Here is a 144179-nt window from a genome sequence, read left to right on the forward strand (position 1 = left end):
CAGAATATGTCCGTCTCGTGCATATCCGGCAAAGGGAGCGTTTACATAAATTATATTCCGTGGAATAACTCAAAGAACTAGCAACTAAATAAAAAGTGCGGACCTCTAGAAGCCGTGTCCAACCTAACTAAATATTTTCTTACTAAGGAAGTAGCCGCATATATTCCTAGAAATGATGAACATCATGATGTGAGAATTACTTGCAGGGATACAATTTTTCCCAGTCTGTTTTGTATCTATATCTATCTTAGATTTATTTTACACACACACACACACACACATATATATATATATATATATATATATATATATATATATATATATATATATATATATATATATATATATATATATATATATATATATATATATATATATATATATATATATATATATATATATATATATATATATATATATATATATATATATATATAATACGAAAAGGAAAAAAACACGAAGAAAATTAAGAAAAATTATAATAAAAATAACAAGAAAAAAAGGAAAAAATGAATATATAAAAAATTAATATTCCGGATTTTTATTCATTCCCCCCCCCAGTTTCTTGTTATTTTTATTATTATTTTTCTCTCCCCCCCTTTTTTCATTGTTCTGTAATTTTTTCCATGTTTTCTCTACATTTTGAACTTATTTTATGAGTTCTATTTACTTGCAGCTTATGCCCAGTAAATAAAACTTATTGTTTTTCTTAATTTTCTTCGTGTTGTTTTCCTTTTCGTATATATATATATATATTTGATGAAAAATGTAGCAATGTATTTGTAGCACTTGTGACAGTTATTTTATTTATTATATGCAATAATTACACAAAATTTCGTAAATCTAACTTAAATATTTGTGGAGAAATGGATATTTTTACAAAAAGACTTATTATTTTTTTTTATTTTTTATTTTACGCTTTTTTACTATAAGTTTAAAATTTTCAATAATATTAAACGAAATGTTTTGTGATATTTAAAATTAATTATGAACTATCTGCTTTGAAATTTGAGAAAATTCGTTTGAAAACTACACAAGATATGAGTAATTAAACTAGTTCTTTCATACTGTGCTTGCGTTGGAAAAATTAAAATTTTTTTAAAAATATCCATTCAAAATATTTTTATAAGAATGTCCATATCTCCGTGAATATTTAAGCTAGGCTTAATATTTATGTAATTTTGTGTAATCATTGCATATAATAACCCAAATAATTGTTACAAGTTTAAAACCTATTGCGACATTTTTTTGGCATAGGGTGTTCAAAAAAATTATTTTCGGTTTGTAATTTATAGCTGGTCCTTCAAGCCTCTAGAAGTTTTAATCTTCATTGACGTATGAGAAATCGCATGCTAAACACTTTTGCAGTTATAAAATATTTAGTTGAGTATTTCGGGAGAAATGTGAGAAAATGTATTAGTATAAAAGTGTTTCCATTATTTTGTCCACCCCTTGTATATGACAGAGGGTGTCCAAAGTGAACATCTTGAATATTACATTTATTAACTGGCTGATGCACGTCAAATCAGCAATTTTAGTAGTTAAGTGTGAGAAGATGGTAGTAATTTAAAAGAGGTCAATTATCGCAAACTATGTTAGATTTAGGGGACTATACAGCAAACCACAATTAAATAAAGCATTAATGATTCTTTGTTATCAATTTATTAAACTTTTTCTTGTAGAATACAAAGCTAAAAATAAATTTCTATTGATTTTTAGACATGTCTCATTGGATAAAGAATATCGAAGTACAAACTTAAGTGGTTTAATAATAAACACAGAGAAAGAGGAAATGACTATCACTTGAGTAAATGACACTAATTTTGTGACAATGACGTGTAACCACAAATGAAATGTAATTCTTGAATCGTTAAAAATGGTTTCTCCCTCAAAACAAAATATTAGTTTGTTTTTCTAAACCTTTCGTCAGGCAGAGTACTCATTGAAACCGCAACCAACCATGGAAATGATTTAAATTATAGGGTTCATCTATGGTTTTAAGCAAACATCTCGCTATTGCTTCCAAAAAATTCCCGATTATGTGGCTTTTATAGTTCCTGTTATTAAAAATGATGTTTGGGCATATCCGAGAAATAAGAAATGAATGGATGTTTAGGCTAAATTCAAGTGCTCAAGCATCCTGTTTGTTTATTTTGGGTAGAAAATTATGTAAATTTTTACCTGAGATATTTTCATGCATAATTGAAACCGTTGAAAAGAATACATAATTCACAACGACAATTACTGTTTTTGAGGATGATAGTTTAGTACTAATTAAATGTAAACATTTATGACGATAGCAAAAGCAGATCTAATGAATTAGAAAAGTTCCTAAGGAGGACACTGATAATAAAGTTTATTAACATTATTATCAGTGGTCGGAAAAAATACAGTATTTTTGTAGTTAACTACAGCTACTTTTTTAAAAATATATATTACTTTATTTTTATACATTAGTACACATGCTAATTAGCTTATCTAATTAATTTACTGATTATTGATGAGCATGATCTGATTTCTGCAAAGTAAATTTAACCAATTAAACGAGTTTGCTACCATTTTTTACATTTAAGAGGAAAAACAATTCCGTATGGTTGGTTAATGTTCTGTTTCCATAGCAACATTTATATTTTATATTATATACATTCGATTTTAATTGAAATATTTATTATTTTCTTTTCCTTCTTATCAAATCAGATAAAAATGAAAAAAAAAAGATTTTCTTCTCAAATAAACAATTAAAACTATAATCTTTCTAGTGAAAAATATGGCAATGACATGTGTTTAAATCGAAAAGAAAACAACGGAAAACACACACGCTTAGTTCGACGAGTGGTCAGAAAAACTACATTGTTTTTGTAGATTACTACAACTACAACAACTTTGTTACAAATGTAGTTAACTACAACCAATTTTTTTAATGTAGTGACTACAGACTGCTTTGGAATTGTAGTAACTACTTCACTATTTTAAGGAGACGAATTTTACTGGAAAACTTAATTTTCACTTATGTTCAAAAAGATTTTGACTTAGAAATTGGCTTACGTTAAATATAAGGGAATAATTAAGAAATATTTATTTCCGTTTACATGAGCCAGTTTTTATTCCAAAGCATTTCCTTTTTTCGAATGTGTTCGTTTTACCATCAACTTTCTATTGCTTTCTCGATAGCGAATAATTAATTTAAAAAAGTACGAAATTATCATATACTAGTAGGCTGCGCCCCCTGCTCGCTGACGCTCGCCAACCCCCGAAAATTGCTACGCAATCTTATATGGTTTGCTTCGCAAACCAAGCTCGCTTCGCTTGCTACTAGCTTAGCTACTTTGCAAATGCACAAAATTCTAAGAATTCAAAACAATCATTCAAATCCATATAAAAACTTTTTTTAAAAAAAAAATTACATCTTTTTAGTAAATACTAAGTCAGGGGTGGCGAACCTTCATGCACCAACGTGCCATTTTTTCTAAAATATATTTTAATGAGGTCATAGACGTGCCGACAAATAGTTTTGACTTAGTGATTATTGGGTAAATAATAATACTAAATACTATCAACTCAAAACTCTTTATTTACTACGAAAAATTTGTTTTTGCAATGTCTCAGTTGTACGCGTAATTCAACTTAAAGTAACATAAGTGTGACTTCTGTTGTTGTAGATAAGATGACAAATAACATATATTAGGGTTAAAAAATGTTAGTTTAAGCAGAACTGTTAATTTTTTATGCTAGTTATTTATTGTTCGCTTGTAATTTAAGATTATTAATTGCTTTTCCGGCATTAATTGTTCTTTTTCGTGAATTTTAATTAAATTGTTAATATGCTTCATAGTGAACTTTGTGATCGGTGGCGTGCCCAAAATATTGTGTCACGTGCCATAAATGGCACGCGTGCCATTGGTTCGCCATCCCTGTACTAAGTCATTAAAATAAATTTGAATTCAAATAAATGACAAGTAATTCGTTAAACCTATTAGAAATATGCCATAGTATAATTCGTGATATAAATCAAAAATCGTCAAATAAATTCGTAATATATAAATTCGTGAAAAAAAGCGCTTTCGACAAAATACTAAAATAAAGATCTATCGACAAAGACTACTCACTTCTGCCTAGCTTAATAGTATGAGATTGCCGCAGCTGATGCTCTCTGGTTATTTCAGTTTCCGTTTTTAAAAGTGCTATATGTTGAGCCACCTCAGCTAGATTTGGCATGTGACATTTTTAGCGGCAATCATTGGTCGATTTGCCGTGTAAGAGAAATAGTAACGTAAACAAAACAAAGCAAACGTTGCCACCGGCGGAAAAGAAATACAGTCAAAATTTGGGAGCCACGTAAGAGAATTATATATATTAGATTTGAAATTTTTTTATTGTTTAATTCTATTTTATTTCCTCTAAGAACTTAAATACATCGAAATTATGTTCCCTTTCCCTTGAAATAACATCAATGTTTCACGAGTGTACCTTCGTATGTGAAGGCGTGATCAAAGTGATTAGTTAATTATTTTTCGTAAAGGCTAGTTTGAATGATAGTCATACGTGATTCTCAATACGTCATTCCTGTTAACGGTCAGCATCAGCCACAGGGTCATTTTCATTGCATCCACTGACGGACACACGAAGATTTGTACCCATCAAAGTCGAAGATTTAGTTGCGTTAGAGTCATGTTTCTTTACTAAACTATAACAAACTACTACAAACTATACTGTTATTTTTTGTATCGCACTATTGACTACATTACTTTTTTTTAAAAGCACACTACACTATAAACTACGAAAAAAGTACCGACTACAGTAGTTTCACTACTTGTAGCGCGCTAGTTCCGACCACTGATTATTATCATATTTAATTGTATAATAACATTATAAAATAACAAAATTAAAGCCTTTATTTCTTAAACCTTTTCAATAATAATATCAAGTATATTTTGAAAACTATTCTCTTTATGACTTTGTAAATTTTGTATTAAATATTATTAGGAAAACATACATAAACAGTATTTTAACATTGAATATTATTAAGAAAATAATGTGCCATGCGTTTATCCTTTTAGGTCTTTAAAAAGTAAGATTATTTTCCCCTTTGAAGCCCATTTGATAAACGTAATATTTAAAATTTTTTTTTTAAAGTTTTGTAATAGTTTGTTTACGTAGAAAAGTCGTCGTAATTGCGATTGTCGGTCGAATGGCGATAAGTTTTGCGAGTAGCATTCAGGAAATAATTGTATTAATAATAATAAAATCACCATGCAAAAAAATTATCATAAATAAAATGATATCATTTTTATAAAATTATCGTCAGGCAGTTTATGCAAACTAATTAATCGGAAATTAGTCGAAATTTAGATTAGCGATACATTCTTTCTGGCGATAATAGGGCTGTAAATTCTGCTCGTGACTATCAGGAAGCGATTGAAACTAGTATTGTCATCAAATATGGAGCTCTAGAAAAAAATATGACTGGCCATATTTTTTTCCTGACTAGTGAGACTAGTAGTCGGAAAATAACAAGAATTTTGATTGCAAATTTCCACCTTTACAGACACGTGAGCAGATTAGTTAAAAAGAGCATCTAGGCAAAATAAAACACTTTAAATGTAGATAAAGTTAAACATATTAAACATTTATACAATTTGCATTATAAAATTAATATACCCATAAAATAGACATCTTCCATTTTTAATCCTTATTAAATAGCGTTATTTTGATTCACTTAATTTCAATTCGATGAAAGCGCGAAATAGTAATTTCAGAGTCACAATTCTGTTAAACGCAGAACAAAAAATATGAAATTTATGATGACTAAAAAATTGTTATTAAAATGATTAAAAACGTTATCTAAATGTGACGGATTACGATGAAAGTAACTGATCACTTTTTCGCTTAATTTGACAAAAAAATTTATTTTTGTTAATTGTAACTCCTTATTTCGCTAAGCTTTGTTAACATATTTTATAGCTTAAAAGCAGGTTTGCGACAACTTATGGGTAGGTAACTATTATTTAATTTTTCAAATTTTTTAATATAGGAACACCTTGGGGGTTAAAGTGATAACCCACAATTTATAAACTTCCTTGTCGTAAATTATTCTTTCGAACAAGGGCTTTCATTCTGTTCAAGAATTGTCTAACAAATACCAAACAACAAATGTAAGTAATAATTTTACAAATATAATGACTTTTCGAATTTGAAATAAGTAAATTCAATCACAAATACTTAGAAAAATACAACTCTGTTTAGCTATGAACCGCAAAAAATTTGAGTTATTACTCTCGAGTTCTTCATATTTTAAGGGTTAAGATCTAAGGGACATACTTAGAGTTAAAACCCTGTGTGTGTTTCTCCTTTTCGAATCTTGTTTTAAAGTGAAAAGACAAAGGATGTCTTATTATATTATTGAAATTTAACATAGGATGATTTCTCTGCAAGTTTAGGAAGTATGTCAAACTAATCAAAAGGCTGATACAGTAATCTTTTTTTAACTAATTGCATTTATATTTCGTTCGCAGTTTATTTCCCGTTGTATGTCAAAAACTTAAATACAGATGTTTTCAAAAATTTAGCACATGTACTTACAACTTTCTCACACATATATTTGTACACTTTAAAATCTCATGACTGAAAGATCGGGGCAAAGATCGTTTCATAAAAGACCTTTTCAATGTAAGTCATTCGCATTTGTTTCACATGAATGTAGAGCTACAAAAACTTTCTATAGTTAGCCTGACGACAATGGGTCCTTATCTGTTGACCTTATCCACTATCCAACTAGTTGTTTTTAATCCTAGTTTCTCTGCTAATCGTTAAAATACACTTGGTTCAATATCTAAGTTAGTGTTTCCAAAACTTATGACTTTTGTGTACCCTTTCTAAATTTTTCGTGACGCTGTGTACTACTAATTAAAAAATAAATGTATTTTTTACTATAAAAATTTCGCAAAAGTTAAAAATCACAACTAGCTGCCGACATCACTAATTATTAACTGTTGGCTCTGCAAAAAATAGCCAATAGAAAAATACGTAATCGTAAATTTTCATGGCTGGCTTTGTCTTTAAATGAAATTTCTTGAAATTTTCGTTTGTTGCAATATACTTCGGTGCAGGTCATCGGGCTACCGAAGCGGGAGTGCCATCCCCTCCGCAGAGGATCAAAATTGTGATGGCATGTCTTCGGATCATCCTCAGGGATGTTTCCCAGACCGTCGCCAATAGCCCATTGTGCAGCTCTAGTGCGACGTAAATGAACAACAACAACAGCAAGATATTTCGCATAAGGACGCGTACCCCCGTTAAACTTTTCCCGTACCCATGGGGGTACGCGTACCACACTTTAGGAAACACTGATCTAAGGGAATCGAGGCGATTTGCGGACGAACTTATTCCTCGCTCATGATATCTCTTCCCGAACTTACATTCATTTGTCGATATACATATGCATACGCATGCATACATACATACATATGCATACATAAGCTTTTGTGATCAGCTCAAGGAATTACTTATAGGCCATTGTTAAATTGAAGAACTAATAAAACATATTACGAAAGGATAGGATTTACAAGGTTACGACAGGGTTCGAACACGCTAACCCTCCCACCCTCCAGTTGTTCAAACCGCTTGTTGATATTAACTCTTTGCCTCGCTGTATGTAGACTCTCAGCCTCCTAAATTTTTCTTAACGTGACTATAGTATGTTTGATCTCAGATGCTATAGTAAAAAACATACTTTCCTCTCAATAAACAAACAATACTCTACTCTTACTTCAGTCCTAAAATACGAAAATACAAAAAATTCTAAAAAATATTTTGTAAACTGCGTTTAAAAGTAAAAACATTTTTCCATCTTAAGAAAGAATTATTTTTTTCATTATTAACCTACATATTATGTTAGTCTAACAAAAACAGCGCTGAAAAGCATAGTACTTTATTTGGTTATTTAATGTTATACATGCAAAGGCATACTTGTGTGCCCATTGCAAAGGACGGATAAAAAACAATTCAAGTTTAAAAAAAAACAGATAGAAGAAGATAGGTAGGTAGGTGGGTACTTTATTTACATCACACTAGAGCTGCTCAAAGGGCTATTGGTGACGGTCTGGGAAACATCCCTGAGGATGATCCGACAAAACAAATTAGAGAAGGATATCACAAAGATTCGAACCCGTTACCCCTCACACTGCAGAGCGTCTGGTGGAACGGCGAGACCACATTGGCTAGGGAAACTCCACAGGGCAAACAAATTAAAAGCTATGTAGGAACTTACTACGGCCGCATAAGGTAAAACTTTCCAGTTTAACCTATCAACATCATTTGTTGTTGCTGTTGTTGTAGTTCATTTACGTCGCACTAGAGCTGCACAATGGGCAATTGGTGACGGTCTGGGAAACATCCCTGAGGATGATCCGACAAAACAAATTAGAGAAGGACATCACAAAGATTCGAACCCGTTACCCCTCACACTGCAGAGCGTCTGGTGGAACGGCGAGACCACATTGGCTAGGGAAACTCCACAGGGCAAACAAATTAACAACTATGTAGGAACTTACTACGGCCGCATAAGGTAAAACTTTCCAGTTTAACCTATCAACATCATTTGTTGTTGCTGTTGTTGTAGTTCATTTACGTCGCACTAGAGCTGCACAATGGGCAATTGGTGACGGTCTGGGAAACATCCCTGAGGATGATCCGACAAAACAAATTGGAGAAGGACATCACAAAGATTCGAACCCGTTACCCCTCACACTGCAGAGCGTCTGGTGGAACGGCGAGACCACATTGGCTAGGGAAACTCCACAGGGCAAACAAATTAACAACTATGTAGGAACTTACTACGGCCGCATAAGGTAAAACTTTCCAGTTTAACCTATCAACATCATTTGTTGTTGCTGCTGTTGTAGTTCATTTACGTCGCACTAGAGCTGCACAATGGGCAATTGGTGACGGTCTGGGAAACATCCCTGAGGATGATCCGACAAAACAAATTAGAGAAGGACATCACAAAGATTCGAACCCGTTACCCCTCACACTGCAGAGCGTCTGGTGGAACGGCGAGACCACATTGGCTAGGGAAACTCCACAGGGCAAACAAATTAACAACTATGTAGGAACTTACTACGGCCGCATAAGGTAAAACTTTCCAGTTTAACCTATCAACATCATTTGTTGTTGCTGCTGTTGTAGTTCATTTACGTCGCACTAGAGCTGCACAATGGGCAATTGGTGACGGTCTGGGAAACATCCCTGAGGATGATCCGACAAAACAAATTAGAGAAGGACATCACAAAGATTCGAACCCGTTACCCCTCACACTGCAGAGCGTCTGGTGGAACGGCGAGACCACATTGGCTAGGGAAACTCCACAGGGCAAACAAATTAACAACTATGTAGGAACTTACTACGGCCGCATAAGGTAAAACTTTCCAGTTTAACCTATCAACATCATTTGTTGTTGCTGCTGTTGTAGTTCATTTACGTCGCACTAGAGCTGCACAATGGGCAATTGGTGACGGTCTGGGAAACATCCCTGAGGATGATCCGACAAAACAAATTAGAGAAGGACATCACAAAGATTCGAACCCGTTACCCCTCACACTGCAGAGCGTCTGGTGGAACGGCGAGACCACATTGGCTAGGGAAACTCCACAGGGCAAACAAATTAACAACTATGTAGGAACTTACTACGGCCGCATAAGGTAAAACTTTCCAGTTTAACCTATCAACATCATTTGTTGTTGCTGCTGTTGTAGTTCATTTACGTCGCACTAGAGCTGCACAATGGGCAATTGGTGACGGTCTGGGAAACATCCCTGAGGATGATCCGACAAAACAAATTAGAGAAGGACATCACAAAGATTCGAACCCGTTACCCCTCACACTGCAGAGCGTCTGGTGGAACGGCGAGACCACATTGGCTAGGGAAACTCCACAGGGCAAACAAATTAACAACTATGTAGGAACTTACTACGGCCGCATAAGGTAAAACTTTCCAGTTTAACCTATCAACATCATTTGTTGTTGCTGCTGTTGTAGTTCATTTACGTCGCACTAGAGCTGCACAATGGGCAATTGGTGACGGTCTGGGAAACATCCCTGAGGATGATCCGACAAAACAAATTAGAGAAGGACATCACAAAGATTCGAACCCGTTACCCCTCACACTGCAGAGCGTCTGGTGGAACGGCGAGACCTCATTGGCTAGGGAAACTCCACAGGGCAAACAAATTAACAACTATGTAGGAACTTACTACGGCCGCATAAGGTAAAACTTTCCAGTTTAACCTATCAACATCATTTGTTGTTGCTGCTGTTGTAGTTCATTTACGTCGCACTAGAGCTGCACAATGGGCAATTGGTGACGGTCTGGGAAACATCCCTGAGGATGATCCGACAAAACAAATTAGAGAAGGACATCACAAAGATTCGAACCCGTTACCCCTCACCATATATGGCAGTACTTTTACTTTCGTTACTTGTACCGCCGGTCCAAGTAAAAAGTACGTACTTTTACTTGTATTTCGTTACTTTTTAAATTTAGTACTTTTACTTGTACTTTCGTTACTTTTTTAGGGAAAAAGTACAAGTATTTGTAACGGAAACATCGAATGAAATCGTTACTTTTTTCTAAAACTCGGTAAGCTTTCTAAAAAAAAAAGAAATTAAATTTAAAAATAAATGCTTATGTTTTTTTAATTTATAAAATTAATGTGCAATATTATGTTAAAATTAATGTGCATTCACAGCTAACTTCGTGTTTAAATACTTTCTGTTTCAACTTATACTGCACATTCAATTATTTTTTACTAGCTCAAAGATCACAAAGCTATCTGAAACCCCGTGTTTGCTTTGCTTATGTTTGTGCTTTTAAAACGCGTTTCTAAAGAGTAAAATAATTTTAAATCAATGGTAATTTAAATAAATAAAAATAATAAATTAAAATTAAAATCAATAGATAAAATTTCTTTTTCGTGCAAATCTATAAAAAGTTTGATACTAAAATTATATTTGATTTTAAAATTATATTATACGATTATATTTTAAAATTATATTATAATATTCTTCGAATTTAAAAATAAATTAATATCCATAACTTTCAAAATTAAAAACAATTAAATAAATAACAACAATTTTGCAAAAACATTAAAGAACATAAGAATATTATTCAATAAAATTTTAGGTTACTTTGAATTTTCGATTTCCCAGAAATGTACTTTTAAGTCGTTACTTTTTTTGTTTAGTACTTGTACTTTTACTTGTACTTTTTACTCGCTACTTTTTAAAATAAGAACTTTTTACTTTTTGCTCGTTACTTTTTTTAAAAATACTTGTACTTTTACTCGTTACTTATTAAAAGTAACGTTGCCATATATGCCCCTCACATTGCAAAGCGTCTGGTGGAACGGCGAGACCACATTGGCTAGGGAAACTCCACAGGGCAAACAAATTAACAACTATGTAGGAACTTACTACGGCCGCATAAGGTAAAACTTTCCAGTTTAACCTATCAACATCATTTGTTGTTGTTGTTGTAGTGCATTTACGTCGCACTAGAGCTGCACAATGGGCAATTGGTGACGGTCTGGGAAACATCCCTGAGGATGATCCGACAAAACAAATTAGAGAAGGACATCACAAAGATTCGAACCCGTTACCCCTCACACTGCAGAGCGTCTGGTGGAACGGCGAGACCACATTGGCTAGGGAAACTCCACAGGGCAAACAAATTAACAACTATGTAGGAACTTACTACGGCCGCATAGGGTAAAACTTTCCAGTTTAACCTATCAACATCATTTGTTGTTGTTGTAGTTCATTTACGTCGCACTAGAGCTGCACAATGGGCAATTGGTGACGGTCTGGGAAACATCCCTGAGGATGATCCGACAAAACAAATTAGAGAAGGACATCACAAAGATTCGAACCCGTTACCCCTCACACTGCAGAGCGTCTGGTAGAACGGCGAGACCACATTGGCTAGGGAAACTCCACAGAGCAAACAAATTAACAACTATGTAGGAACTTACTACGGCCGCATATGGTAAAACTTTCCAGTTTAATCTATCAACATCATTTGTTGTTGTTGTTGTAGTTCATTTACGTTGCACTAGAGCTGCACAATGGGCAATTGGTGACGGTCTGGGAAACATCCCTGAGGATGATTCGACAAAACAAATTAGAGAAGGACATCACAAAGATTCGAAACCGTTACCCTGACACTGCAGAGCGTCTGGTGGAACGGCGAGACCACATTGGCTAGGGAAACTCCACAGAGCAAACAAATTAACAACTATGTAGGAACTTACTACGGCCGCATAGGGTAAAACCTTCCAGTTTAACCTATCAACATCATTTGTTGTTGTTGTTGTAGTTCATTAACGTCGCACTAGAGCTGCACAATGGGCAATTGGTGACGGTCTGGGAAACATCCCTGAGGATGATCCGACAAAACAAATTAGAGAAGGACATCACAAAGATTCGAACCCGTTACCCCTCACACTGCAGAGCGTCTGGTGGAACGGCGAGACCACATTGGCAAGGGAAACTCCACAGGGCAAACAAATTAACAACTATGTAGGAACTTACTACGGCCGCATATGGTAAAACTTTCCAGTTTAACCTATCAACATCATTTGTTGTTGTTGCTGTTGTTGTAGTTCATTTACGTCGCACTAGAGCTGCACAATGGGCAATTGGTGACGGTCTGGGAAACATCCCTGAGGATGATCCGACAAAACAAATTGGAGAAGGACATCACAAAGATTCGAACCCGTTACCCCTCACACTGCAGAGCGTCTGGTGGAACGGCGAGACCACATTGGCTAGGGAAACTCCACAGGGCAAACAAATTAACAACTATGTAGGAACTTACTACGGCGGCATATGGTAAAACTTTCCAGTTTAACCTATCAACATCATTTGTTGTTGTTGTCGTAGTTCATTTACGTCGCACTAGAGCTGCACAATGGGCTATTGGCGACGGTCTGGGAAACATCCCTGAGGATGATCCGAACAACAAACAAGACATGCCATCCTTGTTAATATCATCAAATCCTTGTTAATATCACTCATCAAGCCAGATTTTCCTTTAAACAAAGCAGAAAATCTAGCATTTGACAATTTCCGGTTCCGGTTTTAAAAGAATCCGGACGAATGTATTGAGAGTTATGTTTCGGTCATTAATTTTTAGCTCTTTTATTTTCTCCAAAAATTATCATTTTTCACTGGCTGTGTAACTTCAGAATTTTAAGTACATGGTTCATATATTAAAAAAAAAAATCTTTTTATCATTGCAAAATGCAAAAAATGCGGTATTTTATATTTTTGACCTTGTTTACACTTTCAACTTGCGTTTTTGATTTTGACGACGATTTTTATGATCCGAAAAGAGAAACTTTATTGAAAAGTATACCCGTATCTATTAAGCGTCTTTATACTGAGTGGTCAGAGAAAACAAAATGTGTGGATCGTATTTTACGTAGCACACAGGCTACCAGTAAGTAAGAAAATTTCTATAATTATTTATTTCAAAATCTATTTTTATACGTTTTAATTTAAAAATCGGGTTTATTCTTCAATAGTTTAAGGTTCAATTTTCATATATACATGTTTTATAAAACGTGACGTGCATACTCTATGAGCTAGGTTAATTCTATTTTTAAATTTAAAAACGTCATTCTTACAAATGCTAGTTATACTAGGTCATATATTATTATCTCATATTTTTATGTCATATATTATGTATGTTAAATGTCATATTTTGAACGTTACAACTTTAAAATTCTTAAATAAATACGATAATATAAATTAGGTTTATAAGTTTTGTCGTACGAGATATAATAAAGAAACACTTTTTTGTTTTTTCCAACTCAACAGGTATTTTTTTACAGATTTTAAGAATACATCTCTACTAATAAATTTGAATCACAAAATATTTGCTAGCAAATTTTGAAATTTAAGTTAAAATTAAAACTTATTTTACTAAACTTGTAACAACAAAATAACCATGAAATTTATGTTATTTTAAGTTAGAATTTAATAGTTTGTAGCATTAAAAATATGATATTTCATGGGTGAAATATATATGTTACCGGCAAAGTTTGATATCCGGCATTTCATAGAATGCCTAGGCATTTTATATAATGCCTAAACTAGCTGGCAATGTATGAAACGATTTATATTTCACACATTTCCTAGGCATTCTATAGAATGCCAAATGAAAAACCGGCAAAGTATAAAATACATCTCCGATTCGCCAAGGATTCGTCAAAGGTATGTGTAAAACTAAGTGCTAAAATGTGAACTGTATTGGCGTAAAAAATGTAATGAATAATTTTTTATATAAACATTTTGTTTCCCTTAATAAGAAAGGCATAAATTATGTTTTGTTCAACTTTCATTTTTCTTCACGTATTTTGAATAAATTTTTTTTAATGGCACTCTTATTAGTTTTTCAGAATAACATTTTTATTTTTGAGAAATGCACATTATTTACAAAAAACCTCATCAGAACGGTTTTTTCATACTTTGCCCAAATAGCATTTGCCATTCTATAGAATGCCTAGGTATTATATACAATGCCTAGGGAAAGTATGTAATACTTCTCAGATTTTACACCTTGCCTAAAAACATCAGGCATTATATACAATGCCTAGGCATTCCATAGAATGCCGGCGTTTCATACTTTGCCGGTAATATATACATATTAAAAAAAAAAGCTCAAGGAGAAAAAGGCAATATAAAACTTTATTTTCTCATGAAACTTATCAATTATTGATTTAATCATTAAATGTGAAATTTTTTTTTGAAATTTTTTTTTTTGCAAAATATAGTTTGGAAATTTTATGCCTAAGCATATAATGAAATTATCGACTGACCACATGAGCATTAAAATATTTGAATTTGTCTTCATTCAAAGCAAATTTTTTTTACCGTTCGAATTTACTCTCTATTAATCAATTCATTACTTAATTTCCCAGCAACTTAGCCTTCAGTTTAAATTTTTATTTCCAGTAATAGTTTTGTAAAAAAAAATAAATAAATTAAATAAATGCTATAAAATTTATTAAAAAAAATCCAAAAAAAGTTTTTATTTCTAACATAATACCCTCTGTTATTTACAATGAAATAGAAAATACTGAAATTGCAAGTAGCTTATTCAGTAAGCAAGAAATCAAATTGATAGATAGAAAATAAAAATTCATAGATACTTACACAACAGCATTTATAAGCCTTCTCATTACTGCCAATTTCATTACTGCCGCTTCCAGTTATGGCAGAAGATCAAGGTGGCCTTATTTATTTCGGACTCACTGTATGTAAGAGCAAATCGTTAAAAAATAGTAAAAATTTAAAGAATATATTTAAAAAAAAATTACTGAGATGCTTTTCCTTTTTTATCAAAGAACAAATGAGAAAGCAGAAAAAAAAAGATATTTATTACGAGGGAAACTACAAAAGTAAGGTATCTTTTATTTTAAAAACGCAAATATTCTATTCTATAATTTTTACATTATTTTAAACGTTGAAAGTTTCTCTTTTTTTTTACATCGTCACAAATTCTATTGATTTTATAGGTGTTAAAATAATTTTTCTGAATCAAATTGTTTCCAAATAAAAAGATTCGGTTGTTGATCATACTTACTTTTTAAATAAATTATTCTACATATCCATTTCGTTTTGCCCCCTGTATATTTACTTTCTTGTAAACGGATGTACATCGGGTTACCCTCGTGATTTTTACTCACTTTATTGTTTTTATTATTGTAATTATTACAACAAATTTAATTCAATCGATAAAACGATAATGTTCACGTGATCGACGATAATGTTTAAGTGAAATTTGGAGATACTCACACGACTTTTTTTTTTTTTAATTTTCGTTTTTTAAAGTTATTATTTTATTTTCGTCGTCAAAAAGTTCAAAAAAAAAACAAATTCAGAACTTTTTTTTTGGATTTACTTAACCCTCTTTCATATGCTGTATAATCATTTTATTTATTTTTTTGTGAAAAATCGTTTGAAATAAGGCAAAATTAGATAGGATAAAACCACAAAATCTTTCAACACATACTTAAATATCATGAATAGAAATTTCTTGCAGATTTTTTTTCTTCGTAATTTAACTCTAAGAAATATAATTTTTATTCTCATTAACTGAGAAGTATATTAAGTACAGCAAATAAAAAGTTTTTTTTTCCTCCCATGACGCTGAATATAAATATCAAGACATTAAGGTTCCATTAGCTGTTGTTGAATTAGTCAGCATTCCCATCACCAAATTCGAAATGTTTCGACTATCCACCCCCGTGTTTTTTGGATAATAAAGCAACGGGACTGGATAATACTTGGTATGTCTAATAATGATAAAAAAAAAAAGCTATTCTATACACACACAGATATATATATCTATATATATATTGCCACCGGTTGTTCTAGTTGTTGCTTCAAAAATATTCCATCTATTCCTAAATAACAGAGTACCATCATTTCGAACACTATAATAAACTCCAGTGGAATACTTTTTTTTTTCTTCTGTCCGTTAAGTGGTCTGTGCCTGATACTGTAATTTCTTACGCAGAAGAGCAGAAATTTTTTTTTCTTGCATATTTGACGAAACAAGAGAATTGAAAAGGAGCAGGTGATGCAAGGGAGGTGGTTTGGTCGTCCTAATAGCAAACGCCCGCGCCGTCATTTTTAACCTTCCCCATGAGGGTTAATCTGTTTGGCATTTGAACTTTTTGGAATTTTTAGAAGTGATGGAAAGAATTTTAATCTGTTTTCTAACATAGCCTCTGTTTAGAACAACTTGCATGGCCTTGAGCGTTTTTATACCAAACTTCTATGCCAAGTAATTAAAATTCGAAGCATAATAATGATTGCATAAGGCGTGTGCTAAAAAGTCAAGTGTAAGTTTCGGAAATATTGAAACAATTTTATGGTAAAAAAAGTCAGTTAAAGGGTAGAATTTACCAGTATGTAGTAAAATTCCTTTCGTGCATGAGATTATTAGATTATTCTCTTCGCAAAACAAAAATAACACTAAAAAGTTCTGACAGAGTTCTCTTAAAAGCCTTAAAAGATACTTCCAGCGACAAAAAATATTGCTTCGAAATTTTAATTATTTATATACCAGGAATTAGATTAATAAATACATCTCAAACACACAGCATTTTAAAGGCACGCTGATAAAGTAGAACAGCTGTCAACAAATATAATAGTAATTATAATATTAGATAATAAAAAAAAGTGAAACCTTCTCTAAATAGTTCGTTGAAGGACCATAGAGGACCATACCAAAGAATATAGAGGTATATTCTATATTCTCTTCCCTCTATATTCTTTGACCATACCACGGGAGAAACTTTTCGTCTCAAATTCTCTTTCACCTCTATGACAAATTTAAAATAAAGAAAAAGCGAGTTTAGGCAAACCTAGAATAGGCCACGAAGTTTCCAATTGCTGAAAAAAAAAGTTTCAAAATATGAGAATGCAAACAAATTATTGGAAGAGAACTTCTCCATTGCGTAATCCTAAGTTCTCATAATTTATTTTTATTTCTATATATTAAAAATTTCTTTTCAGTATTTGAAACTTCTTAGTTTACTCCAGGTTTGCTTGAACTCACTTTTTCTGTACTTAAAATTTTAAATTAGGTTACGGAGGGGAAAGAGAATATGCAAAGAAAAGTTTCTCCCGTAGTACGCTGTCCTCTTAACTTCCCAGGCAAGCCGATAACCATTGATCGAAATTAGGTAGGTCTCAAGGCACTATTGGGGATTCATTTAGCAATTTACAGCACTTACACCCTTGTGCAAATTAATTGAAACAAACTCAATAAATTCAGAAATCTGAGAGAAAATGCTATTTTATTTAAATTTATACGAACTCAAAAATTTTTAGTACATAATATGATCTTCACGACACTTTATTAACATTTGGACACGATTCGGCATGGATTCCACTAATTTTTTACAGTCATTTATAATATTTGTGTCCTTGTACCACACATGAATTAACGCCGTGATTAGCTTCTCCATAGTTGTACAGTCTATATTTAATAGGCGATTCTTGCATATGGCCCAGAGATTCTCAATTGGATTGATATCCGGAGAGTTCCCTGGCCATTCCAATGTCTCAATTTGATTCTATGACATGAATTTCTTGACAATTTTGGACGTATGGCAAGGAGCTAAATCCTGTTGAAAAATCCCTGTTCCATCAGGGTATCGTTTCTTCAACTCTGGAACAACTTTTTTACCCAGAATAGTAATGTACTGCTCAGAACGCATCATACCGTCAATAGGCTGCAAAGGTCCAACCCCATTGTAACCGAAACAACCCCAAAACATCTTCTTTAAAAAACACGAAAAAAAAGTTTGTTTCAATTAATTTGCACAAGGGTGTACACACAATCAGGATTCGAAAAATTACAAATGATTCGTTTTTAAACCGTCATTGAGCAGCAGACTCAATTTTCAGTTTACGACTACTAATGTTCAACTCCGTAGCCTTTTAATATAGAACCCAATCCAAAAGACAAGGGAACTCCTGGATTAAGTATTTGAAGAAATTTGCCTTCACGGAGCACTTTTTGAGGGCACAAATCAACATTTGCGTTACATGGAGAGTGAAAACATGAAAAGCTCCTCCGGTCCATCTACCACTGAGGATAGTTTTCGTTAGCACTGTGGCCGGGTTATCTTATCAACCAGTCATCACTGGGATTCGAACCCGGGTCACCTCATTGGGAGACGAGCTCTCTATCCCCTGATTTCCCACTGCTACAAATGGGGTTTGAAAATACTAAAGCAGGTAACACAACGTCCTAATCATCAACTTTGTTCTGTTACAACTTATTGACAGCATTGCAAAGAGGTGAAGCCTAAAGTAGCCATTACAATTCTTTTCTCTGTATGCCTTTATATTTTAAAACTTATTTAGGAATGAAATTCTTTGATGTTTTGTAACAATCTCCTTTGCATTTCAGTTAAAACAAAGACATTCCAATGGTTTATCTATAAAGTTCGAATGCCTCGTCGGATGAGTCCAGTGTTAGAAGCCCAATTGCTACTGGAATTCTACAAGACCTCGAACTTCTCGCGAGTTCTCAACTATGATTACGGTATCGAATTGCACTCCTTGGATCACAAAACTGAAACTCGATTCATCATATCCAGTGAGAAGTATGCAAGTGGAAACGTGGCAGAATTATTCTTCAACATTACAAGCATCTACCAAGAAAAGAAGAAGTCGAACAGAAACTTTATCCGACTTCGATTTCGGTTCTTGCGATTTCCAGTCGACAATAAGCCTCCTCCAATTGACCAGGATGAAGACGAGTTTACTTTTAGAAATATCAAAGCCTTCCTTGTTACCCATGAGGACAATGAAGATTGTCAATCCTCCTATAGGGAGGTAAACTTGCAATCGCGAAGAGTTGTAAAAATTGCCGAACAATCTTCAATGTTGAGGGCATTCCATCGCCCTAATCTCTATCCTGTTGATAATTCGATGCACCCCTGTCGTCTTATGGATTGGTTTGTTTCTTTTCATAGCATCGGATGGAGTTCATTTATAGTAGCACCATCTCGGGTAAATGCTCGTGCCTGTACTGGAATCTGTGGGTTTCCCATGAAAGTAAATTCAACGGAACATGCTATTGTGCAAACGCTTGTTTCAATTCGAAATAATCGAAACACTTCTGCTAGCTGTGTACCTGTTGCTACAAAGCCTACGGCGCTATTGTTGTTCGATGACTCAGACGATAGCATTTACATTTCCACCTTTCCTGATATGATTGCAAGTAGCTGTGGATGTCGATAATATTTAGTTGAATAGAAAAAATGAATCAGATTTGTTAACCTATGAAAACTCAACTTGTAAATTATCAGAACATTTTAAAATTATTTTATTAATAAATAAACATTATGAAGAATATTTTATTGATAGTATTTATTTCCTGAAAAACTACAAAACTATATATATATATATATATGGGTCATTCTCACGAAAACTGTCATTTTTCAGTTCATAAAATCCAAAAAAGTAAAGTGAATAAAAAGCTCTGAAACTTTTTATATTAATAGAAATATGTAATGGCATTATAAAGAAAGTATATATCCTATAAATTATACTTGATATTTAAATTAATTAATTTTTAAATAATTAATTTATAATTAATTAATTTATAATAATTAATAATTAATTAATTTGATAAATAAATTAATTAATTTAATAAATTTATTTATTAATTTTTTAATTTATTTTTCAAATTAATTAATAAGTAAATTAATTATTTTCACTATTTAAAAAGTGAGGGAATGACACTAATAGTGAGGGAATGATATTTTATTTTAATACATGTTTTTATCTAAGTTACATCTACCTAAAGTTTGAAAATGATAACATACTAAGTATATCTAATATTTATTATAATTTAGTCTTATATATTTAATAGTTTTTACAGGTTTGGGAAATAAAATTGGCTGGCACGATTGAACAAAAAAAAAATTGATAATATACTCATCTTGAATCATTCCCTCACTTCAGCGTCATTCCCTCACTTTTTACACTAGTGAGGGAATGACGAATTCAGTAAAATTTAAAAATAACAGTTAGGCCTAATTAATTTCTGAAGTCAATCACATACAATTATATTCATACAAGAAAGCAACATATAATTATCCACTTTCTTGATGAAGTTGTATTTTATTTTACTCTAAAAAATGACACGAGGGAATGATAAATGTAAAAAATTTTACCTGGTTTGATTCATTCAAATTTATTCCACAGCAAAGCTTCTTTAAGTTGAAGATGGAAACATACTGCAATTTTGTTCTATGATGCCAGTTGTTAACTTCTGAAGTTTTTATTAAAATATTTTTATTCTAAGAAGATTGCAGGTGATAAGAACATTGTTGTGAGGGAATGACGCGAAACACTGGGGACAAAGTTTAAAATAGTGCTGTGTTAATATTTTTATCAGAAATTAAATATAAAATTGATTTTCTGAATTCTATATTTCAGTATTCTGAAATAAAAAACACGAATTTGTAAAAAAAAAAATTTTATTTCAGAAACAATTTTTTTCTTTTTTTAAATCAGCAGTGGGGACAAGTGAGGGAATGACATATTGGTATATTTTAATTACCTAAAATAAATAAAAAATAAAAATTGATAATTTTATTTTTATTCTTTTGTTAGCTTGCATTCCGAAGGACACTTTCCCCAAATTTTTTTTTTCGTAAGCTGTAAAACAAACATAAAATATACTGGGGACATGAAAATGACTGTTTTTGTGAGAATGACCCATGTATATATATATATATATATATATATATATATATATATATATATATATATATATATATATATATATATATATATATATATATATATATATATATATATATATATAGTATGTAATAAAACTTGCGACTTTTGTTATAAGTAATATAAATTTTAATTTTCTAAATTTAAATTCAGTTATAAGTTAATGAAAATAAATAAAAAATAAAATGTAGGCATATAATTTTTAAGAATTACATTTAAAAATGAATATTTTGCTAACAATATCATAAATTTTCCCCTTAAATTTCTCTCACACAATTATGAGATCACCAGTCAAAATGAACTTTTTTACAAAACTAAAAGTATGTTCATTCACCATTTTTCTGGACAACTTCAGTCTCCAGTTTTCATCTATTTAATCAAGTTTTCAAACAAAGTCTTAGGAATTTTGTCCCTTTCATCCATATTAGCTACACCCTTGTGCAAATTAATTGAAACAAACTCAATAAATTCAGAAAACTAAGAGAAAATGTTTTATTTAAATTTATACAAACTCAAAAATTTTTAGTACATAATATGATCTTCACGACACTTTATTAACATTTGGACACGATTCGGCATGGATTCCACTAATTTTTTACAGTCATTTATAATATTTGTGTCCTTGTACCACACATGAATTAACGCCGTGATTAGCTTCTCCATAGTTGTACAGTCCATATTTAATAGGCGATTCTTGCATATGGCCCAGAGATTTTCAATTGGATTGATATCTGGAGAGTTCCCTGGCCATTCCAATGTCTCAATTTGATTCTAAGACATGAATTTCTTGACAATTTTGGACGTATGGCAAGGAGCTAAATCCTGTTGAAAAATCCCTGTTCCATCAGAGTATCGTTTCTTCAACTCTGGAACAACTTTTTTACCCAGAATAGTAATGTACTGCTCAGAACGCATCATACCGTCAATAGGCTGCAAAGGTCCAACCCCATTGTAACCAAAACAACCCGAAAACATCTTCTTTAAAAAACACGAAAAAAAAGTTTGTTTCAATTAATTTGCACAAGGGTGTACTTCCCTGTCGAATACAGAATCATATTGCCATAAGTTTTCTGTGGGATTAAGATCGGGATTATAACTTGTCCAGCTTAGGACTTCGATTTTTTCCCCTCCTGAAACCAATTTTTAGTTGATTGGGACGAAGCATGGCATAGCGCTTTGGCTTTTCGAAATTTCCAGTCTGAGTCTCCGGAAAATAAGATGTGAACCAAAGGATATAAGGTGTTACTAAAATAGTTGTTGATAACAACTAGAGTCCTTTTTTTAACAATTCGAGGCAGGTTGCTTTTACCATCCTACGCAAAACCTCCCCAGACCATCACCGTATGTCTAAAGAAGAAATCACGAATTGGGGGAATTTTCTTATGAGAAAAAATTCTAATTTCATTTATAATATATTCCTTTGCGTTTTATTGAATTGTAAAGTTAGTTTACATACAAATTTTAAAGAAATTAAAAAAAAAAAAAACTCAAGCATTTTTGGAAAGAAAAAGGAGTTTTTACTTATGTTATGTTATGTAATTGCAATCGTTTGCTGACAAATTTTAAGAAATCGGTTACTGTGTGAAACTATCTTAATTTTCTTCATTTTTTGTTTATTTGATTAAATATAACTTAGTTACTTCACTATTTCAAAATTAATTTTATGCAGTCGTGTACCATAAAAATGACTGGTAAATGGGGTGGTCATTAATAATTCTTACAATTTCTTAGCGCCGTTCTTTCTCAAATACTGATCAGTTTCCAAATTTTAGTCTTACTTTCCTGGTTAATATTTCGTTAAATTTCGACAGTGTTTTTCTTCTTTTTTTTTTCCTTTTCTAAATTGTTTAAATACTATTGATTTGAGACTTCCAAAGTGCATATTTGTTGGCTGTAATTCTAACAAGGATTCTAAAAATATATAGGGTGGTCTCCACTTGATAGAACTCTTATGCAGGGTATCTATCATTACGGGATACCTTGTATGTCTGTCATGAGTTTACAATACATAATGAAAGATTATCAATTATAACACCACTTTTTACCCTAAACCAATTTGGTAATGTTAAATAGTTGACCACTTAATTTTGTCAGTGGATGTTAAGAATTTCAAAATCAATTTGACAGGAAACCATTAAAACAGGGAATAAAACCTAAATATCACTTTCTGTAGATTGTAAAACATAATTCATGTGTTCTCTTTTTGGAATTTAAAACCTGATTTTTGCTTCGATTTTTCGAAATGGTGGTTTTCAAATAGAACCTGAACAAGACGAGATTTTTTTTTTCTTCTGCTCAGCTTATTCAAAAGAGGTTTGAAAGTCACAGGATGTGGAGGATGAGTTATCTCATCCTTAATGGGACCGCTGAAAGGAACTTTAAAGAAACTAATCTGTAAAAATGTTGCGGTATATTCACCCTTCTATTTTCTCCACTCAGGTAAAGGTAAGGGGGGAGTAAATTGTGAAAAAAGATTACTCCTGACCGCTATTAGGAATCGGAAAAAATCGAACATTTTCGCCCACCCACAGTTTACGAAAGTGAAGTAAGAAATAAAGATAGCGCTTTTTTTCCCTCTAAATGATAGACCTTTTTACTGTGTTCGAAAAAATAAGCTTAAAAACATTGTACTTAGTATTATCTGCGAAACTATTCCTTCCGAATTTTTTTTTTTTTCTTTTTAGGAAAAATAGCTCGCCCACGTTGAAAGCTACGACCCCCCCTTTTCTTAAAGACAGTTGTTTCTTTTCTCTATTCTTATACTATTTATTTCAGAACCAATGTTTTATGGGACAGGAAGTGAAAGAATTCAAAGTCCTCACACTACCGTCTCATTAAAAAGAAAAGATTTTCTTTACCCCGCATACTTCGGATTCCTTTACAACGAACTATCCGGATATTTTGCTTGTAAATGGTCCTGAGCTAAGGTGGGGAGAGATAGATAACTGTTGTTTCAGATATCACTGCTCTTTCGGCGGTCGTTTAGATGAATGTTTATTTTTCTGGAAGGAAGAAGATTCGATAATTCAAGACTTAAATGTACATAGGGTGGGGTGTAAAAACAACATCGTCAATTTCACCTTTTTTATCGAAGTACATACATAGCTGGCCGCACAGGTAAGACATTTCGTGCAAGATGCATTTTCTCACGAGGAAAAAAATTTTAAAGATAGCGGGCCATTATATATCTTCGGTTATTTTTTCCCCGGTACAAATTGCAGTTTCAGTCTGTAATGTTAATAAACACTTTAGATTTTAGACACTTTTTTTCTTCTTCGAATTTCTCGCGAAATATTAGAAATTTAGAAAAAAAACAGTCCAGTAAATGGAAACAAGGAAATAGAAACAAGAACTTTTCTAATCCGTATTTATCAAATTTTGTTACTATTTCAACTGTCTTCTAAAACGCAATAATATTTAAACGAAAGCGTTTTCATAATACTTAAATAAGTATATTTGATAAAATAAGCTACTTATCTTAAATCATACCAGGATGTTTTTGTTTGACTAAATATTTCATAGAAATAAAAGTAAGGGGATTGGGGCATGAGTCTATGTACGAGTTCAGAAATCGTAGGTGAGAATCAAATTCAAAATAAATCTAATATATATAATTCTCTCACGTGGCTCTGGCTGTATTTCTTTTCCGCCTGTGGCAACGTTTGCTTTGTTTTGTTTACGCTACTATTTCTCTTACACGGCGAATCGACCAATGATTGTCGCTAAAAATGTCACATGCCAAATCTGCTGAGGTGGCTCAACTTATAGCTCTTTTAAGAACGGAAACTGAAATAACCAGAGGGCATCAGCTGCGGCAATCTCATACTATTAAGCTAGGCAGAAGTGAGTAGTCTTTATCTATGGATCTCTATTTTAGTATTTTGTCGAAAGTGCTTTTTTTCACGAATTTATATACTACGAATTTATTTGACGATTTTTGATTTACATCACGAATTATACTATAGCACATTTGTAATAGGTTCAACGAATTACATGTCATTTATTTGAATTCAAATTTATTTTAATGACTTAGTATTTACTAAAAATATGTAATTTAAAAAAAAAAGTTTTTATATGGATTTGAATGATTGTTTTGAATTCTTAGAATTTTGTGCATTTGCAATGTACCTAAGTTAGTAGCGAGCGAAGCAAACCATATAAGATTTCGTAGCAATTTTCGGGGGTTGGCGAGCGTTAGCGAGCAGGAGGCGCAGCCCACTAGTAAATAAATAAATAAGTAAGTAAATAAATTAATTAATAATAAATTAATGTAGTTTTTCTCGCACAGGGAAACACTGATGTTATATTTGTGCTCGGTTCTAGTTCCGTTCGAAACAGCTATAGAGTCATTTCAGACAGGGGAAAAAAACAGGCAAATGAACCACAGGGGAAGAAAAAAACTTTTTTCAATTAAACGTTAACTGTAACTTTTCATTTTATTCGTCATGCGTTCTAATATGAAGCTGTGGCAACAGTTACGTAATATATGATTTACTTAACTACTCACGTTTTGATGAGAATAGCTCATGTATGCGTGAAAAACCTATCATCAGGTAAGATTATATTACAAAAAATTTTGTTAGTTGGCATGAATGTTGTAAAATAATCTTTTGGAGAAATTTATGAAATGTTGATAAATTAGAAACTTTTGTCTGACTGAGGCAATAAATCAGATTGCAATTAGAATGAATTTGATACCTTGGGGAATCTAATTTTAATTGTTTTATGGATCAAACGTTTTTATTCATCATATATATTAATCTTAAAGTGTAATTATGAGAGGTGAAGATGGTAGTTTTAAGTCAAAATGTTTAATTAGCCGCAGCTTGTTTGGTGTAAGCGTTATTAAAAAAATAGTAATAAAATAAAATAGAAATAAAAACTATACCAACTAGTTCTATTTTATCAATTAAATGATCCTTAGAGTCACAAGTTCATCATTAGATTAGCTAGCTCAGATAAAATATTGCACATTCAATTTTTTATTTTTTCTGGAAATGTGGCTCATTTACATATATGTCTCAAAACAATAATAAATCAAGTCATAGAGATACAGACTGAGACGGCCTTGTCCGGTAACCGGATGTGGTGCATAAGAAGAATAGACATGTTAGAGGCTGAACTAGATCAGTGTTTCACTATCCTTCAATCAATTTTCGTCTGCATTATTCCTATTGGACGATTCGTTTTCCTATTCCAAAAGAAACGTATTCCTATTGGTTGCATCTGTAACTGATTGATCATTGATGGATTTCCGACGGACAGATAAGTGAAGTGACGTCAGCTTAGACGTTTTTATTGCCTTACGGAACTGTTTTAAAAATTCAGAAATATGCGGTGGCATAGGATATAATAGAAATAAAAAAAGACACTGTGACTACTAAACTCTAGGACTCAAAGTCACCAGGTGTAATCTTATTTCATTGTTATTATTTTAGTTGTAATTTTCATTATTATTTTCATTGTTATTAATTTCATTATTAGTTTATTGTTATTATTTTCGCAATGGCAATTAACCCCATATAAGGGGTAAGTTGAGATAGTTAGAACTGTTTTGGAAACACGTTCTTTTATAACTTCATCATAAAATTTTTTTCTGTTGGTTTTTTTAAGTCAAGGTATTAAACTAGCCACAGCATACTTGGTGTAAACTTTATAAAAAAAATAGCAAAATTTAAATTTATGCTAATTAATCCTTCTCGACTCCTTCAATACTTGAAGAGGGGGGCTATAAATGATCAATTGATTGATAGGCAACTCCGTCACGAGAATAGCAAGATTAGATAAAATGTTGCACTTTCGATTTTTTTCCCTCTTCTAAAAATCTAGCTCTTAGCTCATTTATATATCTGGCTCAAAACAATAATAAAAGAATCAGGTAATTGTTTTATGGAACTGTTTTAAGAGTCCAAAAATATGTGATGCCATGGGATATATCAGAAAAAACTGCGACCACTGAACTCTCGGACTCAAAATCACCTGGTGTTATCTTATTTTATTGTTATTATTTTAGTTTAGCGTGCAGCTGAGATAATTCTTTTTATACAAAAGTTTTTTTTTCTTTTATCTTTTATGTTCTGTTCTTTTTTAAACACACTTATTTTTTTGCTCACTGACGACAAGTTTTTATTATCATTAAACCGGTTTCTACATTTTTAGTACTTTTATGACCTCTTCATATATTATTCGAGTCTTTTTTTTTTCGTTTTTTTTTACTTCTTTTAATTCTCGCTTCATACCCTTTTCATTCGACGGTTTTTCCCTTTCGCTAATTATCGTTACTTAGTAGAATCTCTGGAAGAAGGAATGCCATTCTTCTAAAATTATTATAACAGTCGCAAAAATGGTGAAACTTTCAAAGCATTCAATTTCTGAAAACCGGAAAAAAAAGTTTAAACTTTTGACAAAGTTTAATGTTAGAAGTTTAAACTTTGACATTTAATAAAAACTCTATTCTTCAATTGGACATTTTTAACAATGGTGAAACTTTTTAGCATTAAATTTCTAAAAACTCAAGAAATGCTGAAATTTTTGACAAAGTTAAAACTTTCTAAATGTTAAATTTATAATAATCTGAAAAAAAAATATTGAAAATTTTGAAACTTTTTACAATTTATTACATTTCTGAAAACCTGAGAGTTAAAAGTTAAAACTTCTTAAATGTTAAATTTATAAAAATCTGAAGAAAAAAAATATTGAAAATTTTGACGTTGTTAAAACTTTTTAAAATGCATTACATTTCTGAAAACCTGAGAAATGTTGAAATTATTGAAACGGTGTAAAAAAAATGAAGAAACTTTTTAAACATTAAATTTCTAAAAACTTGAAAAAGAAATTAAACTTTTGGCAGCGTTTAATATTAAAAATTTAAACTTTGATATTCAATATCTAAAACTCTAAAAAATATGGACACTTTTGACATTGGCGAAACCTTTCAACATTAAATTTGAAATGTTTAAGAAATGTTGAAATTTTCGCCAAAGTCAAAACTTTTTTTAAGTAAAATCTGAACTTTTTGATGATGTTGAAACTTTTAAAATCTGTATTGCATTTCTAACAACCCGAGAAATGTTAAAAATTTAAATGTTGAAACTTTTAAACATTAAACTTTTAGCAAAGGTAACATTTTTAAAGCAATGAACTTGAAAAATGTTGAAGCATTTAAATCATTAAATTTTTAAAAATCTAAAAACTGATTAAACTTTTTATTCAACAAATTTCTAACAATTATAGAAGAATGTATGTATAAAAAACATTGAGAGGTACATGCATTATAAAATGTATACCGGCTATTGTACTTAACCATACAAAACATCAATATAGGGCAGCAGTTCCGCGGAACACTAGCGCTCAGTGGAAGGGTTAAAAGGGTTCCGTGAGTTAGTATTTATAACTAGTGATAAGTTTTTAAACTTACCATTACATTTAGATCCAACCTATAATTCATAATTTTTATTTAATCTTTCGCTTGTCTTTATGAAATTTTTAAGTAAAATACCACTGAAATAGAAATAGCATTTTTATAAGAAATATAACATTTCTTATAACAATATATTAAACAAATTAGGAAAAGAAGAAGCATTTTCCTTTAATAATTTTAATAAAATATTTTATTGGTATTTCCTATTGGTATTCCTTTAAATCAAAATAAAATAAGTAAATTCTTTAATAAAGAAATATATTTTCTTAATGACCATTTTCAATGTTCATAACAGCTCTTTTAAGTTGTCATTTCGATGTAAACCATAAGTTTATTTTATTCATTTTCAGCTTATGTATATACACCAAAAACAAATTCATAATTCGACTAAATATAGCGCAAGAACTGCAAAATTAAATGTCGGACATAAAACCAAATTTAAGATTATCACTGACAAAACGATGAAAAATCTTCATTCCTCTAATTAAATATTTTAAAAATAGTCTTCTATGGGTCATAACATTCACAATTTCCTTAATTAATTTTATTTATAAAGTTGAGGTCCCGTCGAAAGAGGGTTGATTATTTAGGGTACTGTAGCCGAAAAAAATTAGGAATAATGGTGGCAGTAGAAATAATTTTTCTTAACCTTTAATTAACAGAATTTAATTTAAACAGAACATTTCAGTTTTGCTATACAGTTCGCTAAACGAAAAAAAGTATAATTTAATAGCACTTTCTTTGTATTTTTGATAACTTTTTATTTAATGATTGGATTCTCAAGCACTAAGATGAGATGCATCAATGTTGTTGATTTGAAGGATTGGACTTATATGCTAATTTATTTGGGCAGATGATAATTTAAGTTTCGAAATTAGACACAAACTTTCTCTGAATAATTTTTTCCGTTGAATTTGGTTTTCTCGGCCCTCAAAATTCACAAAGGCCTTAAATAACCGCACTCTGGAAATTACAGCCCCAATGGTCTTGGCAGGCGAGTAATCGAAATTTCGGGTCACTGAATTTAAATTTAATTTTTTCTTACTGAATAAAAATCAATTCTCGTATTTTGAATTTTCATCTCTCAGGAACTAAAAGACCAATTAGATTTAAATTTTGAAATTCGTCATTTAAAATTACTTTGTATACCCTGTTTTTGAATTATTTTCTCTGATTCTTATTAAAATAGATAAAAAATAATAATAAATAATTACAAAGATTTATTTTTAAGTAGAACTATCTTCGGAATATCAAATTTAATGATTGCGTGTACAAATTGTTTAATAATATGCAATAAAATATGGCAAAATAAGCAAAATATGAAATTATTCAATTCACTCTCCTGGCTAAACTATCGAGATCTTATTTTCCAGATTACATGCTTTTAAGGGTCAAAAATCTGAATTCGACGTTTTCCAAATACATATCTGAAAAAAAAATTGTCTATTGTCTATACCCTTTTGGGTTTAATTTTGTAGTTTAAAACATAGTCTGTAGAAGTATTAGCATATTTAAGGTTACTTAATAATCGAATCTTAAAGATTGCATCTTACTACCTGAAAATCCAATCAAACCATATTAAGGCATTATCTTTTATGTTTTGCACTCTGCATTTTCAACTATTTGTCCACAGCAAATTACACGTGAAAATTTTTATTGTATTATGTACAAATAGTAAGTACTTCTTTCACAGTAGTTGAATTACTTTATAACTAAACAAATCCGTTTCTTATCTTTCATCAGAATATTATCAACAAGGCAATTCCCGAATTCTGAGGATACAGTTTCGTGTTCATGATTAAAAATCTTGTGACTGCCTAATTAATCAGTATTTAATGATTAATGCTAATATATCTATGAAACCATTTAAGACTGCTTGCCTTAATAATGAAGATGTATTAGTTTCATATGGCCACTATAAGGTTCGAAATTTTTAAATTTATTTTATTTTTGATGTGTATGTTGTGTAAAAATATTTCTCTAGTTTAAAATAAAATATTTTTTCATAACTGATTGAAATTCACAATTTTGAAATTTTTGTATTAATTTATTACAAAATAAACTTTGTGAAGTTCTAATTATTAATATGCTTTACTTACTTCAAGTTTTCACATAGAATAACTCTTAACATTTTTGAACAAATTGCCTGCTCATTAATGAATATAATTGTATTGAAATTTGATCTGGTATTTTAGATTTTATAATACGAACAAAACTTTTTATGCATCTAGATATTTGCTTTTTGGAAGAACACACTTAAATGGACAAATATATATACTTATTTCTTTCAGTTTTATAATCAAAGCATTTTCTCATGTCCTTAATAAAATAATCCTTTATAAACTTAATTTTATATATTTTCAAAAACTGATATAATTATTTTAAATTTTGATAAATATAAGGATTTTTTTATGTTTTGAAACAAATTGCTTGGGTATTTGATAAACATATTTTTTTTTTAATTTGGAGGAAAAAAAAAATATATATACATATACAGTGGAGCATCGTTTATACGACGCCGAAGGGACCACCGAAAAACGTCGTATAAACGATAACGTCATATAATCGATTTTTACTTCTAAAACTGAAACTAACTCTGTTTTCAGTTAATTTTAATGTTTAACGTGTTGATTTACATACATTTCTAAATTAGACATAGCAAAACAAACAAATAACCAAAGAAGAAAAATTGCAGTGAGCAATTTGAATGTATGTTACCTTTAATTATATTATCTTGCTATTAGTCTCTACAATGCTTTGAATAGCAAGTTGAACTTATTGCTTTCTATGATGCAATTTTAGATTTCTAATCACGGCCAAATCTAATGGCTGAAGCGCACTTGTGCAATTTGCAGGAAAAAAGAGAGCTTTTACATTTTCCAAAATAATTAGTATCGATGGGTGCGCTGGACATTGGTCGATTCGTTTTTTCCGATTTTTCGTTTTTGCCTCCTCATTTTTTCAGTCATCCAGTAAAAATTATGGTCGTCATCCAAGCATTCTTGTTGACACCCTTTTCTGTATCATTCATGTTGGTAAATTCCGCCCTTTTTTAAAATATACAAGAAAAAAAAAAATTAAATAAACGTGAACAAAATCTAAAAACCGACGTATAATCGATTCTGTGCGTCGTATAAACTACAGTGGAGCATCGTTTATACGACGATCACTTATACGACGTTTACATTTATACGACGTTTTAGTGTGGTCCCAAATCATTCCCATTCATTTTAATGTAAAAATATATCGTTTATACGACGAAAAGAATCGGTTATACGTCGATTTTTAGATTTTGCTCTTTATTTAATTTTTTTATTTTTTCTTGTGTATTTTAAAAAAGGGCGGAATTTGCCAACATGAATGATACAGAAAAGGGTGTCAACAAGAATGCTTGGATGACGACCGTAATTTTTACTAGATGACTGAAAAAACTAGACAATGTTATGAAGAGGAAAAAGCGAAAAATTTTGCTATTCATCGACCAATGTCCAGCGCACCCATCGATACTAATTATTTTGGAAAATGTAAAAGCTCTCTTTTTTCCTGCAAATTGCACAAGTGCGCTTCAGCCATTAGATTTGGCCGTGATTAGAAATTTAAAATTGCATCATAGAAAGCAGTAACTTCAACTCGCTATTCAAAGCATTGTAGAGAATAATAGCAAGAAAATATAATTGAAGGTAACATACATTCAAATGGCTCACTGCAATTTTTCTCCTTTGGTTATTTGTTTGTTTTGCTTTGTCTAATTTAGAAATTTATGTAAATCAACACGTTAAACATTAAAATTAACTGAAAACAGAGTTAGTTTCAGTTTTAAAAGTAAAAATCGATTATACGACGTTATCGTTTATACGACGTTTTTCGGTGGTCCCTTCGGCGTCGTATAAACGATGCTCCACTGTATATATTTTTACATTAAAATGAATAGGAATGATTTGGGACCACACTAAAACGTCGTATAAATGTAAACGTAGTACAAGTGATCGTCGTATAAACGATGCTCCACTGTATATATAAACTTCATGCATGTTTTCATATTGTAAAGAGGTGATAGTGGAATTATTGTTCTAACGGAACACATTTTCTGTTTATTTTTATTCAGAAATTAGTTATACTATTTACATTGTAGCCAACTAAAGGATATATAATAAAGATAATTATTTAGTTAGCTCTTAAACCTCTATGTATAACGATATTCTGTTATTTGTTTTAATTATTAGCTGGTTTTAATTATAATAATTTTTATTAGTTTTAAAAAGAGTGTGACATAATAAATTTTAGTTAAAAAAATATTTAAAAACAACGTATCCAATATTTCTGTATTATTTATTTACATATTTTTTTACTTCTTACAATTAATATGTACTCTCATTGGTTTTCGATCGATGAGACTCCAAATATAAACATCGATGCCGATTAAGCTTTAAATTAATCCTTAATTAAAGATTTAGACTAAATTAGTTCATTTGCTCGATGGACGAATGAATTTTTTCTTCACGGAAAAAAATCGTAGTAGTAAAAGATTCTAAATAATTCCTGTTTAATGTTTGTTGACGTGATTCTATAAGTTATCAGGTGAATAATTGGGCAAAATCACAAACATAGTTAAAGTTGGAAAATAAAATTTGAAATCAATCTATAATATTCTACTTTGTTTCATTACTCCAAGTCTATGTAATGCAATAAAGGGTGACTTGTGATAAGGGGGGGGGGGGGCAGATTGTGAAGTGCAGTGCGACACTTGGCGGAAAGGGAGAAGAGGAATAATAATAAAATAAAATAAAAAACATGTAAGAGTGTAACATCTTTTATGAACAGTTTCTATTTTTTAAAAATAGGTAAGAGCTTAATTTGTTGAGGGAGTGTAAATAAAATATTTTAATCCTTTGCAATCGACCATCGAAGCTTTTTTTTAACCCTTTCAGTCGTCGATATACTCTTGACCACCAAGAGCGGTGAAAATGTTACGCAAGCGCCTGAGGGGGGCAAGGAATTTTGTTAATTGCTTCTTTTGGCTGAAAAGGGGGAAGAGGGGAACGAGCAAAGCTCACGTACGCTAAGACCTTTTACGGAATATCCCGGTGAGAGCTACGATGGCTCAGAGGATAGAGCGTTCGCCTACCAGTGCAGCGAACCGGGCTCGAATCCCAGTCGATACGAATTCCGCATCCGGCTTGCACCGACCACAGTGCTGACGTGAAATATCCTCTGTGGTAAACGGATCATGAGTTAGAGTCCCCTTGCCGTTAGGCTAACCGTGGGAGGTTCTCGTGGTCTTCCTCTCCATGTAACGCAAATGCGGGTTAGCTCTATCAAAAAGTTCTCCACGAAGGCAAATTTGGATCCAAAATTACAAGGCTATGGAGTTGATCATTAGTTGTCGCAAACCCATAAAATTGGGTCTGCTGTTCAACAACGATTATAAAATAAAAATAAAATGTCCCGGTGAATTAGTTGACTCCCTATTTCTGTTCACTGGATAGTAAACATTTCTGATATGTCGGGCGTATTAGTAGACCACTAAAAAATGAAACACTTCTAAAATGAAAAAGAAAATATTCAGTTTACAAAATTTTCTCAGGTATCATCGAGGGTGCCGCGAAGTTATATTTTTGAGGGGGGGGGGAATTCCCGTTTTGTAGGATGAAATTTTAAATTTGACCGAATCATTAAAAAGTATGTAATTTATTAGTTCAAAATTTTTTTTATTTTGTTTCTAATATCTTCACAATATGTTAATTTTTTTACCAATATATTCCTGATTTAACGACATAATGCTTAATTACTTACTCAATGAGTTGCGATTGGTCAATGGGCTGAAATATTGTGAAGAACTAGGGTTCGAATGCCATCGGCGGCCTGAAACCCACCCAACTTTAAATCGATGTGTACCAGTTTGTCTGGGAAGCAAGGGCTGATGTGCGCAATGTTGACCACATTGCCACAATAGTGGAGCCCTGGCACAAAAAGGGCTATTATTTTTATTCGAGTCAATAAATGGAATAAATCACGAACTATTAAATATATAAAAATAATAAAAGAATAAAGTAATTAGTTCGCAGTTAAGATGGCAATTTTTCACTCTTTCATGATTCGCATTTTTTAGTAATCGGGAAATCTCGTCAAAAACCGGATAGAAATAAAACATGTATTCTGAGAATCGTGCTTTAAAATGAAAATATAGTTTCAGTAGTTTAAAATTAAAAAAAAAGAGAATAAAAAACTAATTGTAATAAGAAATTTACTGAACTTATTTAAAATATCTTAAGTTGTAGAATTTAAAAAGTGAACAATAAAATAGATATACATATAGTAAACTTGACTTTATTCCTAATATTTCCGTTTAATATTTATTAGTTTTATTTAATACCGTAATTTTTATGTCGATATTTTTTATATTTTATACTAATTACATTGAAGGCTAAGCCCGCTGTTATTTCTCTCCAATTGTTGTAGCCTTACATTTTTTTAAAATTTTAAATAAATTAGGAATTTAAATGAAATAAAACGCGTTATTCATAATTTCCTTTGCGTTTTCTAATTAAAATATGAAAAAAAAAAATGAATTCGCGTAAAAATGCTGAATGGCTAAGCAAAATTTTCCGAATAGCAAAAGTTTGTGTCCTCCTCCTATGTTTTTTAAAGAAATTAATTGTACATATTAATAGTAAAAAAATTGACCTCCCGTGACCTCCTATCTGGCACCACTGAGTATCATTATGGCATTAGTAGGATTTTGTCAAATGATACTAGACGCGTTTCCAAATGTGAATTCAAATGCTATAGTGTTGTTGTAAATTTTTTTTAAAAAGTGTAGAATTTCGAATGTTTTGGAGGGGGATGAAGATGTCTTTTTGCGCAACAGCAAATGAGAAGGAAGTAGAATTAATTGCTGAGTGGGATCCGTATGACAGCACTGCCAACATTATTGAATCCGACACAGGTAATGTTCTGGAATCTTTACATTTGTAGCTTTACGGTTTGCTTTAAAAAATTTCATTGCGTCATATATTTTTGAATACTCTTGAAATAAATTATATTAACTTTACTTGCTACTATTTCTTATAGATTTTTTTTTCTGAACGTAATTTAAAGTATTGCTCCTAAAAGAACCTTTACATATAAAGGAAAATATGATGCAAGAAAATGCAAACTATAAAACATATTAAGAATAGTTTTTGAAAGGGTATATTTATAGAGTATTATTTATATCGTTATTATTTATATTATTATATATAGAGTATTATTTATATTATTATATATAGAGTATTATTCATATTATTATATATAGAGTATTATTTATATTATATTATATATAGTATGCATCGATATTTCGAGATCAATGAATGTTCGATTTTTTTTACCGGTGTATAGGTCAACAATCGTAAAATTTTGAGGGTTTCAAAAGTCTATTTATACATCGAGATATAGGGTAGATGGTGCTTTTATGTAAAAGCATTTCACCTACTTAAATAATAATAATAGTTTTTTTCATCAGTTCTCTGCATATTATGTTCGTTCAACAAAAACTAGTTTTGAGCATTATGATAACTATGCAAAGGTTATGATAACTATCCGAACATTAAGGATTGTTCGTAATATTTTGATGAATAGATAATATGTATAAATAATGCAATTTATATATTTAATTTTAAATGCTAAATTTTTAAATGTAGTTAAAATGATTTTAAACACCTACCCTCATAAATTAACCAATCATGCATGTAAACACAAGTTAATCAAACACTAGTGTACTGAAGTCCAGGAAAATTAATAAAATTATTTTAAACTTCAATTGTATCTCAATAGTCTTTTCTCTACCATTTGGAATATTCAACTTTGAAGCGATTCAAAGTTGGCAGGTCTGACTTTGTTTCAACCTAATACGACCCCCAAGGGCTCCTTTTTTTTATAACCGTCGTTGAACAACCGACCTAATTCTGAATTTACGACTACCAATGTTCAACTCCGTAGTCGTGTAATTTTGCACCCAATCCAGGAAGCTCCTGGATCAAGTAATTGGAGAAATTTGCCTTTGTGGAAGACTTTTGATGAAACTAACTCACATTTGACGTTACTTACAGAGGAAAAACCATGAAAATCTCCCACGGTTAGCCGGATGGCAAGGGGACTCTAACCTATGATTTGTCTACCACTGAGGATATTTTATATCAGCACTGTGATCAGTGCGAGCCGGGTACTGATTCAAATCCTCCAGCCATCGCTGAGATTCGAACCCGGGTTACCACGGTAATCCAAAGGGTTAATTAGTTGAAATATCGCTAAACTGATAAATTGAAATATACGCAAATAGCCAATAATACGCAAAAATAATACGCAAATCTTCCTCTCAAAATTAAGCTGATAGTTAAGATCGCGATATTCCGGCTCTTATCTTAGAAACGAACGTCCTTCGAATATCTGACGTGTGGCAATCATTTATACAGAAGAAAACTTCACCTCAAAGGCTTTTTCTCGTGCGGGAGAAGAGTAATGATGAGGGGGAGAGAGGAGGAGGAAGAGTCGGATGGACGAAGAAAAACTTCTTTCCTTCGCGCATGCGTCTCGAACTAGGACAGCTATTGGCCAGTCAAAGAGTGTGAATTAAGATTCCAAAGTAGCAAGCTTTACTGACTCTCCAGTATCGAAAAGAAGATCAAGCAACAAGTGTGGATTTCTGTTTTATTTTGCACATCATGGATCTCGACGGTGTGCGTCTCGACGTGCGTCTCTACCCGCATTATTGTGTTTTTTTCCCCTTGTGGATAGAAAACTCAAGCGTTACGGATGTTTATCTGTGAAATCTTTGTTTACAAATATTTACATATATCACCGAGCTTACTTTATCTAAGCGTTGGATGACAGCGTACTTTCTCGACTTAGTGTTGGGGAGAAATACTGAACCCGAAAGGATTATAAATCTACTCAGTGCCTATCAGTTTGACACAGTTAGTTATTAAAAGTGCCAATTAGTTATTGTGAAAGCGAAAAATCGCCAAATCTGTGTTTATAAGCATCGAAAAATATTTCTAGGAATTCTTGCGTTTGCAGCATTGTTTGTGACATTTCATTGAATGCCCTTCTGAAGGATTTATCTATGCCTCCCACAGAAGTTAAACCAGGAGGTACAATCTCAAAAGTTTATTTACCATACATTTTTAAACGTACACTATATTCGATTAATGCCACCAATATTTTGCAGATAATTTAATTAATCCAAAGATAAGTGAGAGCAAGTTTCAAAAAATTCCTGAACACCAAAAAAACGTCTACCGCCTGATGCTGTTTAGGATTGGAATTAAATAGCCAACCCATCGTGCTTTTCTGGGATTCTTCAGGGTTTTTTTGACTGTTTTGGCGCAGGTCACGAAAATTTGACACACACCTGTGTTTGGTAGTGGAGAGGGGTGTGTGTTCAGGTTCTGAGGAAGGGGGAGGAAAAGGTTCTTCAACCCCCTTAAACATATCCTGAGAGAGAAGTCGTACTTTCCCGATCCAGAGAACAATCGTAGTGGTGAAGAAGCGACCCTCATGTGGCAAACTGGACTCGTGGAAAATCAGTCGTCGTCTTACTGGCGACAATTATCGCGGAGTTGGTACGCTGGGTACCCAGGGATGCCTTTTTATTTAGTGGCGGTGTGCTTTGATAAAAAAGATTGATCCTACAAGGAAAGGCGTGATCATAACAGGTAACTAATTCCAAAATACCTTTTATTCTATAAAAAAAAACCTTTACTATTCATTCAACTTGCATAATGTATTGTCATCATAAATCGTTGCTTTAAATGGAATTAGAATTTTTTTATTCATATGATGTACCAGTACATAATATTGATCATGTAAATATGTGTACTTAAATTAAGGTGACCAGATTACTAAACCATGATTTGAGAGCAAGTCAAGCTAGCGTCCTTAACAAATTTTACGATTTGAGGACACCTATATATTTATGAGGAATATTATTTTATAACTGTAACAAAGATATCTTTTTTTGAAAATTGTTAACTAATTTCAGACGCAGAATCATTTTTATCAACTTAATTTTATTACTAAACAGTTTTGAAATTCTACATCTGCTTAACGCATGTAAAATGAATAAGTACATAATTTGATTATTTGCTGAAATCATGTTAGTTTTCGATGCGTGTTTGCTTTTTGCTTGTTTTCTCTGTAAGACAAAATTATCTATTTTGAAAAGCATGTACATTTCTGATTATTTTTTTCTTTCTTTTTTAATATTTCTCTACTTATAAAAAGTATGAAAAGTTTTCGTAGAAATTCGATGACATATGTTATAGTTTGAGAACATTTTCTGTACTCAAAGAGTTGGAAAGTTTCCGAGGGCAACTATTGAAATTCGAGGACTGTCCTCAAGATTTAAGAAGGTCTGGTCACCTTAAGAGATGATAGTATGATTAGGTATTTATTTGATAATTATGTATTAACTATTTCCTATTATCTTATGATGATCATAAGTAGTTTAGCTATAATCATAATTATACATATTATTAGCCGGTCATGTGTTGCTACTGAATTTATATCCCGTAATTATATGGCGATTATAAATATTGTTCATATACGAATTACATATTCTAGTTGTTTAGTATGATCGATCATACGTATTATTCTTGTGATGGTTGCATTTCTAACCCTCTTCGGCAATGTGATAATTTGAAGTTCTTAATTTGATTTCATAGCTATCCAATTTGATTTATAACTACAGGGTAGTCATAAGTATCATTTACAAGATTTCTTTTTCATAGAATATGTGAAAAATGATTTTAACGTTATGATGTATGAAAATAATTCTTAGATTGTATGTTTTCCATTTAAATATCATTGCAAGTTACATTTTAGTCTATTACTTTGTTTAATTAAATTTTTAATTAGTTTTGGTGTAATTAAATTGTAGCACAGAATAACGAACAATATCAAAAGAACTGCTCAAATACTTCCGATGTTTGGCGAGCTTTAGCTAGCAGGGGGTGTAGCCCCTAATTTAATTAAAATGAAGTGTAAAAAATATATATAAGTAAAAAAAGCTGTAGTGTTCAAAAAGACTAGAGTGAAAAAGAGGGAGCCAAAATAGCTCGGGTATCATAAAGCAATTCTGAAATGTACTGCGTAATCGGTTCTGGGGGATCAACGGGCTATAGCGATCAGGGGATGGGGTCATCTTATACCATGCAATTCATCCGTATTGTGGGTTAATGAAGAAAATAAATTAGCTGACACTAGAGGAAAAAAAGAAGCCAAAGCAAAATAAAATTAAAAATGTAAATTTTAAATGCTTTAAGGTGAAAAATTTATTTATTATTTAGGATGAAAGTAATAATTAAATTTTAACTTAAACATGGAAAAATTAGGTATCTCGAGGTTCCTCTTTCTTAATGCCAGAAAATTCTTTACAGTTCTAACTGATATATAATTATCATATGGTGATTATGAATACATGATGTAGAAGAGATATTATTATAGATATCCATGTAATGATTCATTTCATAAAAAGTATTTTCCAAGTTTGGGCATATGTTTTATTCTTATGTTGCTTCATGATAAACTGAAGATCATAATTTTATTTCATAACTAAACATAGTACATAAATTGCATTAAAAATCCAAGTTTAATATTTCATAACAAGTAGCTTTTGTAATCATATATTTTTTAACAAGTGAAGATAAAAAAAATATTAACTTAAAAAAAAACACAAAATTAAGGGAAAAATTAGCTGACAACGAAAAGTCAGATGTGAGTCCATTATAAATGATCTTGAATCCATTATTAATTTATCTATTATTTGTAATAATAATTATTTGTAATTCAAGTCCTTCTGACCATTTATAAATTTGTTGAAGTAAATTAAATGAAAAAAGGATGCTCAATCATTGTATCTTTTTCTTAATCAACGCGTTTTTTTGTCATTTTCACTGAAAACTTCAACCACTATTTTAGCAACAATTTTATGAGATTTCCAATTGATTGATAAAACTGTCGATTACATGGATTTGGATTTATTAGTAACATTAAGGATCTTGTTCTATACTTATGGACAAAAATCAAAATGGTTCACCTTTTAAATAGTTTTATTATTTTTTTTATCATTTGTAGTTATTATAAAATATGTATTAAGTAAACAGTGATAGCACAGATTGATTAATTTACTAATTCTAGTCATAATGTGATTTTTCACCACAAAATATTCTGTAAGTTTAGCACGAATATCGCTAAAAGTTAAATAATTTATTTTCTTAAAAAAAATGTCCAATTAAAAATAAAACCTCTCTGCGATATTAATCCAAGGAAAATAGAGGAAATAAAAATTTATATGTTTATGTTTATTTATTGACAACGTCAGCAAACATTAATATTTCTCACTGATACAATAATTCCAGGTCTTAATGAAAAATAATTTCATGTGCCGCGTTTTCGAGATTTTTAAAAATCCTTTAAGAAGAGAGAAAAAAAGAGAAGGAAAGATCGGCAAAGTTTCTTTGTGTTTAATCATTCGAATAATATTTCCCCAAATTATAAATGCTATAAGAGGTATGAGATAAAAATTAATACATCATGTTTTTAATGCATATCCAACAATTAATTTCATGTGTTGGCAGCGCTTGTCAACACTTGCAATTTTTGCTAAAAAATGAAAAGAATATACATAAATTCAAAACACATTAAACACATGACGCACAAAACTACATAAACAAATGTAAAATCAAAATAAATAACGGCAAATCATCCTCTTTTTCCATCAGTTTTTGAGAGAGGTATTTAAAGCTAACTCGTATTGATTAAAATTCTGATGAAAATGTTTAAATTTTGAAGCATAGATTAATAACAAACTTTCAATCTTATCATAAATTAACATTTCATTTTTTTTTCCTCTCTTTCTTGTGACTCGCTATAATTTCATAATAAGACCTGTTGGATAGTCTTTTTATATACTGACTATGGTTTCCCTTTCTCGTTTAAATTTGCTTGTTGGCGCCTGGACGGTACTTTTGGGATGCTTATTCTGAAGCCCATCTTCGACTCCTCCTTCCATAAAGGGTCTTTGGGTACCCAACAAGGAGACTGTCTAGTAAAGATTTGCGAACAATGGATGAAGTGCTTTAAACTATGTACCCACCCTCAAACATGTCAAGTGATATGTACTAAAACTTATCGAACCCTTTCTATTCTAGAAAATAAGAGACTTTTCCTAAAATCTCTTCCATTTAAAAGTGTTGTCAGTAACCTCCTTCTTCTATTCAAGGGCTAGAGCTCATTTTTTTTTCTTTTTTCACAAAGAAAAATTTGTATTCATTGCTGGAAATACTGCCTCTCTCACTCGTTGAGTTATTTTATTATTGAATTAATAATGCTGTTTTTTTTTTTTTTTTTTTTTTGTAGACTCCAATCATATTTAAAATTGCGAAATTTATTCATTGTTTGAAATTTTGCATTTCTTTATCACGTCCTTTAATGAATGAGTTAATAATGTCACCTTTTTTAACCTTTATTGGCTCCAATCAATTTTGAAATTACGAAATGTATTCAATGTTCTAAATTTTGACTCTCTTTTACACGTTTTATTATGGAGCTAATAATGTCATCGTTTTCTTTTATAGGCTCCGATGAATTTTTAAATTATGAAATTTATTTATTGTTACAAATTCTGTTTCTCTTCAACGGGTTTTATTATTATTATTATTGAGCTTAATAATGTCACCATTTTCTCTTTCTTAGGCTCCGATCAATTTTAAAATTGGTAAATTTATTCATTGTTCGAACTTCTGCTTCTCTTCCACACGTTTCTTTATTATTGATCTAATAATGTAGATATTTTTGCTTTTATAGGAGCTAGTCAATTTTAAAATTGGTATATTTATTCATTATTTGAAATTCTACCTCTTTTCCGCACATTTTTTTTTTATTTTTGAGCTAATAATGACATTGTTTTTTCCTTTAATAGGCTTCGATCATTTTTAAAATTGTGAAATTTATTGCTAATTTTTAAATACGTTAAGATATTTTGCATCAAGTATTAATTCTTTATGAAGAGGAAGTTATTATTTGTTCTATATTTAATTTTTCACTTTACATAAATTTTTTTTTCTTGCTGGACATTTTCCATTTGAATGGTCACATGCAAATTTTATTTCGTTAATTTAATTAGTCATAACACAGATTTATGTTATGGCATCTCCTTTAAATGAAGAAATAGTACAACTAAAAAATAATTTAATAAAAGATTTATCGGCTAGAAAAGTTAATTGAAACTAAAAAATTAGTGTTTGAAATTTTTAAAGCTATAAACATTATTAATATGGGATAAAAAAATATGTCTCAAGCTTATTTAGCCTGAGAGACTATTATTATTTTCTTTCTAAACTTTTTTAATAATCTTCTTAATTTGTTTTATGCTTAATTTTTATAAGGATTCTGTTCTCGATTCTAGATACCCTGAGAAAAAAGTATGATCCAAACTACCAGAACATGGTAAAATTTTCCGTGCTTCTGATTCTACAGAACACCAAAAAACTCGGTAACTTTTATCGAAGCGCATTATTAATAGATTTTGGTAAAATATCAATAATATATGATTTTATAATTTGTGGTAAATGTGGTAAAAAACCTTTATACAGTTAAAGTTACCTTTCAGTTTTGTATTTTTTATTCAATATGTATAATAAGAACTGAAACAGGGATTTCCGGTTAGCCGTTACCATATCAACGGAAAACTTAAAAAATGAATGGTTTCAATGCCGTATATTTTATTTTAATTACCAAAATTATGTTTTTTTTCATATTAGAAATGTTATTATTATGCAGTACGGTTAATTTTACCAGAATTTTTCTCTCCGTATAGACTTAACTAACGTAATTCTAAATGAGATTAATTGTTCTTAATTCTAAATAAGTTACATGATTTAATTTATAGTTCAAAATTGAGTTAAAATTTTTTTAATACAAATTCTATTAAACTGTATTCAATTTTGAAATTGTAAAATTTCTTAAATTTTAGTTTTCAATATTTTGCTCTAGATAATGAAAAGAGAAAAATTTTTTTTGGTATTTTCTTATAGTGTGTAAGCATTGTTTTTACGCCTAAATTATAAATGCTGGTTTATATTCTTTAATAATTGTAAATTTTTTTGAAGTTATGTTTTGATAGTAGTTTAGCTGGCTATTCAGTTTATCTAATTTCTATTGTTGATCTTTTGTTATCAACTGATTTTTTTAAGCAGTGCTTTCGAAAAAGATGAATTATTCTCACTAATTATCTGTGTGACTACTTCTTAGTAGTTTTGATGCGTCTTTGGAACTAGTATTAAACAGAATTCTCTTTGTTAACATTTTAAATTTTTTTAGTCAAATCAGTAATTCTGATTATATTTTATAAAACACCTAAAAAAGTTTTCAATTCCTCAATCCAATTGCAAAAAATATTTTTATTTTCAGAAAATTATAAAATTTTTATTTTACTTAATCCTAATGTTCTAATTTTAAATAAAAGTTTAATGAACTCTATCTTCTTTTATAATAGTTGTAACTAATTTAGAATCTTGTAGTTATTGATATATGCAGTGACTTAAGCAATTGACGAAATACAAATAGGCTTCGTATTCTATTTTACATCATGAAAACAGAATCCTTAACACGTTTTTCGATAAATGCGAACTGTCCTACATAAATGTTAAATTCTATCAGTTTTTTCAGAAATTTTATAGTTGTCATTTTTAAATTTTAGTTGCTAAGAATTTAAATCTGTTTTTTTTATCCTTCTTTTGAAGTGGATTTTCAGTTTCATAATATTGTGTCCAAACTGATCTCTGTTTTGAAAAATTAATTTCCCAATTCTAATGAAATTTTAAATTATAATTGTAAAGCCTTTTTTTTTTTTTTTTTTTTTTTTTTGAATTGAAATCAAACAGCCGATTGTATTTTTTACACATTTTATCAGTTTAACACTTTACTTCAATATTAATTATCCAGTCATTACCAAAAATAAAGTTATACTGAACCGAAAAAAGTACATCAATACAAATTTATGTTTTAATTTTTTTAGAATATGATAAATATGAAGAAAAAAATTGAGCCAGAAATCATGTAAGAGCGAAAATTCATATCTGACACCTTTCAAATTCTTTTTAGACAACACATCATTAAAACTATTAGAATATTACTCATATGAACGATTTGTTGTCGTATTCCATTAAGGCAAAGGGGATGTGCTTCTTCTTGCTTTTCAATGGCACCCCCTCTATGGTCAAGAATTTGTCTTCTGCAATGTACATACGTCTCAACCCGGGTGAACCCGTTTTCCTTACATCCACAGATCGTAATTTTGACCTGGATCAGAGAACGATGAATCTCCAGTTCATTACCCACAGAGGTATGATTTGTTATTGGAACATAAAGGACTTAGTGACCCAAAAGATTTAACTTGTACCAGTTACCATTTACTACACGGGGAATCTTCGGCCGGTGGGGAACGAACTCATCACCTGTTGGACACGGGCCCAACTCCCTACCAACCAGGCTATCCCGGCCCCATACGAACGAGTTACGGTCTATATTAATTTTGCTGGCATAAAATATCCTCTGTGGTAGATGGATCATGGGTTAGAGTCCCCTTGCCGTCAGGCTAACCGTGGGAGATATTTGTGGTTTTCCACTCCATCTAACGCAAATACGGGTTAGTTCCATCAAAAAGTCCTCCACTAGAGCAAATTTCTTCCAATATTTGATCCCTTGCCTTCTGGATTGGGTTCAAAATTACAAGGCTACAGAGAACATTAGTAGTCGTAAACCCAAAAAACTGTTTCGGCTGTTTACCGATAGTTATAAAAAAAAAATATATATATTATTTTTGTATTTCAGATTGATAAATTCAACAGGAAATTTTACAAATTGTCTTCATTTGTAAGATTCTTGAAGGTATCTAATTGTCAACTGTGGAAAAAAGTTTCACAGTAAAAATTGTGCAAACTCCCCCCCCCCCTCCAACGATTTTTAAAATATAATTCTATATTCTAATCTATATGCCTCTAATTCTTTCTCAACATGTTTTTGTTTGCAAAAATCTTTTTATTGAAAATCGAAACACTTATTATTTACTTTTGATAAAATATCAAAACAACGTAAATTATAAGATAAAGATAAATTATTTTTGTTTTCAAAATATTAGAGCAAAATTGACAATAACTTTTATTTAAAATTGTCTTTCAAGTTTAATGAACAGTTATGACAAGTCCATTTCATTTATTATTTATTCTGCTATTTTCCTAATAACTATCTTCAGTAAAACTGATGTATTTTTTCGAATTCTATGTTTAAAATTTTCATTTGAAAACTATTTATATATTTGTTTGCTTTCTTAGAATTAGTAAGAATTTACTTATGACTTTTCTTCATTACTTACGTTTTGCAAATGAGTTTACGCCTTATGAACTTATCATTATTAGTAATATATTGTAAAAAATCAATGAATAAAATGCATATTCATAATCCACTGATGGGAACGAAGTATAGGTGATAATTCTAAAAGTTAATTTGGTTAGATATTTTCAACAGTAATACATAGACAATTATAAATCAATCTTATTCTTACATAAACATCGTTTAATTATGCGTCAACGAATTTTGTTATTCCGCAATTTTTATGACAATCTTTATAAAACTGTGAAAAATCTTCTCATAATTTTGTGCTTTAGTGAAAAATGACAAAAGTTAGTGGTCTGCTCAGACATTTTGTGAATTTCTTATTTTCATGAATTTGTGTAAATTCTTCTCATAATTTTCTAAATCTATTATTATCCAAAGATGATTGTACTCCGGCAAAAATCCGGATTTTTCGTAAACCGTGATCCGGAAGTTTCCGGAAATCTAAGGTTCAGAAGTTTCAAGAAATCATCGATCACATTTATGTATAAAAATTCTTGTATTTAAAAATATTAGAACTAGATTTTGTACTTGACATCTCATTCATTTATTAAATATTTTTTCTGATCGAATAATAAAAGTGATTAGAGATAAAAGTAAACTTATACATGATTATTCATTTAAATTATGCTGCATATAATTTAGTTAGAATTTCATGTTTTGAAAATATCAATGATTTAAATTCATACAGACATTAATTTTTTGAAATGCGTCATTAATGATTTTACCCAAGAAATTTTCAGGATATTTGAGTTGGGCCCACAATCATTCCTGATTATCACAGAATAGAGTATTTTCTTTTCTTTTTTTTTTTCAGCAAGGGCCCTACGTTTGTGAGTATACGTGTGCAAAAAATCCTATTTCTCTGAAAGAGTTGAAGTCTATTTTTCAAGAGATAAATTTTGTGAAGTGTCCACTTTAAAATGAAAAATAGTGAAGCGTAAAAAAATGCAGGTAAAATATTGTGAAGTGTCGAAAAAGATTAAAAAAACAACCCTTCAATTATTAAATTACAAAAAAGGAAAAAGTTCTCAATCAAGAAAAGTAACAAATTAAGATACTTTTACAATTTCTTTAATTGAATATTTTGTTGTTTTTTTCATTAGTTATTCAAGTGGAACCCCACAAGGGAAAAGGCCCCCGAAATCTCCGCTTGCATGACCCCTCCTCCGTCAATGAAAAATTTACGCTGTCGTTCAAAGAAGCAATCCAAGAACCACGGCTAAGTATCCTTTTAAAAGCGGAATTACCACTCGAAAAGAATAAAAAACCTTTTTCCGTTTTGTTCCCCTTTGTAAACACAGGCTACTTCAGTGGTACCTGCCGTGAAGCGGCGCTTTTATACTCCTATAAATATATATACATATAAAGTATTTGAGGTTACCCTCCTACTTGACAGCTCGCCAAAAGTTAATTTTACTCGCCAATTTCACTCTAAAAGCAACTGTTGACTTTTAATCCACTTCGCGCATTGTCAAAACTTATCTAAAGTTACATTTACTGTAATTATTGTTAATGAACCTAAATCAGTATTCTTTTTCAGATAGGTAACTTAATCAAGATGTCTATGTAATGTTTTAAATTCAAAATTATTTATAATATTTTTTGAAAGCATCACCGAGCAAAACACTTTTTAAATTTTTGTTTTGAAATAAGTTTTCCGACGGATTAGTTATATAGTAACTTAAAATTTGAAACTTATTTAAAATCTTACGGTAGTTATCTATATAATTATTAGAAGAGCTAATTATATTAGTTATATCAGCCATCAAGAGTTTTTTTTAATAAATATTAAATCTTAATTTTAGTGTTTTTTTTCTTTATTTTTTATTGTTATTTTACTCATAAGTTTACTTTACCGGGCATTTATCCATTTCCAAACTGTTGCACCCCCATTGTATAATGATTCTTTTTTAAATATTGAACAAGTACTTACATGCCAATTTTTTGATAAAATTATATTCTACTAACAATTAATTAAATACTTTGGGCATTTAACAGTTTTCTAACTTCAGTTTCATTCTGTATGGAACGTTATTATAATTTTTTTAAAACACATATTATTTAATTTTTTACCTCACACTGTAGGCGTATTTTCAACAAATCTATTATTTCTGAACTAGCACTCTCTTATATCAATTGAGCTTAAAATATTCATTTAAATCTTGGTTAGTTGTTAACGCGTCATAAAAGTCTTTGTATATAAAAGTCGCACAATATCAGAAAAATCGATTTAGCACGGAACGAAGTTTTGTTCAAGCATGAAATTTCGTTCTTTTCAGCAAGTATCGTGTTATCAAATTTAAGGATATTCAAATTTGCATGATAATTTGGTTCATATTGGCACCCTATTAAGATTGCATTGAATTTTAACGGTACTACGGTTCAATGTGATAAAAAATTTCAAACAGCGTAAAATAAATCTCCAAATATCTGTCTATCGCTGTATATTGATCTTATGTCGATTGTTTTTGGATTAAATACACGGGACAAAGTGAACAAAAAAACCTGGAATTGTCTGGGAATTTTATTTTGACTCTAAAAAGGAAAAGTTAATTAATCTTAGTTACAAAAATTCAGTATAAGTTAATTTTTTTTTTTTTGCAAAATTCCTTGAAAATTCCTCATCATACCTGGGAAATAACCTACCTTAGATTTGTCAGTAACAGTAATCAGCTATTGAGATTCGATTTAAATAGTTCTAACATCTATTACAATTATTTGTTATAAAAATTCCACGTTTTAGTGAAACGTTACCATGTTTCCATCCTCATGCAATAATATTTTTTTGCTCTTAAATTCTAATTTTTTGCATTACAAATAAAAAAAAAAAAGAAAGTTTTTAGATAAAATTTGCATGGTATAGAAAGATATGGTCTGGATTAATATCGAAAATTTCCTGAAATATCTAGAAAAGTCAAGGAATTTCTGAAATTAAGTAGGAGCCCTGATATAGTTTTTCTTATTCAATTTTCATATAACAACAATCTAATTTTAAATGACAAAACTATAATATATCCAGTTTAAATTTTTTTTTCATAAATTATTTTATTTTTGATTCTTCCATATGATTCGTGTCCGTTGAAATAATTTGATTTCAGTTAATTATTAATTTAATAAAATTTTATAAATGAAAAACTTTATGTTGCGGTATCACTTTCCTTGTATCGCGGTCATTATTATTTATATTGCGCTAATTCCATTTTTTCGATGTCTTACTATAGTGGGATGCCCTGCCAAAAATGGTGTTGCGTTAAAAATCGCAATAACTTACTCCTATTCAAAGTGCCGAAAGCTGAGATGTTTGGAACCCCACTGTGATTGTTGGGGATACAAAAGAAGAAGCCGATGTCATTTTTTCCCTCATTTTATACCCCACCTTACCCCCATGCATACTTGCACACTGTTCTAAACATGAAAAACTCTACACCCGCCCCAGTTCTTGAAAAGAGCAGCAACAAAAAAAATAAAGTTTATTCTTGATGTTAAATGCGCGTGTTATTTATTTATTTATTTTTTTTATTTATATATACTTAGGGCTGTTTCAATCAGAAAGTCAAACAAGATTGACATATTGGTATTTTTATTTGATAAATTTATGTTGCGGATTTTACCTCTGAACTATCAAATACTATTTTATCTTCTTGCCTTCCTTGTTTTTTTCCTTTCCTTTCTTACCTTTTTTTTTGTTTTTGACTTTTATAATTGTAACTGTCGATTAATAATTTCACTCTAACTTTTCTCAAGATAAAATTTAAGTACTTTAAATGTTCGCGCTGTTTTAATAAAATTCATAACATCGTATACTTGTAAACAGGTACTTTGTGAGAAGCTGAAGTTCGTGGTCACGTAGTAATGTTTCACAATATTAATTAAATTTCTTTATTCTTCTTTTGAACTATTTTATATTTTGAATATCAACATTCAGCATGCGCTGATTGTGAAGTTGAATGAAATGGTTTGGCTCAGTCAGTATCATTCTTTTTCACTTACATCGGCAAATATCAACATTCAGCATGCACTGATTACAAAATAATGTTCATCATCATTATTTCTCACATCGGCAAATGTCGATAGTCAGGATGCCCTGATGAAAGGATTTTAAAGCAAAAGTAATTTAATGAAGAATGATATATCTTTATTCAACATACAGCGCTGAATGTCGACATTCTCCGTTGTAGAAGTGAAATGATGAAATTAATCATGGCAAAATTTTTGTCATTCAAAGATTTTTTTTCTTTAAAAAACATGAAACAATTTGTTTTTCAATAATAGTTAATACTGGGTCATAAATATTTTTTTTTGTAAATAAATATAATAGCAAGAATGCGGACAATGATTTTCAGCAGGATAATTAAAATTAGTCGTGATAGTTCAGTGGTTAAGGGACTAAGTTGTCATTGTGAGGGAATGGGGTCTGTTCCCGTGAGTTGGTTAAGCATCTTCAGATCCATGGGCACTAATCTTGCATGGAAATAAACGACGTTCGGTACTCAGTACTGACTACTTTGACACTATCATGCCATTGGTTTCGAAATTGTGAAACGTTTGAACTTCCTTGACCCCCTTGACCTGCAATAAGATGTTGCAGAGTTTTATTTCGAATTTAAGGCACTCGAACTGCGATTTCAAAAATTTTTAAAAATTTTCCTTGGCAACAATTTTTGACTAACTACCCTATAAAGAAAAATCCAGATTTGTTAGATAAGGAACGTGAAGATTAAAGAAAGATGCTATTCACAGAAAAGCGATGTTAATTGAAGAAAGAAAAGAAAAATCCCTCTCGCACTAAATAGATAGTTCAAGAGAATCCACAGGGACAGATCAAGACAAATTCAGGCCCAAGGCCCACAAAATTTTCGGGGTCCCTAACAAATATTTTGAAATTAAATTTCTGCAGAGTAGTCCTAACTATAAAAAGAATCTATTGAACTGCATGATTCAAGAGAAACATCCTAAAAAATTTTGTAGACAATTGAAGATTATTTTTCAAAGATAAAGTTTAAACATTTAATTATTAAAGCAAAATATGAAACAAGACAACAATGTTGTGTGAAAATAAAAATAGTTTGGTGACCACAAACAATTGAAATCAGTGATTTTCGCTAAAGTCACTGATTAGCTTAATTATTTTAAAGATAGCAGCCTTCCATCTACAGCTTTACATATTTGTTAAGTTCTTGTTGACACTAATCATTTATAAGAGACTTTGCGAATATGCATTCTCGCTGCATTTGCTTAATCCGTTGGAGTGAAAATTGCACCGATTAAATTTCAGCTGTACTTTCGAAATTGATTAGTGCAATGTTTGCACGAGTTTGGTTTATCACAATATGAAGAAAATTTGAAATAAAAAACGCCTTTTTTGAGATAAACTGCTTTCTTCAGTATTTTTTTTAAAAAATGTAATATTGTGGACTTTTTACTAATTTTTGAGGCCTCTGAAAGTGTGGGCCCTAGGCCTGTGCCTATTGGGCCTAGGTGATAATCAGGCCCTGAGAATCCATCAAAGCTGCATTGTGTAGTAGCAACAACCATAAGAAGGGGTTAAAAAATAAAGACTATTCAAAAATATGGATTTACTATCTTACAAATTGCAGTAGGGAAGAAAAATTACTTTAGATAAACGTTAATCTACAAGAACATAAAGCACATGCAATTTATTCTGACTAGGAAGTTGAATTGCAGAGAAAACAAGCACGGGTCGCATTTGTTTCGACGCCAACCAACAAAAATGCCTGACCTCTCACTCAGGTAGACACCGATCGAAATTGCTTGGCGATGTCTTTGGAATATTAATGCTCAATAGTCTCGGAAGAATAAGTGGGATTCTGTTTCTAAGATCTTCCTCTGTCATGTTTCTATGCAAACGTTCTATGAATAGGAAGAAAAAAAAATTGTTTTTAGACCTTTTTGTTAATTTTTTAAAAAAATTATATTTGTTAATTAATTTATTATTGCTTATAAAGGAGGAATCTGTGAAAATGTTATTGAATTCACCGTTCATGAAATTTTTTTTATCGAATTCTTCCCTGTTGCCTAAAAACTGGAGAAGAATTCTATCTTCTCCTTAAAGAACAAATTTTATTTGTTTTCTCCTTTATTGCTCTATATTTCAATTTGCATTTCACAAAAGCATAAAATAAAAATAAAAATATTACTTTTTGACTTAGAACAATTGTCAAATTTGCTTAGAACGAAGATCCATTGTAAAATAATTTAGGCTGAAATTTGTCCTGTTACAATTTATGCTGCCATAACTCACATTAATATAAGAATTAGCTAAACATATTTTCTTATAAAACACATCTAGAAGTTATTCATAAAATCTGTTCACAATAAGAAGACTACAAAGTGTATGCTAATTTTTGTTCCCATTCTTTAGTTTAAAGATTTTACTTTTTCACAGATTGTTGATGATGTTAAATATATTTCTTGATAAATACCACCTAAAACATTTTTGAAATTGATAAACACGTCTTTTTAAGGATTTTATTTGTTTTAAACATTTTGTCTATGTGCTTATTCTGTAAGTACACTTATAGTATTTACTGTAGTACACTTATAGTTCTAAGATATGCGTTATTATCTCAAGAAGTTTAATCATCTTCACCCATTTGCTGAACAATTATGACCTTGCAGAGGGATAGCGGTTTCTTCGATAAACTTTGACTTTTAAATTATGTTCATAATGTTCTATAAATTATAAAGAAAAAATAGCCAGGGTTTCTTATAGCCAGGGTTGTAATTATAATACCGGTGTTGCGACTGCCATATCAATTGAACCCACTCTAGCGGTTGCATCCTGCTCCAATACAGGCATTTCAGCAACAAACTGATTCGAGTTCCAACATAATTCTAGTTTTTCGGGCAAAGTAGTTTTTTTTCTCCAGATAATTGCTCTTGGTTTGCTCCAAAAATTAGTTTAGAGACTTAAATTAAATTTGTAACATTGTTGAATTGTTTAGGTTGCATTAAAAACTCATGTTTTCTCAACACCTAACTTGTAATTGCCGCTCCAAACTGCTTTCAGATGTGGAAGAATTGCTGATCCAATTTTTTCTATAATGAGACTGTTTCAAAAATATTTGAAAATACAAAATCCTCATTCAGGACACTGTTATATATTGCAAGTAAAATAACGTAATATTTGACAATTCAATTCAATCATATTAAAAAAAAAAAAAAATTCAAGCATCAATTCCTTAATCAGAACGCTGTAATGTCTAGCAAGAAAATTGAATAATATTTGATTTAATCGTATATTTTGCACACAAGCAATTGAATTCAATCATATTAAAATAAATTCACTATTATAGTAATTAGTGAGGTTTTAAAGTTGAACTAATTATTATATAATTAAATACCTTTACGTTGCGGATTTCCCGTAAATGAAGCAATTCCATGAAAACAGCTGCTTGAACTCAAAAGAATGCTGTATCTGGAAGGAAAAAAAAAAGTTCTATTTGCAAACAATGGTAATGATATAAAGGTTTGAGGCTATTCCATAGTACTTTTAATATGGATATTGCATTTTATTTCCATAATTATTTAGCATCATATTATTATTTTTTGCTTTTTAATTTGCTTCAAAAAAAATTCCAGAAATAGTTTCTTAGCTATAAAAGCGTTGTCTTTAAACAAGTGTTTCAAGTTGGGTCACTTTTTATTATTACTTTACAATGCTATCCGTCCTTCATTGGAGTCAAGGTCATTTAATCGGCGAAAAGAAATTGTGCTGCCTAATAAAAAAAAAGTAATAGATAAGAAAATAAGATGATGTCTTTGTGTTCAATTAATATGTTAATTGCCTTTCTAATATGTAGCACTGAGTTTATAAACAAGAAAATGGCGGAATCCGGCCTTGTGAACTAGCAATGGTTCAACTTATGAAAAATGAAGTTTGGCGCGTAAATAAATTTCATACATAAATTAATTAAAATACTTGAATTGACGATAGATAAGCAAGCTAATATCAAAAACCAAAAGAGAATAAATCATGAATATAAATTAGGAGACAACATTTAAAAAGAGTAATTAATGCGGAAAATGCCTTTTCGAAAATTGATTGATTCATTAAATGCATAGTAATACATCAATAAATATAAACAAATTTATTTTATTATATTTATAAATAATTGCAAATGTTTATTCTTTAGTGCAATAATCATATTAAATTTTAGAATTGATTTACAGAACGATGTTTCCTGCCCTATATTTTAAATTATTAGTTTTTCATGCGTTTTTTAACAGATTTTATAATATTTATAGTTAGTTATTAAGTTGAGTTAATCTCACGTAAGCGTCGTTTTAATTTTTAACTAATATGGATATGATTATTTCCCCAATTGATATTTTTTCTTCTTGAGTATTATTATATTTTAATAAAAGCTACCCTTTTTCTTTATATTTTGACTTCAGATATGTATTTATGACAAAAAATATAAAGTACATGTATCGAAAAACATAAAGATTTGACAAATAAAAAAAGATTTATCTGACTTTAAAAGTTCATTTTTTTGAACTGTTTAAATTGCTTATAATCAGATACTTTATTAGTATATTTTTTAATCTTGAACTTACATCAGCAGGGTTCGTTTTAAAAGTATGTTAAACTACAGTTTTACTTAACCGCCTAAGTATTATGAAAGTTATCAAATATTTGTATGCCTGTATGTTTTTCAACACAAAAGCTTTAGTGCTCCACTAGCCTTTGTAAAATATGCTTATTCTCTCATTTCTGTATTTCCATATTGCATCTAAGAAAGTGTATGATATCTCTATAATTTAATTACGGAAAGAATACAAAGATCACTTTACTTATCAGAATTGTGATTACCTCGTATTTTTGAATTATTTTCTAAACCTTTTGATCTATGTATTTTTAATTCATCATACATTATCAATTTTAAAGTTTAAGAAAGTACAAAAAACAAGTAAAAATTAAAAAATAACTTTTAAAATTTCAAATTTTAAAAAATTTATGGTTAAATCGTAGCATTTAAAAAAAATTATCAGATTTTGGAAAAAAATTTTTAATTTGCTGAAATCTCCACAGAAAATTTTGCCCCGTGACTAACTTAAAAAAACCCCTTGTTATTCGGCCCAATATTAGCTCCCACTTAAAAACTTAAATAGTTCAAGTAAAGTTCGTGGTAAATTGTTACTCTGTATCAATTAGCTTAGGTACCTTCTCGTTTTGTTATTACCAGACTTGTTATCATGTGAACGAGCTTAAAATAGTTCTAGCGATATAACTGACCTTCGCTATGTGGGGTATGAAAATGCTAATTCGACTGGTTATTACTTTCTGATCAGCAGCAACTCATATTTAAGGGCAGGGGAATTTGTTAAAAAGGACGTGCGACTCGTAACATCGCGTCTGCGTAGACTTAATTTGAATGCAACCTTGATCAAGATCTGCTGGCATTACAGTCACGTCTGAACTGTCCGGCGCCGCATTTTCGTCACATTTTAATCGAATATCATCGATAATAGTCAGTGGGAATCGCCAATTTAATCAACGAGTTTTAGAAATATATGTAGATAGCTTCCACTTTGATGCGGTTCAGACTGGATGTGGATGCGGTTTCGAGTCTCATATTATAACACCCATCGTTGCCAATTAAACTAATCCTATGTTTTAAATCTGTAGAAACATCGAAAGTCTAGAACAGAATTGGTCTTCAATGAACTTAATTGCTTTTGAATTGGGAAAATATAGATGCAGGGGTCTATCCAGACATTTTGTGAAAGGTCCGTTTTTGTAAAATTGTGAAAAAATTACTAGTAATTTGCGAATATAAAATAAACGTTAAGTCACATTCTTTCAACCAGGGTCCGCTTTCGTGAATTTGAGCAAATAGGGTCGGTTATTGCGTATAAACTTTTTCAAGGAGTTTTTAAATTGTAAAAACATACAAGATTATGCTCAACACTGTAAAATTATAATGAAAGATGTTAAATTTTAAAAAATAAACAGCAATTGCAACTACTAAATTAGCGATGTAATATATAAATATTTGGTATTTAGCCTGTACTGCTGAACGCTGGATATTCATTTCGGACGAATAAAGGACGAAGCGTCTGCCGAAGACAAAATTTAGTTCGTTTACGTCTGTCTTCCCCCCCCCCCCGCTTCCTGGGAAGGGTTTATTCGATTAACAAAACAATGATGAAGATAAACAAATTTGTGAAGGATCCGATTAAAAGATAAATTACTTTGTGAAGGGTCCGTTTTTAAGTTACAATATTTTGTGAGGGGTCCGTTTTCATGAAAAGACATTTTGTGAAGGGTCCGTTCTCTAACATCACTCGAATATTTATTATCATTTTTATTTTTCTTATGTCAATTTCTTTCTATTTTTATGAGCTTCGAATGGTATCTCGTTGCAGCATACTTTTACCACATTGCCACAGACAAATTGAAGAGTTTCCAATTAAATGCTAGATCCTTAAAGAGTAACGAATTTTTTGTTCCCTTCCAAATCGCAGCAAAATAACACTTTTCCACCTAGCGAATAGAGCACATCCTCGCGGTAATTATTTTAACTAAAAATTGGATGACGAGTCAAGCGTTCTCCTTAATTGTTTTTAGCTGAATTTTTTTATACATCAAAAAAATTTAATTACTGGTTTATTTGTTTCATTTTACCGATACACTACTTCTACTTCATGTGGAATATGGATGTTTTTTTCTTTTCTTTTGTGGATGTCAAAGTCAATTGTGATTTGATTTAAATGTTTCAACTTCCTTTCAAATTTATTTTTAAATTAATTTTTATATTGAACATACTGAATGTTTACATGCTTGGCGTGCACCAGTAATTTTGATGAACAGCAGAATGAATCTAAAGAAGTTTTATTGCTAATAGTTACTGCATAAATGCTTCTCGACAAATTAATTATAGATTCTTCGTTTCCTATTTATAGTTGAAATTTGCATCTAACATAAAAAGAAATAAACCAGACTAAATAAAAATTTGACAGTGACACTAGTATATAGAGAGATTACTCAGTACTCTTACGAAATGAATTGTTTCTGATTTAAGTTAAAAGAGGGCACTTCTGTGACAAGGGCAAAAAAAAACTTTGGTAAAAGCGTTGCGTTGACGTAACAGGGGAACGTTTTTAATGCATCAAACACCTCTCCCAATCGAAATACTTAGTAAATTTTGTGTCCTATTTCTTCAAATAATTATTTTTTTTTTATATATCTGTCATAAGTGCCAGTTTTTATTCAACAATTTTTCGGGTAGATTTTCGGATGCCAAGATTAATCGAGGTAATTTTCGAAGCCAACTTAGAAGAAAAAATGTCTTAGGTTTATAGAGTTTTTTTGTCCTTACAGAAGATATCAAAATATAAATTTCATGAGTTTTAGATGCTTAATTCAATTAATTTAAGGTCAAAAGCCATAACATTATACATAGCACGCTGTAATGATATTCGTTTACTAATTGTATGAATTAAATTGCATTTATTTGCGATGCTAATTTCGATTGCTGATTCCAATATAAAGTTCTAAACAGTTCAACATGGACTTAACAACTGTCGTAAACTGCTGGTTTTGTGGAGAAAAAAAATAAAACAAAGTAATCCTGAAAATTCAACCAATAGTAAAATGTAACCAATAGTAAATAGTAACCAATAGTATGATTAAATTAGTAAAGGGTCAATTGTGAAGCATTTTTCCATTGTAACAATTAAAATTAATTTTCACTGTATTATTTTTCAATGTTAGAATATTTTTATTCTTTTTATGTATTCTATTCGTGAGTTTTCAGCGGGGAAATGTTGGGAACCATTGATTTATATGCAAAAGTTAAATGGTACTAAAATTTCCATAAAAAGTTCGTAAAAGTAGCATGCGCCTATGGTCGGGTTCGACGCAGGTGTGTAATACGGTAGCTGATGGAATAGGCCTCTCATGAGACACCGTCCCAGGAATTCAATCATTTCGTAATTAATGGCTGGAATTAATAAAAGTTGATGAAACGGGGCGTTACTAGAATGTTGGAGTGAGGCGCCTTTGGTCCTATTAGGAAAGAACGTGATCGAAATTAAATTCGTCAAGGTTATGATTTTTCAGACTTGACGTATAAAACACATCTGTTTTGCCAATCACTGCTTTTATTATATGATTAAACGCCCCATTATGCAACAATCCAACAGATATTGGATACTATGAATCTTTCATTGACTGTGCTTCGTAATGATTATTAATTATTTTTCTTGTCTTACTTGCAGTGTTAAAACTATTTTACTTCTGCACTCTGTCGACGATAATTTTTTCCGCTCTCAGTAACACTCATACAAAAATAAATAAGCCCTGTGCCCCCTTTCTATTTGTTTCAGTTTTAAGCTTTCTCCTCTAGTATACGTTAAAATTCCTGTCGAATTTTCCATTGATTGTCATTAATTATCGTCCTCTTAAACGATCACCATGTTATCGTCATGTAATGTCGGAGTTATCTACTTATCCGTTTAGTCATAATTGCTTTCTTCGTATAACATTTAAGCACAATTTTGTCAGCTTTTCTATTTATAAATAAATTTTGAATTTTCAATTCATATTTGACGAAATTGCAATACGTCTACCAATATGCGTCAAGGTTTTTCAATGTTAATTATTTACGTCATTATCAAAAATCAACATATTAACGTCATTCATTATTAACGATTGCCGTTTTAACGTCATTCATTATTAACGATAGCTATATTAACGTCATTATTTACGATTGCCGTATGAAAGTCCTGAAATGTTAATCTTTCTGCATACTCACTCGCTTTTTTAAGTTAGTTTTTTAGAAGTTTTCTTATATTATTTACTCATAATTTGACTGTCTCTTCGCAAGTATGTAAATGTTACAATTTTGAATACAATGTTACAATACAACAACTGTTACAATGTTACAATACTCACTGGCGAACTAGCGTTAAGTTTTTTTTTCCACAAATATATGTGAAAACATTTCAGTGACCGTAATTTAATAATGTCATTCAAATCTCTACCATTCGATTTCTGTACGTTCTGTTCAGTCATTGCATGAAGTTTTGTTATTCTAAATTGAATGAACTCTCTTACAAGTATTTCTTTGTAAACGTTATAGTTTTTAATTTTCTCTTCTCATATATCTAGTTAGATTAAGCTTCTCTATATAATGTTTATTCAAAATTAAAAAACTCTCTTAGTATTTCTTTATATCGTTATAAGTTTTAATTTTCTCCTCACATATCTAATTGCATTAAGTTTCTCTGTTTAATACTTCTTCGATATTGTTGGAGTTCCTCCTACGAGTGTTTCTTTATAAACGTTATAATTTTTAATTTTTTCCTCTCATATAGCTAGTTAGATTAAATTTCTATATAATATTTATTCTAAACAGAATTAACTCGCTTAGAAGTATTTCTTTATAAATCTCATATAAAAAAATATATATCACAACTATAAATGGCAAGTTGCTTTAAGTTTCTGTATAAAAGCATAATTTATCTTACATCCATGTTGCATTTATACATCAAGTTAAATTTAGGTTGAATTTATGAAAAGTAAGTTGGATTTAGTCAATAAAATTTAACTAGAAAGTTGCAAATTTATTCAAAGAAATATTCTTATATAATTAAAAAAAAAAGAAAAATCAAGATTATTCTATGCAAATTGACCCAAGAACCTGACGAAGAATGTGTTTTCATAACTGTCATTTATCGCAATAATTAGTTATCAGTTCTATAATTAATTTTTATGAAATAATTAACCAAGAAAGATTTTTCATTTATTTCAAATTTAAAAAATCCCTGCGGTTTGTTTTTTTAAAGAGAACATATATTTATGTTTTTAATTTCAATACATAATACCACTTCATTTGCGATTCTTTTTAAAGGACAGCCTCTTAGGCATATCTCGCTCAAGAAAATAAAGAAAGGAGGAATAATTTATCGCTACAATTCCGAAGATGGAATAAATTTCCGAATTTCCGTGCCTCATGGGACCGGTCGGACGGGAAAGTGATTGTATCTTGTTGAGGATTGAAACGAAATGAGTGACCTATTAGTAAAATAAGATATTAGATTCCGCCGTGTTTTCGTTTTAACCTGGGCATTTATTATCTTTACACATAGAACTACTTTATTTATTTATTTTATTCTTTTTATGATTGGGGCTTGCCTCTGTTCAAGATAATTCAAAAGAATTTCAACTATGAATGATAATTGCGTCGGATAGTGTTTGCTGGTTTGTAGTCTTTCTTTTTATCAGCCTAATATCATGAATAATATTTTATTGTAAGCATTCATAAATTTAAATTTGTGATATTCCTGAGGGAAATGTTAAATACTTGCAGAGCATTTTTCTTCTGGATATTTATTATTATTATTACAGATTTTTTGCAGTTGACATTGATTGAATTTTTAACATTAAAAACTCGGAAACCTGACCTCGTATTTCAAGTAACTAATTATGAATTTTTCCTGAACCATATATTTATTTACTGTTTTTAATAACACACGGTTATATTGAGAATCATAGTGAAATGAAATGAGTGAACTTTATCAATAAAGTAATAAGGTTTCATCTTGTTTTCGTTTTAATCCGAGTATTTATTATTTTTACACATATCTCTAATTTCAGTATTTCTGTTATTATTTTCTTTCTTTTTTCTTCATTATACATGCCTCTATTGCGTCTGATAGCATTTTTTTTGTAGTTTTTCCCATGTACCTAATATATTGAATAATTCTTTATTGCAAGTATTAAAATAATTTTAGAGCAATTTTTTTGTCATATTTTATTGAATAGATGCGTAGTAATAAAAAATAAGCGTTAAGAAATTCCTCTGTGTTTGAATTTACTAGTTAATTTTTATTGAACTTACTATTAGTTCAATGGCAAATGCATTTTGCAGAGAGTAACAACAAAAATAAGACTATTAGTGAAACATGGCATTAGATTCTGAAATGGTTATAATATATAGTTTCGTCAAATTTGAGTATTTGCTATCTTTATAGTACTTACGACTACTTTTTATTTTTTGATGAGGTTTTATTTGAACATTTGGGATAGTAATTATAATGTTTAAAACCATCGCTTGCTGAATTCTGTTGATTATCAGCAAATTTTCCAAAAAAGTAAATTGATTAATATTTTTTTTTTCTTTTCTTGTTGAGGCACTTTTTTTCTTTTAAGTCCCCTAAAAATTTCATAATTTTTAAAAAATTTGTTGTTTTGAACGAAAATAACAAAATTATATACTACCTCGAGGGAATTAGCCAACATCTTACGGGGGCGAGACAATCGTGTAAATAAAATAAGGTGGTACAAAATGTCGATTTATTTATTAATTCGGCGTTCTCAATTTTTTTTCGGCTATGGAACCTTAAATAATCACCTTCTTTACGCGGATAAATAAAGTTTAATATAATAAAGCTTTATAAATAAAATTTAATAAAGTAATTGTGAACGTTAAAATCTATAAAACAATTGTTTTTTTTCTAATATTTAAGGTATGATGAATACCTTTTCTAATATTAGAGGTATGATGAATTTTAATTGTTTTATTATCAGGAATCTTACATTATGTTTTATACCCACAGTTAAATTTGCTGTCCTTGTGCTATATCTTATCTAGTTACGAAAATGTTTTTGGTGTATATACATACACAAGTTGAAAATGAATAAAATAAGATAAATTTTGGTACACTTTGAATTGAAAACTTAAAGGAACTGCGTGGAAAATGGTTATTAGGGGTACATATCTCTTTATTAGAGATATTTTATTTTGATTTCAAAAGCGTAATGAAATATACTAATGTAATTTTTTTTAATTGCTTCTTTTTAATATATTTTTATTATAAATATTATAATTTCTTTTAAAAAAATGCCATTTCTATTTCTTCGGTTGAAAAATTAAATAAATTATGAATTGGTCGTATCTAAATGTAATCTGAGGTTTCAAAATTCATCACTGGTTATAAAAAGTACAAAACCGTGGAACCACTTCAGCTGTTTCACCGAGCCCTAGGGTTCTGCTGAACACCATTTGGGAACTGCTGCCTTAAATAACTGGATATTTATTTAATAAATAAATGAAAACAGGAATTAGCATTTAAAGCATTTTGCCCCTGTGAGACTTTTCCGGCTGATATTTTGTTCCAGGGGGAAAACATCTTACAGATCATATCATATTTAAAGAAGTTATTAATACGTTAAATTGGTTTATAATATTTTTTGTTGCTGATAAAATATTATGTTTTGAATCCAAGGTTAGATAAAACAATTAACAACTTAATCATAACCGTTATTTAAATCATTCAGATGCATACTCTAGTAGATTATTTGACCAAATGAATACACGATTTCAGATAACAATCTGAAGAAAAAAAAAAGGTTATGAAATCATGATCAAATAAAAATATCATACAAGATTTCTAAACACGAACTTATAGGGTTTGTTACAGAAAAAGGAGAATAATCCTGTATTCTGCAGTTTTAGAATTTTAAAGTATAAAACTAAAAAAAAAAAAAAAAAAAAAAAAAATTGCAATATTTAGTTTTTAGGTATTTACCGGTATCTCGTTTACCCTAAATAATCTAACTTATAGTATTACATATAGTACTTGTAGTAATATAGTTTAACTGATGCATGTCATTCGTAAGCTGCATTAAATAACAAACATAAAATTTGAGCTCTCTCATATACAGCAATATTTAAGCGTTATAAACTCAATTCTATTTTATTTATTTATTTATTTTAGTAATCCCAAATAAATAATCATTTAGTAAAATAAAGGAAAAAAAATTATTCCTTAAAAATTGAATCAATTAAAATTATCAACTAAAAAAAATGTAAAATAATTTTTTTCTTCAAATTTTTGGATTTTTAGTCAATATTTATTCAACTGAGTCAAAGAAATAATCAAACGTCCAAAAGAACCAAGAATCGCTTTAAAATATTTCCTATCAGAAATGGAGCTTAAAAAACTGTAAAATTAAACATTAGAGTAGATACTTGTTAACAGTAAATTATATATCATTAACAGTAAATTAATCATAATTTCGCGGTTCTAACTATAAAGTTTTAATGTATGCAATAATTGAGTTTAATTAGAGATTTTTATTAGGATGCATTAAGGATGTTGTGTTTGCTTTTTAAGTCAAGAGCAAGGAAATCCGCAAGATTTTAACATTTATAGCCGACTGAGATGATCGTCTTAGAGAAGAGAAAAAGTGACCGACCCCGGGCGAAGCATTCCTAAGAGGTGGGGTGGGGGCAAGATCACGTATTCGTGCTTCTTATTGAAGCCTGTACACGTGTGTTGCCTAAGGGTCCACTAACTGAAATTTCGTACGCAACATTTAAAGCTAAATACTTAAAGAGCAAAATGGTGTAAGTCTGCATTTTACATTTAATGAAAAAGTTCCATGTTACTATCATTTAATTTCAACTCTTCGAAATGTTTCATTAAACTTAACAGAAGACATAAAATGTTAGGCTTGGGCGAGCTGGGTTTAAAATATTAAAACTGGATGCGTTGGGGGTTAATTTAAGCGTTTAACTTCTATTACTCACTTATCCCTTTTCCAAGCAGGAAAAAGCTTGAGAACATACAAGTTAGACTGGTGTAAAATTATACCATTCATCGACTGGCTAAGTCATCGTGACTGACAGTACGCGTTGTAAAAATCAGGAAATTAAAGATTTATAATTTATCAATCTATTAATGCAATAATAAGAGAGTAGAGCAAAATTTAGAAATTCGTCAATAAAAATTTCTGTCTTGATGCACGGAGAAAAAAATTCTGGTAAAATTACCGCACTGTATGGTAAAATGACACTGCTGGTAAGAAAAAAAAAAGACAACAACTCTATTTTGATTAATAAAACTAAAATATAAGGCATTCAAACCATTCATTTGGTAAATTTTCCGTTCATATGCTAATGGTTCACCGAAAATTTTGGATTTTAAAATTATAGTTCTTATTATCACCTATTTAGCAAAAATACAATACTGAAAAGTAAATAAGACCAAATAAATGGTTTTGTTTTTATGCCACTCTCTAAAGTATCACGATGAAATTATCATATTTTACTCAATTAATCAAATATTATAAAATTTATCTCATACTGTGTAACTATATTTTGTCAATTTTTGCAAAATTATTACCAAAGCGCTTCTGTAAAAATTACCAAGCTTTTTGGTGTTCCCAGCCAGAAACACGGTCAATTTGACCATATTCTGGTTTTGATCATACCGTTTTTCTCGATGTGGTAAGAATTCAATTTCAGTATAATTCTAGAATATATATTCTGACTCTCTTAAGTCCGATTCCACTTTTGCGGATTTATATTCAAACAAAAGATTGAGATATTCCTCAAAAGTTTATCGGAATACAATCATGTTCATCGGCTTGCAGTGTTAGAATTTCTATCCATCGTTTAGAATTGTTGCAAAGTAAGAATTCATTCAGTTTGTTTTGAACAAGGATAATTATTGTGATTACAACACAGCAATTTATTTTTGTATTTTCCTGTATAAAAACAGCACGTTTTCTGAGCAAAATTGCTGAAAACGTCTATTGAAAAGCAGCTTTTTAAATTTCTTAAAGCATGAGTGTCAAAGTTTTTGAGTGCTAAGTTTTCGATGGCCGACTTTCTAAACATATTTGCTCTTCTTTAGAGTAAAATAAGCACATGTAATGTGCACTGCACATGTGATAAAAAGATGCCACGCAATTATTTCATTCAAACAGTAAAAGTAAAACACAGGATGTTAGTAGAACTTTTATCGGCACCCTGTACTATGATGTTAGTAAAATTTTTTTACAGCGCAAATCAAAAAGGACAAAACCACGGCTAAATTTTCCTTATTAATACTTCATAATATTTATCTTTAATTTGTACTATGTTGTAGTTCAATTTAGAACAATAACCAATAATTCAAACCGAATTCTTCATTGGTGTAACTTTTTAATTGTTTTTTTTCTGAAAAAATAAATTTTAAATTAAGCTTTTCCTTTAAGAAAAGATGTGCAGTTTTTGTAATTAAATGTTTACTTGTGTTACATTGTACACAGGGTATGCAGTATTTCCGTCGACAGGAAAATTTAACCACTACACCCAAACATGCTCATATGTTTAAACATTTGTAGTTATAATTGTACCCGGAGTGCCGGTACTTTTTTCGTAAAATCCAGTTTCATCGTAAAATTTTAAAGAGCAAAAAATTTGATATAGCTTAATTTTTACAGTAATATTTACTGTAAAGAAATCCTATCATTAATAATATTTACGATATATATATATCATATAAATATATTGTAGAAATTACGCTATAAAAGTTTACTGCTAAAATAGATTTTACGGCTTCTGCACTCTGTATAATAATATTATTTACCGTAATTTTATCCGGAATTTTTTCCAGTTTACTCGCATCCTGATCAAATTTCAGGAAAGAAAAAGGCAGTTTAATGCGCTATAAAAATGCCAATGCATTTCTATTTCTAGCACACATGTAAACTTGCGGGCCAGTTTTGATAATGGAAAAAATTTCTGCACCAAAAGAAATACACGTGTTATGGGATTCTACTCTACGGTATTTTCGTGTAGACTGCTTTTTTTTATTTTGACTTAGTCTCCTGGTTTAATTTAAAATATCCTAGAAAAATCCTTAAAATTACTGGGAAAATTTCTGAAAGGAAAAAAAAGATTATGTCCGTCAAAGTAGATTTTTACTCAGGTTATTGTTTTGGTCGAGCATATAAATAATAAATTATATTGCTAAATAATGAAACAAGAACAATGAATTTAAATCATCTTTCTTTCTCAGTTTTTTGTTCAGGGCTCTGCTCTTAAATTAATTAAAGAATATGTAATAAAGAAAACTATCTAAGTAAAAAAAAAAAAATATCTAAAATGATTTCATATTGACAATCGTTAAAAATTATCATTTCAAAAAATATCAAAACATTTTCTATTCATATCTATTTAATCACATTTATAAAAGAAAAATATTGCTGCCAAGTTAAAAATTATAGTTATTATAAATAGTTTTTAGTTTTTGTATTTTATTGACTATAAAATTTTCCTTGTGCATAAAATATTTTAGATGTTACGCAGAATTCAGCATTAAATTTATAATATTTCGTGAAACTACTGGATTATTTATTGTCGATTATGCCAAAAGTGTTATTTTGCAGAAGGTGTTTTTAATAATTAATAAATATTTAACTGTAAATTATATTCTGCCGTTTTTTATTTTTATTTTTTTTTATACTAAACCGTGAAAAGAATTGTATGATTAAAACTGCGTAACACATATTAATCTGCTTTGCACTACAACGAAATAACAAACGTGAGGGTTTTAATTAAGTTTTATCCAAAATTAGATTGTGTAACGGGAAAATATGTTTAGTTTGCGGGTTTCATTAAATATGATTTAGATATAGTAATTCATAGATAAGTAATTCTTATTTACGACGTTTTAAGGATAAGTAATTCTTATTTACGACGTTTTAAAGTATTATGAGTAATATAGTGATGACTCATTTAAAAAAAAAGAAGCGTGATCTTAAATTATTTCTTACATTGAAAAAAAAAAACAAGAGTTTTGAGTATCAAATTTCATTATATTGTATTGTAGGATTCTATAATCTTTTACTTTTCTGTATAATTCTAACGAGCGTAAAATAAAATCACTCGTCATCAGCTGCAAATTCCAACTTAATTATTTTGTACTAGCTGAATACCCGTTCGTCGTTCGGGGTGAAAAATAAAGAATCAATAAAATAGTACTGAAGAACACTATCAAATTCTGCATAAAACTGTAAGATCTTTATATCTGTAATCGTTTCATCGTATCTGTTAATAGCGACACAAATAATAAAGCTAAAATAATTCCAATTCTTTTTATTTATTATTATTTGTTGCCCTTCCCAATGGCTTTACTTTATTAAATTAAGTGAAAAACATTTTTAGTTGTTCATTCCATCAAAATAAAGATTAACTATATTCAGTATTAACTGGCATAATGGTGTTATAGAGGCAAATCATAATACTTAAAATTCATCACTTTCTCCTGTACTTCCTTCGAGGGGCTGTAAGATATCTAGCACTAACACATAAATCATTGGTTGTAGCTGTAATCTCCAAATTTGCCTATTAAATACTTTGTACCAATATAAGAGTATATTTGGTACTTATTAAAACTGCAAAAATTGTACCTATTACCAAAATTAAGTATTATTGGTTTAAATAATAGTAAGGCGACTTTTTACGATCTCTTAAGCGAATTAGTACATTTTTTATCTTAATTTCGCTTTTTAGTACATAAATTAGTTTTTTTATTTCTATCAGTACCTATTACCAAAATTAATTAAGCATTGTTGACGTCAAAAGTAGTTAGCCGATTTTTTATACTCTTTAACGAATTAGTACTATTTCTCCATAAGTTTACCTTTCAGTACACAGCTTATTATTTTACTTCAGTTAATAAATATTACCAAGATTAATATTCTTTGGCGTGAATAATAATATTGGCGTATTTTTAAGTTTATCCTCAACTAACTACCCTCATTTCTTCATTAATTTTGCTTTACAGTACAAAACTTTTTTATTTCAAATACCGTTATCTAAATTATTCAGTTTTATACTAACGCGTTTTAAAAGCATAACCATAAACAAAATAAATACGTAGTTTAAGATAACCTTAGGAGTACTAATTTGGACTCGTAGTCTACCTATGCTACCACGATCCCTTTGACCATTCAGATGACCTGGCATAACGAATAAAAAATAATAAGTATTACAGAACGAGCAATAAACAACTATTTTTTTAAAATTGAAGCTACAAGCTAGCAAACACTAAGATTATCTTTGAAATATTTGACAAAACTGAACCGTTAATAGTTTAAATTTAAGCAATGGCTTCCGCTGAACCAATGAGAAAATTAAATTTTTTTAAAAACTGTCTTTGATTTAAAAATATAATTAAAAAATAAAAAATTGTGGTTCGTAATCTGTTTACAATTGCACTCATTTAACTTCATATTGAATATCGTATTTTTAAAGCCTACGGTAACCGAAATCCTGTACACAGACTCACACAAAAATTCTTTGTTTTCTTGTACGTACATGTATATTTCAGTGCATGTATTTTTTAAACTATAAGGTGAAGATACATTCCTAGTTTATTATGATACATTTATAATAATGAAGTTTTTGCCTTCTTTTTGAGGATTTTTATTTTATATAATAATAACCTAATAATTATATGTGACTAAAAATTAAGTGAATTCCAAATCTTATTAGTATTTATGTTATTTGTTATTTTGGGAAATCTAAATAATGTTAGTATCATGTTAGAATTATTTAATCAGCATAACGAGTCTGAAGTTCGATAGATAGATGGATTCTCACACACCGTCCAACAATGGACGAGTACCTAGCCATATTTTTAAGGCTTTATCTTTCAATAGGACGCCATACCACGAGAGAAAACTTTCACAGCAACCATTAGAATTTAAAGTTTTCAGGAAAACGTAAAGCAAGACATAAAATTTCAAGTGCTGAAATTTTTTTTAAAAAAAATATCAAAATGCAAGCGAATTTTGAGAGGATTACTAAGGATTACGCTGTGGGGAAATTCTCTAATAAACTATTTGCATTTTTTGATATTTTGAAATTTTTTTTTTTTTTTTTTTTTTTTTTTTTTTTTTTTTTTTTTTTAACATTTAAAACTTCATGATTTACTCTAGGTTTACATGAGCTCATTTTCCTCTTAACTTTAAATTTTAATTTACCAATGCAAGATAAACAAAATTTGCGATGAAAAGTTACTTCAGTAGGAACTACATGCAAATTTGACCCAATCAGACGACGTGGACAGCGACTTAGCTGGTAACCCTCTCTTCACACTTCGACACAAATGAGGGGGTTTTCCATTAAAGATTTATCGTCGACCTTACTTTGTATGTTTTCCGCTCGTTTATTATTCGGTTAGTATTGAATTAATGCACTAACTTACTGAGCTCGTATGTAGATTAGTTGTTAGATGCTGATAAAACGAAACAAAAGTATGTTTGCTTAAAAAAATAACTTGCATTTTAGATTTTTAATTGTAAAAACTGTTTCCAATAAAATATGATGAAACGAATTTTTGTTTTCATAAACTTTTTGCAGATTATCGAGAAATACCTGCATATAATTATGTATTCGAATGTTTAATTAGAATATTTAACACTAGAAAGAAGTTTAGGTCATGGAGAAAGATGATGCATAAATCAGTATTCTTGAACGAATTTAAGAAAGTTCAAAATGCATATTTTGATAGCTGAACTTTAACTTTTTAAGTAGTATTGGCTATTAAAGATGAGTCATTTATCGTGTTTAATCATATTTTCGTAGTGTAATTCGTTTTACAATGGAATGCATTAGTTTAGATTTAATATGGTTTGTGCTTATTAATGTAATTCTATCTCTTAACTAAGAAACCATTCAGCTTCTTACCAATCCATACTTTGTTTCAGTAAAATTTTATATAAGCTGTCACTCTTGTGTTTAAAATGCTTGATCTTAATTTTCTGCTTTGTTTATTAAATTACGATTAGTTTTTTATTACTCTATATAATAATATAAGCCAAAAATATTAATAAGAATATTAAATTATAAATAAGACAGTGATTTTTCGCAACAGTTACTTTTCATTTTTATTCAAGGAAATTCATTGAGAACCACATGGAACATCATATATCATGAGAGATTAAAACTATGCCGTAATCACTTATTATCCTAAATAATAATACTTGTAATAAAATTGCTGGATAATAAAGTATGTTAAATAATGTATTAAAACAAGGTATTTTAGTTAAAGTATTCTGTTTAAAACTTTGAAAAAAAAGAAATAAAGAGCTGAGAACTTTCTATTTTAAAATAAGCCGAGTACGCTCCAAAGTTAGGATCCCTTAGTGTCAGGGTTGGCAGGTTTTTGACATGTGACAGTTTTTGACAGTAGTTTAAACCATGGTTTAAACCGTCACGTCAAAAACCTCACTGTCAAAAATGTCGAAAATGTCAAAAACCTATATTCATATGTGAAATTTAATTAATACATAAAATTATATATTTTTTATAAAGGATAGTGTTTCTAAATATGTTTTAGAAAAAATAAATTTAAAATTTTGAAGAAACACTTATATTTTGAATAGTAACCAAAATCTTGTACTTTTGAAAACTCACATCTTTTGTAGTATTATGTATTCATTTTCATGTGTTATTGAAAATTTGCAGTGATATTATTAAGAAATTTATTTATAACCAAATTTAGTGTATAGTATAGATTATACTAAAAATTAGACATTTTTAAAGATAAACATTAGCAGTTTTTTACATTAGACATCTTCTTTTAAAGAAAAATCTTTTTAATATTCTTTTAAATCTTCTTAATAATCTTTTTAACGTAAGACAATACAAATTTAAGTGCTTTCTGTTAAATACACAGAGTAGTTAGTGTCGATTTACAGTATATTCAGCCTATTCATTTACTATGCTGAAAATTTAGTTTATCCAAATACTTGTGAATTTCATTTTGCTGAATACGATATAGTTTTGTTGAATATCTAAATATTCAGCTGTTGAATAATTTCTTCTTGCTTTCAAGATATGCATTATTTGTATTCTTAATACAAGTGGAGAAAAAAAATTAAGAGATAAAAATTGTTTTAAAATGATAAGTGTAATAATTATAAATATATATAATAAACAATATGAATTATATTTATCATTATTCATAAATATAACTACTTTTAAATTCAAATTAAAACACTGGATAATAAAGATATCCGGTAAAACATTAAAAAAAAATTTTTATACACTTGTATCAAGTTTGTATTTATACAACATAACTTGTAAGTTCCTTATAAATATTAGTTATATGTTCCTTATATGTCAAGAATGCATAGTAATAAACTTTTAATTTTCTTAAGTATCAAAAAAAATTTTTTTTTAATATAAATATTTAAGCAATTTTTGTGCAAAATTTTTCTGCACATGCATTTGAATATAAATTTCTGAGATTTTAAATCTGTTATTTTACCTTAATTTTAATTAAAAAATATTTTAAAACCTGCTGATTACCTATAGTATAATTAAATTTCAATGTAATGCATGGCAACTGTTGGTAGTTTTGAAGTTTATATATTTTCTTGGCAAACTTCAGTTTTTGACATTTTTGACGGGTTTTTGACGGTTTAAACCAGTATTATACCCTTGTCATGTCAAAAACCACTTTTTGACGTCAAAAACCCAACCCTGCTTAGTGTTAATTTTACTATTGCGTATTTCGTTATATCTCGAGAACTTTTTAGAAGAATTTTTTAAAAGCATTTTTAAATCAATTTATTCCAAGATAATTCCATGCAAAAAATAACCTTGATTAAATATTTATTATTCTTTATTATTTTATTTAGTAGTAGACGAAAAATTTTGAATTGTAAGTTATACAGTATCATTTTAAGGAATATAATTTTACATGGCAAAATTCAAAATTTGAGCGAAATCAGTCGAATAGTTCCTGAGAAATCAAATTTTAAAAGAGTCGTATATTTGAAATTCGATTTCCCTGCTTTTTAACCGGCTTTAAGCTAATGCAAAAAATTTTATACCTTCCAATTCAAATTTTTTTTCTATTATTACTAAATAAAATAATAATAAATATTTACTAAAATTTATTTTTTGACAAACGAGTTTTATAATTTTGTGCAGAAATTTTTCAATTCGCTCGAAAAGGTTCTGAGATATGGCGAAATACGCAAAATATTAAATAAACATTAAGGGGTTCAATCTATTGGGATCATATTTCCCAGATTGCGGTGGAGTCAGAAATCCGCATCTGTCGAAAAAAAGATATATTTATCCAGAGAAAGTACGTTTTCGTGTCTGTTTTTGTGATTAAAATTATTGTATGCGCTTATTGATTAGCATATTTGAAGTCCTCTCCTCGAAGCATTAGAATTGAATCCCCTTACGGGAAGATCCGATCATTAGATCAAAAGTTATTCAGGATGGCCCGTTTATTTAAATTTTTTTTTTTTTGTATACTGTACAATAGGCTACAATCACCTTAAGATGTGTTTTTTTTTGGATGCATTTACTTAGACATCACATTTTTGTTGTACGTTCTGAATGGTTGTTTTATTTGTATATATGTATTATAATAGCATATATGTTGGTTTTTTATAAAGCATTGCATAAATTCTAAAACTTAATTATTATAATATTTTACTACACGTGTTTTAAATTTCACGTAATACATCGAATTGTAAAGTTGGTTAAAAAGTTATTTCACTTCTACAGTTTCGATGCACTAAAGCAGTGTTTCCCAAACTTATGACTTTTGTGTACCCTTTCTAAATTTTTCGTAACGCTGAGTACCACAAATCAAAAATGAATGTATTTTTTACTATAAAAAAATTACACAAAAGTTAAAAATCACAAATGGCTGTTGACACAACTAATTGTTAACTGTTAACTCTGCAAAAAATAGCCAATAGAAAAATATGTAATCGTAAATTTTCATGACTAGCTTTGTTTTTAGATAAAACTTTTAACATTTTCGTTTGTTGCAAGATATTTCGCATAAGAACGCGTACCCCTGAGCGTACGCGTACCACACTTTGAGAAACACTGCACTAAAGCAAGCGGCTCACAACTGATGAGCCGTGAACTACGATGTGTTCGGTTTTATTATTATTTTATTTTTAATTTTTTAGAAAGCATGCAGGCTCGAGAACATTTTCCTGAAACTATAAATTATTTGAGAACATTTTTAATGGATACTTATGCAAGTGTAAAATACAAAATTCATATTTTTGTGAAACATGGAACAGTTACTTCTCTAACATTTAAAGTCATTTTCTTTAAAATGTATTTGGATTTGACGAAAGAACTATCATCTTGTATACAAGTATGGTACGTTAGTTATGAGGATAGTAATTTGCGTCAGGGGTCTCTGAGTTTACTTTTTCTCCTGAACACAGTTTTTTTCAGTTTTGAAATTTCTCCTAAAATTATCGTGCTTTTTTATATTCGATTAAATTTAAAAAAAAAAAAAAATATTTGCTTTCACAATTTAGGAAAAAATAGCATCCATGTTAAAAATAATTAAAATCGAAATATAAATAAAATAGTAATAATTTATAAAACTAAATTTAAGGCCCCGCTTAAGGAGTTCAAACTAATGATATTGACATAAAAAAATTTTCTACCGGAAAAAAAAAATTTAAAGTGAAATTGTTTTTTTTTTTTTACAAGAAAAATTTTGTAGCAATTTCTCTAATTAGACTAAAAATATCCCCAGGTCTGTCTGAATTTCCCCAGAACATCGTTCGCGTGAACGGAAATATTCTTTTTAGAAAGTGAAGTTTATATTTTGTTAAAATATTTTGATATTTTTTTCTTTAGCAAAGGATTTGATTTCATGCAATTTCTTCGACAATAAATTTGATTTCTCGTAATTTATGCAGAAATAGCATATCTGTTAAAAAATAATAAAAATCAAAATGTACTAAAGTAATAATTTATAAAACTAAATTTAAGGTTTCGTTTAAGGAATTCAAACTATTAAAAAATTGACATATAAGGGTTTTTTTACACGAAAAAATTTTGTTGCAATTTTTTCTAATTAGACTAAAAAATTCTCCCGAACCTCATTCGCGCAATCGAAAATATTCTGCACCCCTGATTTACGTTATCATGCTTATTTAATATCGTGATAAAGTCTTATCTTTCTTTTAAATATTATTTTTGTCCAAAATTTCATAAATTAATTGTCGTGGACGTTATTTTTGATATATTAAGCAATATAAATAAAAAGCATGTTAATGATTAAAATTAGCGACTGTGTACATTAGCTCTAAAAAGGTTGAGTACCAATCAACTCGATAATCGACATAATTAAAAAATTGCGACAATGGAAACAAAATTGAAATTAGCGATTTTCGTTAACTTAGGTACAGTACATAAATGCTTATATTAATAGAATGGGCAGATACACTCATAAATATTACGAAAAAAATATGGACTGTGTCAGCCTATTAGTACTGTTCTAGGATCTATCTCGGTTTAATTCAAATTGAACTGCATAAATTCTAAATTATTCTCAAATATTTTCGATTCTTTCTGAACTATTTTTCCGCTTTCCAATTTTATTAACATTCTTAACAAGACAGTCATTGACTTAATTCACTTTTCACCTGACAGAAAAATGATGTTTTAGTCTGGGGGGTTGTTACTGCACGTGTTCAGTTAAGAAAAGAAAAGTTGAAAAAGAATGTTTAGAAAAAGAACAAGAAGAAAAAAAAAGAATTATCAGTCTTTCTCAAATAGCTTTCGTCGTAATACGTATTACTTTTTTATTTACTTTACTTTTTATTGTTGGCGTAGGTTAATTATTGTTCCTCTCGTTTAAATACTGCAAATTCTTAGCATATTCTGGCAGCTCGGTTCGTGGCACATTTCACGTCTAAGGGAAGTAATTGACCACGAATTTATATTTAACATCGTGCATCGAACTTTTTTTTTCTCTTCCTTTTCTCTCTAATGTACAATTGATTGCACAAGACTTCTTTTTTTCCCCCCAGATAAACAGGTGTTCTATTAAGAATGTGTTTCAATCATTCATTCGTTCGATCGTCGCGAAGTACTGACCTTTTCTTTCTTTATTTTACGTTCAGAATCGGATCGGCATTCTTACGAGATTTTAAACTAGTTCAATTGTGTTAACTTTTTCTCATAATTTAACAAAAACTTTTTAATTGATTATTTTTATAGACATTTAACAAAATGATCTGGTAAAATGCGTATTGAAAAGCTTTCATTTGCTATCTTTTTCATTCTCTTTCATGAAGCGTTCGATCGTCGCGAAGTACTGACCTTTTCTTTCTTTATTTTACGTTCAGAATCGGATCGGCATTCTTACGAGATTTTAAACTAGTTCAATTGTGTTAACTTTTTACTCATAATTTAAAAAAAACTTTTTAATTGATTATTTTTATATACATTTAACAAAATGATCTGGTAAAATGCGTATTGAAAAGTTTTCATTTGCGATCTTTTACGTTTTTTTTTTATAAATTATTATTATTAAATTTTACGCAACTTAAATGTTGATAGCAACCTTCTATGATTATTAGAATCTATGTTTGGATGATACGGTTGTTTTACCTGTCTTTTAAGGTTTCTATAGATTGTATGTAAATCAGCAAAAATCGGGTTTGTAATTTTTTTTAATTGTGCTTATCCCATTTCGAAGTATAAAAAACGACTTTTTTTTTCGAATTAAATTTTAAATACAGCAATTGTAGACTAGCACAATGCAAGCCAACAGTTTCTAGAATATTATTTAAGAAAATTTTTTTTATTGAAAAAGTAACAAAATTAACATGTGCTTTTAAGTTAAAATCCTCAATAATGAATTAATCGTGTGACCTGTCTTCGGTACTAAGCCAGAAATTCGTATTTTATTTTATTTTATAACAATCGTTGTACAATCGACCCAATTTTTTGGATTCACAACAGCTAATGTTCAACTCTGTAGCCTTGTAAGTTTGAACCCAATTCAAAAGACAAGGAAGCTTCTGGATCAAGTATTGGGAGAAATTTGCCTTTGTGGAGGACTTTCCTAATGGAACTAACCCTTATTTTCGTTACACGGAGAGGTAAACCTCCCTCGGTTAGCCTAACTGCAAGGGGACTGTAACCCATGATCCGTCTACCACTGAGGATATTTTGCGTCAGCACTGTGATCGGTGCGAGCTGGGTGCGGAAGTATCGACCAGCCATCCTGGGATTCGAACCCGGTTCATCTGATTGGGAGGCGAGCACTCTATCCTCCAACGTTATAAAAATCTACACACGCTTTTGGTTATTTAGCGCAAATAATAATTCCGTTTTTTTTTAAAAAAAAAATAGTTTTAAAATTACTTTGTATTATGCATTACTGCATTTTCTTTACGATAGTCATATTTGTCCTTCATTTTTTAAATAAAATTTTGCTTTGTATTTTTATTAATTTTTGCATTTATTCGAAATGTTTTCCTTAGATTAACACTGTTACAGCAGCTTCATTTTAGCTTAGCTTGATTCCATTATTTGGAATACTAAGCTACAAACTTTATAAACGAAATTAAAAAAATTACTTCGAAAAATCATTTTATAATAAAAATGACAGCATAAAAAAATTTTATTCTTAAACAACGAGCTCATAGTTTAAGAGTAAAATACTTAACGTGTTTAAATATTTCAATCACTTTTTGGAGTTCTTACCTTAAACTCTCGAAAAAAAAAATTACTTGTTTTGGATTTATTTATTTGTTTTTCAAAATAATTTCTAATTCACAACGAGTAATGACTGCGTAGCAATAATAGGGGCTGGAGTGCAAAACGAGCAGTCTCCCGTACTAAACGTCAACTGAAAAGCAATGACTTTATTAGAACTTTATTATAAAGTGACTTAATTAAATTAACTCCTTATTTTTTTCTGCTGCTTTGAAAAATGAAAATTTGATCCACGGAAATTAATTTTTGTTTCTTTATATTTGGCAGGTTCCTGACCATGCGCCAGCGCATTTGGGCGCTGCTGCTGCTTTTGATTGTCGCAGGAGTCCACATGAAGCTGGCTTCAGCAACCAAACACAGAAAAAACCACAAAACAGCTCACAACAAAGAACTTGTAGACGCATTTGAAAAACGATTGCTCGCTATGTTCGAACTTCAATCTAGGCCGAAGGCCAGTGGAAATCGAAGCATATCGGATTATATGTGGGAACTGTACAAAAAACAAAACAAAATGCATAGTGGAAGAAAAGCAAATACAATAAGGTGCTTCAGAGGTCAGGGTAAGTCTTGCTGAATTTCTGCTTGTAGTTGCTAATTAGCATTGTTTTTATACTGATAGTTCCTATAGTAATATTGATATTTGGCATAATAATAATATTATTATGTGAAATATCATGACCATACCGACCACCAATAGGTGGTCGGTATGGTGTATGGTGTACAAATGGTCGGTAATTCCTATAGAAATTTTGATCTCCCGTGAAATAATACTGAAAGATGTAAGTTGTGCTAGGTAATTGGTGTAGTAATGTTCATAGTTCTTAAAGTAATGTTGATTGTTGATATAATAATACTGATATTCTGGTATAGCATGCTAATATAGTCATGATGATTACTGGTAAAGAAATATTTGGTGTCATAAAATGAAGAGCAAAAGATCACGTGCTTTTAATGAATTCATTTCATTAGTTTTCTCTGAAATACACAAGGAAAAGTTAAAATATTAAAAAAATAAGTTTTTGTTGCGTGTGAAAATTAACAAAATGTGCCTCTGAAAATTTAGATTTTTTTTTTTATTGCGATGCAGAAATATACATTTGAATCATACTTAACTACTTTTTTCTTCAAATTTATGTCATTAAATAATGCAAGCTACCTATTTGTATTACGCTTGGTACATATTACCACCATATTTTAAGGAAATGTCTGCCTTTTTTTTTTTTTTTTTTCAAATATGAAAATACAAATGAGAAAAATATCTTACATTAAGTCCATACCATTTTTTTTCATACCAAGTTTTTATGCATGCAAGATATGACAAATTAATGAATGTTGAAAGACCTATATGCGCTACTGGAAAATAGGATCCACTCAGTTTTCTGATATTTTAAAAGTAAATCAATTCATTCTCCTTAATATTGTAATAAAAGTTTTTTCTTCTTCTTTCTATTCTAAGAGGGTAATTCTCCAAAGAGAGCTTGCTTTCTTTAGCTAAATATGATCTTGAAGATAGAAAGTGCTGAAAGATAGATTTTTCTCTTAGAAAGTTTTTACAAAAATAATAAGCATGGCTCCTTACAGATATTTCATTCAGTTACCTCGTCATCTGAGTTAGATATAACATTACAAGGTCAAAGATTAGTTCTAATACAGTGATGCAATTCTTTTATTGAACGTTCAGTAATAGTTATAAATAACAAAAAAAATTTTTTTCATAAGTACTTTATACTTGAAGGTACTTATGAAACTGACATTTTGATCATTGGTGAAATAATAAAAACGAATAAAAATAACTGCTACTGGAAAATGGGATCCACTCAGTTTTCTGATATTTTAAATGTAAATTAAAACACTGTGCTTAACGTAATGAAAACTTTCTTTCTTTGTAAATGTCCCATTGCTTTATTGATCTAAACATGATCTTAACTTCAGTGTTGAAAGATTGATTTTCTCTTAAAAAGTTTTAACAAAATACTAAGTATGACGCTACACAAATATTTGATTCAGTTTCCTTATCATTTAAGTTGGACTTAAAATTTTTTTTTTAATTCAAGAACAAAATGATTCCTCGTGCACCACTGAAAAAGTACAACACGAGGCTTACAGACGTAAGTATGGTAGCAAACAACATTACAAGGTCAAAAATTAATTCTAATTCAGTGATTCAATTCTTTTATTAAACGCTCAATAATTCTTATAAATAACTAAACATTTTTTTTATTACTTGAAAGTACTTTGTACAGAATAAATGGCAACTATCGTTTTGATCATTGGTGAAGTAATAATAATGAGCTAAAAAAAACTTTTTTGTTAAAAAAAAATAAATCAAAATATATAATTTTGAAAAAAAGTGTAAGATAGGAGCTCAAAAAAAAGAAAGAGCGGGGAGTTGGTTAAAAAAGTGTATTGGGAACAACACCTGGGGAACCCACTTTTTTGTTCTCTCTCTTTCGTATTGCGATTAAATGGAACAGGGTCAAGCCCCGGGGAAGGCGCAAATACTCGCAGGCAGAGAGAGGTCAGGGTAGTTACTGTCCACTCTTCAAAAAAAGAGTGAAAAAAAAAATCTTCCTCTTTTTCATCCGCTTTTCCACTTCCTTCAGCACAATTCATCGCCCACTCCTCACAACTAAAAATTATCTTATTTATATATATGTTTCTCAACACAGTGAAACCACTTCAAAAAGCTTCCCATACACCCTCCCTCTCCCAAAACGCACTTCGACATTTCAACAAGCTCTTCACAATAAACTTTACGTACTGGTCATTTTTTTTCTCCTTCAGTAACTTCAGAAGCAATTAAACAGCTTATTATAAGAAAGTATTCTGCAATGTTTACTAAGTTGATAGGAGTGAAAAGAAAAGTAGTTGAACCGATTAGAGGGCTGATTAAGTGGTTTGTTTTTAGAAAGTTTGGTGATTAGAAAAATATTAGATATTTTTACGCTTTAAGTGCTTCCCCTTTTTTTTTTGCTCATGCCAAGTGACAAGCATCATTTTAAAGAGAACTTTAGATTCTCATTTTTAAGAGCAGATTATGATTTAAAATACTCTAGTTACAAATTTTCCATTGTCTATATTGTAAATACACTGCATACAAGACAATTAAATAACAAACCACTGTTTAATTTTCATTAATCAATTATGTGAAGGAATCAAAAACGTCTTCTAATTCCTTACTTAAGTGTTTACGTAAATTCGTTTTCCAATTATTTTTCTTTCTTCGTAAAATACATTTAGATATTTATTAAATATAATACCCATAATGCCAAGTAGTTCTAGGCATAATAGCTATCTATCTGTAAAGCATTCAAAAATTGTATAGTAATTGATCTTACTGCGGACTATCAAAAACTCTAAAAATCTGATCAACTTTTTACAGGATTATGTACGCGGAAAGAAGTTAAAGTCATTCGTATAAGTGTTACTGATTTTAGTAAGGTATTGAGTTATTTAGCCATCTAAATATTCAAGGCAATTTTACGCTTTTGAGCCGCGATGGCTGAAGGGATAGAGCATTCGTCTTCCAATGAGATCAACCGGGTCCAAATCCCAGCGATGGCTGGTCGATACGAAATCCGGATCCGGCTTGTACCGACCATAGAGCTGACGTGAACTATCCTCAGTGGTAGACGGATCATGGGTTAGAGTTCCTTTGCTGTCTGGCTAACCGCGAGGTGTTCTCGTGATCTTCCTCTCCATGTAACGTAAATGCTGGTTAGTTTAATCAGAAAGTCCTCTTCGAAAGCAAATTTCTCCCCATACTTGATCCAGTTGTTCCCTTGTCTTCTGGGATTGGGTTCAAAATTACAGGGCTACGTAGTTGAACATTACTAGTCGTAAACCAAAAAATTGGGTCGGTTATAAAATAAAAAAGGGGCCGTTCAAAAAGTACGTACATCCCGAAGGGGGGGGGAGGGGATTCGCTATTTTGTACGGTTTTGTACGATGGGGAGGGGGGGTGGAATTATACAAAGTACGTACACTATAAGCATACACCAAATTTAAATTTGACTTTTTCCTACACACTCCTTAAATAAATATTTAATTTTATTTAAAACAGAATTATTTTAATTTTTATGAAAAAGGGGGGTAGACTAATAAAATGTACGTACTCTAAGGGGGGGGGGAGTAAGACCTTATGTACGGTAATGTACGAAGGGGGGGGAGGGGTTTAAAATTTCTCCATTTTTGTGTACGTACTTTTTGAACGGCCCCAAACGACGGTTATAAAAAAACGACGGTTATAAAATAAAAATTATGCTTTTTATTTTATTTAAATCTTTATAAACTATTTTTAGATTACGTTATGGAAAAACAAAAAAGAGAGGTAAAGTACTGAATTATGAGTCTGAATTCGTGGATATAATAAATAAAGTGACTATTTATCGAAGTTCCTTCTTAAAAGTAATTTATTTTTTTGAAATCATATTATTTTTAAAATTCAAATTTTAGCTCTATTTTTTTTGTTGAAAAAATATAGAAATTTTTTTTTTTACTGTTTTAGTTTAGGTTACTTAATTTTTTAAAATGTTATGAATGCATTATCGGTATTTGATTATGGCATAAAATTCCACTCTAACTATCATTCCACTCTAACTAAAAATTTGCACGATAAAAGTTATAAGTGGTGGGGTGCAGAGAAGGGGGTGAAAAGGGCTACGACACCAGGTATAGACTAAGGTTCCCAGGTATCCCAGGGCTACGACCCAGGTATCGACTAAGTCGACGACTAAGAAACAGTAAAACTTTAAACCTATTGATGTTTATTTTCATCATGAAATGAACTTTTTTAACAGTAAATATTTGGCTCAAGCAAAATATTTAATGAAGAATAGAATGTAATATTTTAATAATTTTAACCATGAAATTTTAGACCATTAAAATTTAAATATTTCTTGCATTTAAAGAAGAAATGTTAGATTGTTTAGTTGTAAATAATAGATGTTTTTACTATAGAATAATTTTAATTCACGTTGCATAAAAAAATTAATTTGGTTTTTTCTCCTTTGTGCGTACATACCTTTTCAGGAAAATTTAATTGTGGAATTGATCATCTACACGCGATAAGAGGAACCGATACACAATTTATGCATAGTGGTTTTCTTTAAAGTATTTTTGACTACCAATTAGCTTTTCTTACATATTCAGCATTTAATTTTTTTTGTTCATACCTTTTGAACCTACTCCAAAGTATAAATAGCCTTTTTATTTAAAAATGTGAAGATTAAAATACCCAGAAGCGATTTGAAATACACCTTATTTATAAAATGATTTCTTTAAAGTTTCATTGGCTCTTTATATAGTATTTAAATACTATTTACCACAGAATTTATTGAATGGCAGCTAGCGATAAGTACAATAGCTTATATTTTTTTTCTTCAAAATCATATTTCTGATAGAATTTGTTGAATGACAGCGAGCAATAATAATCAGTCTAACGACGTTTCTTTTGTATGCTCATTTCAGACGATGAAAAACAAACGGAAATTGTGTTTATTGAAATAATTGCCACTTCCTCAAAACTAGAGCGTTTATAAAACTAAGAAAAAAAACTGAAATTAACTGAAATGCGGACGCTAAAATTTCCACATAACTTTCCTGATTAATGGTTTTGTAAGATCCACGCTTACTGTCATATGAACTGCAGTCCAACAAGTTGCTAAGGAGCATTGAAAGAAAATAGTGAGAAACTTCAGATAAACTTCTTTATCAAAAACTGACGACACACTAATTATTTACACTTATGCTCTTCAAAGAGAAAGAAATTTATAAATATTTACTGAACGAAGCCTCTAACATAGCTCAGAAAACACAATTTTTTGATAAGAAGCGTCTAACTGTTTATTTATGATAAAATAGTGAAAAAAATTGTTTAAACTGATTCTCAAAGATGTATTGAGTTATGATTGTTCACTTTGTACTTTTACGAGACTCAATAATAAATCACAGTTTGTATGCAATAATTTAAAACATATTTGCGAAGAATAAATAATTATCACCGAATATTTATTAAAAAAATCAACGTATTTTAATTGCAATATTCTCTATATAAATTAACCTTTTAACCAGGTAGATTACATACTTATGAATTTCATAAGACGACTAAGACAGAAATCTATTTCACTTTTTTCTCTCGTAAGTTATAAAAGAATGATACAATACAATAAAAGAATGATACGATAAAAACTATAAGCTTTAAACATCAGTTGGCATGAAAGGGAAATTCTACCGTGCTCGAATTTTCCTTCTGAAATTACGATAAAATAGCTGTCAATTCATCCGATTAACCATATAGTTTATGGTTAGGAACATTTTTTTACCTTTACGGTTTTGAAACCGCTTACTACTTGTACGGTTAAAAAACCGTGTTTAAAAAACTGTACGGTTTTCTAACCATTTACAACGAGCAAAGTTTTTAAACCATAAAAATTGCAACATTGAATTAAACAAACATTGAAGCTCTTGGCATTAACTATAGTTTTGTATTCCAATAGTGCAGGACACTGGTAATTCTACATGTATTCAAGGAATATATTGTAGCATTAACACTGGGATTCAAACCTCTGTTCCGCCGGTCATGAGATTGACCAATTAGCCCTCTCAGTATGTACCCAGCTGCATGGAACAAAATGACTTTATAAGTTGGTTGTTTAACAGTATTAGGAAAAGACGACCAGTAAACATTTTTTCTCACACTTAACAGTTTGAATATCATCTTTTTTATATTTGTTTAACAGTTTTGGCTGAAAATGGTCAGATAACAATTAAATAAAGTGCTATTAAACAATTTTCGCCGAGAAATTTCTGACAGTGCATATTTTCTGAGGTTCATTGGCACAAGAGCCAGATTTGTTTATATTGAACTAAAAGAAAAATTACATAATGTAATCTAGATTAAGAAATCTAACGGCGGTATAAACCTAGTCTTCTGGCCTAAAAAAAAAGAAAGAGGAGAGATTATTAAGTACCCTGTTGTGCTCTTGGGAAATTTAAAAGGAAGAAAAAGCTTTCGTTACGTAAGTAAACAGATAATTTTTTTTACATTTAAGACATAGAAAACTGAGGGAATTTAAACTTCCAAGCATGTATATCATTTCACAGAATTAAATTTGTTATTTTCTATACATCAAACCTCTAATTCTTTTTTTTAAAAAAAAAATCTATGGACTCAATGTAAGAAATTTTTCTCATTTATGTTTGCATGTCTTTAAAAAATGCAGATATTTTTGAAAATTCAGTTGTAAAATGCTCCACTCATTAGAAAGATAAATGTCCGCTTTAAATGCATTATTATGTTTAACAACATCTTTAAAATAATTGAAAATTTTTTTTTGCTAAACAAAAATGGTTGTTAAGTATAATAAATTTATATTCCTGCATCAAACCTAAACACTTATTTTAACCAACAATAGCCAATAAAATTTCTTAAACAATTTGCTTCAGTAAACACTTTATGCAGACTTTTTGCAGTATGATTCCCCTGAAGAATATTTTAACTCTATGAATTATAGTGGATCATTTTAGTGTCACATTTTTTTAAAAAATTGGTTCTAATAATGAGACGTGTATGTATATATATATATATATATATATATATATATATATATATATAGGTAGAAACCATACTTGAAAGTAAGTTTAACATCTAGCAGAAATTACTGGCTTGGAACTAGTAATTTTTATTATAGAAAGAGAAAAATTAAAATGCATTTTATTAATTGTTGTCTTATATATGACTAAATATTATGAATTTAAAATTGTTTGCTCGTTAAATTTTTATCTCTTTATTCTATTCAAAATCAAATAACACGAATTCAATGTATATTTTAGCTCGATAAAAAGAAAGAAAACGTTTCGATGAACTAAAGGTTGGTGCTTCTCTTGAATTGAATATAAATATTTTACAAAATTTACAATATATTTGCTACTGCAATTCTACAAAATAGCTTTTGAAAATATCCTGTAATCATTTGAATTATTATTATTTTTTCTCGACTTTTTTAAGAGTAATTTTTTCCCGTAAAAATTTATCGTGGTTATAAAAAAATTACATTTTCTGTCTTGGGTGTTTAAAACTCTGACGACTAACCCTTTAAATACATGTAACCTGATAAAAAATTGGGTCAGATAGATTTCAAGGCTTATTCATAACAAATAAATAAAGTAATTTTGATAAGCATATTTGTTTTTATTAGCGTATTTTATTAAATTCTTTGTATGATAAAATAATTATTTTATCCAAACTTTGAATATTGAAGCATATGAAAGAGCAATATTTTAAAAACTCCTCATCGAAAAATTTTGAAAATAAAGTCGTTGAGAAATGATTTTCGGAGAAATTTTCGTGGAGTACACCATCTTATTAAAATTTTACTTGAGAAGTTTTGCACTTTATTCTAGATAGAATTGACTAGATTATGAGCAAGAAATTTATAATATATTTAAATTTTCGACGAAGTTGCATGTAAAGAAAGTGAATAAATAATAAGTTAACCATGTTATTTTGTAAAGTACATCGAGAAAAAAATTATGGTTAATGAAACCAAAATATATGTTATTTTAAACCATTCATTTGGTAATTTTTCCATTTATATAGTAACGGTTTACCAGAAATTCTTGTTTTCAAAATTATAGTTTTAATTATAGTTTTTATTTGTTGTAAAAAAAATTTAAAAATAAATGTGACCAAATAAATGGTTTTTATGCCATACTCTTATGGCAGTGTTTCCCAAAGTGTGGTACGTGCACCCCCAGGGGTACGGGAACAGTTACGAAAAATTTAGAAGGGGTACACAAAAGTCGTAAGTTTGGGAAACACTGCTCTAAGGTATCATGATAAAATTTCAAAATTTTACCATATTTGCTCAATTTTATCACATATACTTTATTGTCTATTTAAAAAAAAAACTTTACTAAAGTGCTTCGGTAAAATATAATGAGCTATTTGGCGTTCCCATACATTCAGAAACACTGTGAATTTTACAATATTCTGGTAGTTTTAACCATACTATTTTCTAGTTGTAATTTGGAATTTAAAAAGAGACCTATAAAAAGAATTCGGCAAATATATATAGAAATATTGAGTAGAATGTCAATAAAATCAGAGCATTTGTTTTTACGAAATCAGAACCACTGTTATTATTTTAAATTTAGAGTACTGAGAACTTCTATTTTTCGCTTCCTTTGATTCTGGCTGATGGATGAGTTTATAAAGTTTACTTTTAATACAGTCTACTCCGATTAACTTAAAGCTTTTGGGAGAAATATTCTTATGTTTTTAAGGGCTAAATTACCTTCAACGAATTTCAAAACTTTATATTTCAAAATGCAATGAACTTTAAAAAAGCAACAAAATATACTAGTTTCCCCGACATAATTTAAGAACGAGTTCGAATCTTATGAAACAATGATTGATGAAAATCTTTACAACTAAGTGACTTGACAGCACTCTATAAATTAATATGATAAAAGTAAGTATCACTCGTATTATCTCTGGGAAAATCTCTTTATCGCAGCTCTTGGGCATGTGTCTACTAGAAACTTTCTTTTCTGAATCTATGTCATTTAAACCTAGAAGGCATAATAAAATAAATAAAAGTAAAAACTTCATTTGAAAGAAATCAACTTCATGTGACTTGCTAAGTTCTGCCAGAAATTTGAGTGTGTGAGGCAACCAGTTATGAAAATTTCAAAAAATAGCCAGGTGTGACAAGATCTCATGTGAAAAAGAATATAAGATTGAAGAATAAAAGTCAAAAGATAGATTTTTGGCAAGGACACTAGAGTTTGTATCCGTTGGCAACTAAAAATGCTAATGACGTGTCTCGTAAAAAAAATTTCCTGATACGAATTGCAGATAAACTGAAAAATAATTTTTGTTTTTTTAGTTTATTAAATTCATTTAACAATTAAAAAAAAACCTTTTTGATATTCTGTGCGGCTTTCGTCCCTCAAAATCGTATCCGTATGAAATGAATGCTGCTGTCTTCTTATGTTAAAGTGTATAAATTTTCGAAAATTATAATTAATAAATGTGCTAAATAGGGTTAACAAATTTTGTACGTTTCTAATATATTGCTGAAAAATGATAGTTTACATAAAAGTAAATTTGGTGATTTTTTTTTCTTCTAAAATCACATTTTTAAAATTGATTGGGGACACAATTTTAAAAAAAATGAAATAAATAAAATAAAAAATTATTATTCAAACAATTGATTTTAATCGTTTTTTTTTTTAAACTTATTTTTCCGGCAGTCAAAATTATTGTTTATGAAATATTTGCATAAAGAGTACAAACTATGGGTTATAAATTTATCAACGGTAATAGATTCTAAGTCGTGTTGGAGTTATGAAGGGAGGGAGGGGAATGTAAGTGCTTTTATCTTTTAATTTTGAGAATTATAAAATATATGACTTTGAAAAAATTTAAAAACGACCATTTTATTCTCTAATATCTTAAAACATTCCGTTTACAACTCTTCTTATTAGTGAGATTTTTCAAAGCGTTACACTACTCCTCAATTTTAACTGAACGCTATTTGAGTTTTACAACGCAAGTGCGAAAATTTCCCTACGGATCACAATGTCAGTAAAGAGTAAAAAACAAAGTCAGCGTTACGATTAAAGCAAGAGGAGTGCATTATCTGTTCCCTTGGAAAAACGTTGAAAATTTTACAACTGGAAAACAAAGTACTGCTATTTTGATGCTTTTGTTCATAAGTGAATTAACATAGGCTGGGGTGCTATGTGAACCTTTTACAAATTATATTCTCTAAAATAAAGAGTTTTTCAAAATACAGAAAAAATGTGTCAAAATACAAGTAATAGTAGAAGCATGTAATACTCGAAATTGAAAACCCCATGTATTAAAAATTGAAACAGCATATGCTCAATTTTAAGCCAAGTACAGTTTCAAGGGTGACGGGAAGGCAGAAATGTGTTAGAGAAATGTTTGTTGACTGCTATCCCACGTAATTAACTTTTTTATGAGAAAATAATTAAAAAATATATATTTCACAGCTGTTTAATTTGATTTGGTTCTTTTTATTTGTCGATTTATTTTTAAAAATTTCTACTGTAGTTTTCTGTTTTCCACTTATTGCTTAACTTATCACCGTCAAAAATGTGTTGGCGTGTTAAATGTTAACACGCTGACAGTTCATTTAGCGGAAGCTATCGCTAGATAATTCAGCATTAGATAAGATAATTGTGATAGCACGAACATGAAATTCCTTAAATATTTCTGTTGGTTTTATCCTTCAAAAATTCATTGAAGAATGTACTTTAATCAGAAACTTGGTTATCGTTTTATAGTGGAAATATTGTTTTCTGTTTAGCACGCTTTGCTTCTTTACTTTTTATTCTTCCAAATCTATAGATTAAGATAAATTTGGTATTTTAACTCATGTTTCATGATTGAACAAAAAAAAAAAATTTTTTTTTCTTTTTTTACTTCTTAAATAAAAACAAATCATATCAATGTATTCGCAATTTAGGCAAATATATATGGCAATGTAGCGTTGAAGTAACTTTTCAAATATTAAAAAATTAAATCACAAGTTTTTTCATACTAACAAAAATTTGGCTTTTCTCAATATTGATTTTAAATAATTTAATTATCATAGGAGGTGCTTATTAAAGTTGGAGAAAATTTGTCCTGAATAACTGTAATAAACTCACTGCAATTTTATGTTTCTAAATGTAGTTCATATGACGCAGAGTATTCGAAGAACAAGACTTAAAACGTAAAAAAGACTCTTCTCAGTTTTTTATAAAAACAAAATATGCATTTAGACAATGGATTTAGAACTGTATAAATTGTTAAGGTCTTTTCAATCTCCCTTATTAAGCTGCAGGAGATATCGAAAATTCCTTTTGTCTCTACCTTGGTATTTTATTTAAATTTCTATATACGTTCTTTTATATGTATTACAGTGTATCAACTATACAACTACATTTTTCTTCGTCTGGCGATATAAAAAATCAAAGAATCATATTTTTCAATATGATGCTCCGTTAAAATTTATCCCTAATTACGTATTTTTTGTAAATTAAATTTTCTGAAAAAACTATTCTCTATAGATAAAATTTTTTTGTCTAGTATTAGGAATATTACTAAAAGTAGTTTTTATTTTTCTTATTTTTTGTTCCGTTTCTAAAGCTCAATCTTAGTAACTAGAGGTTTGGAAAAAGCAAGGTCTTTTTTGGCAGATTTATTTTAAATTTGATGTAAAGCATTTCTCGTACTATTAACTGTATGAAATATTTAAAATATTATTGTCAGAAACTTATTTATCCTACTTTTTCCGAAAAATGAATTTTTCAAAACAAAAAAAAAAAAAAAAAAGGAAGAGACACTTTTCCTTAGAAAACAATTTGTATTCGAAAAAATTATAGTACTGTATTAATTGTATATAATTAATAGTATGTAATATTAATAGTATATAATATTAATAGTATAGCGTATTAATAGTATATTTTATTTTTTGTATAATTTTTTTCTATTCCACTAAGGGTGCATCATCCGCAAAGTCTAGTTTAACGTAAAATCCCTTCTTACCGTAAAATAATATACCATAATTTTCACAGTAATATTTATTTAATTAGAGTGATTCAGTGATTTTACGGGCATTATTATAGTAAAAATTACGGCATGTAAGACTTTTTGTTCCATGGCATATTCGAAGGAAGAAGGGTTTTACGATAAAAAGTACCGGTACCTTGAGTGCTGGTACTTTTTACAGTAATTCGATCTGGACTTTTTTACAGTGTAATCTTTATAACTGGATATTGAAAGAAGTGGTGTTATGAATTCGTGTATGTTAAATACTTCAAAAACACTTGCTTTTGCACTTTACTGCATAAATATTAATAATTGTAGAATCCGGATTTGCGTTATTTTTAAGACTTGATGTATCGATATTGAAATTTTGACAAAATAAAAATATAATGCTTTATTAATGTTTTTTTTAATCTTATATATTAACTTAATAACTAGAAGTTAGTAGTCAGCATATCACAATGTATTGAGTATTGAGTTTAATACATGAGCATACATATAAACTCACTCATTTTCTGTGCTAAGAAAAATATAAATTCACAATTCTCTTTTTATGTATAAAATCGAACTATTTTAAACGTTACATAAATGTACTTTTAATATTTAGAAATGCTGTTACCAAAGATCGTATGCCTTTAATTTGTAGATAACTATTGTTTACGAATTGACTTTCGCTCAACGACGATGTGCTTGTTGCAATTCACAAGAAACTGTTAAAAACAACTATTCAAAAGCTTAAAAACTACTGCATATAAACTATCGAGCAATTCTCTTCGTTCCATAACTTAAATGACTTGTAAGTAAGTAATATCAGATAGAGAAAAAAAAAACTTAGGAGGGGAAAAAATAGTTGCACGTATCTTAAATTGGTACCTAGTAGTTGTACTGTCTTTTGTAATAACAGTAATTTGTTCTTCCACCGTTAATTTTTAATGTTATTATATTTTCTATTATGTTTTTCTCTTTTCTGTTATTTTTTTTCCTTCTCCTTCCTATTTTTTCTTTTTATCAATAAACGGCAGTATATTTGCCTTTAAGCGATTAGAAACAATCACTGGTGCTGATGTCTTAGAGAAGATAAGTTCTTCCTTTTTTTTTACTACATAATGAGAAAATTATTATTTTTTTTAATGTAATGATTAAAATCTTAATATTATCTTTAAATCGTTAAGTCTGTTCATGTTTTAAATATAATGAAGGGTACTTTTCAGTTAGTCAACTTATTATCCCCCTATGAAATATCAAAAGTTAACATTTATTTCCTTTAGTAAGAATTGTATAATGAGAGCTGTCATGAAAAAAATAATAATTTTGATTTGTTTTTGGCCTACCGAATGCTGAATCACTTTTTCCGTTTCAAACTATCTGAAAAACATATTATTCGTTAAACTTGAAAACTTATTTTATTTTATTATTTTTAGTTATCTGCCGGTCAGTTCGTTTAAGTATAAGAGTGATCGAAATTCTAATCGGTGATAAGATGGCAAAAAGTTTGCTTGCACCATTTAGAAATTGGATGAAACTTAAATTGTCATTAGAGACAGAACTTCTTTAAAGATTTGATTACTTTCTCTAGTCCAAATGTAGTCAAAAATTTAGTTGGCGATTGTTTCCATTCCTGTTATGACGGTGCATTTTGCTTGTAGTCACCAAGAAATGATAGCAAATATTGTAGATCGTAAGGAAAGCTGCAACTTTGAGAATATGAAAAATGTTTGTGATCTAATTTTTTAACAATTGAAAAAAGTTCTTAAACATGCATTATCTCGGCTCATATTAATTTGCAAACACAGAAAAATGTTCATTAATTTTAATTATTACCATCTAGGTGTTAAAATTTTGCAATATTGGCTGTTTTTAAATAATAAATATTTTTTTAAAAAAAATGACTCAAGTTATCTGTCAATTCAAAGGCTTTTGTAAAACTTCACGCAATTTTGTGTTTGTAGAATAAAATTATAGTTTTGCTTCGAGTTAAAGATGCATGAAAAAAACTATCGTTCTGAAATGTTCGTATCTATCCTTAAAATATATTAATCATTGTTTCGATCTTTCTTAGTTAATAATAAAAAAATTCCTTAATTTTAACATAACTACATTATATTAAACAGCACATTTAATCTTGACTAGAATTATTAAATTTCAATAGTAACGAAGGCTGAATTTAAATAGTTGAATCTAATAATTTTTATGCTTTGATCATCGTCACTGTTTAGCTGTAGAAAAATCTTAATGAAAATTTACAATTTAAAAAAATTAATAAAACAAATTTAACCTTTATAAGGATCGCTTGAAACTAACAGACATGATGATATTCTTTACATAATTAAATATATCTTAATATTTATGCTATAATTAGTGGCACTGGTTAACAGTAGAAAAATCGGTACTTTTCTGTTAGCCGGGCGCAAGCGAAATGTCGCCGAAAGACGATGACATCCTCCAACTTTTTTTAATATTTTTTTAACTTTATTTATTTCTTAAACGCATACAAATTAAATTAAATAAAAATAAAAAATTGTTGAAATTCCTAGCTCCCGGCTAAACGAAAAGTACCGAAAACTCTTTAAATCGAATCGCAATATGTAATCAGTGTATAATAATAAAAAAAAAAGTTATTAAAATTGACAGTAATGATGACATTCTTAACATAATTAAATCTATCATAGCATTTATGTTATGATTAATTACACTTATTAACAGTGGAAAAGTCTTTTTATAAAAACCACAATTTATAATATATAAAAACAGAAAATTTAGCCTTTATAAGAATTGCTTAGCAGTAACGATGGCGTTCTTTACATAATTCAATCTTTCATGACAATTATTCTATGATAAGTGGACCTGGTTAAGCGTAAATTTTTTCTTTCTAAACGCTTAATTTACCGTCGTTAGGAATTACTGAAAATTTAAAGTAATGATATGCCCCTCATAATTAAATCTATCATACTATAATCATATGCTAATATATACACAGAAAATTAATAGTAACGGTAACAAATTTTATTTTATTAAGACTAACATAACTTTGGTGCATTGTGATTAAATATTCTCAAACATTTCAATTCACGAAACACTACATACAAGCTTATAATACTAAATAACAATATCGTAATAAATTTGAATTTTTTTTCCTTCTTTTCAGTTTAGTGAAACTTCTTTAAAATTGCATATTTATGTCAAAATAATCAAGCAGGCAGAAGACAAATCACAAGGAAGAAAAAAAAAACTTACGTTATAAAGCTTTGTCGAATTTCGTTCAATAAAAATGTATTAATTTTATACTAACAATTCTTTACATTAAAACCAATATTGTTGGTATTTTATAAAACCTATATTCCAATATAGTTGATATTTTCAAATCTCTTCTTTTCTAAAAATTTGTTAAATGACATATTACAAAAGAAATGTTCTATACCTGTTTTAAGCTGATGCCATATAACTAACTTAATTATTTATCTAAATCTTTTATCTTCTGGAGTGAAAGGTGAAAGTGGTCAAAATGAGGCTAAGAATAGTGGAACTTTTCACGCCTAATGACATGTTTTAAAAATCTAATTAATGCAATAAAATTAATTATAAATATAAAATAAAAATAAACGCTGCTTACATGCAAACGATAAAAATATATATCGATAGTCTCCTGCATTAAAATAAGTTTAAAACGATACAATTATTGAAAACGATCTTCCAAACTGAGGGATAAATATGATTCAATAAATTGTCGTAGTATTCTGATTGCTAATGGCAACCAGTTGCTTGCAATATTTTACTTGTAAATGAAACGTATTCTAATTTGTTGCTACTAGCAATAGATTGATGATTTTTAAATTTTCAGTAATTTCAGTAATCATTAATACTTTTTCTGTTGTATTATAAATGAAGTGACGTCATCATAGACTTCTCTATAATTTGAATTCTTGGATAAGATATTTGTTTGTAGTTTCTCTCTTGGTTTATTTAATTCGGGGTATGTGAACTGGTATTTTCGCGCCTTTTATATCAATTAAAATTAAATTTGGGATAGATTTTACAGAAAATCGTTTAGGCTGTATGTATAGTTTTTTATTTATTTATTTTAATATTTTAAGTGAATGAACACGCACCCACAAAGATTTATTATGCAGAACGAAGATATTTCTGTTTATTATAAAAAAAAAATAGCATAAAAATATGTTTTGATCTAAAGTCAAAGCGCAATGCTTTTTTATAGTAAAAGTAGTAGGTTATAAAAATAAATATCCACTTCCGTAGAAAGAGATATATATTATCTCTTTTTTCACATAAGAACCCGTTTTCGATACCGAGCATTGCTGGGTAAAAATGAAATTTTAATGGCATTTAAGTAGTACTTTTGTGCAAATTCAAATAATTCTATTGCTCTACAATTTGTTTGGGGGAAGAACAAAAAAAAGAAAGTCAGTAATCTAAAGAAATTCCAATGATATCACGTTCTAGTTCTTCAATTCTAAATGAAGGTTGATTTTTTTTTTTAAGTGTCTTGAAAGATATTATCAATAAAAATGATATTTTTTAGAAATCTTATGATCTTTGATGTTGCAATACAACTCTGTATATTGTTTAATATCACCATTGCCACTATATTGTTATTTCGTTCATAAAATATAGTTAAGAAAGGATCTCTTCATTTGAAAAGTAGGAAAATTAAATTTTATACATTATGGATAGTTACCAGATGTGTTTTTTTTTATATATATATATATTTTATATAGATGCGGATACCCGTTAATAGGGTGGGTCATATACATACATCACACAACAGAGGACAGCACACAAAGATAAATATCCATGACTTGAAGCGGGAATCGAACCCGCAGTCACAGGCTTCACAGTCAGTCACACTGACCGCTCGGCCACCCAGCCGGCTCAGACATTTCTGGTTGTTGTAGTTGTAGTTAATTTACGTTGAACTAGAGCTGCACAATGGGCTATTGGCGACTGTCTGGGAAACATCCCTGAGGATGACCCGAAGACATGCCATTACAATTTTGATCCTCTGCAGAAGGGATGGCACCACCGCTTCGGTAGCCCAACGACCTGCACGCGAAGTCGAGCACTTTATGGTAGAACAGTTTAACGAGGACAAATACCGCACACCCTCGGTCCCCACTCAGACTAATCCATGTGGTCACTCACAACAGCAGCCAGTGATGCTTGACTTCGGTGATCTGCTGGGAACCGTGTCTTAACGTTCAGTCCATTGCGGGACCAGACATTTCTGGATACGTGTTCATTGAAAAACGGATTTAAAATAGTACTTGATGCCAGTAAAAGAATTGAAATATGGTTTACCTCATTTTTGCATGTGTTTTTATGGATACAAAAAGATTTGAAACTATCTGATTCCTGTAAAAAAAATTGAAATATGATTCTAGGCATTTTTTGCCTGGTTTTTAGTGCAGTCAATGGATTAAAATACAACATTATATATATGCTTTGTGCTATTCAAAATCGATGCAATAACTTCGGTTAGTTAGCTTTTGCAAATACCACAATACATCTATGTATAATCTATCAATGAAGTGTCAAGATTTATGACGGCAGTCTAATCTCTATCGATTGACAATTAGCAGCAATGGAGGACAATTGAAATCTGCAGCAGTATTATTTCCGACACTCAATTTATGCATGAATACTTTTTGAAACAGGAGTCTTATAGAGGGCACTCATAATATCTGTTTTTGAAATAACGGGCACACACTTGACAGTTTACAGCAATGGAAGACAATCTAAATACATGGTGGCTGTATTATTCCCTACACATAATTTACGCACGAATACTTTTTTTAAAACAAGGGTTTAATAAGGTGCGCTCAAGATCTCTATATTTGTGATAATGGGCACACACTTGACAAAGTTTTGGTATTTTTAAAATAAAAAAAAATCATGGCGCAAAACGTATCAGTGTCTTAAACTCTTCGCGACTTTATGTTTGTGCGAAATTTAGAATGGAGAGCTGTTAGAAATTATAATATTCTTATGGTACTATAAAATATATGGGAACGAATATGGGAATTGAATATGGAAAAGTATGGGAACCCTCGCTATAAAACATGCATGCATACACCAAACGTTTATAAATCGCTTTTTATTTATAGTTGCTAATTAAATGTTAAACATCAAATTTTTATATGTATAAAAACATACTGTTCTCACATATATCGACTTGACATATGGTAATTAGTTTCATATTTCCAATTAAATTTAATGGTAACGTCTTCTCATTACACGTTTGTTGACAGGTAAGCTTGTATGCTCTCCTCTGGCAATTGCAATGCCAATATTTACTGCCTCAATAACTTATCTTCGATTTTCAATTTACTGTTGTTCCAGCATCAATTGACACGATAATTATAAGGTGGAAGCGTGATTGTAACTCTGATATCGGTAAATCAATAATGTCTTCGAAGAATCAATTACACCTTTCAGCAGCAACAAGATTTATGAGGTTAACCTGATCGGGTATAAGTAACTTTTTCCTTGGCAAAATATAAGTTTTCTTAAACTGAAACGAAACTTTTTCGTTACCACTCAGATTTGACGTGTATGTGATGGCACATACCTGCCATCTTTTATTTTGCAAGACTAATTGATTTAGATTTTAGCTATTTTTCTTGTTCAACAAATTTCTATGAAGAATTAATAATTAGATTAGTTTAATTTATTCCAATTATTATGTTTAATTGTTCTTTTAAGTACAGTATGCCCATGAAAGAATGTCCAATCATGCCATGGAATATTCTTCAGTACTTTATTAAAGGTCTTTACTATGTTCAGCCACTTAGGATTTGCCTTAGTTAAGAAATAAAGAGGAGTCCAAACTTATTCTGAGAAGAGGAAGACTAAACTCTATTACTTAATTTTTACAAATAATCTGATGCTGGATCTTGCAGTATCTTTCGATACGTGTAAAACACAACGCGGAAGGCCATCACCATATCAGAATTTTTTCCTACAAAATTATACCGATACAGTTCTGCAATCAGTGGTTTTTAAAAGGTTGTTCAATAGAATATATTTATCTGTTTTTAGATGTAATTTGCGTTATGCTAATTTTTTTAGCATCATCCAAATCTGTTTTCATTAATTTAAACTGTAATAAAATTAAATTTAAAAAAAAATCTGAAAAACTGACATCAAGTATGTAATTTTAAATTACTCACTCCAAAATACAGATCAGATATTTTTAAGCTTTGAGAAAAAAAATTCCTTAGAAGTTCTAAAAATTTTCAAGTGTTAATTATCCTAATCTAATAAAGCTATTTCGTTATTTTCCATCTTTTTTTAAAGATATTGTGCTGTCAAATGATACCATGAAATAAACAGTTTGTTAAGTACAAATGTATATAATATCTATATCAGGAAAGCGAAAATCAAAAGTTTTACCATAAAATCCAAGATTTTTTAAATTCCAAGCAAAAGTCGAGGCCTCTTAAGGCTCAATGTGTGTCGTATAGTTTAATGATGCATGTATTTAGCACTTGTAAGAAGAACGAGATTAGCTTACTTTCAATTTAATGTTATGAACAGTCTAAATTAAACTGTTATGATATGCGGTTGTAACTTGGATATATTGGATTTCATAAAGGTCACGTCACCCTGTGGTATATATTTTCATGGAAATGAACTACTTTTATTAATTAATAACATCTCATGTAGTTTAATAAAATAATAATAAATAATCATGAATGAAAAGCATTAACGACAAAACTATACACTGAAACAATTTGTCTGAATGAGATTCTGTTCCGACACCCGGTGGCTGAGTGATAGCGCTTCCCGCTCCCGTGCCCCAGGTCCTGTGTTCGATCCTCGGGCCGGGCAAGGTTGACTCAGCCTTTCATTGCTTCAGTTGGGTCGATAAATGAGTACCAAGCATGCTTGGGAACTAAACAATGGGGATTTCGTGTTCGGTTGACCACCTAACGGGAACATCTGCTCATGCACCCCAGAGCCCAAGGTCAAGAAAACTGAGATGGGCACAGTAGGCCTTGGCCCTCTATGGGCTGTGACACCACTGAGTTTAGTTTTTTTTTTTTTTTTTTAGAGATTCTGTTGCTTCATCTCTTTTCCACGGGGGACCCTGCCCAAATCACTTTTGACTGTGCGAAGATCCTCACGAGAGTGCTAAGTTAAAAAAATATAGTTTTCTACTTTATTTTTTCTTGGTGATAGATGCTGTGTTTATGCATCCCACTGTCCCAAAGTTTTTTTGACGGGACATCCCACTCTCTTAAAAGTTTTGAACTAGACATGTGTCAAATTTTATTTCTCCCTCTTTTTTCCCTTTTGCTTAAAAATGTTTATTGTAAATAAATAAGAGGCATTTTACCAGGATAAAATAGTATACGGTGAAATTTTCTGAGAAATACATATCTGTAAAAGTTGTGCCATCCGATTCCGTGGATAATTGCAAGTTTACTGTAAGTTTATTTATGTGAGTAATCTTAAACATAGCAAACTATTTCTTCTCAAATCATAATTTTTAAAGGAAATTATACCGTAAAAGATGATGTCCTTGGACCATCCTCTATGCCCTTTGTAGAACGTTTTATATTTTACTCACATCTCGTTTAAATTCTACGGAGCATGTTTTATGAGACTGATGAAAATTTGTTTTACCCCCCCCCCTTCTAAACTCAGAAGAGATAGCTTGTCATAACTGAGCTAATTCCCTAAAACATAAAGCAATCTTTATTTTCTTTAAGAATGAATCAAATTAGATTGAGATTTATTCTCGTTGTCTATCACAAAATCGCCCTAAAGTAGGTTTATTGCTGATTAAAAGGAAAAATTAACAAAAAATGAAGCTGATTCTCTGAACTGAGTCTGAAATCTTGAGCATGAAGATATATTTGAGATATCACCATACATAATTAATCTATAATTTTATTTGGAAACTTCATATTTTTTACTATCTAAGCGAACTTTACTTTAAAATTAAAATCAATCCATCGTTGAGAATTGTAGTGAATAAAATTGCAGATACATTCATTTAGGCTTATCATTTGTATTCTTTTTGTTTTTAATGGTGAACATTTACTTTTGCCAAGAAAATTAAGAACGAAGACAGGACTTAAATATGAAATAAAAGGATATCATTCAATTACGTGAGTTTGAGCCATGGTGGCTTAGGGGTTATAGTGTTCGCCTCCCAATGAGGTTACCCGGATTCGAGTCCCTGACGGTGGCTTGTCAATACGAATTCTGCACCCGACTCGCGTTGGCCACAATGCTGACCTAAAATATCCTTCGTGGTAGGCGGGTCCTGGGATAAGAGTCCCTTGCCGTCAAGCTAACCGTGGGAGATTTCCATGTTTTTTTTTTCTAAATTAAGCGCAAATACGTTTTAGCTCCGTCAAAAAGTTCTTCACAAAGGCAAATTTCTCTCAATACTTGATCCAGGAGTTCCCTTGTCTTCTGGATTGGGTTAAAAATTACATTACTAGGCTACGAGTTGAACATTCATAGTCGTAAACTCAAAATTAGATCGGCTGTTCAGAGACGATTATAAGACAAAATAAAAAATTACAAAGGTTTTATCTTTGCAACAATATTTACCCTAGTAAAATTTAAATGCAACAATTTATCTCAATGTCATTTGCATTTAAATGGAAAGTGTACTGTTACACTGAATGACAATTTAAGTAGTCATATAAATTGTAGGTAGGACAAATTCAAATGAAGCATCTTTCCCATTAATTAAGTTTAGTTTGCTACTGCAAGAAGAATTCAGGTAGCAAACGCATTTCCTTAATCAATTAAAGAATTATAAAAAGATTGATTTATAACAGCAAAAAAAGCCTTAAGCGATTTCTAAATGTTGTAATCATTAAAAAAAATTTTTTCTTGATTTCTGAATTTTATTTGATTAATTAAGACCAGAATCGTAATCATCAAATAAAACGCTGGTAAATGTCGCACCATAAAAAAAGTTTCACTTTCAAATAGGATTTCTATGTGTGAATAAACGTAGTGTTGGTAGCTAAAAGTAATTTTTGTTTTAAATTCTCAATTTTATACATATATGTATGTATTACATTTATTTTTAAATTGTTATAGCTATTTATTGGTAAATAATAAAAATAAATCCTGTGCATTGCTTCGAACTGATTTTTTCTCTCTTTATTTTCAGAAGTGACTTCAAAGAACCTCTGTGATCCTTTCAATGTTCTTTACAGTTTCGACCTAAGCAGCATTCCTAGGCACGAACAAGTGTCGGCCGCTGAACTAGTCTTGTACCGAGAACAATCTTCTCAAGATCGGAAACCAATTCACAGGGTGCAGGTGTTTGATCTCCTACGACCCAGAACCCCCAACACAAACTCTATCCAAAGACTACTCGACACCAAGGTGTTTCGAAGTTCATCATTGGGTGAATGGGAACATTTTGATGTGCTTCCAGCTGTTCATAGATGGCGGCACAATCCGCATGAGAATTATGGACTGCAAATAGAACTAGTGAGCACAGCAAATACCACTGAGTCACAGACAGTCAGATTAAAAAGATCAGTGGGTGAAGATCCTCATAGGTGGAATCAAGTCGAACCATTATTGGTTACTTACTCGTTTAATCCAACGAACTCAAAAGTTGATTCATTATCTAGGACTAAACGTAATGTTCGAAAGCATCGGCGAAAAGGCCGAAAAGACAATTGCCGGCGTCACGCATTGTACGTTGACTTTAGTGATGTTGGTTGGAATGATTGGATTATAGCTCCTCCTGGTTACAATGCTTATTTTTGCCATGGTGATTGCCCTTTCCCATTACCAGATCACCTAAATACAACTAATCATGCAATTGTACAGACATTAGTAAATTCTGCCAATCCTGCGGCAGTACCCAGAGCTTGTTGTGTACCTACTGAACTATCGCCTATTTCTATGCTATACAAAGACAAATTTGATAATGTTGTACTAAAGAACTACCAGGACATGGTTGTTGAAGGATGTGGTTGCCGTTAAGATTCTTTGTCTCTTTCTTACATCCAATTTTAACAATTAGTCGCCAATCGGACGTGGCGTATTTTTTATTGTGTTGGTTTGCCGTTCTTGCCTTTAGATCCCTTGAATGTTAACAAAAAAAATGACAAGAGCTTCTTGTAACTGTTTACAGCATAATCAAAATCCATATTGCGTCATACTCTTGATTAATAAATGAAAGCCTGTGGCATACGAGTGAAAATAAGAATGCTATTACTTAAAAAGAGCAAGTATATTGAGAAGAAAAAAAACGAGAGAGTTGCATAAACTGTTTTTTTTTTTTTTTTTTAATCACTCAGCAAACGTTTCAATAGGTACTTCATATTTTAAAAAAGTGACATGTTGTTACATTTTTCAGCTTAAACTTTTGCTCAAAGTTATAAAAGGAACAATAAATCGCAATTTTCATACTATAGATCGTTTATTACATTAGAAACAGAGGGCATTTTTGGGGAATGTTCACTTTTACAGAAACTGGTCTCTTTTTCATCCTACAATCGTTTTATATTTTTTGTCAAGACATAGATTTTTTTTCTTATAGATTTCTTTTAAATTTGAGTTCGAAGTCGACTGAGTGGTAGCGCTTCGCGCTGTCTTGCCACAGGTCCTTGGTTCGATCCTCGAGCCGGGCAAGGTTGACTCAGCCCTTCATCCCTTCAGTGGGTCGATAAAATGAGTACCAAGCATGCTTGGGAACTAAACACTGGGGGTTCCGCGTTAGGCTGACCATTCAACCGCACTTGCACCCCATAGAGTTGAAATAGTAGGTAGAGGAACCAAGTTCGCTTTATTCCTTCCGAAAAGACACGCCACAGATAGCAAGCAAAGAGCAACAATCACGTGATGGAAAGAGTGCAATACTTGGCGCAGTATCACAAATGTTTGCGCACAAAATGTTTTAAACAGCTTTATTTCGATATTACCGATGCGCAAATAATCGCAGCATTTGAAAGAGAGCAAAAAAATATTTTCGTTAATCACATTTCTTTAATATTATTAAATGGGTTTTTAAAACATAAGGAGCTTTTTTTTCTTAACAAATAATTTTTAATTAAAGTACTGCCTTTATTAAAAAAAATTAAGTAGTTCTCGTCTTTACCCTTAACACTATTCCTTAAAAATTTATTCATTATATAAAAATAAAAAACGATATTTTGCACCACTTATATTTATTACTATATTCAGAAAAAAAAATTGTAAATGTTTTTATTGCAAAGACCTATTTAATAAAAAAATTTAACAACATATATTGTAATAACTATTATTACATTTAACTATTGTTATTTTTTTTAAAAAAAAATAATAACTTCGATACAAAAATCACGATTTTTTAACGCTTACCAGGGCTTAAAATGTGAATTTGAAAATGTTGCCTTTCTTTTTTAATCAAACATAAGTTCATTTAAAAAATAAATTTTATCTTTACGTTTTAAAAGTTTTATCACTGTTAGATAAAGCAAATTGTAAAATTAAACAGATTGTCTGAAAAAAGTTCGATGCTTAGAAATAACGTTAATGTTGCAACACTTTTATCATTTTTATTTATGCTCACCAAGAGACTGCTCGAGAGGTAATATTAAATTTCGGGAAAAATAGCTTCGAGGAAAATAAAACCCGTTTTTAGTAGAACAGATTAGTTAGAAAACATATTTTTGATTAAATTTAATAATGTTTAGAATTTTATTCATTTATTGAATACATTAAATTATTTACAATATTAATTATTGTAATAAAGATTATTTACATTATTAATTTAGAATTTTGACTTCTTTTTTTCCTGACACTTAAAACAGATATTTTCAAAAATTAACTACTGTTGCATTTTAACTTAATACTCAACAATTTGTCTAAATAGGAAATAAAATATTTATTCTAATATAAAAGTTTTCAGCGCCGAATAGAGAAAAATATAAGATTAAAAGTATTAAACTAATAAAAGAAAATAATAAAAGAGTTTAATTAGAAATTTTACTTTGTATTTCTTGTACAATCTAATTCCATAAGTTACAAGGAAAATTGAATTGTACACGCAAAGTGACTAGTAGAAAAGCTTTCGAAATTTAAACGAAAAATACTTAAATAAAAGAGAAAGCAATTAGAATTTTTACTTTGTACTAAATTGTAGATTGAAATAAAAAAACCATAATCATTTTATGGACATTAAGAAAATTACAATGCCCCTCCATAAAAAACGTAATTTTCTTAAAAATAGTAAGCGCATTTAAAACTACATCTTTCAGCCAGCTAGCAAATATATACAATCTATACAAAGGTAAAAACAGTTGAAAGTTTACAAGAAAGGTTCAGGATGTTAAATCTTTGCCCCACAGCCAGCTGTTAGCCTTGGCCGTCTGAACAATTTATTCCATACCAATCCATCACATGAGCTAATTTACTGCATTAATTTACTCCTATACAACTTAGCCACTTCTATGTTATGTTTTTTAAATTTGTTGCACTAAATCAAACTAATTCTACACTTTAATATACTAGTAAAATAAAGTATTTCCAATATAGCAACTATTTTTAAATAAAAAGAAGATAAACAAGTACTTAATGATTATTTTAAATGTACCTTAATTTATTTTCTAAATAGTACATAATTTGTATTCATTTTATGTATAGTAACAGAATTATACAATTTTATTAAAAATTAACACTGAGACTACTATACACTATTTTATATTTAAATACTAAAAATATTTCATAGAATTTAATTATTCATCAAACATATAAGAATATACAAATAATTGGTTTTTTAAGCATTCCTATATAATTTAAAAAACACAATTTCTTATGTACCACATTTTTTATTTAAATATATAAATTTAAAGGAAACATTTCAGAACAAGATAAATATTGGGTTTTAGTAATCAAGAGGTAAAGATATACAAAATCTTCGGAATATACAGAAATGATATCGACATTTAAAGAGAACAAAACAAAACCGAAAGTTAACTGTTCCTTGGCGCTAAAGTATCTCGCCAAGGAAGCCAACAAAGCTTTGCAGCTATTTCAGCTAAAAATAGAGTATATATTGAAATATACTTAAACATTATAAGTTTAAAGTTTAAGAAACAATAAAAACTTATGTTAAATGCAAAAAAAGTGAGCAAAAACGATCGTAATTGATTATTAAAGCAAATAAAACATGATTATCAGAGCATGACTGAGTATCGGAAAAATTTTAAAATCAATTTTAAAATAGAAAAAGTGAAAAAAAATGTCGCCCTTTCTTGTAAAAAGTTATCGGACAGTCCCTAGAAAGCTTCTCCGTGCAGTAAAATGCTCTGAACTTATGTACCATTCTTATTTCTGAATTAAAAAGACAGACAGTTAATTGCATCAGAGGATCGCAATGCTAAACGAATGGACGGGAATCGAAGCGGTCTCAGTGAACGGCGAGTTTGGGCTACAGTCACGTGACTTTATCTTGTCCACGGGTCGGGGGTTATTCTACTCTCTCTACCCAGTATATCAACTCTATGTTGCACCCCAGAGCCCAAGGCCAAGAAAACTGAAATGGGCACAGTAAGCTTTGGCCCTCTATAGGCTGTCGCGCCACTGAGTTTAGTTTACACACACACACACACACAGATATATATATATATATATATATATATATATATATATATATATATATATATATATATATATATATATATATATATATATATATATATATATATATATATACACAATTTAAGATACAAATGCAATAATAATGAAAATTGAAGAGAAAAAGTATGCAGTATGTAATTCCAAGTTGCGACAGCGCAAAACAAAATGAGTTATTACTTCATAAAAGAATTACCACAACAGGAGAAGCCGAAAAGTTTGTAACAGAAAATAACATCCTAAAAATCAAGAAGGAAAAAAACTAAAAAGAAAATAATGTGGAGGCACTGGCATGTATGGCAGCATCGTCGGGGGGGGGGGGTCATTATCATGTAGTCAGTGCGGGAGCAGTTTCTATGGTTGGCGTTAGGATAGATGATATTCCTGTTTATGTTATTTTTAGGATGTTATTTCCCTTTTAATATTTTGCGGTTTTCTCCTGTTATGGTAATTCTTTCAGTTCTCTTATATATTTATTCATATCAAAAAGGCAAAAGGGCTTAAGAGCATTCTCACACGCGTTGGACAGCTAATTGGGGGGTAGTAACTGATGCAATCTCAATTTCAGGAGAAAGCTGCACTCAAGGGGGCTAAAGGCAACGGCAAATTACTGTGTCGCAATAATCGTTTTAGGTGCTGTTTATGCAATTTACGGCTGTGATTTATCTATAAGAATGTATTTACATTAGTCTTTTCTATTTTTTTAACCATATCATTCATTATTATTGTCACAAATTTCAGTGCAATGCGCTGATTTATATAATAAACGAAAATTATTTCACTGACACCTAATACCTAATCAAATAATTTTTATATTTATTATTTAAGACATGATTTTGTACTATTAAATAATGTATTTTGATATTTCAATGCATTCCATACGTTAGAATTTTCATAATGCTTTTATTAATATAATAATGATCTGAATCTCATCAAAATCTATGTTTTAAAGATAATATCTACTAAAATTTTCAAATTATGTTGTACATAATATCTTAGAAAAGTGCTTGAAAAAGTTAAAGTCAATCATTCCTAAATTATGAAATTGTTATTTTTATTAACGTAAATTTTTTAAATTGCTCGAAGATAAAATGTTTTGAAGAATATTGTCTCGACCTCTGTTAGCTCAATTCCTTAGTAGAATTAATATTGTCTGAATCTTAAGCTACGCAATTAATGTTTTAGTTTTAAATTATTCAATGAGTTTTAAACTGAAAAATAAAAATATGATTTTTCAGAATCCACAGTTGGTTATGTCGGAATAATCTGTTTATATTTTTTTCTCAGCAGGTACGAGAAATATTTTCAAGATAATTAATTAAACTTTAAAGTAAATTCTTTTATATCCTATAATACCCTAAATAGCCCTTTTTTAAATCTTGTCTCAACTGATTTTTGATAAACAACTAAAAGTTATCAATTAGTTTAAAAATTAGAATGTTGTAATTTCATCTATAAAATATAGTATACTGAAAACTTGAAAATTCAAAAGCTAATATCTTATTATTGAAATTAATTATTTATTATCTTCTCATGTCACGAAATAAATGCAATTTTTTCATCTGAATAAGATTGTGTTTAACAGTGAAAGCCCCTTTTCCACAGATTCTTACACGAACTTTGTTTAGTCGTAGAATACATTGACAAACAAATTTCTAAACACTAAATTTTTTTAATAAAATACGTAAATACATCGAAATTCCGACCAAGTCTATAAATTTTAATATTTTGATATTGTTTCATAAACAAACCTGAGTGGTTTTTATACATTCCTCTCTTGCTCTTTTCAAATTCATCAAAGATACCATTTAAATAGTATTTTCTTTGATCTTGATCTTTCTCATATTCACTAAAATAACATTTATAATATAAACTTATGATAATTCACAAAATTCTTCAACATTGATTGTTCTTGTATTCACTATAATAGCACTTGTATAATATGTTCTTCTTTCTTTGATTTTGATCTTTCGCATATTCACTAAAATAACATTTATAATATAAACTTATGATAATTCTCGAAATTCTTCAACATTGATTGTTTTTGTATTTACTGTAATAGCACTTGTATAACATGTTCTTCTTCCTTTGATTTTGATCTTTCTCATATTCACTAAAATAACATTTATAATATAAACTTATGATAATTCTCGAAATTCTTCAACATTGATTGTTCTTGTATTCACTATAATAGCACTTGTTTAATATGTTCTTCTTCTCAGCTCCTTATTTTGATATTTTCAATTTACTAAAGTACTGCTTACATATATTCTTCCCCTAAGTTCTTTAAATCTTGATTTTTCTTATATTCACCAAAATACCACTTACAGGATATGTTCTTTAATCTTGATTTTTTATTTATTTATTATTATTCACCAAAATTCCGCTTATATAATATGTTTTTCCACTACGTGCTTGAATCTTTATTTTTCTCATATTTAATAAAATACCTTTTATATAATATGTTATTCCACTAAGTTCTTTAATATTGGTTGATCTTATATTCACTAGAATACCGCTTATATATATTCTTCCTCTAAGCTTTTTGATATTGATTGTTTTATATTCTCACTAATATATCAAACACAATATGCTCCGCCACTTAACTCTTTATTTATTATTCTCGAATTCACTAGAATGCAATTTATGTAGTATGTTCTTCCATTAAGCTCCAATGTTCATATTTTCAAATTAACTAAAATGCCTATTATATGATACGTTCTTCTAAGTTAAGCAATCTTGATTTTTTTTCTTCTAAAATTCCACATATAGAAAGTGTTCTTCCACTAAGCTCTTGTTATTTACAGAGGAGGGGGAAGTAAGGCACAATACCATTTTTTTTTAAAATCTCTTACAACTAGTACATATATATCTAATTTTATCTTTCTCATTGTTTTTAATGAAGAGAAAAATGTCACTAAATTATTTTTTTAGTGGAAATTGATTTTATGATTCCCGATTACTTTGTATATGTGTGAAAATGTTTATATAGATTAGATTATTGTTCCAAAAAAAAATGAAAAAAAAAATGGTTTTAATTTATTGAATTTCATCCTGTAAATGCACACATGGCATAAATTGTAAGTAAGTATTTATTTGTCTTTGCATCACAGGTAAATATAGATATATATCATGTACATATTGCCTTGTAAATATATTGGAAGTGAGTTATGTTTTAAGTATGTGTTCTTTAACTTTAGTAATGAACATGCTTGTTGACTAAGTTACTATTTTGTATTGTAAGACTTGTAAATAAAAGTTGATACTTTTTTAAGTTTTGATAATGATTTTTTCTTTTGTTTTGTTTATTGATTTACTTTTGTTTAATGATTTCTTTTTTCTTGCACCAACTTATGCTAAACTCAAAAAATTATTCTTAACATTTTACAAAGAAATCATTATATAATAGAAAAAGAAAGTGTTCATACTACCTTTGTAATTAAATCACTATAATTTGATGAAGGTATTGTTAAGAAGTTTCCATCCTGGTACATGCAATTGTCCATTGTAGATTATAGAGTTTTAAACCGCTACGAACTATCATCTCTATTTAATCTAACTATTTTCCTGCATAATGTTTAGGTCTGTTCACTATATTTAAATGTATAAAAACAGTGGATAAAAAGATTATATGTTCTCTTGGCTACTCTTTATCAAAACCCATGGGTTTTTATTGTGTCAATAAAGTAAATAATGTTGTGAGGAGGAAAAGTACAAACTAACCAGTTGGTGCATGCATTGTGTTTTCCTGTACACTGTTAGAAATTTTTTGGAAAAAGGATTAAATAACTGTTTATTTAATTGTTATTTCACCATATTCAAGCAGAACAGTCAAATTACTATATATAAGATGGTATTCAAACTGCTAACTGTGAGAAAAATCTACTTATTAAATGATTTCACCTAGTAAGGTTAAGCAACTAATATTTTACAGCAACGACTTAGCCCATTTCATGAATCATCTTTGCTCCTTGCAGCTGAGTGCGTATTACAGCCGACAGTGCTAATTTGCCAGTCACATGACCGACAGGACGGTGGCTCGAGTCTCAGCGTTGACACTGAAATATTTCTTCTTTTCTGCACCTGAAGAATTTCCAGGGAAATTACCAAACGAAAAGCCTAGCTCTAATGTCCAGTTAAATTTCTTTTTTACGGTTTTGAAGCCATGCTAGTTATAAACGAACCGTATAGTTTTGTATTTGTGGTTTTATAAACATAGCAGTTGTAAACAGTTTCAAAACCATAAATGTAAAAAATGTTCTTTACAGTAAACTTTACGGTTAATTGGATGGACAGATTGCTGCTGGTTATTTAACTATAATTTTAGAATGGAAATTCTAACAGTGCATTAAATGTTTTATAATAAAGTGCAAATAGTAATACAATTAAAGTTATTTTAAAAATAACACAATTTTGAAAATAAACAGCAAAGGGGGGGGGGTATACATCAATATAATGATTTTTGTACAATTTCGTTGCAACCTTTGATATAGTCCTTTCAAATACAATTTATGATGACCTATATTATATTTTTGTCCAATATTCATTTTTTCAGTGAAATAAACATTAAACAATAGGGATAACATTAAAAATATAGGGGTTGAAATTCAAAACATTTAGTCGCTGATACAAAAGACCCGTAACTAAAGCATATTACTTGCCCATACATGTCTGGTCCGATTAGTTTCTGTTAGTTTTTTTTTAAATTAAATAAAGTGAATTTAGATAAAACATTGCAAAACAGAAAATGCGTTGGGATAAAATATGTTATTTTGTGCAAGAAAACAGACTAAAACATGAGACCAATAATCAAAAGAACAAAACAGCTTACCATATTTTTGCATCGATTGCTGGTCCATGGAATCAGTGATAATTTTATTTTATGGTAGGTTGTTCGAGTCAAACTTTAGTCGTTTCTGACTAACGGAGCAAATTTTGATCCCTGTTAAGCATTAAGCTATTTATATGGGCTATTTACATAAGTGTCATTTGATAAAATAATTTCAAAAATGTTAAAGATTAAGCATGGTTTTTTTTTTTTTTTTTTTTTGTGTGTAAGAATTATTACAACACTTTGAAAATCAAAAAACTGGAGAACAGTGGCCAAACAGAGGGACAGTTGGAGGAAATTCCTAGAGATGGCCTAGGCCCACCAAGTCACGCCAATGAAGAATTATTATATACTTTTAAGTACAAGAAATATAAAATTTTATGACATTATGTATGAAAAATTAGCATTTAATTGTAAGAAGTTGAAAGGGGACTGAAAGTATAGTTGTCAAAAACATAAAATGTTTTTCTCATAATTTCTTTCATGAAACAGGAATATTTTATGCTGGTGTTAAATAGTCTGAATTACAGCAACATTCTAAAACAATTATAAAAACTATACATGAAATTATAAGTTTTTGTATAACTAAATAACATTGGTCACAAGTTAATGTCATTGGTTTATCATTGTTTAAAGTAAATTTGAACGTTAGCACGATCACTGCAGTTCATATGCAAAACGAAACAAACGTTATTCACACTACGGACGATCCAGGCTCTGTTACTGAATTTTAAATTTTTAGTTACATAAATAAATTTTATTATAAACAAATTTTCAATACAATGTAAATTATTACGTCCAAAACAATTTTTACTGTTATTCAATCTAACTGAAGGAAATATTAGAATGAGTAATCATCACGACATTTAAGGGTGGGGCAAGGGCTTCTGCTGAAAACAACTTTATTCTAGGACAACTTATTGTTATTTATTATTTTACATTTTATCCCAATCACTTTAAAATCTGGTTAAACAAGAATGAGTCATTGTCGTTTTTGAGGTCCTTTTTTCTCCTGTGCTTTGACAAAAAAATTTTTTTTTCCTTTACTGGATTTCCATTCTGTCAATATGAGTAGCCCAGGTCGTCATGGTTGAGGGGATAGCGCGCACGTGAGGTGACCCGGGTTCAAATCACACTTAAACAGTAAAATTCATGTAAATCAGCCGCCATCTTGATTGTCATATTGTCCTCATCTTGAAACTGCTCAATTTTTCGCCATTAAATCTATACTAATGGACCAAGAGCATTCCTTTTAAGTTTAAAACATGTCCTGCCATCATTTCGCGCAAGAATTTAGTCAAATAGTTTAAATATACACTAATTATTCGCCAAATTTACACATCACCGAAAAACAATATTCTCCACAAACAAACTGCAGAGAGATGTAAGCTTTATCAATTATTGGTGTTAAGATTTAACTACACTCTTTGACTTGTTTAAGGCCGCTCGATTCGGTATAAACTTGAAACAAAGCAATGATTTACACATTTTTTGTTGTTTTTAATAACCAAGTACGGATAGGTATTACACCACAGTATTAACAGTGCGAAAATAACGTGACCCGGGAAAAATAGAGAAATACAGAATAAATACGCAACGGAGATAATGCTTTAACACATTTCTTAAACTACCATCGTGTGATCACTTTTTTCAAAAAGATATTTCGTTGATAATATATAACAAAAATAACTGGATGACTCTGTTTATTGACAAGACGGGATCATAACTGCCGTAAACAGAGCAGTGTGAAGTTCTTTATTCGAACATCTTGAAAAATTTATATAGCACAAAGAAAAAAGTAGAATATGAGACGAAAAAAAAATCCTACGCCAATCGTTGTTGTTAAAACACAACTCTGCCTTGCATGAAGCATTTTGTGTACCTGAACACGAAAAATGGTGGCAACTATTCTAAACCAAAATGTTGTTCCAGTTCACCAAAATACAATGTGCTGTGAAACACCTAGAATATTCTGTCACACTTCTTGGTGTTGTTTAGCCACCACCAACCGCCATATTTGTTATTCAGAAACATTAAGATTTATAACTACACTAATACATGAGATACATAAGTATAAGTAAAGTTACTTTTACGAAACAATAGGGAGGATGAATCAGTAATTTAGGTTGTATACATACGCTAATTCTTAAATTAAAATTAGCTAGTAAATCAAACATAAGCAATTAAGATAACATACAAACATTAAGATGAATACGAACTAGGCTTAGCGGATAGAAATTCTAACTGATAAATTACTTAATAATAAAATTATTTTATCCTAATGACACAACTAAAAACAGAAATATATAATTATAACGGCGAAATTTTCTGTTGATGAAAAGCATCGTTGAAGACAACCACAAGGACTCGCCAACTCATTGTCGAATGTAATTAATTACAGACGATATCAAAACGCGCCAACATTAGAGTTTTCGGAAATTAAAATATTTCACATATGGTGTAAAGGCTCGTGATTTTGGTTATTTTTTTTTTCTTTTCTGGTGTTTAGAGCTTTCATGCACACATTAAATTGCATCTGAAAGTTCGATTTGGTATTAACTTGAACAATAGTACTCCTTTGCACAATTTTTAGGGTTACTCAACTTCGAATTCGGATTGATATTACACCACAGTTTCTCACTTTAATGCATCACTCAAAGATGACGTTATAATAAGAGTATGCTCAGAATTAACTACGCCATTTGCAATAGTTTTAATGCATCTCTCAGAGACACCAGTTGCAATAGTAAGTCTAACTACATCCATCAAATGGAGTTAGTAACCAACAAAACGTATTGACACCATTAATTCTCCAACAATGCTTGCAATAAATACATCCCGTTTCAACAGATCACCCACACAATTTACATTTTTCAACACCAAATTGGGTACATCCGGACGCGATTAACTAGAGTAAAAGAAAGCATCACGAACTACCTGGAAACTGCATATTTCCAGCCACTAACGGATGCGGGCGAACCTCCCATTCCCGTATTAAATGTTCTCTTCTACCCTCCCTTCAGGCCAGGCATGATCGGCGGTGGTGTTTGTGTTTGTTTAGCTTCAAAGGGACCGGTCATAGATGAAATTGTCAGCTACCTGGGAGAGTTTACCTGCCCCCTCACAAGTTTCCTAGGCCGGTGGTCGGCATTACTACTCTGGCTGGAGGATCTAATAAAGGAGCGGCAAAACACCCCTCTTTCCGCCACTGTTTTTCGTCGGAATGTCAGACGATTCACTTGTTCTCTCGACCCTCCTTCTTTTCTGGGAAAAAAGAGATGTACATGGAGATCTTTTTGCGGACAGCTGTGGTTGCAGTTTTCCCCCCACTCACTTGGAAAAAATCCTTGTTTTATGACCCGCAATTATCAACGTTTTTATAGATAATTAGTCAGGAGATATTCCGAAGTACTTTCTTCAGTTATTAAGTAACGAGATTGCCCGGACTTTGTAAAAAGAAAAAAAAATCGGAAACTCTTTCATATCATTGAGAAATGGAATTATTCTAGGTAGAGAGAGAGAGAGAAAGAAAAAAACTAGACAGATTTTGTAAGGTGGGAAATGAATTAATACATTTGAAGAGCTGAATTAGAATTCAAAAAATATATGAAGCGAAATTGAGATAACACTCCTTTTTCTTGCTTTGAAAATAGTAAGTATATACAACATTAATTTGTTCTAACAAATTTTTGAACAACGCCTTCTTTATAAAAAACTCATTTTTTAATATATATATATATATATATATATATATATATATATATATATATATATATATATATATATATATATATATATATATATATATATATATATATATATATATATATATATATATATATATATATATGAAAATTAGGTCTACCTGAGGGAAAATTATTAAAATCAATGAATAAATTTAAATTTTTTTTAAATTTTTTTACCAGCCTAAACAATTTATACATTAAAAAATAAGATCGTAAACGGACTTGAAAAACTAGATCTTTTCTTCATATTCACTATGTACGCCATTTTTATAACTACCATAATATTCAACTTCCAATTTTAAATAAAAGATCAAGTCATTTTAAGCTATCTATATAAAGTGTTTTCTTTTTATCTATTCTTGTTTATTTCTTTTCTAAGCAAAATTTTTTAAAATTTGTTTAAAGGTATATTATGAAATACGCAAAAAGTAATACTAGTTAGGAGCTCAGAGTTCTTAAAAGGAAACGGGAGAAAGTTTCCGTCGCAAATTCTCCTTCACCTTTACAAGTAATTTAAAATTTTAAGTATAGAAGAAGTGAGTTCAGTTAAAACCTAGAGTTAGCTATGAAGTTTTAATTGCTAAAAAATATTTTTTTTTCTTTCAAAATATTAAAATGTAAACAAGTTATTGGAAGAGACCTTCCCCATTGCGTAATCCTAAGTTATTCTCTCATAATTTGTTTTCATTCTGATATTTTGAAAATTTCTTCTTGAAATTTCATGACTTAGTTTAGGTTTGCCTGATTTCACTTTTCTATACTTCAAGTTTTAAATTACTGGAAGGGGAAGAGAATTTGGGATGAAAAGTTTCTCCCGTGATATAGTGTTCTCTTAATCATTCTCCAACCTAAACTTCCGGGACCAAATTTTCTAGGTAACCTCATATTTTGAGGGTAAGAGAAAAGAATCAAAGTAATAAAAATGAAAGTATGTTTTTGCAGAAAATAGCTTTTTTGTTTCCTATCTCTACTACTGTGTACCACATTTTATAGTTCAAAACCTCGTCTGCCCTTATTAGTTGCCAAATTATAAGGTTTAAACCTTGAACCGTTTAGATTGTTTCTAAATGCTTGAAAATTCGATTATTTGATCAAGAGTTATTTAGTCCAATTTTTATTCTGCGCACCAAGGCGTACTCCCATTTGTGTACGCATAATGGCCCGCCATACTACGTTTTCGTTGATGAAAATAAGTAAGAAAAAGCTCCAACACTTCTACAGACGAAGGGCGTCCGTAAAAGAGGAGGCTATTTTTTTTAGAAGAAACGCCACTGAAGGTAGTTGACCAGTAATGTGTTTTTTTCGTGTCATTTGGGAAAAAGGACGATAATGTTTCTTTGTCAGTTCAGTTACATTTTTTTTTTATTTGTTACAAATTTATTTAAACTGAATAAATGGCAGTTAAAACCAAACCAATCAGAAACTATAGCCAAGACAAAGAATTTGTAGGTGGGACTATGGAAAGACACAAACAAACCCTTCTTGGAACTTAGGGGAGGGGGGAATGCTTCTAATGGCCATTTTCGGGTCATGTGACACACCGGGGTCGAACAGAGTTCCTTTTCTAGGTGTATGGAAGAATGGTTCACCTGTCAAAAATGACACTGATAAGACAGTGCTGAGTAGCAGTGGCATTTATCACAGATTTTTTTCTCCTCTCCCTGATAAAAGAAAACTTTCTTCAAGTTATCTTCTTTTGTATCACTCTGTTTTTCGGATTGCTATGTCCTATTACCTCCCTATGGTAATTCTATAAAATTGTTTGTTTACATGTTTCTTCAATTAGATGTTAACTGAATAGAGCTACCACAGTAATATAAATATGACATTTGGAGAATTGTCTGTATCTATATTTCATAACACTACGCTAATTTCTCTTTCATCTAATAAGTAATTTAAAATTTAAAGAATAAGTTAGTTCAGACAAAACTAAGGTAAAGCAGGAAGTTTCAAAAGAGGTGCATTGATTAATAATTTAATTAGTACTTATTTATTTAATTTATATTACATTTTAATTAATTTATGTAATTTTGGATAATTAATTTAGGTAGGTTAAAATACGTTAAAAAAATCTAAAAAGGAAAAAAAAATTTAATAATACAAGTGTTCATCTACTAATTTGTAAAGAAAATTCGTTCGTGTTTCGAATTTGATAATTAGTTAGTGGCTGAAAATTAATGGTTTTCGATCAAAAACGTAGTAAAAAATATATTAATCATTTAATTATCATATATTAATCAATCAATTAACAATATCATCAGATTAATCAATCAATTAACAGATTACAATTTGATTTTGCATCATTCAGTCAACTGTGGACGCAACAATTAACAAACTTAATCAAAAGTAATTTTCAAAAACCTTCATTTGTACTGTCGTGTTTCGTATACTATAATAACTGATCGACACGGCAGTCTATTTCCTAAATATAAAATAGTTTTAAAAATAACATCAAAATGTGAATCCGAAGATTCCTAATAATGCTACATTTACAACCGGATAGTAAGTATCACATGATCGTGGTGTCATGTGAAGTCACCTCATTAGAAGAGTCTTCAGCATTTTCTATTCAGCTTGAAATTTAAGAACTTATCGCGATCAGCTTTTAGGCTAATTAGGAAATGTGGGAAGAGTCTCTCAATCAGTCAAGATTTCCTTGGGCTTAATGCACTTCATTTCTAATTTGGCTATATTTACAATAAGCTTTGCTAACCGGGATAGCCTGGTTGGTACTGGAGCCATGTCCAAGAGGTAGTGGGTTCGATACCAGCCGGCCGCAGTCTCCCCGTGAAGTAAATGGTGACTGATGCGCGTTAAATACACTCAATAACAAAAAAAGCGACGCACCAAGAAGGAGTTGTCCGATTGAAACGAAAATTGGTGGATAGGAAGACAATGTACAGAATAGTAAATGATTAAAATTTCAGAACAATTGAATAATTTATTGCAGAGTTAAAGTAACAAGTTCAATAAGGTGTTGACCCGCCTCTAGTCTGGATACAAGCTGCCACACGGCGTGGCATAGACCAATAAAGCTCCCGGATGGTCCTTGTGGTACTTCCTGTCAAATTCGATCCAATTGTCGAACGAGGTCATCAACATTCCGTGCCAGATGCAATCGCCTTCCCATCATATCCCAGACATGCTCTATGTCAGAGAGATCTGGCAGGGCAAGGAAGAGTTTGACAAGCTTGCAGACAGTTCATAGCAACACGTGCCGTATGTGGTCTGGCATTGTCCTGCTGAAAAACCAGCCCAGTGGGCTGCAAAAGGAACATTAGCAAAACAGGTCTTAGATGTCGTCGACGTACCGCTGTGCAGTAAGTGTACCTCTAATGACGACCAAAGGGGTCCGGCTGTCAAAGGAAATGACACCCCAGACCATAATGCCTTGTTGGGGGCCGGTGTGGCGTGCAATAGTGAAGGCAGGATCCCCCTCTGCCCTGTGCGTTTCCAAACACGTCTTCGATGATCGTCAGGACACAGTTGGAAGCGGGATTCGTCGCTAAAGACTATACGCCCCCAGTCGGCATCATTCCAGCCATATCTGTTGAATACATTCATGCATACGAATTTTCAAAGCAATCGGATGATTGCTTCTTGGTGCGTCGATTTTTTTTATTATAGAGTGTTTGTCGAGCTGTGAAGCCCTCCATGTTCCCATAGCAAAACATATCTCTGGGGGTACTGATCCGGAAGTTTCCTTCTCTTCTGGATTGGTTCGAAATTGCAAGGCTACGGAATTGAACATTAGAAGTCGTAAATCCAGAATTGGATCGATTGTTTAACGACGGTCATAAAATAAAGTAAGCTTTCACGAATTTATGTTTATTGTAATCTGTATGAAATGAATCAGGTGAATTGAGAAATGACTTAAATATTTTTCTAATTTGCCTAAGGTTATATACTTTGCTAATTAGCCTAAGGTTGTATATTTTGCTAATTAGCCTAAGGTTATATATATTTCTAATTAGCCTAAGGGTATGTGGACTGCAATAACTCTAACAAAGTGCCAGTCTGAATAGAAAATATTTTAAAATTTTCCAGTTAGCCTAGTGCTTTACGAAATGATTACGACTGTTTGTCCGATTATTCAATTAGCTTCCTCCGTCTTACTTTTGATGTCGTTTTTCACTAAAAATTACTAATTACTTTTTTTACTAAGAAAACCCTTTAACCAAGTTTCTTGTCAATATACAAAATAACTTTTATAACACAAAACTCTGATTTTAGATAGTTTGAATTAGCTGCATATGCCTTCATTACAAAGTAACTGAAACTTTTTTTTTCTTTTTTAAAAAGTGTCAAGTCAAGAAATATAATAACGAGTTTCTAAAGATTTCAAGCCGATTATAAGTTTCTATAATGCTCACAAATAATCTTAATATCCACATTATTATGGAATAAATTATTATATACCTTAATTCTTTGCTGTTCCGTGTGTAAAGTTTAAAATGAAACCCACACCTGTGACTTTTTTTTGTTGTATAAAATCCGGTCGTCAGTACCTCATGCTGAATTCCTGCTGAATGTTGATGATGACGCACCTTTCATCAGAATCCACAGTGTAACTAGGCAACCAAGAGGTCGAGAACATTCAAGAAATAAAAGAACACTGTGTTGAAAACACCATTTGCGCTCTTGCAAGACCATCTATCACATCAGCTACATGAAAAGGTCAAGAAAGTTATCCTATATCCTGGATATATTTGCAGTATCCTCCCTCAGATATCTTCATCCGGCACGCGAGGAATTAAATTTTAATGGTGGCACCTTTTCTGTTTGTTCGTTGTAGAGGCCTCTGATTTATAATACGGCATTGTAAATGGTAATTGGAAGTGTGTTTTCTTTTTCTGAGAAGGTGTTATTGCATTGTAGACAGTCAATTTGTTCTTCTTGTATGAAGTTTTATAAAAGCATTTCTTAAATTAAACTTCAAAAAAAAAAAAAAAAAAAAATCGGAATCATTGTGATAGTAAAAAAAAAAAAAAAATAAAGAAAAAACTATTTTTTTTTTTGTATAATTAGGCAGAATGCACACTTGATGATGTTGTATAAGGAGTATAGGCTAAAATTCCTATAAATGAGAGATAGAAGACTTTTAGAATTGGGTACTTGCACTTCAAGAAAAAGAAGTAGAAGATCACTGATACCCACATATGTGACCTCATATGTGCCGAACCACATATGTGCCGGGATAGCCTGGTCGGTAGGGCGCTGGATCCATGTCCGAGAGTTCGTGGGTTCGAACACCGCCGGCCGGTGACTCCCCGTGTAGTAAAATGGTGACTGATGCACGTTAAATCTGTCGAGTCGCAAAGTCCTGCTTGTTTCCATAACAAATCAATACCTCTGGAGGTACTAATCTAAGAGTTTCCTTGTCTTCTGGATTGGTTCAAAATTGCAAGGCTACGGAGTTGAACATTAGTAGTCGTGAACCTGATTCAGGCCCTCTGATTCAGGTCACAATTACGATCGGAGGATGAATGAATGAATGTGTGAATGGGTTCACCCTATAAAAAGGGTTGTGACGTATGCGTGACTGAAGTCGTATTCTTGGCCATAGATGGCGCCACTGAAAGACAAGAAGCGCACCCTCTTCCTTAAATTCGCTTGGTTTCACCAAGCAGGCGTGCCCGTATGGCAAGTGGCATTAGAAACAACAACAACATAAGTTAGAATGTTAATTAACGTGAAGTTAATTAAATACAGAGCCGTGTAACTCATCGAATTTGTTGAAATATAATTCTTTCTCGTATACTTCTTTTACTTCACTTAGAATTATTATTTGCTTATGTATTTTATTATAACCTTGATATATTTTTGTTTTCTGTAACTGGCAACTTCGATGCATAATTAGTTTGTTTATGTTTCACATGGCTTAGTGCCTAGTGTTAAGTAGGAAATATATAGTGAAAGAATTGTAATCCTTGTGAAAGAATACAGAATCTGTCACTTAAGAGAAATGATGCTTGACGGGCTTGGCTTATTTGAAATAGAATGAAAAGAACAGTTGCTAAAGTAAACCGATGCCACTTTTCAGCAACCAATCAGAATCGAGATACCCACACTACGTCACTTGCAGGTATCCCATTGTTACTTTTTTGGATTAAACAAGATTTTACAAACTTTAAATAAGATTTTCTGAAAAAAAAATTTGGGGAATGTCCAGCTTCTAGTTGGACATGACTAAAGGTTTTATCAAAAACAATATTTTCCAAAGTTTTTCCTAGGCTATTATTGATTGTCATAGAATTCTTGCTTATGTCTTGCGTGACCAAAATTTCAGGTTTCAGTCATAGTTCCACAGTCAAATTCGGCAAAGATTGTAAATTTCAGAAACTATTATTTTAATTCTTTAAAAATACTCAATTATTCTGTATAATTAATTAACGTATAACAAACTATTCAACTCTACTTAAACTATCACTTATGACTACCTAACAAATTGAACCTAAATAAATGGAGTTGTCTAAGCTGAAGTTACTAACGTTTCCCCCAGAAATCTATCAATGATCAATGAGTTACAGATAGCAATCAATAGGAATACGTTTCTGCTGGGATATGAATGAATCGTCCAATAAGAATGGGGCAAACAACAATTGACTGATTGATTTATTCTATTCATAGTTCAACCTCTAGTTTGGACATCTCCATACTTATCGTATACCTCAATATTAAACACTACTCAAATTATTATTTAAGACAACCTGAAAAATGAATCTAAACAAATACTTAACGTCTAACTAATTATTTAATACTACTTAAATAATTAAAGAAAAATACTACTACTTAAATATGAAAGAGATCTGAATAAGAAAAGGCTAAAAATAGATGAGCTAAAAATAATAATGCTTGAGAAGCATAGCTTACAAAGATATTAAGTTATACGAAGAAAGAAAACAATTATCATCGAAGATTGAAGTAAAAAAGGAAGTGGTTTTCACTGAGGAAAGTTAAACATTATAAGAAGAAAGATGTCTAAGAGGCTTAAAAAGGATGAACTGAAAAGAATAATGCTTGAAAAGCATAACTTATAAAGATATTAAGTTATACGAAGAAAGAAAACAATTACCAAAGATTAAAGTAAAAAAAAGAAAAAGAAATGATCTTCACTGAGGAAAGTTTAATAAAGAAGAAGGAGGTCTAAGTATGTAGAGGCTAAAAATGGATGAACTGAAAATAATAATGCTTGAGAAGCATAACTTACAAAGATATTAAGTTATACGAAGAAACAAAACAATTACTAAAGATTAAAGTAAAAAAAAAGAAGTGATTTTCACTGAGAAAAGTTTAATATTATGAGAAGAAAGAGGAGTAAGTAAGAACAGGCAAAAAATGGATGAACTGAAAAGAATAATGCTTGAGAAGCATGACTTACAAAGATAGTAAGTTACACGAAGGAAGAAAACAATTATCAAAGATAAAAATTAATAAAAAAGAAGTGATCTTCACTGAGGAAAGTTTAATATTATAAGAAGAAAGATGTCTAAGAGGTTTACAAAGGATGAACTGAAAAGAATAATGCTTGAGAAGCATAACTTACAAAGATATTAAGTTATACGAAGAAAGAAAACAATAACCATTGAAGATTAAAATAAAAAAAAAGAAATCTTCACTGAGGGAAGTTTAATATTATAAGAAGAAAGAAAACACCTGCTGAGGAAAGAAAAGGAAGAGAATGAGATACACCATCTGAGGAAAGGTGGAAATGAGCGGAAAGAAGAATTATTCGACAGTGCTGGGAAGTAGAAGCGAATCACAGGAGAAAAAGACTAGGCGTTGAAGAATTTCTCATTTTTTATTGATGAATAATTTAACTACCCTTGCAGTTTGGGCTGTGAGTGCAAATGCATTGTGCTTGACAAAAAAAAGAACTTCTTTGTGAACACTATTGTGGTAGTTAACTGTTCCTTTGGTTTCCCAATAATCAGTATTGGGGTCTGGATAGCCTTGTTGGTAGGGCAGAGGGCCCATGTCCAAGAGGTCATGGTTTCCATCCCCGCCGGCCGAGGACTCTCCGTGTAGTAAATGGTGACTGATGCACGTTAAATCTGTCGAGTCTCAAAGTCCTTCCTGTTCCCATTTAAAATCATATCTCTGGGGGTACTGATTCAGGAGTTTCCTTGTCTTCTGGATTGGTTCAAAATTACAAGGCTACAGAGTTCAACATTAGTAGTCGTAAATCCATAATTGGGTCGGCTGTTCAACGACGGTTAGAAAATAAAATTAAATAATCTGTATTAAATTCTTCAATAGAATTATTTTGCTGTAAGCATTCCTTTTACTCTTATATTAAATTATGCTCTAATTAACACGCGATTCACTCACTAATTTATTTATTAACTTTCAAAGCAAACTTAAGGCATGAAAATATTTTTTTATGTAAAATTATCTATTAACATCACTGAAATATTTCTATTTATTTAATTTGAATGCTTTAGTTTTCTTTAACGCGCTGTTATTGATTTGAAAAATTTTCACAATGCTTGACAGGGCTTTATTCCCGACACTACAGTGGAAGTTACTCTAAACTTCCAATATTTGAAAAGCAATGGCACTCAAAATGCACACAATTTTATCTTTATATAACGTGTTCAACTGAAGTAAATTGAATACTTAACCTCATGACTAGACACAAAGAAAAACCAATGAAAAACTAAATACGCATATTAAAAAATCTTTATAAATGTGCCTATTTACAAGGAGTAGCTCACTTCTTACTCTACCTGTGCAGGGAGGGAAAAAATACCAGAATAAGTATAAAAGTAGGGGAAAATAACGTTCCTGTCAAAATAAACCCAATTCTGATTATAGAGGGGGAAAAAACCCAGCTATAAGACTTGAAATATGTTATATTCAGTACTATTTACCAATTCCTGGAAGACATTAACGCCAATATCCAATATTATACCAGGTTTAAATAATGACAAATTTCAATTCTATCGCAGAAGAAGAACTGTTTCCTTTTTTGTATGTACAGTCATGTTGAGGATTACTATTTACCAATTCCTGGAAGACATTAGCACCAATATCCAATGTTATACCAGGTTTAAATAATGACAAATGTCAATTCTACCGCAGAACAAGAACTGTTTCCTTTTTTGCACGCCCAGTTATGTTGAGGATTCGTTTCCTTGTTTACTAGGTCATGAGAAATGGCCAGAACAGTTAACTATCGCAATAGTGTTCACTAAGAAGTTATTTTTTTTTTGTTAGGCACATGCATATAACGTATTATCGAAACATCCTATCCGTAAAGATTTTGCTATGTGAATAGAGGCGTTAACTTGCTTTTCCAATTTGGATTACAGATTCCCTTTTGCAAATGGCGGTAAATAAATTTCTAATATTTTTCGGGAATCGGTAGGTTTATCACCATAGCCGAAGCCTTACCTCACCATTAGTAAGAATCCTCCTTTGGAGAAAAGATTTCCTCTTTTTTGCTAAAAAATCTAGTGTTTAGTTACTGTTCTATTGTTACACTTACTGCTTCGACGCATTTACTGTTTCTGAAAGCTATTCACAAAGAAAGGAGATCAGTGGGGGGAAAAATTGGATAGCCCTGATATATTGATATGCTATTGCAATGACACGAGAAAGAAGAGAATTTCTTCTCCGTTATACAACAAAACATTAATTGTGTGGGTAGGCTTCCAAAATATGGTGGTGAACTTAACCTAGCATCTCACCACGGCGAGAAACCCATTTTTTTTAAAATTTTTCAGCAAGAAATGCCTCCCTTCACTCTGTAAAATTTTCGCAGTGATAATTTTTATATAGTAGGTTGCATGTTATGAATGGCCTGCACTTTTTCCTGACTTCGATCCCAAATAAAACGTAAGAGACTATCTTTAGTAAAGCTGTGCATATCAAATAGGAGCAGTTGAGCCTTGATGGCTCAGGGGATGGAGCGCTCGCCTTCCAATGAGGCAAACCGGGTTCGTATCGCAGTCGATACGAATTCAACATCCGGTTGGCACCAACCACAGTGCTGACGTGAAAGTCCTCAGTGGTAGACGGATCATGGGCTAGAGTCCCCTTACCGTTAGGCTAACCGTGGGAGATTCTCGTGGTCTTCCTCTCCGTGTAACGCAAATGAGGGTTAGTTCCATTAAAAAAAGTCCTCCGCGAAGACGAAATTTCTCTCAGTACTTGATCCATGTGTTCCATTGTCCTCTGGATTGGGTTCTAAATCCCGAGGATACGTAGTTGAAAATTAGTAGTAGCAATCCCAAAAATTGGGTCGGCTGTTCAACGACGGTTATAAAATAAAATTAAATAGGAGCAATTTCAATCTGTGACAGAATTAACAACTGCAAGCATTGAAACCTTGCATAATATTGATGCTCCTGTCTTCCAGGGAGGTATAGGGCCAGCTATGTGTCAAAAGGAAGGTGGCTTTACTTCAATGGATGGAAGGGATTAAAATGATGGGATGATTAAAATGATACATCCCTTTTTTTTCATAATTTTTTATAGCAAACTCAACTTAACCGAACTCAATAGTCGAAGGGGTGGAGATGGGAAGGTAAAATTCAAAATATGCTTTTGATAATCTTTATTTAATTTCCAAAAATAAACTAATGATGGATATTTACTCTATTTAGCAGTATCTTTCAATGTGTGTTAAATACAAGGCGCCCACCCAATCACAATATGTTACATAAAATATGCCATATTTCAGATTCTCTATAAATTTTTTCAGTCAAAATTATGCCAATACAATTTTGCTATCGACAGTTTTTGATAGGTAGTTGTATAGTATACAGTTGCCTGGTTTTAGTTTTTATGCCATTAGAGCTGAAAGAATTTTTTTGTGTCATTCAAATCGGTTTTCATCAGCTTTTAAACTGAAAAAAATTTAGATTTCTTAAAAAAAAAATCTAATAATTGAGAAACTAGTTTTAAATTTCTTACTCAAAACTACAAGTCGCATCGTTTTATTGCTTTAAAGTTTTGAGGAAATATTCATGGAATTTCTAAACATTATCAAGTGCTCAGAATTGGATCGGCAGTACAAAGCCGGTTAAATAAAATAATAATTTAAAGCGAAATGTTCCAAAAATTTCAGTTCAGAAAATAGAGTTAAATTTCAAATATTTAAGTACAGTTTTTAATACCATTCAGTTATTTTTACTATTTCTTGGATGAATAAAAATTTAAGTACAGTTTTTGAGACCATTCAGTTATTTTTACTATTTCTTGAATGAATAAATATTTAAGTACAGTTTTTGAGACCATTCAGTTATTTTTACTATTTCTTGAATGAATAAATATTTAAGTACAGTTTTTGAGACCATTCAGTTATTTTTACTATTTCTTGAATGAATAAATATTTAAGTACAGTTTTTGAGACCATTCAGTTATTTTTACTATTTCTTGAATGAATAAATATTTAAGTACAGTTTTTGAGACCATTCAGTTATTTTTACTATTTCTTGGATGAATAAATATTTAAGTACAGTTTTTGAGACCATTCAGTTATTTTTACTATTTCTTGGATGAAAAAAAATAGTAATAATTAATAGGCTTAAATACTTTTAAATTTTATTCAAAATCAAGGCGTTTGCAACATCCTAGTTAAAACAGCCCCATTTAAACACAACTATAGTGTAAAGATAATAAATTAATTGCAAAGAAGATTAATGATAATTTGAAGCAAAATACCGTAAAAGCAATTTCTGAGATTTCCATTTAGAAAATTGAATTGTATTTTTAATCATTTTTGACGTCAGTATTGACGTAGCGGAATAGCTTTAAGCTATGACCTTATTTACCCATCAATAACTAACAAGACGTTAGATTGCATTCATTAATCGCAGCACGTCGTAAATGCTAAATTATTTAATAGTGGCAAGTGTTTCTGAAGAAAAAGAATAAATCATCGACAACTAGTTGCAATGACATTCGAAAACAAGCTTTTAAATTGCAATAGATTTACTAGTATTCGTTCGTTAAATAGTGGTTCTGGGAGTGTTAGATAAAAGCGTAGGATATGCGTTTCGAAAGATTATGTGGGTAATGTGAATATATCATGATTAATTTTCAAGAAAAAGTATCTTGAATGAGTTCTTTCGTGTATATTTCTAAATATAAATAGAAAAAAAAATATTTTAATAATTAATAATTAAAAAAATGCATGAACTTGTTCTCTTGAAGTGGGTAGTTGCACTTAATATGTTTGAAATGTTGTTATTAATATGAATAAAATACATTAGACGATACCAGTTATCTGCCTCGAGAACGTCATTGACATTTTGGTATAAAATCTGAGGCATTTGGTAGCGCAATTGCTTGGCGAGAGATATTTCAACGTTTTATTTTTGTGAATTGTAACTAAGCAAAGTTTGAAATGTATTATTTAAAACTTAAAAAAAAGTAATAATAATAATAAAAAAATAAAATTTAAAAAATAAAGCAAAAATAGGAGAAAAAGTCTAAGAAACGGAGGCTATTTTTTAATATATATAAAAAAAAGGATGCTAGCTAATGACTGTTGTTGCCTTCTAATGGAATGAAAATAATCCTTCAAAAAACGCAAATACTTTTCATAAACTGTTATCTTTTGCACGAAGAAAAGATAAAAACTCATCACTTTCGTCTTCTAATATTAAAGACGTAATTTGCTTACCTCTTAGAAAACGTAATTTTCTTTTCACAAGCTATCATCTGGAAAAAAAAAAAGAAGAAAAAAAAAAAGAACTCCCACATCTGCAATTCACAACTGCAATTTTGCAACTGATTTCGTTTAGCTGCTAATGTGAGCATTGCAAGTCTTCTTCACTTTCTGGACATGCTGGTACGCATCGATCTGACGCTGGATGGAGCTTTAAGCCGCCACTGAGATTCGAACCCCTGTCCAAATTGTCGCATGCTGAACGCGAAAGAGATGCCAATCCTACGCTGTTGTCTTCGAATATGAAAATAGCCTATATTAGTTTACTTTTCGTGAGTATTTTTTCGATTATGTAAGAAAATTTTTTCAATATTCGGGACCACTTATGAGTCGTTGCTGTAAAATAAATTGTTTTTAAAAAGTGCAGCAATGTTTCCTAACTTACCGAAATACGAAAGAAGTTGTTAAAGATTTTCCACTCTAACACAAAAGCGTGTACACGAATTTTAATTATAAAGGCGAGGAAAAATGGCAACACTTGACAACCTAACGAAGGCAGCGTCTCTTGCGGTAATAAGCCCAAGTACTATCCATTTTCTTCTATTATTGATAGTTTAATTTATAATTTTTTTATCATAAAGATATTTGTCTTATTTAAAATCTAAACATTGGTAGGATGACTTTTTCAAGGTAGTTAAGCGTTAATGGAGACTAATAAAAGTTTTGCCAAGCAGCTAAAACAAATCATGATTTCAGTGAAGTATTTTAAATTCTTTCAATTTAACTGCTCCTAAATTTATATCCGTTATGAATGTAATCAGTGGTCAACAAATCTTAGACCCCTGCTCATCATGGTCCATAAGGAATTTTAGGTGGTGCCCACTGTTTAGTAAAATAAAATATAAAAGCAAAAAACTGTTACCTTGTATTTTCTATTTGATAACGTGTTGGCCCCTAGAAAATTTTGCATTTTTGTAAGCTGCTGAATATGATAAATATTTTTATGCTTGCTATGCACCATTCATCCTTTTGCACTTCAGTGTAAAAAATTTTCGCGTATCTGAGCACCAAAAATGATGTCAACTACCTTACTCCAAAGTGGTGTTTCACTAAGTTTTCACTTAACCAAAACCAAGAAGTTCCTAGTGTAGTGAAACATCTAGAATGCTCTTTTACACAACTTAGCGTAAAGTACGCCACCGTGTTTGCTATTTAGTAACACTAAAATTCCTAATTACAATCTATATTATATAAAACGCTAATACGTACGTATGTATGTATCAATAAAACCGATGATATGTCTTTTCTCGCGCTGGCAACAGTTTTCATTTTTAATTGATTGGATTCGGCGCGCAAGAGCACGTAGTGAGCATCATATGGCTAATCCATGTTATATAAAACGCTAATACGTTTTAATTGATAGGCTTCGGCGCGCAAGAGCACGTAGTGAGCATCATATGTCTATCTATCTCCGATTGTCACCGAGAAAAAAACGGTTGGTTGGTTATGAGTACTGAAATAGCTCCTTTTCATTGGCAGAAATGAGAAGTGTTATGCTATTGTTATTTTATTTTGAATTATTTTGAATTGAGCGCTTTACTATTCCACGTTTTGTTATATTATCTGTACATCCGGCGTTCAGTGGCAGACTAAAGTTACTTTTCTCAACAATTGAAATTTAGAATAGTGTGATTAAGAAAAATATGTGAACTGTTTGCAATTTCAAATTAATATTGAAATGTACAGGTTTAGAATTTTCTACAGTGAAAAGTTTTCGGAACTTTATTCAAAAAAGTATACAAAAACTAGACGTTAAGAGCGTATCCAATCAGAATCAATCCGAAATGAACTGCGAAAGCAGTTCCGGGGGTTGGCGAGCACCAGCGAGCAGGGGGCGAAGCGTCCTAGTAAGATATAATACAAGCCAGAATCAGAGAAGTTACTTTTACGATACAATATAAAGCAAGAATCATACATTTAGGATACATGCATACCATATTTTTTTAGAATAAAATTAGTTTGTCAATTAAACATGCACATAGCACAAACAGTGCAGCAATATGAATTCGAACAAAATCGATGTCAATTGAAGTTAAACATTATAAAATTATTTTATACAATTGATAGATTTATGCCATTCTCATGAGAACATAAATATCCTTATTATGCAAATAAAAGAATGTATGCATTTTATAACAGTTTAGATGAGTAATACGGATGAGTAATATTTGCCGATTTGTTTTGGTTTGCAAAGAAATCCTGCAAGAAGATTGAATTTGCTACACTAATAATTGAATTTCAAAACCTAATTTGGCGAGATTTCAAAAACTTGCTTGGTGAGATTTAAAAAAATCGCCACGGGACGAAACTTTTCAAGGATCCACTCGAATTTATATGCCTTGGGAGACTTTTTCAATTCTAGTTTCAGTTTTTTATCGATAAACAAATAATTTTATCAAATGAATTTCTCCGTCGAAAAAAAAATACAAAATTAAAAATGACTTCAAATAAATCTCAAAGGACTTCAAATCAAATAATTAGGAAAAGTCTACCATTTCGTTTAACAAAAGGGAACAATTATTAACTCAACTACAAAATTTGGTATAAATATACTTGAGGATGCCCCTTGGCGAAATTGGCAACTTATGTTTGGCGCCATTCCTGTTTGCGTGGAACACCGTGGCAACAGGAATTTCTGCCTAAACATAATGTAATTACAATAAAACATTGAAAAATTTCAACAAAACATCGGCCAAAACTTTATAAAACTGCAATGAACCCAATATAAGCATAATTAATAAACCCAATAAAATGCATTTTGAATCGAAACAAAAATTAATGGAGTAAGCATAGTAAGCAAAAGAAAAAAAACATTTTACTTCTTCATTAAGCTTGAATATCCTCAGATTTAGGTGCACAGAATTCTCTAATGGCAGTTAGATACTGTCTAAATTTATCATGAATAGAATAGACATTTATCATGAGTAGCCACATAAATTCGGCGAAATGCGAATCGAAAACGTCCGTGGTACCGGACTGGATATATATATATATAAATAAATAAATAAAATTAAAAAAAAATTCTTATACTCACTCAAAAACTATTTACATTCCAAAGCTATCATCATGGCAATCGCAAAACTATGATCGTTGCCATCCATTAACTGACATAAAATACGTAAATTATTAAAAAAAATAATAATAAATGAAAAATAAAAATAAGGTGCGCATAAGCACATAATATCTTACATTCTCTGTAACGAATTATTCAACTGAAAGTTTCAGCAAAATGTCGAAGCTAATTTTGTATTATTCCTAAATTACACCTTAAGGCTTGTAAGGTTTACAAAAAACAGCTTTAGTACATCTCTTTACACAGAAACATTCTAAGTCCTGTGGGTCAAGCCTTAAGGTTTCATTTCGAGGAAAATTTGCTGTTGTAAACAATTCGTAGAATAGGCAAGATGTTTTCAAGTTGATTCTTCTACAAATACTCTCATATGACAAATAACGCCCGCAATGCTGTTAAAACATTGAGTGCCATGAGGTATTTGTTGTCATTTATCACTCAGAATATAAATCGAAAAATTATTTTAGAGTTCGTACATTTCGGATCTTGCAGTAGATATTGGTTTTAAAATAAAACTAGAGTTACGTACGGTTGGAGACTTAGAAAAAGGAGTTATATTTGAGTTAATGAACTTGGGCAATGGAGACTTTGAAGAATGAGTTATCGAAACTTAGAAGAATGATTTATTTATGACTTTCTAGTTATTCGTTGTAATAATCATCAGTAAGCTGATACGCTTTTAAATTTTGAAAATTGGGGATCGGGAACACTTTTTTAAAAATGCTCACATTTAGAATTTTTTCTTCCTCTAGTGTAGTAAAACACAAATACTCATCAAACACTTAAAAAAAAAAAAAAAAAAAAAAAAAAAAAAAAAAAAAAAAAACATATACACAATTGTATACTATTTAATTACCTATCAAAAATTTTTGATTGCAGAATTGTCTTTGCAGAATTTTGTCAGAAAAAAATCAATAGAGAATGCCTCACACTTTATATCTTGAATTGTGATTGGGTGTGATTGTATTTTACACGTATTGAAAGATACTGTCATAAATAGAATAAATATCCATTATCAGTTTATTTATGAAATTTAAATATAGAGGATTAAAAGCATATTTAAAATTTTCCATCCCCGACTTCACTCCTTTGACCCTCCCCGTCAGGAGAAGTAGGGTCTGGTAAAAAAAAACTTCATATCGTTAATTTTAAACCATTATTACTATGACACTTCCAAGTTCTGCCTTACAAACGTAAGAAAAATTATTATAAATTTTGGTGGTAATTCCTACATGGTAAATCTGTAATGTATGGTAGAATAATTACAATAATGAAACTAATTTTATTTAAAACATAAAGTTTTAATTTTGGTTTTGAGTTTTCAATTTCAAAAAATATTATTGTCTTTACAAAATGATGTATCTTTATATTTCAGTCTATTTCAAAGAAAAGGTACAATAAAATAACATCACGTGTGCTGCGTCTTGAAAATGAGACCCTTGTTGGGTGCCATAGAAAAAATGAGTACTTTTACGCAAATGAAGTTTTTCATTGAAAAATAAAACCCTTACACATTGAAGTTCCCTAAAATAAAAACAATGAAATGTTACTGAAGGTAGACACATTTCGCTAAAAAGTTTTGAAATTTTATTCATGAAAAAAAATCGCAATTGACCAGCGGTCCATAAAATGAACGTCCATTTAATGCAAAATCAATTATAGAAAAACGGAGGGAGAAAAAAGTGTACTGTTTGCTGCAATCCTCTTAAAAACCAGTCATCTCCCAAGTTTTAAAATCAGTTCTAAAACTTGTCAACAAGTGGCACATTTTACTAATGAGAACTATAAAAAAAGTTTTCAAAATATACAATTTGATGTAGCAACTCAGTGTTGCAGCCTGCAGACCGAAAAAAATTTCAATTGAAGTGATCTGACATAGAACGGAGAACATTGTTTCTTAGGCGTACATGTAATTGTATCATAGTTTTTCCAGTTAGCTGCTTTATCTGTTTACGAATTTTGCTACTAATTTAAAAATTTCGGTAAGTAAAATTTCTTGTCTCCGTATTCCGTACCACATTGTTTTTTCTTTCATTTTTCTCAATTAATTTTACTATTCATTTATTGTTTTTGAGTCACTGCGACTTTAATTTAGCATTTACGATGTATGATTACGAATTCTGTAAATAAAAAGAAACAATTTAAAATTCCTCTTATGTCTAAACTATGGCTCAACAGAAACTGTTGCTATGCAAACTATTAAATAATCTTTATACTATCTGTGGTATGTGTGCACTTGTAACAAATCTTTCAGATCCGTAAGCATGGAATAAGAGGAAAAGTTTGCAAGCCTTTCTGAAACAAAAGGGTTTTATAGTAATAATATATTTTGCGTCTTGCTTTTAAACAAATAAATAAAAACACCTTCAGCATTATTTTAATAAGTGTAAATTAAGAATTATAAGAAGTAAGTCGCTTTTAAACATTTTCTAGTTTTGTTTAATACATTAGAGTTCTTATTTTTAATTTCAATCGACTCCGGCTCAAGGAGCAGTGATTTAATTTGCAAATTGCTTCAATCCCTACGTCTTCGTTATAAACGATTTCGATTAATGACATACATTTATCGAATAAATCAACTATTTATTCGGAGCATCGATATAAATAAAGCTGTTTACATTTATATTCTGAGTATCGTCTGCTTTTTTTTTTCTAATCTCAAAACCAAAAGCGAAACCCATTCCTTCCAGCAAACGATATGTGCGATTGCGTCACAGGTAAAATGTCCGAGATGGAACGGCTAGCTTCCTCTTTATAATTCCTTCAGCTGTGGGAGGTAAGTGCGTCTGCTGACCCGACACCTGCGCAGGTCAAGGCCTGCACCTGCAAAAGAGGAGAAGCCAAAATCTTGGCAGTATTTATATGGAGTCAATAACAACACGTGCGTCGAGTGACGTCACAAGCAGAAGCCCAGAGAAAGCCCAGGTACTGTCCAAACACCAGGTGGTTAATGGGAGGCCAACGCTCGGCATAGCTTGGCAGGCTGTAATTTAAGCACTGCAATTTGTACAGACATTCCTTTAGCTTATCATTAAGAAACAGTTCATTTCGAATGATGACTATTGAGAAACTCTCGGGGATGAGATAAAGTAATCTTGACGAAATTGAGTAATCTCGGATATATGTATGCTGATTATGTGCCATGCGATTGGCCTGTAACATAAAATTCTTATCATAAACTTAAAAAGACAGAAAAATTTGTTAAAATGCATATTTTTAACAATTCGTCACTATTTGTGTAATATTTTGTGTTGTTGATCGCATAAAGAATTTTTTGTTTTCTTTCGTTAGCAATGTCATGCAGCTACTTAATTTAGGTTATTTTTTTTTTCTTCAAACGCCTAAAAGTATGAGATAAACGGTTAAAGCAATTTTTTCTTCAGTTTCTTCTAAAAGTCCTTAGTCAGGTATCTTTTTATTTTATAACCGTCGTTAAACAGCCGACCCAATTTTTGGGTTTACGTCGACTCCGTAACCTTGTAATTTTGAGCCCAATCCAGAAGACAAGGGAACTCCTGGATCAAGTATTTTATTTCATTTTTGTAACTGTCGTTAAACAGCCGACCCAATTTTGGGTTTACGACTACTAATGTTCAACTCTGTAGCTTTGTAATTTTGAACCAATCCAGAAGACAATGAAACTCCTGGATCAGTATCCCCAGCCAGAGGTATGATTTATTATGGGAACATGGAGGACTTTGTGACTCGACAGATTTAACGTGCATCAGTCACCATTTACTACACGGAGAGTCTTCGGCCGGCGAGGATCGAACCCACGACCTCTTGGACATGGGTCCAGAGACCTACCAACCAGGCTATCCCGGCCCTGGTTCAAGTATTTTATTTTATAACCGTCGTTGAACAGCCGACCCAATTTCATGGGTTTACGACTACTTACGCTCAACTCCGTAGCCTTGTAATTTTGAACCAATCCAGAAGACAAGGAAACTCCTGGATCAGTACCCCCAGAGGTATTGATTTGTTGTGGGAACATGGAGGACTTTGAGACTCGACAGATTTAACGTGCATCAGTCACCATTTACTACACGGGGAGTCTTCTGCCGGCGAGTATCGAGCCCACGACCTCTAGGATAGAGTTCAAGTATTGGGAGAAATTTGCCTTCGTGGAGGACATTTTGATGAAGCTTACCCGCATTTGCGTTACATGGTGAGGAAAACCTCCTATGGTTAGCCTGACGACAAGGTGACTCTAACCACTTATTTGTCTACCGCTGGGGATATTTTACGTCAGCACCGTGGTCGGTGTGAGCTGGATGAGGAACTCGAATCCCAGTCATTACTGGAATCGAACCCGGGTTACTTCGTTGAAAGGGGAGGGCTCTATCCCCTGAGCAACCACGGCTCTTAGTCAGGTATCGGACTAATCAGAACGTTTTGTGGTTAGCCCGATAGTAATAGTACTTCGCTTTACTATCCACAATAATGGGGATAATCAAACTAATTCTGACTGTCTGAAGTAAACAAAGAAAAGCATTCCAGCAACACTCCGCCGTGGGCCAGGGAGATCATGGAGGTTAAGGCTCCACAATTTAATGATTAACAGCATGATTGTGGCAATGTGGTCAGAATTGTGCACAAGCCGTGACAGAAGTTGCTAGGTCGACTAAATAGAATCGGAATTTGAATCTGTGATGCTTGTGTTAGAAGTGAGTTATGTACCCTGAGCAATCTTGAATCAGGATATCAGTAATGTCATAATATAGTTGAATTTGACCAGTAACTTTTATCAATAGCCAGATTAGTTTTCCCTCATATATTATCCTGATATATTATTCCCTGATGATTTCCCTGATATATTATCCTGAACGCTTCACGAAGTAAGACACATTAATATTATCAAAAATAATTAGTTTTTCTTAATCATTAACAGCATGCATTTCGTCTCCTGCTGTAACTGATATAATATATTTTGGATGCTGCTTCAGGTTCTGATTTTGTTTATGCGAAAGACAATATCTTACTCAGTCCACCAGCTTCCAATTAAAGAGCATTATAATGCCAGGATGTAGCACGTATAAATCCTGGTTTTAACAATTAAACGACAAACAAGTGTGAATGCCAGATGAAGATTAACTTTAAACATACCTGGATTTATTTAATATTTTTTGTGTCCTAGTGCAATTATCGGCAGTAACTAAAAATTAGAAAAAGGGTCTTTTGGTCAGAAATGCGCTATTATTAAAAATGGCTTGACGTAGAATTTTTTGAGCTAGAATCTCAAATGATATTTGCTAATTAAAAATTATTTAAGTAATAATTTTTAAAAATTTTATTAATATCTTACTTTGAACCTATATACGTCCTTTTGCACAATAATCGAAATAAAAAGACTTTTAAAACATTACTTTTATGCCATAAAGTTTGCATTAAAGGAATGAAACATCCATATCAGGCCAGTGACTTGCAGAGATTTGCAAGGAGATTGCCTGAGGCAAACGCCTGGGTATGATGCCCTAAAAAGAGGGATATAATCACGCGAAGGGGCAAATAAAAAAACCTCTTAAATAAATAAAATTTTCATTTTGTAAAGGTTAGCAAAAATAGATTTCTTATTTTAAATTAATTTTTTATTTAAGTTTTAGCTTAAATTACTCAATGGTAAAAAATTATTTCAAATCTGGAGGTTCTTCAGTAATTTACTGTCTTAGTAATTAAACTTGCTTAAAAATTATATTATGTTCATCCCGAATTTGTTTATCTTGAGTTGAATGTTTAACTATTAAAAATAATTGGATTAAAAAGTTTGATTTCATGTGAAAAATATTGGAATACATTTAAAGTTTTAACGATTAAATTATATCTTTATAGTAAAGAGTATCCCGCTTACTATATAAGACAATCTTTTATTATTATATATCTTTGCCCATTATTATGAAATGATCTCCTATTTCTAATTATAGGAAAGGGTAAAAAATGGTTTTAGAGCTGATTGATTTCCTTCATTGCTAAATAGTATTTTTTGAGAGTACTGGTGTCTCAGGGGTTAGAGCGCTCGCCTCCCAATGAGACGACTTGGGTTCGAAACCGAGCGTGACTGGTTGATACGAAATCTGCTAACTTAAAATCTCCTCAGTGGTAGTCAGATCAAGGGTTAGAGTCTCCTTGCCGTCGGGCTAACCATGGCAGGTTTTCGGGGATTTTCCTCTCCATGTAATGTAAATACTGGTTTGTTCCCTCAAAAGATCCTCCACGAAGACAAATGTCTCCTAATACTTGTTCTAGGGGTTTTTTTGTCTTCTTTATTGGGCTCAAATTTACAAGACTACGGTGTTGAAAATTGGTACTCGTAAACTCAAAAATTGGGTCGGCTGTTCAATGACGATTATGAAATAAAAATTGGAATAGATCGTACAATGATCTATATACAATATTGAAATTCAGTTAATGTACTTGTAAAATTATTTTAGTTTTCATCTTAGCTAAAGATAGGTTAATATAAAATATTCTTGTTAAGTTTAAATTTTAATAATTTTGCATTTTAATTTTACCATAAATCGATTGAATGTTGTCTTTGGTTTGGTACTTGGGGCTACTACCACCATGTCTCGTTCCTCACTTTTAGCACTTTTTTTAAATATGCCTGCAACGTGCATATTTAGAAAAAGTGCTGACAACTGTTATTTGAATTTATCATAAATTTTATAGGTTTTGATTTCACTTGAAAATTAGGAAGTCAGTTTATCAGTTTGTATCACAAATATTTTATTTACAAATAATTTTGATTGATAATGATTTGTTAAAAGATTTTGTTTCCTTGATACTTTATACCAATTTTAAATTTTTTTTTCGAAAGTGTCTATACTGCCTAATTTTCCTCAGCTGGTATCAATCCATTAGAATCCCTTCTGCTGGCGAATTTTACAGTAGAAAGTACAATAAAGTAGAAAGACCAGTGAAGGCGAGTAGTCAAGAATAAACTTAACACTGTTTTTTTTGTAGTGGCGACATCTCTACGAGATAAATTGAACTAGAAAAGTATAAAATATTGTTATGATTATTATTATCATTATTGTTATTATTATAAGTATCGTCGTAAATCTTGTAATGTTGAAATTCAATTTAGTAAAATCAACTCAATTTAGTAAATTCTTGAACTCTTTCTTCATTTATAAGTTTAAAACTGAAATTAAATTTCTTCGGTGGTTTTACCCTTGTTATAATATGCTCTCTCATTCTATTAATACAAAATATAGGAAGAAAAAAAAAAGAAAGATTTTGCAACATATTATCCCATTTTTGAGAAATAATTTTATAATTATAAAAATACTATGATTTGTTACGGAAGTATTTACAGAAATATAAGCATTTAGTGTGTATCATAATGTAATTTATAATTGAGAGTTTAAAAATATTTTTTCTTTCAAAGTAAAATGAAGATTGAGATAACACAAATTTAAAAAAAATTGCATCAAAAAATTCTGAATAATAACGATAATAATAATAGTAAATATTGAGAAAACAAAGTTGAAAATAATTAAATTCGCGAATTAGTAATACGTTGGAATCATAATAATTTGAAGTCAATGGCATGGTTGAAATGTTCGAATATATAAATTAAATATCAGCACTCTTTTTTGCGAATATAGTCGTATGAGTTGATAATGAGATTTTATCTTTTCATTATTTTGTTTTCCGGGGTTTTAATTTTTTTAGTCAAATAAAATTTCTTTGCAAATATTTTTAAAAATATTTTATTTTAAATAATTTTTCGTCGTCTCTTTTCATTAATCTTTACTATATTATTTTCCATGTGTTTGCTATATTTTTAACTCATATATATATGATTCTGCAGGCAGTAATGCATGGGAAAGCTTCAGGACAATTGTTACACTTCAAATTGCAGGTGCTTATTAGTTACGCATTTCCACAACACTCAGCCGATGTATTGTAAACTACATCATTGAATGATCGGCTGGCATTTAACTTCACAAGGCGAAAAGAAACCGTGCTGTTGGAAGAAAATATAAATCATGGTTAGACAATTGGGCCAAGAAAGCTTTAAACTAAATTAGACACGCTTAAAAGGAGTGTGAAAAGTTAGTTAAAGCTTGTGACTCACTCAAAGGAAGTGTGGTTTACAAAGATAATTTATTAACTCTGTAATAAATAAAATTACATAGATTTATTTACACTTTCTCTTTCTTCTTTGAACTTCATTCTATCTAAACCTCATTTTACCCATCGTTAAATAAATAAATATCCATATATATATATAAATATGCATATACATAAATTCCATAGAAGTTCTAAAAATTTTCAAGCGTTAATTCTTCTTATCTAATAAAGGTACTTCTTTATTTACCATCGTTTTTTAGAAGTATTGTGCTGTAAAATAATACTGTAAAATAAACGGTTTGTTAAGTACAATATAAGGTATGAGTTCACCGAACTCAACTTGAGTTGCAAATATTTAAGTCGTGATATTTTAGTTATTTTTGCTCAAGTATAAAGTTTGAAAGTTTGAATTAATGAGTGGCAACCTATCCGTTGAGACTGTTTAAAGTCGATTCCGTTTGTTTATTATTTAATTGTGTGTGAGCTATAAGCTGAAAATTTGACACGTTTTATTTTAAAAAGAAAACGATTAGGATTTCAGGTTGCTTTGACGCTATGATGGAATAACTTCCGTAAATAAAAATATTATGTTTCCTGTTATAAAATGTAGTCGGAATTTTCATTTTAATCGAGTATAGACAGAATATTAAACTTTCTGATCTTTCGCAACAAGGACACTCTCCGTTCTTAGACTTTATGTTTTGTTGGATATTTATTTTTTACTTGAGATTGTGTCTTCGAATTTTTTTAATAAAGAAGATTTAAAAGATCGTTTTATTTGAAATAGTATTTCTGAAGAAGATTCTATTTTACTTTTTGGTAAGTAAATATATTTTGTTGTTCTTATTTTCAAAATACTTCTTATTTTTACAATATGTTATATACACTTTCCATTTTAATTGGCTATGTATTCAGCGTATTTAAGTAGTTTAAATTCTTTCTCAAGATGAATTCCTTAAATTTGGAAGTGTTATAGCTGGATGCTTATGGAATATTGAAAATACTGATTCCGTGCTTGAATCTTGGTCAAAGCATGTGGTGATATATTAGATATATAATGTTTTCTAGAATAATTTTTAGACCTCATATTAAAATTGTAACTTTTTAATTTATTACAATTGATTTATGTCCGTGTCCCAAAATTTTTGTATGTATTAATATATTTTAGTACAAAATGTTTTTGGACAATTGATTTCGAATCATCAAGGAAATTTTTTTATGAAAAATATTTTTGGAGTAGTATCATTCATGTAGTTTCATGTAGTATCATTCATGTATACTTACCGTTATTTATATTGCTATCGATAAATAAAGTTCAGTGTTTTTAATTCATGAAAAGTTTACATTTGCAAGATTCATCTATTCAAATCTGTCTTTTAAGATGTTTCTCTATGCATTTTATTATAAATTTATCATTGAATAAAAAGTGAAAAATATACTTAAAAAAAGTTAAATAGTATTTTGAGTTTTTTTTTCTCATTTTTCTAAATTATAGCATCATTTTATTGCTTTAAAGCTTTGAGGAAAAATTCATTGATAAATTATCAAGCGCTATTTCTCCTAATCTAATAAAGTGACCTTTCTATTTTCTACCTTTTTTTAAAGGTAATGTGCCGTTTTATAATACAATATCATCAAAAACTTGCTAAATGCAAAAAAAAAAAAAAAAAGAAAAAAAAAATCTAAAATTTAAGATGGTAGAGACCTCTATTTCACCATGCTAAAACAATAAAAATTATAAAATTATATTTAATCTTGATGTATTGTCAAAACGAAAAAATGATTATATAGCAATCGTAGGGGTTGAATGAGCGAAGCAAGGCCTCAAGCGCCTTATAAATATTATAAAATATCATGTACAATGCACAAAATAATAAACGGACCAGCCTGAATAACTTTTAATCAAATGATCGTATCTTCACGTTCTAGGTTTGAATGGGTGACCTCAAATATGCTAATTAATTTTCTTAGACGGTATTTAAAGTTCAGATTTATTATCCCCCAAATATAGAGGGTAGTCACAATCTGGAAAATATGATCCCAAAAGTTTGGAAGCTTGCGCCCCTCAATGTAAATTTTACTTTTTTCGTTTTTCTTCGTAACTCGAGAACTTTTTAAGAGAATTGAAAAATTTCTTCACAATTATAAAATTTACTTATCCAGAGATAATTCCATGCAAAATATAACTTTTAGTAAATATATGTATTATATTTCCTTATTTTTATTTAATAACAATTAAACAAATTTTTAATTGTTAGGCATACAATTTTAACATCATTTTCGAATGCAATTTTACATGGCAAAATACAAAATTGGAGCAAAATCGGAGGAATAGATTTTGAGAAATCTGAATTGAAAAGTCAGAAATCCGAATCCGTCGAAAAAAGGTATTTTTAGTCAGAGAAAATCTGTTTTTGCGTCTGATTTCGTAACTTAAAATATCGTCTGCACTAATTAATTAGCATATTTGAGATCATTCCTTCGAAACATTAAGATTGAACCTAGAACGTGAAGATCCAATCATTAGATTAAAAGTTATTTTGGGTGATCTGTTTATTTTTTGCGCACTATAGGTGCAGATGAAGTTAGTTGCCCTGATAATAGAAGCCTTGATATCACTGATAGGGAAATCAGGGTACTTGTAAAAGCGACTGACAGTTCTGGATACAACTTGATTGCGACTGGTACAAATACGTTTCTAGATTGTAAAATGTATGCGAAGACTTAAATATTTTTGAAGCTTTAAGTGTAAGAAATCAAAGATACTTTTATTCAAAGCATTTAGCATACAATTTGCATCCCCCCTTCATTTATATTTGTAAGATCAATGCAAGAAAAAGTAGTGTCATCTTTGTCTCAAAGATGGCAGCACTATATTTTTAGTAATTTACTTCCTTCATAAGTTAGTTCGTTCTATTAGTGCGATTTAAAAAAATTATAAAAAGAAATGTTCGAAATGCTATTTTAAAAGGGATACAGCCAATTTAGTTGTCTGAAAAAATTTAATAGAAACATAAGCAATAAAATCATATAGATGTTTTTTTTAAGTTGCGCCACATCTTCGAATTGTAATTTAAATTGTTGACAGAAGATTTTAAAAATGTGATTATTAACCATAAGTTTATTGTTGGTGAAATCTCTGCTGTTTGTTTTGTTTAAAAAAACTTTTTTTTTTCATGAAAAAAATGGAGACAGTGACTTGTAGATGGGGTATCAAAATTAAGGTTTTAATCAATTAAATCATTCAAACACTAAACAAAGGGGAAAAAATATTCCCATTATATTATATTCGTAGTTTTGTGCTTATTTTAGCAAGTACAATACTTAATTCGGCCATTTTACGTGAATTTGCAGTTATACTATTATATATGTAGTTATATTTCATTATTAATTTTAACAGGATATTATCAGAAAAGAAATCATGCTTTGTTGATCTTAATAAATTATTGTATTCAAGCTTTTTTTTTTGTATTTATGTAGTCAGTAAGGTCAAAGGAAAATTAGAAAACTTTTTAAGCAAATAAGAAATTGAAATTATATTTATCTTACAGATGGCAGCACCATGAAAGTGCAATAATGTTGGTTTTTAAGAACATTTCAAAAAAATCGTAAATGAGTGACAAAAATTTGCAATTGCGTAAATGACTAATGTGCATTTTTGTGTAGTTTTAACCCTGATGGTGATTATTAAGTTATATTTTAAGAACCAAAATCCTCTGTGAGAACTGAGTATGATGGTTTTATTTGAACAGTGTGATTCAGCTCCAATATAGTAGATATAGTTTCCAAAAAGTAGATATAGTTTCACTTTAATATGTAAAATATTAAAATTTGGAACGGGAAACCTTTATAAGTTGACCACTTGTGATTTAACAAACATAATGGTGTTGCGATGCGTGAATTTTTGTATCTCTCTTATAAACGTCATATATTAGATACGTGACATTTTTCTTTGGTGATTTATAAAGGACAATGCTTACAGGAGGATCGTGTCGAACATTAATGACCTAAAAGCCAGAATTACAACCGCAATAGCCTCTGTAGATGCCGACATGCTTGCCGCTACCTGGCGTAAAATTGACTATCGACTTGATATTCTCCGTGTGACGAAGGGGGCACACGTGGAAGTTCATTGACGAGGGTCATGAAACTTTTTGAGTCTATCTAACCATTTATGTTATTAATTTTAATCTATCTGTATTATTTTATGAGTTATTAAACATCAAAATGGGTCCTGGACTTTATAAACACCCTGTATAATAAATTGTAAAATTTAGTTTTGAATTCCTCTAATGTTGCGATGGCAGAGGGGATAGAGCGTTCGCCTTCCAATGAGGAATTCTCTTGTCTTCTGAATTGGGTTCAAAATTACTAGAAATAAAAATTGTATTTGATATGGCAGAAGGGCAATAACTTTTAAAATACTGAGAAACACTAATCTAAAAAAATATATCATTAAATGCCAAGAAAAAATTTTAAAAAATGATTTTTTTTCCAAATGCACCAATAAACTGTCTCTACTGACAAGCATAAAAGTCAGTAAACTCTTCACTAAACTTTCATAAATTTTTATCAGTACGAAAGAATATTGCAATTAATATTGCAATTTCTATATTTATGAAAATGTTTCGCACGTTTAAATTATATTTCTAAACAACTAAGATTGCTGATTTAAAAAGCTAAAACTGGTTTTCTTTTTTAATATTTCTGAACTGGTTTTATAGAGACAATGTCACTTTTCAAGGGAATTCAATATGTCTTTTTTAATAACCATCATAACAAACGCTACTAAATGTTAATTGTCCACGAAGACGAGACTTGCTAATTTTAAGTTATTCTCCCACTTCAAACTTGAGTTAAAGAAACGTTTAATAAGCGTTGTGCAAAGTTATGTAATACTTATGAAAAAAGTGTTATTTTGATTAATTTTTTATTTATTTTATTATTTTTTATCATTTATTTATTTTTATTATACATTTATCATTTATTTATTTTCATTATTCTTTTATCATTTGTCAATTTTTATTATTTAATCGAAGACGAGACTTGCTAATTTTAAGTTAGGAGAATATTCTCTCAATTCGAACTTGATTTAACGAAACTGTTAATAAGTGTTGAGCAAAGTTGTGAAAAAAAAGCGTTATTTTAATTAATTTTTTATTCTTTTATCATTTATTAATTTTTAATATTCTTTTATCATTTATTAATTTTTATTATTCCTTTATCATTTATTAATTTTTCGAATTTAATCGAAGACGAGACTTGCTAATTTTAAGTTAGGAGAACATTCTCTCAATTCGAACTTGATTTAACGAAACTGTAAATAAGTGTTGAGCAAAGTTATGAAAAAAAAGCGTTATTTTAATTAATTTTTTATTTATTTTATTATTCTTTTATCATTTATTAATTTTTATTATTCTTTTATCATTTATTAATTTTTATTATTCTTTTATCATTTATAAATTTTTCGAATTTAATCGAAGACGAGGCTTGCTAATTTAAAGTTAGGAGAACATTCTCTCAATTCGAACTTGATTTAGCGAAACTGTTAATAAGTGTTGTGCAAAGTTATGAAAAAAAGCGTTATTTTTATTAATTTTTTATTTATTTTATTATTCTTTTATCATTTATTAATTTTTATTATTCTTTTATCATTTATTAATTTTTATTATTCTTTTATCATTTATAAATTTTTCGAATTTAATCGAAGACGAGGCTTGCTAATTTAAAGTTAGGAGAACATTCTCTTACTTCGAACTTGATTTAACGAAACTGTAAATAAGTGTTGTGCAAAGTGCAAAGTTATGTAATACACATGAAAAAAAAACGTTATTTTGATTAATTTTTTATTTATTTTATTATTTTTTTATCATTTATTTATTTTTATTATTCTCTTATCATTTGTTTATTTTAATTATTTTTTTATCATTTATAAATTTTTATTGTTCTTTTATCATTTATTTATTTTTATTATTCATTTATTTTTATACTTCTTTTATTAAATACAACCCTTACAAAATAAATTTGAAAACTACATAAGTTCTGAATAAAGAAGAAAAATTCAAATCAAAAAGCTTAATAAAAACTCTAATCAAAAATTTTAGAAAATTTAATTGATTTTTTTTATTTTGCAAATGCGTAATTTAATTATTACATATTAAATACATAAATGTTTAGTAAATATAAAATTCTTATTTATTTATTTCGTAAATACGTTTAAATTATTAAATTCAACTGAAAAAAAAACTTTAAATAACACATATATGTATAAATGTTTAAAAAATCAAATCGCAATAAAAATTAAATTTAAAAGTAATCTCTTGCAGATAAATTAAAAAAAAGGGAAGGAAATGTCAGTCTGACGTCACACACAAGCGAGGAAGAAAAGAAACGCAAGTACAGAGGCAGATATACAATCGAAAAACTCTTGATATATATTAGTTTATATAAAAAATAACACTAAACCTCTTAATCTAAACAATTTTCAGAAAAGGGAATACTTGGTTTTGATTATGTCAAAAAAATAATAATAAATAAACAAAGAAATAAATACTTATCATTTGTTATAGGATTGTATAAAATTGCACGAAAATTTCGAAATGAAATAAATCCGAAACTAGCTAAATTTTTTAAAAATGTTTTACTTCCAATCATGAGGATACGTGCAAAAAATTATAATTTTACTGCAATTAGTCTTTCCTTCACATTGAAAAAAAAGAAAAAAGAACAGCTATATAAACGATTTAATGGCTCCAAAACTAATTCCAAAGATGAGAGAAAAAAGAAACTTGAAACGAACTATTTATTCATTTCCAGAAACTATAACAGAGCTTAGCTTCAAAACAACAATAATTCTCCAGCTAACAGTTTTCGGTAAATTGAATTACGACACGCAAAACAGCAATTTCAACTGTGATATAAAATAGCTCAACTAATGAATACATCAACATTTTGTTACCAGAATTCTTTTTACCAGAAAAACGGGACTGGGATCGAGATAAAAGCATTTTTTTTAGTGACGAACTCTTTAGTGATGAATCAAAACTCTTTAGAGAATGATCAAAGAGTCTGGCCCTCCTCGTGATTTCGAAGTCTAAGGTTATACTTTTCCGTGGTTTCCTATTAACACTTCATAAGAAAAAGAGACCCATAAATTTCCACAGAAAGTAATAAAAAATTTGCGTACCAAATTCGACCTAAGGATCATGTAGAGATATGACATGCCATGGGGGAGAAAGTTACAAGTTTAGGGAGGAGTCCAACTCCACTTTTCTTGGAGCAACAGAGATCGAGTGACATTTGAATTTAAATATTTTCCCATCAGTCAGCTAAGAGAGAGACTTGTATCACCTTGGCGAGAGATGAATAAAGTGATGATTTAGTGAGCAGTTTCTGCCAAGGAAATGTTTAAGCTGCCTTAAAATAAATATTTTGTTTTAATACTAAGAACAGAAGGTTTTATTGGAACATTATGTTCCAATCGAAACAAAATTGATCAAACAGGTGGGGTGGTTGTTAGTTTCTAGGAACTTGCAGGTCGTTATGGTGTGACCTACGACCTCTTTGCTCTCTCATTGTGGTCAGAAGGAACAAATATATACAGGTGGTTATCAAAATAATGGAAACACCCTAGATTTTGAAGGTGTTCTGCCGAAAATGTTCTCTTTATGAAGGTATCTCCTAACTGTAATTGTTGATGCTGGAGAATCCAGATGCTGATTGAGCTCTGCGGTCACTTTAGCTGTAGTTGTTTTCTTTTTAGACATTACAATACGCTTCAATACCCGTCGGTCTCTTTCACTCAGCTTCTCCTTCCGGCCACTATTTTGCTTTGCTAAGCTTGTTTCTTCGCGCTGTGTGTATGCTGTCATGATTTAAGACACCGTACCTCTAGAAACGCCTAAAAGCTGGGATGTTTCGGTCACTGTTGCTCCAACTAGTTGGGCACCTACAATTTGGCCTCTGTGAAAATCTGTGAGGTCTTACATTTTACGCTTCTGACAAAAAATCAAATCGTAGAAAACTCTGCTAAAGCTCATACTCATACTCATATGTGTTGGTTATCTTAGCATCAGCCCCGCTAGGGG

The 144179-nt window shown here is 30.3% G+C and overlaps 2 protein-coding genes across 7 annotated transcripts; both read left to right on the forward strand.

Annotated features, from left to right (window-relative positions):
- Positions 1-13074: 13074 nt before the first annotated feature.
- On the forward strand, positions 13075-19935 carry LOC107442923 (univin). 3 transcript variants are annotated; one of them, XM_016056611.5, is made up of 2 exons: positions 13075-13492; positions 18986-19935. In XM_016056611.5, the coding sequence occupies exons 1-2, from the start codon at positions 13294-13296 to the stop codon at positions 19819-19821; spliced, it is 1035 nt and encodes a 344-aa protein (XP_015912097.3). In that variant the 5' UTR covers positions 13075-13293; the 3' UTR covers positions 19822-19935. The 3 variants fall into 3 exon arrangements, with proteins under 3 accessions (XP_015912097.3, XP_071035684.2, XP_042903582.2); XM_071179583.2 differs by having other exon boundaries at positions 13133-13151; XM_043047648.3 differs by having other exon boundaries at positions 13138-13496.
- Positions 19936-30552: 10617 nt separating this feature from the next.
- On the forward strand, positions 30553-103964 carry LOC107442925 (bone morphogenetic protein 4-like). 4 transcript variants are annotated; one of them, XM_087152430.1, is made up of 4 exons: positions 30553-30672; positions 76774-77066; positions 99225-100416; positions 103864-103964. In XM_087152430.1, the coding sequence occupies exons 1-3, from the start codon at positions 30659-30661 to the stop codon at positions 100052-100054; spliced, it is 1137 nt and encodes a 378-aa protein (XP_087008556.1). In that variant the 5' UTR covers positions 30553-30658; the 3' UTR covers positions 100055-100416; positions 103864-103964.
- The last annotated feature ends 40215 nt before the right edge of the window (positions 103965-144179 follow it).

Source organism: Parasteatoda tepidariorum, chromosome 1 (genome assembly GCF_982258835.1).
Source record: "Parasteatoda tepidariorum strain Cologne lab strain chromosome 1, Ptep-v5.0, whole genome shotgun sequence".
NCBI lineage: Eukaryota > Metazoa > Arthropoda > Arachnida > Araneae > Theridiidae > Parasteatoda > Parasteatoda tepidariorum.

What these genes read in the sequence shown, in the direction of transcription:
- LOC107442923 (XM_016056611.5), top strand. Translation starts at nt 13,294, where the DNA reads ATGCAAAAAATGCGGTATTTTATATTTTTGACCTTGTTTACACTTTCA. An exon ending in ACGTAGCACACAGGCTACCA is followed by an intron (nt 13,493 to 18,985) that starts GTAAGTAAGAAA and finishes TTTGCATTTCAG; the next exon opens with TTAAAACAAAGACATTCCAA.
- LOC107442925 (XM_087152430.1), top strand. An exon ending in AAGGTGCTTCAGAGGTCAGG is followed by an intron (nt 77,067 to 99,224) that starts GTAAGTCTTGCT and finishes CTTTATTTTCAG; the next exon opens with AAGTGACTTCAAAGAACCTC.